Source organism: Drosophila eugracilis, unplaced genomic scaffold (genome assembly GCF_018153835.1).
Source record: "Drosophila eugracilis isolate 14026-0451.02 unplaced genomic scaffold, ASM1815383v1 contig_2154, whole genome shotgun sequence".
In the NCBI taxonomy this organism is placed as follows: Eukaryota; Metazoa; Arthropoda; class Insecta; order Diptera; family Drosophilidae; genus Drosophila; species Drosophila eugracilis.
The window spans coordinates 8,168,849-8,306,988 of record NW_024573038.1 but is presented as its reverse complement, the minus strand read 5'-3'; the positions used below and the strand labels follow the sequence as shown (position 1 = coordinate 8,306,988).

Below are 138,140 nucleotides of genomic sequence, written 5' to 3'. Positions count from 1 at the left end.
GTTCTTTTCTAATTTATAACAAAAAGTTCATTCCTAACCGACAGATATTGAAAATAAAGGGTATATATATCCTTGTCAAGTGCTGAAAAGTTCGGCAAACTTTTCTGGATAGAAGCAGAAGCAGATTTTCTAATGAAATTTATGAAATTGTATTTCTGCCAACCAGTGGAAAGTTATTTACGCCAATTTGGGTCAATGAAAGTTGCCACCACGCTTTTAAAATCAATTGCATTTTGATAAAGTTCTGTTTTCAGCTCTCTCTCAGCCAAACTCCCTCCCTGCAAGTGACACTTTTCAGTTTGACACTTTTCGTGAAGCTGTCGTGGAAAATGAGTGGAAAAACCCAAAGCCAATCGCACAATACCTCCCCCCCGCCCACACCAAACCAAATAGCAATAAAATGTTCTATAAATGGAAACAAAGTCAAGCCAGTTTGACATTCTACGTTGTTGTCAAACTTAGGAAAACTTGGCTAACAAAAAGATTTTTCCAACGGGGTTAGCCACTTTTCAGCAATTTGCTTGTTTGTGTTCGACATGGCCAAAAGGGTTTTAGGAGGAGGAATAAAGGAGAGTAGGTAGCTACCCACAAAATGGGCATAAAAATAGTAGAACAAGTTGAATATGCTAACCACAACAGACGGCCGCCAACTATTTTAGGATGCCAAAAAGCCACCAACGGCAACAACGTCAGGAAAACTAAAAAAAAATAAAATAGTAAAAAAAAAGGAGGCGGCTTGCATGTTGATATCGCCGCGCCGCCTGTGAAAACAATGCCAAAGGCCATGTGTAAATATGCTATGGAAACTTTTTTTCCTTTTGGTTTTTTAGCTTTTCATATACGGCGCTGCTGCTGTGGGCTGGACGTCAGCTTTTCGCATAAATGTCGATGCACAGTGGAGCAATGTAATTGCGGGAAAGCCCCGGCAAAATGAAGTTCTTCGAGTGGAAAAGTTTTCTTTGGAAATGAAAAGTAAATTTGACTTTGCCAATGGCAAGTTGATATTTATAAGGATGTTGGTTTGGTGCTGCTCTCAAGGGGGAAATCCTGTTTGGTGGCTTTTATTACTATTTTATTGACAGATATTTATGGAAATTCTTTGTGTTATTGTTTTAAATGGGTTTTTAAATGGTGTTTAGCTGGCAAGGAAAATTGGAAAAGTAGGCTTGAGTGCATAAATTTCAAACCCAGCTTTACTATCATACCCAGCCCTTGCAAGCCCTTCCTCATTAAAAGTTGAAAACTTCCTTCACATCTTCCGCATTCTTCCATTAATTTTCCCACAATTTTTGTTTTCTAATGCTTGGCCCCCACCCAGCAACACCCAGCTGCAAGGCAAGTCAGTCTTTTTTTTTCTATATTTTTGTTGAGGTTGCCGCTGCCTCTGTCGTTGGCTATGCACATTTAGCAATGTTAGGCAGTCAACCAAAAACAGATTTTTTTGTCACAACCAACGCCACAGGCCACAACATACAGCTGAAAACAACAGCGGCGACGACAACATCGAAAGGCCAGCAACAAGAACAACAACAACAACAACAACAACAACAACAACAACAACAACAAAAAAATGCAAAGAAATCAACTTGCAACATGCAACAAAAGCCGCGTTTCGTTGCTGTCGTTTGGGCCATGTCACTGACCGAGAAATTCCTGGCATGAAAGTTACAAAAATCCTAGGCAACCCAGAAAACAGGCAACTAGAAAGAAACTAAACAAAAAAAAAAAAAAAAAAGCCAAGGGAAAATAAAATGGCAGCGACGACGGCGGTGGTTTTTATTGCCAGTGGCAGGATAATAGCAAGCAACAATGGCCGTGGGAAGGCATTGCAGCTGCATCCTTGTTGTCATTTCTAACGTGGCTCTCATTGGTGTCCTTAAAGTCCTGACTCCCCCTGCCACTCCATTTCCTTCCCCCGAGAGCCTTGCGAACTTCATTTTGTTGTCAACACTCGTTGGCAGTTTTTTTTTCCACGGCACAGAAAAGAAATATCAGGACAATTTGTCCTTAATTGGTTATATTTTAAAAAAGGCCATTGAATGGTTTCGAGGTGCTACAGGAAGGTTTGAAAGTAAAATATTGAATTTCTTCTAGCCAAAAGCTGTTTAAAATGCATTTTTAGATCTGATAGAGCTACCAGAACCTTCAATAACCAACTTAAATCGTAATTCTATTCCCTAAAAATATCAAATATTATTCTACTAGATATTCCTTTTAGCCACACTTTTCCCCAAGTGTCGCCTCCAGCAAGTTGACTGTTGTTATCTGCTGCTGCTTTGTTTTATTTGAGCTTTGTTCCGCTGACGACAATTTTTTTTGAAAAGCATTTCCAATGGTTCGGTCTAGATTTTTCTACTTCTTTTTTAGGTGCTCCTTCGGTTTTGTGATTTGCCAAATTGAATTTCCGAACTCAATTTGCCGACCCAACAACCTCATCTGCTGTGGACTAATTAGTCTGGCGCTGAAAAGTATGCTACGACAAAAGTAAGACCCCCCCTTAGAAGGAGGAGCTTTAACATCTCGAACACAAAACGCAATTAGACTAGGGGAAAATTGATGAGGATATATAAGGAGAGGCGACTGAGCTGGCCGAAATGCAACCATATTTCGTAAACAGAAACCAGGCAAGGCTGAGACCGAGAGCCATGCATAAAATGAATATCAATTAGGCCAAATGAGAGAGTGGAAAGCCGGCTTCGATTTCAAAGATAAACCGAAGGATGTGTTTTGCAGCTGCTCAGACAGAGTATTCCGAGTATTTTGTTGATTAAAAGTCTGTTAGCTATGCTGAAAATTTCGACCAGTATATCTTCTTCTATCTTTGAATCTACAGAGAGAGAGGAAAAACTAGATTAAATTAATATCTCTTGATGGATATTTCTGGGCCATTTTCCTTGTTCTAACAGAAAACATTGTTCAACTTTTCTTTCACTGTACACAGTATTCCAATTTCGTTAGGAACAGATAAGTATATATATACCCCACTTTGTGTTACTCTAATATTGCTTTTCAGATACTCGTATTTTGCACCAGCAAATGGTATGAGGTGGCGATTTCTCATTTTGATTTGGTTGTCCGCTTTTTGTGCTCTTTTATTATCTGCTGATTTCTATTTGTATTTGTATCTGAATCCGGAATGTGTGTGTGAGGGCGTCTTTCATGCTCCGATAAATAAAATGAATTGAAAAAGCAAAAACCAACACACACACACACAAGGACCTAAAAAAAAAAAAGCCAAACAGGAACGTAGAGAAAAGGAAACTCAGCTCAGGGATAACAGATTAGTTGGAGCTGACTAGCAGCGTCCTGTCTTGCCATGGAAATCAAAACATTTTGTTAAAAGGAAACCCAGCCACATACACACACACACACACACACACACCCACTCACACTTGCACACACTCAGAGATCCCACAGCCTATTCACACAGATACGAACGCGTTTATCTGCGGAAACGGAGATACGTTCTACGTGCTCTAAACTGCCAACTTCGCTTCAATGGAAACTGTCTATCAGTGAGTCCTCTTTGGTTGTAGCTGTGCAGCTATGTGTGTATGTGTTAACGCATTTTGTTGCCAACTTATGTGTAATAAAATGTAATAAAATAAAACTCTCATATTAGAGAGATGTTTTGCTATTTTTTGTTGCTCTTCTTCTTGTTGTTGTTGTTGTTGTTTTGACCCCATAAAAAGCACACCAAATGTTGGAGGATAGTTTGCTTGTGCTTTTTTTTTATGTTTGAGCTGTCTGTGGTTGGTATTAGCCACATTACACATACGCAGTGTTGCCTCTTCTAGAAGAGATCTTCGCGTTAGTATGGGTGGTAATCATCATAACAATCAGATTGAAGTGGCCACAATGACACATTACAAGGCTTATTAGGATCAGCGAGTTAATGGACATGTTGATAAACATCAAGTGGCCTTAACAGCTCACTCGATTGATGTGATTCGCTCAGTGATTAATCCACTTCGAAACATGAATTAATTAAGAAATTTAATTAAAATTGTTTAAGCAAAGGTTTACGGTAGGAAAGTAGTCATGAAGTACTTAGTTTGTGAGTTAAAAACAAAGGCGGTTATAGGGGAAAATGTCCCCTTTGCTAGAAGTTTGTGATTCAAATTTGTGATTTTTCCCAACTTGCCTGCCTGCCTTTTTCCCCATAACCAAAGCCATTACTTTAGTTAAACAAATTAATTATTCCGCTTGCGGCCTTCATTCAAACAAACATTTAAACTCGTATCAAAAAACATTTAAATGTCAGTTAAAATAAATCAAGTGGCAGGCAACGCAATCTGTCAGTTATTGCCCTCCATAAATGCTAACATAAATGAGAGAGAAAATGAAAAAAAAAATAGAAGAGAACTTTTACCAAGCTTTTTATGGGACATTTCAACTCATTAGGCAGCTGCTGCTACCAAAAAGCAAACCGAGCCAAACGAAACCATTAATTACATTTGGCTGCTGCCAGCGACAAATTGAATTAACTTGTGTCAGAGTGCAGCGTATTGATTTTCTAATTGGGCCCAAACGAAGACCAGGCACCACAAAGGCAAAAAAGGGCCATTAAACAAAATCATTTTCCACAAGCGGAAAATTAATAATTTTTTATATGAATTTCGCTGAAAACAAACAGCAACAGAGAGAGATAGAGAGAGACAGAGAGAGAGACCGAGCTGACCATTAACTTAATGAGGGTCATTGTGGGTCAGCAAGCATGCGGCATGTTGGCTCTTAACACCTTGCAACAGCTGATGACCACAAAGGAGGACGCGACGGATGATGATGATGTTGTTGTTGTTGTTGTTGTTGTTGCTTATACACTTGCCGCCTCTCTCAATGCCACTCCCATTCGCTTCTTAAACTACCGCCCCCAGGATATTCATTCAGAGCAACGGATCCAAAGGACTTTTTAATGTGCCAACTTCCGTCGTTGCAGGAGCAAGGGAAAAAGAAAGATGACGAGGACGACTGCTGCGGCGGAAACGGAAGCCAAACAAATATGGCCGCCGACGCACACGCCTGGCCGGACAAAAAAGCAACAATAAAACTTTTTTAATGCATTTTTAGATGCCCCAGTTGGGGGTTGGCTCTAGCAGTATGCACAGTGGTTCTAAATCGAGTTTAAATTAGTCTTAAAATGTGAAATGATTTATGACTGAAAAGAGTTTCTAATGGAAGGCAGAAGAAATTTTTTCTAAATATCACTTAACCTGTTTATTAATCTTCATTATCTGAATGTAAGGGTGCTTAAATATTTACCAAAACGTATTTAATGATTCCCTTTAACTTTATTTGTGAAATAAAAACATCTTTCATCCAGTTTATGTACCTTTCCCCCAACCTGGTTCCAGTGTAAACTCCAATCCTAATGAAAATAAATGTATTCATCAGCCGAATTCCATTAGGCAGCTTATCCCTTAATATTGCCGCATTAATTATAAGTTCAGGCTAATTAAATTTTCACAACTTCTTTGGCCACCTCACCACTGTTCAACTTCCGAGGATTATCCAACAGCTCCACAAATTCCCGAGGTCAAATCATCCCCAGGCTGGTGTCTTTTTACAAATTTTTTATTTGCCAACAAAATATTTGGGCCACATTTTATTTTTGTTACTTGTTTTTCTGTAAACGTATATATATATATATATATATATAATTTACGCCAATTTATTTTTGTCGTTTTTAATGCTCTCGTTTTTCAGCTGAAGCCTGCGGTTAGCTTGGGGACTGTAAAAAAAAAAAAAAAAAAACAAACAGGAAGTTTTTCCCTTCTGACGTTGATGATGATGATGATAATGCTGATGGCCGAGAGAGTGTAGAATAAAAAACAAAATCCTGATACAGAAAAGGAAGAGAAGAAAGAAAGTGCGGGGAAGTTGGCCAAATGACAGAGAACAGTAAACAGGACATAACGACAATTTAAATGACATTTTTAGTTGGCATTTATGGTTGAGCAGTGGAGGATAATGGCTTCTCGATGTATCCAACCAACTCTATCCTGTCTTTGTGCCGCCTCCCCTGTGGTTTTTCCTCCACTGAGCCTGAATGTGTGTGCTTTTGGATAGTGACATGCGATATTTGATCAATAAACTTGCCAGGACAGCCAGCACAGGATATGGCCGTGATGTGTGTATCCTGTTTTTGCCAGCAGTTGCCCGACGAGTTTCTCTCCCCCAACATTGGCTTATTTTTTTCCTTTTGACTCAAGCCGCATTCATTATGAAAAGCAAACAAGGTAGACGCCACTAGACGCCACATCAATCCGGCTCTCTTTTCCGTAGCCAGGCTAAAGCGTTTTCGCACGTTTTCCTTTTGCCTTTCGCCTTGGCATCAGATCAAAGGACCTCTATGCTCTCCTCCTACTTGTCGGTGGCACTCGAGGGGTTTCGCTCTGGCAAAACAAAAAACCCTCGGGCCTGTCTCAAGCGTTATTTATTGTTAACGAAATAGCCGACGCCTACTTACCACCCCCCAACCCATGCATCCCATCCTTATGCACAAAATCTCTCTTAGAATACCAACCCCCAAAACGCCTTGAGGGCAGGTTAAAGTTAAAGGGTCTAGGGATCGGCCGACGACGACGACGACGCCGCCGTCGCTGCTACTGCTGCTGCTGCTGCTCGGGGTTGCCAGACCGGGCAAAGGGACATGGACTGGGCACAGAGGCCGAGACATTATCATTATTCCGAGCTGTCTGGCAATTAATCAAATGCTAAATGCCAACAAAAAACGCATTTTGCGGCTTACAAGGCTGTCGACTTTTGGGGGTTAAAAGCAAATTACATTGAAAGCCTTCGCTTGATAAAATAAGATGTACAGTGGAAAGAAATATGTAAGGAATCGTAGCAGGAATCGTGCAACAAGTTGGGGTCGTTGCAAAAAAGGTTAATCCTTATTTTATAAACTGCTTAAATATCTTAATTTAAGTTACTATTTCTTGCTTTTTATAGTTAAACTTACTTATTTTGAATTTATTACTGGAATGATCAGCTTCAATCTGTAAAGAAATGAACAAAAAAGTTAATCAGTTTAAGTTTTAACATCAATTTCATGGTTTCCCATTAATGCCATTGAACTGCATTTCCTTCTGTAACTTCTTTGGAAGTTCATCCCCCTCGTTAATGTAATTAAACTGACCGCTTAAGTTAAATTTCACTGTAAATCTCTCCCCGAAAACTTTGGCTGTCCTTGTTGTCCTCGTTATTGTTTCAATTGTTTTCGGACAGCCTGTCCCGATGACAACAAAACTAAATTAACACAGACACAGAGAGACGCAGCCATGGAATCACTACTGTCCTGCTCAGCTTTCCCCGATTTTCCCTCCCTTTCAGTGCAAAAGCCCCCCATCAGTTTCGCACTCTCGTGTTGGTTTCTCTCGAACACACAAAGCCAATTGACAGTATGGATGCTCTGAGGGGGATTCGAAGGGACTTTTCCAGCTCGAGGGGGAAGAGCAGGAGACTGGGAGGAGCCAATTGAAAGCAGCACACAAGGATTACAATCTATCAGCCCTGTTCTCATGCTCCCCTTTTCCCTACTCTCCCGCTCTCTTCCTTTCTCTATCTGCACTCATGAAGCGTCCGAATTTTTGAACTTGTCAAGGATTCAAAGTTCGAACCATGGTCCATATTGCTAGCTCTCTATCTCCTTTTCACTCCTATTAAGCAACCATTGCAGCGTCCCTTTCGCTCCTTGTTCAACTGCAGCTCAGCTCTTGTCGCATTGCAGTTTTGCCAGGGTTCAAGCGCTTTGTGTGTGTTAAAACGCTTTTTATTGTTGTAAATTTTCGGGTGCAAGGTTTGTTTGGCCCGCCATTGTTGGGCAGTTCAGCTTGGCTAAATCGAACCGTAAATTGGCTAATGAAAATTGCTTTTTAATGATTTTTTTTCTGTAGAAGAAAAACTGAAAATCTAGAAAAAAAACTAATCAGAGTTTTTGTTAGATATTTCTCCCAACTCTAAGTTAGTTAAACTTTGTTCCGTTTACCGAAGCTGCCCTGTAGTTGCTTTTGGCTTTTCGATGATTGCTATAGATTTTTACTTCTACCATTTGCATGGGCCAGTAGTGAGGATGTGTGCGTGTGTGTGTGTGTGAATATTCGAGCCTGTATTGGTGTCTATATCTGTGTCTGGCAGGCAACTCTATTACACTTAAAACGAGTCAATGCGTTTTAAAAAGGAACGAACCAATTGAACCAGCAGCCATATATAGAGGAGCGGGTCAACAAGGGATGTATGCAAGGATGTGTGTCTATGTGTGGGTGTAGTAGCCTGTGATTGTGTTGATTGCAAGGGAAAGAGAGAGAGAGGGAAAGAGAAAGGGACGAAGAGTCAAAGGTGCACCTTGGGGAATTTGTAATTGAGGCACGTGTATGGCTAAATGATTGTGATCTTTTGGGCATTTCAAATATGCAATTAACGAACAGTAATGAGTACACATACGAGTGGAGAGTGTAGAGTGTAGAGTGTAGAGAAAGGGGGAGACTTACACACTAAAACCGGGAAAGATACTTTAACAGCAAAGGAGGCCTAAGTGAATTGCATTAATTTAGAGGCTTTTGTGGTGAAATAAATTGATTTGTGTTTGAGGCAAAGCAGAGAATGGGATTCAATTAGAACTAAAAGAAGGGAAAAAGGAAACTTGTTGGTAGATGAAACTTCTTAATTCTTCTAAAACTCAACTTAAAAGGTTTTCATATCACTTATCTCCAAACTATATTCACCAACAAACAATATCAATAAAAAAAAACTTCTCAAAAAAAAGACCAAATCAGAGCAAACTAAAACTCTCCAATATCCAATCACTTTAATCGAACTAGGGAATATCAACTTTTTAAGTATCGAAAAAACGGAATGGATAAATCTGTTCCGACAATCCGGTTGATAAACTAATATCTCTCTCTGTCCGTATCCGGCACGAGCTTTCCAGTCCATTGATGACCAACCAAACCGGCGCACCATTTTACAAATTGACTTTATGCCATCCATTTCGATTGCCTAACCCAAACAGCCACCCACTGGTAAGTCCTCTACCCCTTGTTCTTCCTGCAAAAACCTAATCCATGGTCCCTATTTATACCTCCCCTTTTCCACCCATGCCACCCATCAATTCACACAAAAACGGCAGCTTAGAGCAAAGTTTTAGCAACTAAAAACGGCGTCACATAAATGAACAGTGCCGTGGACACAAAAGCGGGGCTCACTCTCTATATATATATATATTTGTATATATAGGGAGGATATAGAAAGGGTTTTTTGGATGGCGGACGTGGACATGTCACGCACACTTTATCCTTTATCCTGGCAGCGTCGTGGCTTTTGGAAACGTTTCATTTTCCGTTCTGTCAAAGGTATACAAAACAAAAACTTTCCAAACTGGACGGAATGGGACGGGACAGGACGTCGACGACAGCTAAATGCGCGAAAATGTTAGACCGTGTAACACCTTGCACCCGCCACAGCAGCCCCTTTTTCTCTCTCTCTCCCTTAAAAACCCCCTGGAAAACCCCATCATCCAGCATTTTCCCCTATACGCCAAATGCAGCAGAACATTGCAGGGGGAATACAAGCAAACATGCAATTAAAATGTAATTTTGTAATGCTGTAATTTGATTTCTTTTTGCCCTTTCCCCTACCCCTCGCTCTCTTTCTGGCTATTTGCAATTTTTCAATTTTACATGGCTAACATTGAAAGTTTGACAGTCCGTGAATATCAAACTGTATTTGAATGTCAAACTGTATATTAATGTCAAACTGTGCACTAATTTGATAAGCAAAACTGTCAGAGGCTTAAAAAATTTTGATATATATTTCATATATATGTTAAACTGCATGCTGGCCATACAAATGTTGTTGCCTCGCATAATGCCTCGTAAAAAGCATTACAAAGTGATACAGGAGGGGATTTTGGGGGATGGCGTATATAATATCTATGTAATATACGAGGTGTGTTCAAAAAGTAAGGTGACTTTTCAAATTTCGCGGGCAACATATTTTCGATTATCGTTTTTTTTGTTTTGTTATATTGGTACACTCTTCCCTAACATCTGTACCAAGTTTCAATGGAACATCCTCTTTTGTTTGGTTGTGAGAGGCGTAAAGTTACAAGTTATTTTGCGAGCTCGGCGATTTTTTGCTTTTTTCGGTCTTGGCTCGTCTGGGCTCTTCCATTGGGACGATTGGGCTTTGGTTTCGATATCATAACCATATACCCATGATTCGTCACCAGTTATGACCCTTTTGAGTAAATCTGGGTCGTCGTTGACGTCATTCAACAGCTCTTGAGCGATGCTCATGCGACGGTTCTTTTGGTCAAAATTCAGCAATTTCGGAACAAACTTCGCTGACACACGACTCATACCCAAAACGTTTGAAAAAATTTCATGGCACGAGCCAAGCGATATACCGACATCTTCAGCAACTTCTCTGATAGTGATTCGACGATTTTCCAAAACAATTTTCGTCACTGCTTGAACGTTTTCATCAGTTGTTGACGTGCTTGGGCGTCCAGAGCGAGGCTGGTCATTGGCATCTTCCCGGCCATCTTGGAAGAGTTTGTACCACTTGTACACATTTTTTTTACTCAGAACAGTTTCACCGTATGCCACTGTCAACATTTCAAGTGTTTCAGAGCACTTAATTTTATTTTTTACACAAAATTTGATGCAAATCCTTTGATCCATATTTTTCGATAGCAAAAAATCGCCGAGCTCGCAAAATAACTTGTAACTTTACGCCTCTCACAACCAAACAAAAGAGGATGTTCCATTGAAACTTGGTACAGATGTTAGGGAAGAGTGTACCAATATAACAAAACAAAAAAAACGATAATCGAAAATATGTTGCCCGCGAAATTTGAAAAGTCACCTTACTTTTTGAACACACCTCGTATACATATAAGCTGATATATATATATACCGCTTAAGCGCCGGAACAAAGCAATCAGCGGAGAACCATGCGTGCGTGTGTGCCGTACAAGAACAACATTACAGCAGCAGCAGCAGCAACAAAAACAAAAACAACAACAACAGCGCATAAACATAAAAAATATGCAAAAATAAAAGAAAATAATAAATGGGCAAGGGGAAGTAGAAGAAAAAGCAACGCCCGCAGCATTCTGAAGCGGTAAGCGGGATAAACTTTGGATGCCACGCCCCTATAAACAAAATGCCGGGCTTTACAGCTTGCCTTGCTTAAAATTTATATATTTTTTTCACTAGGAAGGAGTGCTGCTCTTGTTTTGCCTACGAGTTTACAAAGCACTGCAAGAAAAGGGGGTTGTCTTTACAAAATATTATAAATAAAATCATAAAATATATATAAAATTATAGAATTAGTGTAGAGATTGTTCGGCAAAGTTCATTAAAGAAAATCTATCATTAATCTAATATGTTAAAAAACAATGTCTAAGCTTAACGTAACTCTATTCTTCATACATAAACTTACTTCCAATATTAGGTGTATAAAAATATTTAAATTATTTGATATTTCAGCTCCTGTTCTGTTCAACTTTTAAACTTTTAAAGGTGTTCATAAGCTCTTCTGTTAAGACCAATCTCCCAGTGTATTTCCCAAACCCCAGAACCCTAAACGAATCTCCTAATTTCTTGAGTTTTTATTTTATATTCAGCTTTTCCTGGTTTAACACGGTGTACAAATTGTTGTTTAACAGCAACACAAAGGCACATGCACATCATACTTTTTGCGGGAAAGCGGGAGAAAAAAAGGGCGCCGCCAAACAAGAACGGAAAAGCGCAGCGAACGGCGTGAGAAAAGCCTTCGAGTTTGAAAAATGTGTGCGAAAAATGGCCAAAAGCAGCCGCATTGTGTGTGGCCAGCTGCGTTGCGAGGAGAGTGTGTGTAAATGGAATGCCGAGCGCGTGTGTTGGCCAAATAACGACAACAACAACAACTGCAATGGCACAACCTATATTCCCATAAAAAAAAAAGGAAGCGAGTGGAATACTAGTAGCACACACACAGCTGGCAAAGCCGTCGAAATGTTGCAAAACATTTGCAACGTTTAAAATTTTAAAATACAAACAGCAGAGAGAGAGAGTGGGAAAACAACGAGTTCGGAGATAAAGGGAAAATGGCATAAGAGAATCCCGGGAGTAGCTAGCGCAAAGCTTCACCTAATGGAGAACAATAAGTAAAAAGGGTTTCCCCCCAAACGAAAAACTTCACCAACATCTACCCCAAGTACTGGAAAACCTCACTGACAGAAACATTTACTGCACAAAATAGGGTTACAAAAATAAAAAAAAAAGGAAAAGAAAAGGAAATGATAGCTGCAAAGCAGCTTACACTGAGCTGCAGCAAATGAGGCTGCTTGAGTTGCACAGAAAATCTATTAGTTCATAAAGAGAATGCTAAGGATGCATCCTGGGCAGGAGGAATACTAAGGAAGGAAAGTTTATGGGTTTTCAATCGAGTGATGAGAGTTAGTACTTTTTTTGTTACCAATTATTAAGAAGTTTAAACACTAAAACATAAAAGTTATAGTCAAAATCCTATAAATAAAACAAAAACCCACAAATATAGCAGTTTTAACCGATAATTATAACATTCCAAATGAGCCATTCATCACTAAAACCCATTAGCGTCTTTCTAAAAATTAAATTTATAAAACTTCATGTAGGTTTCCTGCCCAATCATCACCCAAAACAATTCTGTGGAAAATTCATGGCTAATGCTACCGACCGAAATGCATTCCACAAATAGAAACGGCATTGCTCTTTGCCCGGTTTTTATTGGTAATCCTGCAACCAACTGTGGCCGCTGCAGTGTGTGGTGTGGCATTCCCGGCAATAACAACAAACAAAGGCAATTATTAGCATAGTCATTAACACAGTTGGATCCACCAAGCCAAAAGCGAATCCCGGACAAATCTCGCAGACCAGAACCTGCTAATTAGCTGGGACCATAGAAAAAACACACACATATACTCACACACACGAAATACGAGGAAAAATAACACGGGTTGTCGATGTGAAATCAATCCGGATGCGGGCTTAGAAATACACACAATCTAACATACATATACATATAGCCTATGTACCCGAATATATATACGAGGTGTGTTCAAAAAGTAAGGTGACTCTTCAAATTTCGCGAATTTCAAATTTTTCGATTATCGAAACCTTTTAGAAGTTATACGAGGTGTGTTCAAAAAGTAAGGTGACTTTTCAAATTTCAAATTTTTCAAATTTTTCGATTATCTTCAGTTTTGGGAACAAGAAAAAGTCACATGGGGCCAAATCCGGTGAATATGGTGGCTGAGGCATTATTGTGGTGTTGTTTTTGGCCAAAAAATCCAAATCCTTTGATCCATATTTTTCGATAGCAAAAAATCGCCGAGCTCGCAAAATAACTTGTAACTTTACGCCTCTCACAACCAAACAAAAGAGGATGTTCCATTGAAACTTGGTACAGATGTTAGGGAAGAGTGTACCAATATAACAAAACAAAAAAATCGATAATCGAAAAATTTGAAATTCGCGAAATTTGAAGAGTCACCTTACTTTTTGAACACACCTCGTATATGTATAATCCTTTCGTCTATATGGTTACTAAGCCTTCGTATATCAGAAGACCCCCCTGGCAACGCAAATGCAAATTCTGTTAGCCAAACTGACTCTCTCTGTCTCGACCTTTTCAAGGCGGCTTATTTGGTATTTTGCTTTCGTCTCAGCAGCAGCAGCAGCAGCAGCAGCAGCAAATCATAATCATAAGAAAAAACAAAAGGGGCAAAACAAGGACACTCAGAAAACCCATGCGGCATCAAATCATTTATTAAGAAGGCCCTTCATCTCTATCTCAGCCATATTTTCCATCCCCACTTGGCCCATCTTTTTCTGGGCTAGCTCTTTCTTTGGTGGCTCTTTGATTGTCAGCGGGCATAGAATAATGGGCTAAGCCGAATGCACTGAGCATCCATCTGACTCTCAAATGTTGGCCAAGAGCGCATGAAAGAAATATGAATGTGCATGTTGGGGTTGGAGATTGGAGATGGTGGAAGCTGGAGGCAAACTGGGACACTCAATGCATCATCATCCTAAGCCGCATCAAACGAGATTTGTCAGCCAGGGCGTAAGCAGCAGAAAGGCGTGAGCTGAAATTTAGACATAATAGATTGCCGTGAAGAATGGTCTCAGATTAAGTCCTAGATCGGCTTTACTCGGTAGTTCTTCCAGCCAGGCTAAGAAATAAGTAGGAAACTGGTTCAATACCTGTACTTAAAGTTCTTCATTGAAGCAGTTTAAGTGGAAAGTCTATTAAAAATCTAACAATATTTTGATCTTCTAAGCACAACAAATGAGACAAATTTGAGGCTAAGAAGATATGATTTTTAATAGAATTGAACCAGAAAATCGGATTAATGGAATGTGGAGTAGAAAATTGGCTCTAAAACTGTATTCAAACTCAAAAGTAAGCGTTTGAAAGCAATTGAGAAGATCAAGTGGATTTAATCAAACTTCAGGGAAGTAAATTTTAGATTTTAATGGCAAATTAAGTCATTAAATGGAAGAAACCTTACCTTTTGCCCGCAAAGTACTTAAGTTACGAATAAAAATAGCTTCAACGATTGCTTTCTTACTTATTATTTAAAGCAATTTGTTAAAAGAGAATTATTAAACAGCTACACTCATCTCCTCCAAACCCACGAAATTAATCAAAGTTAGCCTGTCCGAATACTTGTTCCTAAAGAATGTTGAATCTTCATTTCAACTTCACAAATTCCAGCCAACAATTCCTCACTCAACTTTAATTAACTAAAATTATTGATAATAATCTCAGACAGACATTGCCCCGAAAGCTGTTCTTCCGGTTTAACAAAACGAAAATCACCAATGTCTAATTATAAACGTATTCTATCAAGAGAGAGAGTCACTTGAGAGTTGCAGGCCAAGAAGAATGCAGAATTGGAAGGCAACTGGTTTTATGGCCAAAGTCAAAATCAAACAAAAAGTTATGAAGGATGTGGCCTGGTGGTAGAAGGCACCTACTGTTATCAAGTGGCAGGACGATGTTGCAGCAGCAGCAGCAGCAGCAAGTACACAATATGTTGCCAGCTGTACAATGGGCCACTTAAACGACAACAATAAAAAATTATTAGAATGCCAAAGGCAGCCGAGCCAAAACGCAAAGGCAAAGGACTCGGCTAAGGACTCGGCTAGGGACTCAGTCCGGCACTTCATAAATCTACCAAAGGCATATGAAATACGAGTATCCTGTGCTGAGAGCATAGCCAATCATGTTGCATACAACCAGGGGATGCAGCACAGGAGTACACAGTGGAAAATATCGATTTAATAATTTGATTTATAAGAAATCTTAAAAAGGAAACTAAGTTGCTTATTTCGATGTCTTTTTTCATGCAAAAAGAAATATTTTTTAGTTATTTTTCTTAGAAAATATTTCTTAATATAAAGCCTATATTTCATAAACCTTTTTATTAATAAGATTATAAATTTAACACATAATTAAGTATCAATAAAAATCCCTCTTTATTTCCTTATTACTTTTCCCAGTGCCTAAACTTACGTAGACAACCTTGTTACTACTTTTTCTACATGTCCTGACCACCCAGGACATCCAAAGCCAGGAGCCACACACAAACTCGAACACATTTGGCTTGTGATTTATTAACAAGCTATCGTTTATCATGTGGGCAACAAAGGGTTAATGCCTGAAGGGCCTGCTGAGTTATGCACCAGCAGCAGCTGCAATTGCCAATTTGCTGGATGGAGGGCTATATTGCTATATATACATACGTATATTGTATGTTCTATAGGAAAAGTGTAGGGCGAGGAGAGAGGCTGCACCCGAAAATATCTGAGAGGCATCAAGATAAACAATCGCCTCAAGATAAACAAAAGCAGAAAGTCACGAAAAGTATGCGCAAGACAAACAAAAAGCCAGTGGAGAGAGAAGGAAAAACAAAATATGACGGGAAAACCATGAAAGCCGCAAGAAGAATTCCGCACCGATAATTTATGTGTGCCGCCAAGTTTATAAAAATTAAGATATTTCCCATTAAACTTTTCATAGCTGGAGAAACGGCAACGGAACTCGAGCTATACATGCCCCATAACTTATCTTGAAAATATTTGTTTTGAGCGCTGCGCTGCGTTCTCAGGGAAACATTCGGCTGGCTATTTTTTTTTTCGGGAAAAATCTGAACGTGTTGAAGCGTTAAATTTCCATGTGGGCGGCCAGCCGGCGGAGAGAATGGCCAAGAAAAGAAGAAAAATAGGTAAGAATGAGAAGCAAACAAGTTGCAAAGCTGGAAAAGGAGTCCAACGTGGGTGCCGGGGCCAAGATAAAATGTTGACCAATAAATTTTGTGACCATGAACGACGAACACACACACACAAACACACCCAGAACGAGAAGAAAATAAAAGGCCAGACGCGAGAAAGAAAAAGGAACAAAAAGAGCCTGGTCAACAATAATAAACAAGAACGATTAGAGGGGCAAGACGAGGCTCAGGTCCCACAAATATGGAATGCTCTCCCAAGAAAACTTATTCGGTTTTTGGCCTTCTTCAAGAACTTCTTCTGAAAATCTTTAAAAATTCAAGTGCTTTGTTTTATTCTAAATCCAGACACTCGTGTAGACAATAATTAATAAATTGTTTCATTTTAAATGCCAAATCATTTGAGTATAGAGATAAGAGCTTATCTCTGCATTTGAAGATGAATTACACTTTTTATTTGGCTGTTTAATTGCTATTTGTGTTTCAATTGCCATCAACAAGAGATAACATCTCATTAATGAAAGAAAATATTGTTCTTTCAGCTTAAATTTACTGATTAGGAAAGTTAAATTGTTAAGAAAACAACCTACTTCTGCGGAAAAGAAAATCAATAATCAGAAGGAATACTAATTAAATATTTTTTTTTAAATATTTGTATATACAAAAAAAACTTAAAATTATTCTTGACCAGTTAAAGACATTATTGGTCATATTTTTTAATTAATCAAGAGAGTTTTGATCTTTCAAAAGTCAAAATGGTTAATTAAATGATAAATTAATTAAAAGTGCATTACCCCAGAATACCCTTCAATTAATAAGAAACAAATCGAGTCATAATTTCATTGTTCAAAAATGTATATAAATACAGACTTAAAAAATCCCCAAAAATTAATCATCGGAACTTCCTAAATCTAATCTAAATCTAACCCTTAAAAAATATAATAAAAATCCTGATAATATTCCAAAAATTTTAAAGCTCATTTTCGGGTAATTTTGGAAAACAAATTCCTTTTCTTATTGAAATATAAAAGATTCATATTAAATATTAATTAAAAATTCAGAGAAAATATTAACTATTTCCATCAAGATCCCCTTTAAAACCTTCTAATCCAGAAATCCAGGCAACCCCATCCTTATGGTTAGTGTATGACAAATGTGGAAAAACTAGCGCGACGGGCGTCTTGCGACTGGCGACGGGCGACCAACAAACAATGTCCAGCGATTTCCGATCGACAAGTTGGGGCCAATAGCATGATGAACGGGGTAGGAGGCAGCAGAGGTAAAAAAAAAAAAAACAGAATAACCGGAGCAGGGGCAAAGAAAGAGGAGACATAGCAGCGTGTGCAAGAATGCTCCGCGAGTGTCATTAACTCGTTTGCCTTATCTCGAAAAACGTAAACGAAGCTGCATGAAGAGCTTTATTTACGTATAAATGTGTGTGTGTGAGTGTGTTTGGGAAAATTACCTGTAAAGGTGCCGCCTGTGCGCCTAATTGATAAGTTTCGTATTCATATTTGTCTAGCTGAGTAATTAACTATGGTAATTTGGGAAATTGGGCATATTTTGACTGCCTCCTTTTGCTTCTTCTTCTTACCTGTCGCATCAATGACGCACGCTGCCGACGTTGACTGCAGCAGCGACGCTGACCGAGGAGTTTAAGTTTGGCTCTCTCTATCTCTCCCACTCGCACACAAACGTGTTGCGCTCACCAATACCAAGGTGAAATTGCACAGCTGAGCCAGGAAAATGCAACGAATACGATGCACAAAACAGAGAGCCGAAAACAATACTGTTATGTCAATTTGTTGCTGCTTGAGTTGTTCTCCCTTTTGTCACTCGCTTTTTTCCTTTTGTTGTTACTTTACGTTTTTTTTTGGCACGTGAGTCGACAATCGCATTTTTCAAATTCTTGCACTCATTCGCTTTTATGCATTTGTTTACGTCACTCGCACACACACGCATGCACACACACGCCCGAGTGAATGAAAGGCGCGTAAAGAAGAGAGTGGAAATGCCAGAAAGAGAAAGAGCATTAAATTTGGCAAAGCCGCCGCACGCTCAAATAAACAAATAATTTATTTATAATTCCTACTCAAAACACTTTGTTTATTTATATTCGTTAGAGTCTGCTATTGCCCATTTTGCACAAGCGTTTCAGGCATAGCAACAAAACAATACAAAAATCGAAATTTCCACTCGCGTTTTGTTTTTGCCCCGCGAACTCTGGCTTCTTCAATTCCCAGATAAGCAAAGGCGATTAAAAATCTGTCGCGGCACGCATTTTTGTTGCTGTTAACGCGATCATCCGTATTGCTTGTAGCATATTTTATTGCATTTTAATTAATTTCTGCTGGCCTCGCGAGCAGCAAAAAATCGTCCGCTGCAAACAAGACCGAACGCGATGAAAACAAAGATGAACTAGAGATGCATAATTGGACGATGTCTATTCGATGCTAACTGTTGTTCGATACATTTGTTGTTGACTTTAGATATTCGATAACAATCGATGACTTGGGAATGATGTAATTTTAAAATTTTCTGCTAATATGTAAAAGTTTTATAAAAAAAAACATAATATCGTTTTTGATTCCTTTCGTGCCTCAATAGTTAACCTTTTTTCCATTGACGTCAAATATACAAATATAATATATATATATGTATTAAATCTATGAGATTTTTAAATATTTAAAAAATTCTTAATTGGTACTGGTTCCCCAAACATCGATATGAAATATCGATACCAAACTAAAAAATCTGGTTAGCGAACGAGTGGACAGTCCTCTGATGGGCGTAAAAGCTGATTGATAAAAACAAAATCGCTTAAATTTATTAGTTTGGGGGGAGGGATCAGGATCGAAAGAACCGGGAGCATGTCGGAGCTGAAGGCCCCGTCGCTGCAATCGCTGCTGGAGTCCGAGCGCGGTTCTACGGACAGTTTGCTGGCCGAATCTCTGCAGCTGGATTTTGAGGATGTGAGTTTGAATTTCACCGAAAAATATTGCCCTATATAACGATTTCTAATGAATTATCAAATTTAAGCTTGATGATGCGGAGTTTGCCATACCGCCCACCGATGTTCTGCCGACTTTGGAGGCGGTGCTCAGTGAATTCGAGGCGGATTCGGATGTGGCCTCCGAATTGGGAATGCCGGTGCCCCATGCCACACCCACCCCTTCGATTGGCGAGGATTCCACGATAAGAACAGATGGTCGAGGCGGTGGCGGTTCCATCATGAGATATACTTTACTACATGGCATCTCTGCCCAACTCGCCTCCGCCGCGGACCGTGTTAATGCCGGAGCAACCAGTTCCTGTGCCGTTTCCGCTTTTATTGCGATTGGAACATCGCATGGTCATATCCTCAACTTTGACGTCACCCAAACCCTTAGATGGGCTCATCAGGATAAGCATGGTCAGGGTGCTGTGGCTAGTTTGGCTTTTAATGCTGACTCCACTCGGCTTTTGGCGGGTTACTCCAGAGGATTGGTTGCCATGATGGACACTCATACAGGAGATGTCCTCCGGGAGCTGTTCGATGTGATAACCCCGAATACTGGTGTCCTGCATGTCAAATGGACATCTAGATCCTCGCTAGCCTTATGTGCCGATGCTGGCGGTTCGGTGTGGTCACTAAGTTTCACCCGAAAACTCGGAATCCGAGGCTGCCAGTCTAGGTGCCTCTTTTCCGGAGCTCGTGGAGAAGTCTGTGCCGTGGAGCCTCTGATAATGGACGCCCAAGGTCGCCATGAGCTGGATCAGTACTGTATTGTGGCCCTGGCCACGCTGTCCAAGTACTTTATCGTTACCGTGCGTCCCAGATTGAGGGTCATCAAATACCATGTGCTGCAGGGACCTCCGGATTGCTTACCCCTTCTCGCCTGGCATTTAGTCCTCATTCAAGCTGCAGATACTTCACGTTCCGTAGATCCCGTGATTGTTGTGGGCCGAGGAAATCAATTATTCTTTCACCAACTCTTCGTCTCGAATGGAAGGATCACCCTTTTGTATCTTAGACATGTCCAACTTCAGGGAAGTCTCCTATCTGCCCATTGGCTGGGACCAAAGTGTGTGGCCTCGTTGGACACGTCGGAAATACTTCACCTTGTGGACGTAAGATCCAGTAAAGAACTGGAATGCATGGACATGGCCAACGCTGGTTTAGTTTATGGCTCGGCGCAGTTTAAGGGACTGGCCACCGGTGGAAATGTGTCGCCTGCCTTTGCTTTGGCTGGCTCGAATGCTTGTTATAATTCGGTGGTTTCAAGGGGAACGCAGCTATATGTTTTGGGAGCCAGATCCCTGCATATTATAGGAGTTAGGACGTGGTCCGAGAGGATTAGCTACCTGGTAGGTTCATAGATCAAGATTTTGAAAGGAAATTAAAGCCATATATCAATCTTCTCTAGGTAAAACACCATCGCTGGCAGGAAGCGTGTCAACTTGCCCTAGATGGCTATCTCGTCTCTGTGGATCGTCCAAGGAAACGTGCCCAAGCCAAAGAGCGTATCATCATGCTCTTCAAAGAATACATTGCAAATTCCGCCCGGGCACCCGAATATTGTCTCGGTGCCATTGTTAACTGCTTAATAACCATCGGTGAACTTGATCTTCTGTGGACCCAGCTTTGGGAGAAGTTGCACAACAGCAGCACTGAGCTCTTCCTTCAGCACATTTCTGAACATATAGAGAAGGAAACGATACATAGTGTCAATCCGGTGATCTCCCAAGCCTTGGTGGATTACTGGTTGGAACACTCTCCTGCCAAACTGGAGCAGCTTATCCTGAAGCTGGATTGGATGTGCCTGGACTTGAACCAAGTCCTGAAAGCTGTTAAGAAGCACCGTTTGTATAGAGCCCAAATCTACCTCAATACCCAAGCTTTGAATGATTATACGGCGGCGCTGACGGAACTTCTGCCTTTGGTGACACCTGAGGAAACGGATTTGGGGAATTGCCTGCTGGTCTATGTGTCCAGTTGTCTGGCAGGAAGGGGTTATCCCAGCGGAGAAATTCCCGTCGAGCTGGTACATCAAGTCAAGCATGATGTTCTGCGTTGTCTGACTTCCCAGCAATCCAAGGAAACTGCCGGAGATGAGCTGCCTTATCCGTATCTTAGAGCTCTCCTCAAGTTTGACACGCGGGAAACGCTAAACGTGATATCGCTGGCGTTCCAGGAACGCGAGTTTAGCAACGAGCTGGGACTATCGCATCGTAAGAGGATTATCAATCTTCTGCTGGAGATAATGTCGCCCGAGAATGCAACGGTAAGATTTCTTGTTTATGTTTTTAGTGACCGTTATATTTATATCTTTTCATTTTGCAGTGGGCGGAGATCGGCTGTCTTCTAAACTTTATAGCTCAGCAGATATCAATGCAGTGCCTGCCGCGAGATAGACAACTTCTGGAGCGTGTTCTGAGCCACCTGGCACAGGAGGAGATTGCGAACGAGAGTAGTCGACAACATTCCGAACGGGAGAACGCATGGCACGAGTTGCTATCCTCCAACTGCCTGGCGGATATCAGCAGCGATGAAGAGCAACTGCAACTGGCAGACCGGGCAAGGTGTTATTGTGTGGTGGAGTACTTGCTGGAGAAGCTTGGCCGGTACGATACCATCCTAGATTGCTACATCAAAAACGAAGCTAGGCATGAAACGATGTTTGCTTATATGGAACGCTATGTAGCGACACCAGAGAGATGCATTTACCAGCAGTTAAGGAGGCATTTAAGGCAGTTACTAAAGATCAATGCACAGGAAACTACTCGACTATTGGCCTTGCACTATCCCGAAAAGATTCATGAGCTTTTAGATAACCTGAGAAAGGAGGAGGATTTATTATATGTGTTCCTCAAGTGCCTCAATGATCGAAAATATGAACTGGAAGCCAGTCAAGTGGAATTGCTGCTGGAGCTGCATTGTAAAATGGAGTCGCCAGCTGTTGTCGAGGAATTCATATGCTCCAATTCAGGCTATCGTTTGGAGCAGGCCATTGCCATAGCTGAACGCCATCACCTAAACCGATCTGTGATTTATCTGTATGAGAAGCAAGAGAGCTATGCGAAAGCCTTTGAGTTGTCCATGGATTTGCTCAAATCCTTAACTGGTGAAGAAGCAGCCCATGAAGCCCAGATCATAACGGCTCTTTTGGCTCGGTCTGTAGATACGCTACCAGCTCAGGAACTGGAGCGCTGTTGGTTTGTTCTATTGCAATATATCCTGCCCCATCCGGATTTGCAGTCCGTCACCAAATCTCTGCTGCACGAAGCCTCGCAGCACATCGATCTACATAATTTGGTTCAGTTGATTATGAATACCCACAATGTGTCAAGTAGTTTTGGTGATATTAAGGATCTGCTGATGGGCATGCTGGATAGCTCAAGGCATCAAACGGAGGCTTTGCGAGGTTCTGCTGAAATGTTGTGCCAAGATCTTCACCGGATGTTTGAAAAACAGTATCAAGATGCGCGTCGTGGTCTGTGGGTGACCACTACCAAGTGTTCCGTGTGTCGCCAACGGCTGTACGATCACAGCCAGGTGCTAATCTTGGGCGGATGTGGTCATGGCTTGCATGAGGAGTGCATGGAGGAGGCGGAGACTCAGTTTGAAGAATGTCCACGGTGCTTTACGGCTATTCCGGATCAAACTTTAGGTTTGCCGCGGCCAAATAAAAATCTAATCAGCATTTCCACGTCTCTGGAAATGGGGGCGTTGCAACTGAAAGCACCGCCCAGGCGGTTTATTTAGTTTGCTTCATGCTTTTTTGTATATTCCATTTATTCCTCTATGTATTTATTGTACAACTCTGTGTATTGTATGTGTAAGTAAAGAAATTGCATGACAAAGTCTGTATTTTTATGGGAGGAAAGTCATTTGGCGTTTTCTTGAGTCATTCTTTTATTTTGGTATAAAATATTAATGATTTATGTTTGATCTGGAACATAAACTCATGAATCAGAAGGATAATATTCATTTGGATATATTTACAATACAATACGAAGGTATTTTCATACTTTTCAAGCACACTTTCAGTTACAAAAATCACAAGTTACTGGTTTTCCACTTTACCTTTAACTTACTGCCGGTCTCGTTGGATTTTCAACAGGAAAAGTATTGTTATAATGCTGGATAAACTCAGTGCATTGTTCAGCTGTTACATAAGGAAGAATAGGTTTAATAATCAGCGTTTAATTTCGAATATTTTGCTTACCCTTGGGAAACGACAAGGTCTCATAGAGCTTCAGATTTCTCATTTGGAAGAATCGGAATACGCTGTGAAAGATGAGATCATCTTTGGTCTTATGAGCTGCCTCCAAGAACTTGCGAGCTGGCACTTTTTCAAGTCCCAGTGAGTTTTTAGCCAATCTCAAGGCATTAATTACTTTGCCCTGACCAAGCATTACTTCAATAATGATCTGAGAAATGTTAAAGTATAAATACATATCCGTAAGTGCTATATTTTTTAGAACCCACCTCATGTGCTTGAATCCTGCCCAGCATATCGATGGCCACTTGGGAAATGGCTGTATCTACATTGGAATGGGCTAGCAAAAAGCAAGCCACGGACTTGGATTCCAGCAGCATGGAATAGCTGACCAGGCGTCGCAGAGTGTCGAAGCTACGATTATTGATCAGCTCGCTGATAATCATTTTGCTCAGCTCCTCCTGGGCGGCAATATTAAACTTGTTCAGGGATTGCAAATACATCATCAATATAGATTCTGTGTACTTCCGGCGGGCAATACGCTGGAAGATCTGCACCATATCTATTTGCTCGATGAGCACAGCAGGCGGAGTGCTTTGTTTCAGTGAGGAAGTCTTCACATTCGAGGGCTGAGCAGTTTGATTCTGCAACTCCAACTGAACCCAGGACCTAGAATAAACTTTCTTTTATACATACATATTGGATAAGTAATATTTGACTTACGCATATATCTTGTTAATCCTGCTGAATATGGTCTCTAAAATTGGCAATAGAGTTCCCTTATACTGATCATCTACTAGCTGGCCAACCACTTTTAATAGCATTTGCTTGCCGTTGCTACGCTGCAGCAGGAATTCTGTGAGACGAATGCGATCCGAAATGAGTTGACACATAGGCTCAATGCACAGGTTAAGGAACCACATGCAACCCAACTTGGCATCGATTACAATGTTGGGCTGGAAGAGCACCCAGTTAGTGGAATCTGTAAGAAATTCAAGATAAATCAAGGAGCTTTATGGTCACATATAATACCTACATAACTCGCACTGCAAGATTTGCCCATCAGGTGATAAGGAAGGTAACTTCAAGCCAAATGGTTTTATTGAGCGACCTGGGGTTATGGGTGTATGATAGGTTACTTCATTGATCACCTCTCCAGGGAGGGATATGTCGAAAAGAAGCGATGTACCCGAAGCCTGATGGTGCACCACAATCAGATTGTCTACTGTGTTGATGGCGAAGCGACCCACCAGGCTTAGACGAAGTACATGACACTTTCGAGGCGCTAATCCAGGTCCGTTTAGCAAATGCACCTCCACTTCCATCTGTCCTGTGCTAATATTTGGCTGGAGGATGAGCACGGCAAGAACTCCATACACTTGGCCTAATGTCACCTTGCTCTCCTGAACATCGCGACTTGGACTGCCCACTGAAAGAGGATTTTTCAGTAAATAAATTGCAGCTCTAAAGGTAGTTTAGAATCGACTTACAGTCTACTTTGGGCAGCTTGGTGATGACTTTCTGCTTGACCAGAACTGGAATCAGAGAGTTTCCCTCAGTAGTGCAGAGCAGGGCCACATTGGCATCGCAGCACCAAGCGAACCACTTAATTCCGATGCTCAGGGACTTCACAGAGCGGACCTGCCGCTTTTCTGGAACTACGGTGTAGACTTCCACACCTGTATTCGAGATCAGGGCCACCTCCCGGTTGTGTACCCATACAAAGCCATGTATCATGGTTTTTACCTGGTGTGTAATTATCTCCTGCAGCATAGGCTGATCCCCCTGGAAACATATGAACTCCACCGCATTTTCCTTTCGCTGAACGGCTAGGATTTGATTGTCCGGCGAGAATTTTATGGATCGTATAGCACCACCGCGATCGCTCATGCAAAAAGAGATCACGGTATCGTCTGTGGCTCCTGGTCCTTTGACCACCACACCCGTAGCTCCTCCAGATCGAACAGCAAATATCTAAAAATAATTATTGGATTAGCATCCCTCTATTAGATTTGCCTTAGATTTAAACATCACCTGCTTGTTGGAATCATCGAAGAACACATTTGTAAGCTGACTCACAGCATCGAATCTTATGGGATTTGGAGACAGCTCAATATAGTGGAATCCATTCGAGACATCCATTGCTTTGCTGCAAAATAATAATAACAAACTGGAACCACTTTTTATACACCCTCCATTAGAGGTGTGACTTTACAAGAGTAATAGTGATGAGTGACAAATAGATAAGGCGATGAATTAATTAAAAATATCGATAGCTCTTTTAATTCTTGCTTTATATCTCCCTAAAAGTGAAATGTAAGTTTAAATAAGCATATCTCTTCAAACTTAAAAGTTTTATTATGATTGTCTTTCCATATTCTCTCTTCTATCTTCTATTTTTATCGATCACTGTTTCAGTCACTCTTTTTATTTTTGTCATCTCTGTCCATAATATTTTGGCCAGCCCTATCTCATCAGCTGTTCTGTATACAAACAAAACGGAAAAAAGGAGCAGCGCAGGACACACCGGAAATTTGCTGATAGTGAAATAAAATTTTTGAAATTTCATTGTAATTAATTAATGGCTCACCTGGAAAAGTGCCGCGTCTGCTCCTGTGGAGTGGCTAGTGACGACGAAGCTTACAATTTACTGCTACAACCACTCCTTGCCGTTAAATTTTCCGAATGCACTAATTTGGTGGTGGATCCTGATGACCGAGATGTTCTTCCCAGTGAGATTTGTTCCGAGTGTTATGAGCTTTTGGAAAAATTTCACTCCTTTCGGGCATTATGCATTATCGCTGACAATAAATGGCGCATGACAGGTCTGTTTGCTAACAAAAATATAGATAGCAGAAGCCCCGTTTATGAGGTGGAGGATGACGAAGAGGAGAATGAGATACAAGCTCTTTTTCAAGCCCCAGAGTTAATAATTTGCGATACCAACTTAAAGCCCGAGAATAATGTCAATGAGCAATTAAAAGGGCGATCTATCATCAAATTAGTGGAGAATAAATCAGAATCGGAAAATGAAGCTTTGGAAGTGAGTGGAAATTTGATATTTTAATGTATTTTTCGTTATTATCCCCTTTGGTTATAGGAACCCCCACTAACAACTTTCAAGTGCGACCTTTGCGACGACGAATACAGGGATGAAAGACGTCTTATGCTCCACAAGAAAGAGCACGAAGGACACATGCTCTACCATTGCACTGAGCCTGGTTGCCAGAGCGCTTTCAGCCGATTTGATAATTTGAGGCAGCACGAACTAGAGCACTCGGAGGTGGGAACGCGATATGCCTGCGAAGAGGACGGCTGCAACAAGATGTACCGGCACAAGGCCTCCCTTAAACATCACCAGAGTAAGGCTCATGATATTGGCACTCCTTTAAAGATGCACATGTGCGAATTCTGCGGTCGGCAGTTTAAAAATGGTTCGGCCTTGAGTCAACATCGGTTCACACACAACGATCAAATGATATTGCCATTTGCTTGTGAAATGCCGGACTGTTCATTGCGGTTTTACAGCAAGGAGAAGCTCAAGATTCACATGATGCGCCACCAGGGTATTAAGAACTTTAGCTGCCCTTACTGCGGCCTCAAGAAGACCACAAAGAACGAATTGCGTTTACATATCAACTATCATACCCTGGAACGGACCTGGTCCTGTAAGGATTGCCCCAAAGTTTGCAACAGTTCAACAAGTCTCAAGAAGCATGTTCGCGCTATTCACGAAAAGGCTCGCGATTATGCCTGTCACTATTGTGAGAAGAGCTTCGCCACCTCGGATACCCGGAAGTACCACGAGATGACCCATACTGGGGAAAAGAACTTTGAGTGTCATGCATGCGGCAAAAGGTTTATACAACCATCTGCCCTGCGCACTCACCGTAAAGTTCACGAAATTCAAGAGGATCAGCAGACGGCTTTTACCATCTTGCAAGTAACTAATTTGGTTTAAAAACGGTAACACCTTCGTTTAACTATTTTGTAGTTAAGCAACGACATTTACTCAATTTACAAGCAGATAACCAATATTTATTAATCTATTTAATATCTCAAGCAATTTGGCTAATGCCAAACTAACGTAAAGATGGACAATAATTGTGGAAAAGGAAGACGGATCAGGAAGAGGACCAGCAGTCAGATTTTACTATGCTGCAAGTTACAAATATGGATTATAAACGCTAATACCTTTGATTAGCTATATCATAGTTAACAACGAAATTTACTCGCAAAACAAATTTATAACCGATATTTATAAAACAATTTGATAACGAAATTAAGGACAATAATTCAGGAAATTTATGATCAGGAAGAAGATCAGCAGTCAGTTTATAACTATCATATCAGTGGGTAATATGGATTCAAAACGATAATAACTACGATTAGCTATTTTATGGTTAACCAACGAATATTACAAGATTTACAAAACAATAACTAATATATATATATCAATATATTTAATATCTCAATTAATTGGATATTCGACAATAACGTTAATAAGGACAATAATTCCAAAAACGTAGGATCAGGAAGAGGTTTGCAAGTAACTAATATCGATTTATGACACTAACCATTTACAGTATCTACACATATTTTATAGTTAACAGCGAATTTTAATCGCTCTACAAATTTATAACCCATATTTATATATATCTACTAAATATCTAAAGACAATAATTCAGGAATTGCAGGATCAGGAAGATGATTGCAAATGAATACAAATTTATAATCAATATTTATATATATATCTATTTAATAACGCAATTAATTAAAAATTGCCAAATAACCTTAAAAAAGGACAATAATCAGGAAGAGGAATAATATGGATTATAAACTAATACCTTGGATTAACTAGTAACATAGTTAACAACGAATTTTAATCGTTCCACAAATGTATAACCAATATTTATGCAACTATTTAAATATGCAATTACTATAAATAATCACAAACTTCCGTAAATAAGGACAATAATTCATTAGATGTAAGCTATAAAGACTTTATCTTTCAAATGTGATTTGAGTTTTCAATCGTTTTCGATTGTTTGATTTGTGTTTAAAATTAAAAATATGTTTTTATATAATAATTTAAAGTAAGATTGCCATGCAAATCTTTATAAGTCTATCAAGTTATGCAATTGATTGGAAAAACTTTTGAAAAATTTTCTTAAAAAGGAAATGTAACTTATGATGTGATTTTAGTTCTTCATCTTCTAAGCTTTGTTTTTATGATTTAAGTTAAAATCTAAGTTAGTTGAGTTTAAAACTTGTTTTTTTTTTATCGATAATATACACATACTTAATGAAAAATAAAAATATATTCTTAATATTTAAGATACTTACTGTAGAAAATCGAATTCTTCCAATAAAGAACAACTTCCTTTTGGGATTCAGAATGTAAATAGCAATAAATTGTTTAATTATATTTTCAACTAAAACAATAATGTACAGGAAATGTGTGTTTGTGTGTGTATGTGAGTGTTATTAAATTAATCAGCCAAGGATTTGACATCCCGCCGAGAGCCACTAAGAACTAAAGTACATCCGCTAAGGGTCGTGAGTCTGTTTATTGTATATGGTTTAGTATATAGATAGCTATGCGTACATATGTATAATGGTGTGGTAAATGATATGACGTGCCACGTTCATTTTCCCCCTGGTAAATATGGTTAAATCTGTTGCATTAAAATCGTTGTAAATATTGATTTCTTCAGTTATTGTTATAGATATATCTATATATCTCGTATATATATATATATATATATTGGTGAGCTAAATGAGTGTTTGTTGTTTTTCTGCTGCTGTAAATATGAGTGTATAAATATGTTGTATTCGTTATGTATATATCGTTTCTATATATTTTCGTGTACTGATCCTGGGGGGAAATGCGATTTTCATGTCCTTTCTCATCTTTCACTTTCACGTTTCTAAGTCTATGAAAAAATGCGTTTGTTGTCGTTTTTACATTTTTAGAAAATGTTTAAAGTACATAGAACATAAGAATATAGCATATTTTTAGGCTAAATATCACCCACGATTAAATCGTTGCTTACAGACTATATAAAAACTAGACATATAATACATTCTCGCCTTGTAAGTGTGTGTATAAATATATCCCTATATATTCGTATCTATATATATATATATATATATATCGGTAACGTGTACAAATTACAAATCAGACATAAAACCAAAGCACTAAGTGGTATACAAGAGTTAAATATAATCTAAACTTAATCTTATCATTTTATGGGGTGTATATAACGTACGTTTGTTTCTATATATATTCTATTAACATGTTAAGCTCGCTGAACATTTCACAATTTTTTGTTTTTAAACTTTTTATATTTATTTTTTAGACATAGTCCGAGGGCACAGTGCTGGTGCTTGTCTCGTTGATGGCCGCCAGTCGAGGACCTCGTCGTTGCGTCATTGCTGCCGCCTCGCCAGGCGTCAGGCCATTGCCTGAACCACCACCTCCTCCAAGGATGGCGGCAGCTGCTCCAGCAATGCCACCACCGCCGCCATTTACTCCTCCTCCATGATGATCCCAGTTGGGCAGAGGCTGGGACATCACGTTCAGTCCGACAATCTCGTAGGCGCCCTGATTACTGCCACTCGCTCCGCCGGGCATCGCGGTCACCGACAAATCCGAATAATAGGCACTGCTCGGCGCCGAGGAGACCACCATGGGAATGTCCTGTTCGTGGCCCTGGTAGTTATATTTCTGTAAAAGGGGATTCGAGTTGGTTTAAGATTGTTTAATTTTAACGGCTATGTTGGCTACTCACCTCGCCACACTGACTGTAGGCCGTATTCTGATACGATGGGTTTGCGGACCGCACGGATTCGCGATCCAGTTCCGCGTATAGCGCCTCGCTTACTCCCACCGGACTGTAGGCATCGTCCATGTGGGTATAATGGTTCTCCGCCGGCGATGTCGATGGCGGACCAATCTGGTCAGGACCAGCTGAGGAACGGCGACTGCCGCCTAACCAAGTCCACACGCCAGAGTTGCTTGTGGGCCGCCGGATGCTGTCCGCCGAGTGCTTGATCGAGATGGGCGATCGGTTTTGGCCACCGTTTCGGTTATTGCGACACCACCAAGGCTGGGGCCGACCACCTGCAAGGGGCAAGCATAAAAAGAGGGGTGAGCCAGGGGTTCGCTATCTTTTGTTTGCTTAATTAAAATCATGTTACTCATACGACACGTTGTCCGCCGCTTGCAGATAATTGCAAAAAATAAAAAATAAATAAATAAATATATTCAACGTTAAAATTACAAATGCCATTTGTGTGGATTATCTTTGGCACTTGCTTCATTAAAAAATATCAAAAAATCTTTGCGGAAAAATTGGGTTAAAGTTGGTTTTAGAGGAAAATCAACAAAAAGCCAGAGAAAAAAAGATTCTAAGATTAGCTTTAGGTTACCTCATGAAACTAAAATACTGACACTAATAACTCGATGAATTTTCTGTATTTTCTTGAGGGAGGAGAGTTTACCCAAAAACCAAACTAAAATCGAATCGAAACGCAGCAGAAATCTATGACATTTTGGTTTATAATCGGGCTATAAATCAAACATTCACCTCAGGACGCGAACAAAAGACAGAAACAAACAAACAAACAAAGCGTAAATTAAACGGCTGTCAACTGGCAGCGAGGTGGCAAACAAACTGCATCGCCGTGTGGCAGTGGCAGTGGCAACAGCAACAGCAGCAACCAAGTGGCCGAAAATGCCAAATGTTTCTCCTTTCCGATATCAGCACATGTGATCTCATAATGCCCAAGTGGTGGGCATGGGAAGGTTAATGGGAGCTCTCACTGTGTGTGACTCAACTAACCGTTGAAAGGGGGCACTCAAAAACCAAATAGCCGAGATTCCATAAAACCTCTCCCCGTCATTAAGCTAATAATTTATAGACAACTAACGCCAAATGCTCATTGAGACTGAGCACTGAGCAAACACGTATAATTGCTGGCCATAAACGGGGTATCGGACCTGTTCTCAACATCCGAACATCCGCCTCGGTCTCGAATTTCCAACTCATCCCCTGGTTAATTTGCCTAGAGTTGGTACTATATATATATAGTATTTTTTTTTATTTATATTTTAACTCGCCTTTCACTCTCATTAACTTGGAAAAGATGGAGCCACTCGGAGCCACTTGGGGCGATTCAGCTAATTAGCGTGGTGCATACGCAACGGCAGCGACAGTGGGACCGATGGTTTCCCAAGTTATGTACATGCATAATGCAGTTCCATAGTGCACAGAGAGAAATATCTAACTAACTTGGTTTTGGGAATATATAACTTGATTGTACATATATAACTGTAACTGAAAATATTTACTTTTTGTAGTAGGCCTACAACATGGTCACCCTAAAAATCGATATGATTCCGATAACCGACAAACCGAAGTTAAGCTAAGATAAGATCTTTGGTTGGGAAGCATTTTTCCAATTGGATTCATTCTTCATTGAAAAGTGAAAAAAACACCATTCTTTTCTCCCAGTGCACTTTACATTGCCAAGCCAAAGTCGAAGTCTGTTTTATGCTTATGATTTACGTACTCCAACTAAGCGAATGTCCAGCAGCAATGGCTATGACTGCGGCGATTATTACCCCCAAACCGGAGTTATCGGTACGTAGGTGCTCATATACATGCATTTTGTGCATGTCACCAATGCGGCAACAAATACACAACTCTCAGACTCCAACGACTCCCATTCGAAAAGATCCAAAGACCCAGCTCCAACTGGAACTTGGCTTTAATGGCTGTTTTTGCGCCGTGTTAACGATGTTGCCGCGGCTACTGCACAGCTTAACTCAGCTGAATCGAGCCGCGGCAAGTTGAACTCAGGCTGAAACTGCAACTGCATTGCACTTAAGATTTTATTTCGGTGTTTCTCAATGCACAGCAGCACAGTGGGAAAATATCTAAGGAATTTTTTAAATATTTTTAAAGGATTTAAAATTTTTAGAAAAATATTCTTTTAAGTTAGATTTGTCAAAATGGTTTGTTTTATTTTTATAGATTTATTTTACATATATTTAAAAGTTTTCTTTGCCTTTTTAGCATTCTAAGCTTCACTGTACTTCACTTTATTATAACTGCTACAGTCTTATCTCCTACTGCTTATCTCAGTCAGCAGAACGGCAGCAAACCAAACGACAAACAGCAAACGGCAAATTGTTGTTAACAAAATATTTCGCAGTCAACTTTTGTTCAGATGAAAAGCGGGAAAAATCAAAAATAAATAAACGAAAATTTAACGAACACTTTGGATTTGGAATTTAATATGTTTTTTTGTTGTTGTTGTTATTATGGCTGTGCAAATGGCAAATATGACATGTGTAATGAAGTCTTAATAGTCGGCCAGATAATGCCAATCGCAAAAGCCCACAAATGTCACAAAGCATTTTTCATTTATTTTTATATATGTATATAGTTTTTTGCGAGTTTTTTAGATTATCTTGCATTTTTTTTGTATGCATAATTAAAATCATGTTACGCATACGACACGTTGGCTGCTGTTCAAAGATAATTGCAAAGAATTTCCTTTGTAACTGACACCAGCGAATGTGGCAATTGCCATTTGTGGTGGCCAAAAATATGTAAATTAGCCAAACAGTCGGGGGAAGAAGGTGTGTAATTACATTTTTAAATTATTTTTGGTTAACCAGAAACTTGGAGGATAGTCTTCTTCGTTTCCTTTAAAAGCCACTTTAAAAAATAAATTTGTATTTAAATGTTTAACTGCAAAGTGCGACTACAGCTTAAAATTTTTCAATTTAACAAAAATGTTGGACGGCCACTTTTCGTCAGATTGTTGGCTAAATGAACTGCCATATAAAAACAAATTAAATGTTTAACGATTTTTTTTGATGACACCAATAAAAACAGAGTTCGAAAAATGCCCAAACCACATTTGAATTTAAAAAGTTTTCCACCTTTACAACAGCAACAGCGGGAGGAAAAAAAGAAGGAAAATGTTGCAACAAATAAACACCACTTAAATGTGCATTTTTGGGCAATTGAAAATTTTCTCTTTCGGCACAAAAAGTCTCGCAAAAAAACTCTTTGGCAACTGGCGCTTGTCTCTCAACTCTCAACGTTGACTTGGACATAATCACGCGCTTTAAAAGCTGCTGACAGTTTAACGATTTGTGGCGATTGTTTGTTTCTCGAGTTGTTTTCTTTTCTGTTTTTTTTTGTTTTTTTTTGTTCGCCTGGACCAACATGCAACCGTGCGTACTGCCAAAAAAAAAGAAATAACAAAAGAAAAAAACTCAACAAGTGGGCAACAAAAAAAACAGTTTTTTTGGCAAAAAATAAAAAGGAAACCAACAAGAAACGAGCATTTTCATGGGGACAACTAATTGGCTGCTGTGACATTAAATGCCGTCAACAATTTGTCCTGCATGTCGATTGTCAGGCCCAAAAGACGGACAGTGAAATTGGCGCCAAGCCAAGAGAGAGAGAGAGAGTGGCCCGAAGAAAGGGAAAGATTTTCGACCCAAAAAAAGGGATCGTTTGTCAATAATTCCTGCCTACTGCAGAAAAAAACTAAAAAAGAATCGCCAGCAACTAAATCAAAATGGCAAAAAAAAAAAGAGTTTACATTTTGCACGATTTTCAAACGTGTTTGACGGAGTCTGCGGCCATGACAATTGTTTTGGCTTTGCCTTAATTTGTCTACAAATTTTCTTTTACCCGAAAGTTTTTTTTTTTTTTGTTCAGCCAGCACGTAGCTTCAGGGCTCTTTGTTTCGGTTTCAACTGCCACAGGAGGAGGAGTAGCAACGGCAGTCGCATCTCTGATTTGTGGCACGAACGTGAAGTTCATGCATTGTCGTCAAAAATTTGTCTTCATTTTGTTAGTTGGTTTGCCTTCCTTCTGCCACAGTTGCAGAAAACAAATTAAAATGTTGCCACAAAAAAAAAAACAAACAAACAACAGAAGAAGTAGAAAGAACGAAAGATTTCTTTGAATTGCATGCAACGGCAGAATTATGCAATTAAAAATGGAAATGAAAATGCAAAAGAGAAGACGAGGGCCTCGATGATGAGCAGAGCTAACAAAAAAAACCTGACCTGACTTGGCTTGGCTTGGCTAATTAATCAGACTTGGCAAAAAACTTCAAAGTGATCAGGTTTTTGTTTTTTGTGAGAGGAAATGAGATATTGAAGGGATAAAATTGATGGAAGGGGAGGTTTTATGGGAAGATAAAAGAAGAAACTTCAAGAGAAGTACAAAGTCTTTTCGTAATTTCTTAGATATTTTTTAAGGTAAGTTACAGGCAGTTTGAAGTTTTTAGTTTTAATCAAATGACTACTTAATTCAAGCACTCATTTAACCATAAAATACAGTTTATATAACCTGCTGCTACACATTTAATCACCCACAACAAATCATTCCCCCTTAATTTGAATAATAGCTTAGAGTTTAGTAAACATTTGTTGACTTACCATTGGCATTCGATGATTTAATTCTGCAAAGATAAGAATGGAAAAAAATGTGTACCAATTAATAAACAGAATTTTAATAGACTGCCGCTGTATAAATTAGTATAGTTTGTAAAGTAAATGTCAAACTTGTCCAGCGACAGAATGGCAAATGCCAAAACGAATGACTTAGGACACAAACTTGAGCCAACGAATGACTCAAGACACAAACTTGAGCCACGCAAGAGCGCGTTGCGTGTGACTCAGGCTGACACGCCGATAAAGTTTTAAGCTAATACAAGGTATCTTACTAAGCCAGATAAAAATCCACCGACAACAACGGAACTGCATTATCCAGCAGTTCGAGAAACATATTCGCCATTTGTTGGGATTAGATTTGAGTTGGAAAAAGAAAGAAAAACTGAAGATGTTTTTTGTGGCATTTAAAGTTGGCTGAAAAAAGGCAATCCTTGGGCCTGTCAGATTTAAGACCCAAAACTTCCAATTGGCAGGTGTCTTGCCATGGCTTTCTATAGACTGTTTGACTTTTTTTCTGGAGCACATTTTCCAATCCGTTTCATTTTCACTCGCCAAACTACATATTTGCACTTGCCGACTTCGATTTTCTGGGTCACTTTGAACGGCACGAACCTGGGGCCTAAATGGTCATATACTCTCGATATATATATATATCAAGACATATATATACATTCGATCTGTGCGTATCAATTAACCGTCTGTCCGATTTGATTGAGTGCACTGCGGCATGAGCTGAATTTTCCCCTCGCTTTGCCTTGATCGATTATAATGTTAACTCAACTCGAGCCCCAACTGCCAATTCAGTTTTTCTCTTTCTTTTTTTTAAGCTTTTTTTTTTTAGTTTTCAGTGTTAGTTTCAGTTGCAGTTTTTGTTCTCCTCAATTCAATTAAATCGAACAAGCAGTCGCTGCTGTCTCGGGGGCCTTGGCTTATGCGCTAATTTACCTAGCTCATGGTTTTTCAGCTTATTTTCCTACGATTTTCCATCGTCGCGTTATGTTCAATTTTCTGCGCTTGTAGTTTCGAATCTTTTTTTATGGATTTTTTTTTTTTGGAGTTGATCGAGTTTTTTGCATGCTAATTGAACACGCCTTTTTGTGTCTTAAATGCATTAAGCGGTTTAAACTTGACTTTTGTTTTTTTCTAAGACCAACTAAGAGACCAACTTTAAAGCCATTTTAAAGGAGCGGGCCTTGGTCTTTGAAAACCGAAATCGATATAGAAAGGTGGAGTATTGGCAGGCAGAGATTGAATTAAAAAGGGTCAAAGCTATTAAAGAGGTTAATACTCATAATTGCAGGTAATGCGAGCAATTTCTGGCAGAGAAAAGTTGATTTGCTCTTAAAGTTAGTTTGCTTTAACCTTAAACCAACTTTAGTCTTACTAAACCATCAAATATTCCAAAGCTGTCATTTAAATTTTCTTTTAAATAAATCTTATGTAATCTCCGCTTGCCTAATTAAAAGCCACTCCGAATTTTCCCAGTCGGAGTGTCAAAAACAAGACACCAATTGCAATGGCACTTTGAAATTTTTCCGACAAGCCTCTGTTGACCATTGAAAAGACATTACCCCGTCTAGACGTTGAGCAAACATTGTCAAAGCAGAAAAAAATAAAACATAAAAACCGAATGGCAGGTGCCAACTTAAGACTTAAGCTCAATAAGGTGGCCAAAAAGCTAAACAAATCAAGCTAAAAAGAAAAACAAAGTTACAGAAACAAACGTAAAGGCTGGTGACTTGGTGGAGACATGTGCCAAGCAAATTTATAGCACCATTACGGCCAGCATCGAGAATTGCATCAATATGCAAATAAGTGTAACCGATATTACATGTAATTGCTGCTAATTTGGCAGCCAACACGTCCGACCACGACGTGACATGCTCCACAGTCGCTAAATCTGAGAAAAAAAAAAAAACGGTTGCGAAAACAAGTCCCAAAATGAGTGACTAAGGCTGACGGCAAGGCAAACACCGTGACATTCGGCCTGACAAGGGGCTGAGGCAGGCGCAGGGGGTCCTCCGGTGATTAATGCAAAATCAAATTTGGTCCAAAAAGCGTGAGAATGGTAGACCAAAAGCACTTGATTGAGTCAACTAGCTAGAGGAGAGGTGAGTTTGCTTAAAGGGAAATTGAAGACATGTAAAAATTAAAATTTACAGCTATTCGAGGGCTTCGACTTCTGAGTGGTGGACATTTCCAACGGTCTCTTCGATACACGACTCTATACGATATTTGTAGGGCTGCCAACTGATTTGCATAACGCCACTTCACTTATGTACATTATTGGAAATTTCTTGCGACTATATTATGTAAAAAATGCATTAAAAATTCCAGAAAGCTAATTAAAAATATTTAAAAAAATCTTACATAAAATACAAGACACTCTTTAAAAGCCAATTACTGCCAGCTTGTATCCATCATAATGATAACAAGTTTTCCCTTCCCTTCCTAAAATCACAGTCAATCATCTAACCAAACGACTCCATTCGGACTCCTGTTTGGATTTGGCGGTTTTAGCATTTGTTTGTTTTTTGGCTTGGGCGGATAATTTGCAAAATTAATTTTATGCAAACATGCCGCCAAATAAGACGACATGACAATTTAATTGGACGCGACATGTGGCCAGCGTTTCCACTTCAAACTGGAAGCCCACGGCGGCGGCAATCGAATAAAAAGCGCGGCGCCTGCGCAACGGCCACAAACGTTTTTTCTTTGAATTGGACAAAGATTTCTGTTAATTTGCCAGTCGCGTGTGTTGTTCTCCACCCCCTTAGGCCCCTAACTACCCCCTAATAGTCATCTCCCCCCCACTCTATTTAAATGTACTCGAAATTGCAAATATATATCTGGCGATTGGAGTGTGTGACCCACTCTCTGCGGTCTTTTGATAGACTCCAAAGACTTCAGAAAGCATACTATGTATTTTGGCCATATAAGAACGCCTTTGGGCCAAAAAGGCTTGTGTCTGTGTGTCTCGCTTAAAGAGCAATTAAGTAATAAAGCAATTTCATGTTCCTTTGTTTTCGGCATCGATTATTCTCAGCCATTGTAGTGCCCCCTTTGATTCACTTAAGAGGTTTTATTTTTTTTATTTATTTATATTTTGTTTTTTGTTTTTTTTTTTGGGTGGGCGTTTAATTGAATTGCTGGTGTTGGCCGTGTGGGCAATGCATTGTAAATCTTTATAGTTACACAGATCCCACAGCTCAGATATTCGCTAGTGTGTCTGTCTACCCTCCGACCATATATGAGTTTATAAAATTCAATTTGTCTGGCGTTGTAAATGTCGCCGTCGACTGAACATGACGGATCGTTGGGGTCGTCAAGGGGTTAACAGTTGAATGTCCTCTTCTCTGGGCTTTCCAACATGTGTGTTTTTAATTTTTTTGCATTTTTTTTTTTTATCATGACTAATTGCGGCATTTTTCTAGCTAAATGCCAAAAATTTGAATGTTTATTCATTACTGTCTTTTTTTTTTATTATTTATTTGCCGCTTGTTTTGGCCAATTAATTTTGAACGGTCAATTTATGAGGTCTCTGGGGGAAGAGTCAAATTTTATTTATTGTTTGCAATTGAACATGTTTAAGGAAAGTCCGAAAAGTTTTATGGAAATTGCCATTTATGATCGCTGAAGCCATAAATTATACATAAAGCCAAGGAATATGATTTCCTTTTTTGGGATATTTTGATAAGCGTTATAAAGCTCACAAAGATCATAGTAAAGGTAAATTGTTAGTATCAACAGAGAGCTGTTTAAACTCTTTAACTTACCTTCTACATCTTAGAACTATGACCATTACAATAGCACCTATGAGAGCCGATATGATTGAAACTATGATTAGGGTGAATGCCCATCCAAGTTCGCCGGCGGTTTCTGCAAAAAATAAATAAGAGGAAGCCACAAAAAAATAAATAAATAAATGCTTAATGAAAATAATGAAAGATATATCTTAACATGTGTGTCTGTAATGAGCATAATAAAACCGGATGATCGGACAGGCCAGACAGTCTATATAAGACTTTTATGATTATGCAATTTTTATGTTGCGATGGCGATAAGAATGATGAATTCATAAAAAGTTATGAATATGAATATGTGCTGGGGTCTGGAGTATAAATATAAGTATAAATAACCTCAATTTATGTGTATATTAATGGGGATACAGTACTCGCACGCATTCTTGAACCGTAAGCAGCTTAAGAAGTAGCTTATAGAGTTTATTTCTGATGGTTTAACATCAAAATTTTGCCATTACATGGCTTGCACAACTTTTTAAAAACGGTTTTTAAGTTTGATATTAAAAATTTAAATGCTTACTGTAAAACTGATGTGTATTTTAATTATTTTTAAACTCATGGAACTCTAGAAACTCGTGTTTGGAGTCCATTAGGCCTCGACCTGTTCGTCAATTAAATTCCCTCTCAAACTTAGCTGGAACTTCAATTCATTTAGAGAATGGCTTAAATTCTCCTAAATGTTCACTTACATATGTACGCCGCTTTTAACGATGCAAAATTAATTACAAACTTTATTATCTTAACAACTTGAGACTGAGACGTCGCCGTTAACGTCGCTCTGCCCCCGCTGGTGATTTAGAATATTTATGACCGCAGTTAAATGAGGCGCGCAAATGTTGCCCTGAAGAGGGAGTGAGTCGTACTCTCATCCTCTAAATTGGGTATCTATGTATATCTCTGTCTCTCCTACTGGCCAACACATGCCACTGCGTTTTTGACCCTTTTTCGCCTAGTCGGTTATCTCTAAGTGGGCATCGGTCGGCTGGTTATATCAAAAGGGGAAAAAGGTTAAATTCAGCAAACAGAAATCAACACGCATATAAATATTTCAGGCCGCCTTTAGCCTTTCGTCGCTATGTTTTATATCCTTTTGATAAAAGCCGAAGCGAAATTGAAGATGAAATAAAACAGATTGCGAAACGAGGGCAAGGTCGAGATATTAATGCTCTTCTTTGTTTTGTATTCTATGGGAAATAATGAGAGGAAACATTTCATGGAAAATATTTATAGTTTTCAAAGAGGTTGTAAGGAGGTTTTGTCTAATACACAGAAAGAAACAAGCTAAAAATGTAGATCGAAAAATATTCTGTAACAGTCAATTATCGCCACAAAGGAATAAATACAATCGAATGACCTTATCTTAGCTTAACATCGCCTATCGAAAAAATACCGATATTTAAGGTGACCATAAAATCACTTCTCATCTCCTGTTTTCTGCAGTATTTTGCTAACTGTAAACTGATATTTTGTTTTCTCCTGTTTTTTATGAGCTCTATTTTGTGTTCCATTTTCCCAGTTTACTTTCCTTTTAGCTCCCAGCATATTTCACCTTGAGCTCTTTGCTCTATTGTATCTCGAATTTCACCTGTTTAGCCTTCAACTCTTTCCTAGGGCATTGGCAAACAAAAACAGGAGGGTGGCCGGCAAAATGAACGTAATTTAGCCGCTGCTAACTGATGAATGGACTATCAACATTTGCCTTGTACTCCTGGGTTACGCCTTCCTACCCCCCTCAATACCTCTATAATTTTGACCCCATTTTCGCGCTTATAAATTTGCTGACCCCTCCTCTCCCCCCCTCATCGTTTGTTATCTCATTGCCAGTTGGTTAAATATTTATGCTATGCCACGGTGCTATAATGAAAGCAAACGCCATTATGTTTTCTTCTCTTTTTTTTCTCCCCTGAACTCCTTTCCTCTGGCCATCTTTCGGTGATTCCCCCTCCTTTTTCATTGTCTTCACTTCGTTATAATTCAATTGGCCAAAAAAAAAAAGAAGTTATATATAAAATAAGAAGAGGCAAGCCCAAACTCAGTACCCCGAAAACGTCTTTGGAAACTGGGTAATTAATAACAAACAGAATGCCAGCGAGTGAAAAGCAATTTTCGCTTGAATTGAGGATGTGGGCGTGGCTGGCAGGAAACGCGTTAATAAGCGGCGCCTCAGAAAGTGTTAAACAAAAAAGAGCAAAGAAGGGGGAAAACAAAAACCCAAGAAAATTAAATGAGAAAAGCGAGCACCAGTTGCTAATTGACCTAACGAGTTGAGAGAAAATAAATACAGAATTTTACTGACTTCGCTGCATGACTTCTAAGCGTGAGCTAATCTACACACAGAAAATAAATCTCTAAGCTGATTTGCATTAAGACTAACAACTTTCTGGACGGAAAAATGCTTAGCCATAAGCGGATTTCCTCTAATTAAAATTGGTTTAAATACGTTCTTCTTTTTATTGATTTATGCTTGACTGCATTTGGTAAGGTTTTTAGTGAGAAGAAAAACTATATAAAAGTTTTAAGTGTGGCCATAGTTCTACATTATGAATGCAAATTGGTATTTTTTATTTTATTTTTAAATTTGTTTATTACACCTAAGAAGGCTATTTGAGTGTTTTTATGAGGCATTTATGGGTTTAAAAATATTTAAAAAATAAAATTTGCATATATGATAACTCTATGAGAAGTAATTTAATTTTTTAGGATTTTTAAAACTTATTTCCTTTTTCTTTTCTTACATTTTCCCCTCACCATCGCCAGCCACATCTGCATTCCGCCTCAAGACATTTTCCCCCATCTTTTCCAAGCCAAGGACTTTGGCCTGTCGGATGCTGTCAGGTCCCGATCTGTATGTAATTCCCCAAAAGACTCGTAAATAGCTAAAACATCAAGCCAGAATCGAAGGCAGGATGGGGACCCTTTTAGCCAGGCTAACTCGAACTCGTATTTATGCCACTCGCACTGGCAGTCAACAGGTGTGCACAGCTCACCGCTCTACGCAATCGGGCCTGATTTCAGGTATTTTATTTACAGTTTACAGGTATTTATTAGCCAACCTTCTCTCCCTGGCTGATCTATTTCAGTGCTCTCTTCAGCGGCTCTTTCCAACCTAATTGGCAACTCATTAAAATAATTTCGTGCCGGACAATGGACTTTAGTTTTTGTTTTTTTGTTTCGTTTTTTTTTTTTTTTTTTTTTTTTGACATAGAACATGGCCAGTGGTTTTTAGCTTTTCTTGGAACTTTTAGGACTTGACACGAGCAAATGTTGTGCAGCTGTGCTGAAGTTTTCCGCGGAACTGAACATGCAACAACAGCATTGAGCAGCAGCAGCAGCAGGAGGTGGATACCACAGATACATCCATCAGATACAAATGAGGGCCCGCAGATGCAACCGCCGCCAACTCAGTTCTGTGTCCGTCCATCTGTCTATCTGTCGGCAATTGTAATAATCGATCTGCATGCCGAGATGATTGATGATGCATTTCGGCCAAATGCTCTCAAGATTTATGGTTCCACTACCAGTTTTTCCACACCACCCTCCTTTACATCATTTCCCCTTTCCAGCCAACTTATCGACCAAGTTAACAGGCATGTATCTCAAATGCCGAAAGCCAGCAACATAATTCCGATATCGCCGACGTTTATTGCACATTATCGCATTATGTATAAAGTGTATATGTATATAGGGGGGATAGGATATATGCAAATTTCGACACCGCTTAGCCCACCTGCCAAAGTGGGAGAGCCTGTAAAGTCCATGGCTACTGCTGTAAATCATTAAAATCGGGGCCCACGGCCATGCAGCTGAGCATTTGAGCCCCGAAAACTGTCGCAGTTTCCTTATTTTTTTTTTTTTTATTTTCGATTTAATTGCCTGGCCAAAAATGCAGGCGGGCTTACCAACGACAACAAGTTTCCCTGGCCATTATCTAACAAATGTATCGTTTGGTGGGCAGTTAAGGGGGCGTGGCTGCTGAGGGGAGAGGGTATATACTGCATTTCGTGCAGAAATAAAAGGCATCGACTGGCCAAACTACGACTCAATTAACAGTCCACACAATTAAATTAAATGGTCGCATTTGTTTTCAAATTGAGCAATTAAGAAATGATTTAGCGACTTTTTTGGCATTGGAATTTCAACGTGCAACGACGGTGGGCGCTGTGGCATTTCAAATTTAATTTTCAGATAATTAATTAAGCATTCAACGGATGATTAAAAACGGTAAGCAAAGTTCAGTAATAAATTAAAAGTGATTAATAAAATATTTATGATTTAAGTATCATTTCTCTGAGATATACAAAACGAGGTTTGAATCTTTCAAGTTTTGAAAACAAATTTATGGCCAAAAAGTGATTACCCCTTTTTAATTAAAGCCATATCTTTTAAAGGCCTTAACAGATGTGTGCCAAAAGTCATGCCCACCTCGCCAAGGCACATACTCGTATATCTGTCACTGCATATTGCCTTGCCAAAAACTTTCTTGCAACATTGTCAAGAAGAACATATGGTAAAAAAACAAAAAACACCAAACTCGATTCCCAAAAAAGCAAAAGAAAGCGAATGAAAATTAAATGACAAATTAAATAATGTCAGCAACGCGGCGGTTGCCCAAAGGTTAAAGCCATAAAAAAGAGGGCCAGGTTGGGTACTCGGTTAAGCCAATATAATAAATTACATGGCGACAGTGGCGATAATCAAATGAACAACAGCAACAGCAACGCAACAACAACAGCAAAGTGCAACATGCGTCCGAGCCGAAAGTCGTTAAATAAAACGCACTGAAAAAATGCTTTTTTACCCTGCCTTTTGCTGGTCAGCGGCTGCAAATTGTCAGCGAAAATGAAATAAAAATTAAACTGAAAGCGCAGGCGCAGAGGCATTGAGGGGCGAGGCAGGGGGGACTGACAGGACCCCCAGCGGCGGCGCCACCAGATACAAGATACAGATACGAAATGTGGATTGGGATTGGGAATGAAGCCAAAGATGCGACATATGCCGAAAATTTTCAACAGAAGTTCAAGTCACTGGAATTTCGCATACAATTTCGGCAAATTTTCAGGTTTTCGGTTGGAGTATCTCTTTAAGAGGGTATATGGGATACATGGAAAGGGTTGTGACCTTAATGGGAAAGCGTTTTTAACTTTACAAAGATCTTAAGTAATGATATATGGTCTAAGATCTCGGGATCTATAAGAGTTGGTGTGTTAATATTTGGGATGATGAGTGTTTGGATGATATCATAAAGGATGCTTTCTTAGAATTTTGGAAAAATCCATTTTTATGTTCAATATTCAAGAAAAGGTGTAAAATTTTCATTTTTTTGGTAAGGAAAACTTTTAGGAAATGAAAAAATATTTCGTGTGTCAAAAATTATATCAAAAAGAAGCGAGAACTTATAAAACTTCACAATGTTTTATATAAATTAACAATTTAAAGATATTATAAAGCGCCTGAGAGCAGGCAACACTTTCTGTAAGACAGAAGAAACATACATCTCAAAGTCAAGAAACCCCACTAAACCCTGCTTTATTTTCCCTTCCCCAAACTTAATTGCATTGATGCCAAGGAGGACTGGGGACTGAAAAGTATCATTAGCGCCATGAAATCCTTTTCGGCTAACAGCAATAACAACAATTACGAGGACAAACAATTAAAGCGAAATTGAGTTGTCAATCGGAGAGTGGGAAGTGGTGTGGACGAGGGGGAGGGGCAGGTGGAGGGGAGTTGATGCCATGTAAACACATTTGAATTGAATTGCATGCGAAAAACTCTTCAAACACCACTCGACACTCAGAGTCGTCATATGACGAGCTCCAGGGGCCATTGTCTGGGTTTTGGCTGTTTCCTTTTTTTTTTTTCTCTGGCTCTGAGTCTGCACCTTTTTGGTCTAATTAAGCGCCACAATTAAGTGCAAATGTGTAGCAGCCCCGTGTGCTGGTAATGTGCACCGTAATTACGCACTGCAGACGAGAGTTGGTAACATTTCTGTTTTTTTTTTTTTTTATGGCCAACGTTTTGCGTTTTCCTAGGGAGGGAGGGGAGAGGGGAGCTTGGTTACAACTGTTAATTTGTGGTCAATACCACACGATATTCCAGTTGCTACCCTGTTGGAAAATTACCTTGTTTTTTTCTCTTTTTCATGGCAGGTGAGAGAAACTGGCTACTGTGGCCATCATTAGCCATTGTTTATTCAGAGTTTTTCAGCGGCTGCCCTTTTTTTGTTTTGTTTTTTTTTGTGTATTTAATGACTTAATTTTACCGCAATGGCAAGTGGTATTGTTGGTAATTTAGTGAACTGTATATGAGTTTTTTTTTTTTGGTGGTGAGGGTGTTTTTTCTAATGTCTTTGTCAAAGGTGTAAGCCCTCAATTTGGGCTTACAATATGTGTTAAACTTAATGAAAATTAAACAAGTTTTTCTCTAAAAACACCTTAAGACTCTCAGAATCGTAACTTACTAATCAATAATCTGAGTTCTTTCACTCCCAGCTACCTTAAATTAAACCTCAAACCCAACTCCCTACTTAGATATCCAAACTTTTTACTTACAAAAAAGCTGCCAACGAGCTGTCTGCCAAGTTTTTTCTTGCCTGTCTTGATTACTCCCATTTTTTCGCTGCCGTTTGTTACATTTTTGCCAGGCAAATGGAGCTCCCCTTTGCCGTTTGGCACCCAATACAGATATATATATAGATAAAGATATATATATTGGCATAATGCCATTAAATGCCTTTGACTTGGCAAGTAAAAGCCAAAATCTGTTGACTGTCACAGAAGATAGAAACAGGCCAAAATCCGTCGAGAGTAGATTCAATTATGCAAAAGAGCAAGGAAATTCAATTTAACAACTGGGATTCGCTCCAGAGGAAATGTGGAAAATGTGGCAAATGGGGTGTAGCTGTTTCTCTGGCCTAGACATTGCTTTGGATTAATGTAATGTCAAAGTAAATTATTATTTATTTGTTTGTGGCACGAGAGGAGACAGAGAGGAACTTTAGCTCCCACATAAACATTGATTAATTGCCAAAAACAATTAGTGCATTAACACGCTTGTGAGAGAACCGAGAGAGAGAGAGTGATATAAGAGACTACTGGCAGGCATAAATTAAAACCAACCACATAAATTAGGCATTACCCGACTTGATAGCGATCGGATCGGTGGAGTAGCCAGGCAAATTAAGCAGAGACAAAAGGGAATTTCAGTTTTTGAGCCACCGCCATTTGTCAAACTAACCAACAGAAAACTAAGAAAAAAAACAACCGACAAAGAAGGCATAAATAAAATCTACATAAGAGTTATCATTTTTAATAAGAAGAAGCCAAAGCCAAGGCATTTTTTTTAATTCTCATTTAATATGCGAAGAATATACAGAATGTCTATGGCATTTCCATACAATCAAAATGTCTCAATTATGGCCTGCAAGACTTGGCTTTCGTGCTGAACTGAATTTGCATAACAATGCCAACAAATTATCTACTAAACATTCATGTAATTATTTAGAAGCAGAAATATGTCGGTTCTCAGATATCTCTCTCTCTGTTTTTTTTTGGCGGCTCATTTAATGTTGAAAATGTCTTAATTGAATTTTATATATCTTTCTTAAGAAAGAGGAAAGAAACCTTTTAGGCATTCGATTCGCTGTATCACAAATTGAAATATTTAAATGTCATGGCAATGAAGTGACAACAGTTTTTCCTTTTTATATGCCACACGGCACACGATTTTTGGGTCTCTCTCTCTCTTTCTGTAAGCGTTTTTCCCCGATCGTTATCGTGAGTTTCCCAAGTGCCCTTTGCTCATTAGGTTTATCACACGCGTTCTGGGCCAAACATTTCACCTTCGCTCGTTTAAGGTTGTCCTTTTGTCTGCCAGGGCAACCCCTGCTGTTAAGACCCATGGCTAGACAGGTAAATAAAATTCCAGTTCCTGTTTGACTTTTAGTGCCGCATGATAAATGTCTGGCGTAATGCTCAGGTGTTTTGTTGTCGCTTCTAGAAAATGAGTTGGAAAAGCGAAGGGATTTTAATTGTTAAATGATATAGGATCTTCTTGGTCTTACAACTCTTCAACTCTCTCTCTATTTAAATTTTACGGTAATTTATCAAACTTAATGTTTTCAAACCCCAGCTGAATTCTCATTAGTTTCTGTTAAGCCGAAAGACTGATTAATTGGATTACTTTATACTTTTGCTAAGATATTCCCTTAAGTTTTCTGTTGAGTCCTTTTGGCCTGGCAACATTTGGCAAACAACTTTCAAATGAGAACCTATCAATGGCAGTTTTCCCAGTTGCTACCGAAAAAACTTTGGCACTCGAATGACAAATGGAACCGCATGGAAAACCCAACAAGGAATGCCCGCCATTCCCTAGGAAACGGATGTAAAACGAGGGGGCGCGTTTGGGTGTATGGGCGTGGTCGTGTCAGGGTACATATTTTACAATATTTATTGCTTAGGCAAAAACTTTTTGCCAAGTTGAATTTTAATTAGTTTTTGTATATATTTGCCTCTTTGCAACAATTCCACGAAAAGTTTGCGGCAAATATAAATCTTCGACTGCGATGTTTTTGTGAGCGGCGCGAACTTTCTAGGCAAAGTCAATTAGGCCCTAAACTTTAGCCCGAAAAGAAAGCAAAATATTTGCTTATGATTGAACCAAAATAAACAAATTCAAATTGGTTAGTTAATGAAGCGTAAGTTAAATTTAAATTTACCAAAGAACGATGCGAGATATGTTAATTGGTGCAGAAAGCTCTGCTTTTTTTTTTTATTGTTTTCAAAAATATTTTTTATGTGATGTTTTATTTATGAGCCAGCAAGGGGATTCTCTATTTTTGGATTGCCATTTGGAAAATGCATAAAACACGCCCACTCTATATCTATAGGGAAATGGAAAATGCCTGTTCTTCTAGCTGATTATTTATGCGTCGCATTGGGTTAATCTCCTATAGATATGTTTTAAAGTTCTCTTAATAGTCTAGGTCTGAACTTTCTGGCTATTTTATGGTTTATATAAGAGATTGAAGGATCAATTTATGCAACCAAAAGATTAGTTTCCCCGCTCGTTTCGATAAAAAAAACTATTTTGGTCGCAGCAAGTACAACGGTTTTACTGTCTATCATATCTCCGTGGGTAAAAATATAAGAACTGTTGACACAACACCGTAAATAATAAAACGAAAGTCAACCTTAAATGCTACAGTAAAAGACAATTAAACAAACAAGGGGCAGAATCGTAAAAAAACGTAGAAAACGAGACAAGAAGAGAGACGTTTTACTGTTTTTCGTTGATTCATATCGCTACGCCTATGCAAATGCAAAATGTAACAGGGCGAATGGTAAGTGCACTTAGAGAAAAGGTTATTTAGATTAAAAAAAAAACGCAATAAAATATAAAAGAATCCATTTATAAAATACGAAAATTAACCTAACGAGCTGTCCTCGTCTGTGGTCAGGAACGAAGTTTTCTTAGTTCCTTTATCTTATTCTATCCTAGTCTAAAAAGTAAATGTATTGGTGACATTTGCTTATAGTGCGAACGGGACAAACATAGTATTCGTAAGCATGATCTTTATGCAAAAGTAAGGAAGAGAAATACATTGTGTTTACAACTAACTGTGTATAGAAAAGTTAGTGTGAGTGTTTGTTACACATGCTGGTGTGACCGCCTTCTATACCTAATTAAAATACTGTTTACTTTCCCATGAAAGGATGAAGGATTTTGCCGTTCAGCTTTGAATAGCTCTCTCTAGCAAAACCCTTATGATTCTCTTAGATTTTTTTTCACAGTGTGGATTGATATCTTGGCACGATCACTATATAAGTCTAGGGGTTCGACCCAAAAAAAAGTCAACAGTTACATGGGGCTTATCTGAGCCACGCATCGTCTAATCAAAATTTAAACAGTAGAAACAGGCAACGTTGACTCATAAAAAACAGAACAACTCGGGCTTATTTCTGAGGGCTGACCAGGTAGGCTGTCGTAAAAACATATTTGAAATTAGTTAAACATTAGGTGTTACAGTAAACATTGAGGGTGTGGGGGGACAGGAGCGACGGTTGTCGTTGCTGTCGTTGTCAGTTCATAAAAATTTTTATGATCTTTGACCTGTTAGAGACCTGTTTTATTTTCTATGAATAACGAACAGTCTAACAACACTCCCACCTGCAGAAAAGTCGGACTGCAATTTATAAGCACTTGATTGCCAGTCTCAGTGATCCTTTTGTCTAGGTTTTAATGGCCAGAGTTTACCCACATTTTAATTTAATTTTCACCAAGTTGAATGGCAGTTGGGGGTCACTCACTACTCCAGCAGGCTTTAAGTGGCTGAGATTAGCCTTCCATCTGTGGGCTGATAGCTTGAATGAATGGCCATTTAAGTGGTTAGCTAATTAATTTGCCTCTTGGCGAAATGCTGATTGAATTTCACCGGAATTTGGCCAGCGGGTAATGGTTGTAAGTGCATCTTTAAGAGGCCAGTAAATAAAATTCCCTAACATACATTTTCGGACACTCATTCACTCACTCATCCCATCGTCAATCACACTAACCTTAACTGCAACTCAACAACTGGATTTCCCCAGAGCCACAGAAAAAAAACAAATTTTCCACGAAAATTCCATTCGAGCGGGTGAAAATTTAATGCTGACTGACGCACATAATTATCCGCGCATGGATTTTCAATTAGGCGAAATTTATGTGCATTTCTCGAATGCTCACGGCTCATTAGTAAATTAGATTTTCAGTCCCTAAAAATACACCAGACAGAATTTGTCGCCTCGGTGCAAAATTTCGAAAGTTGCTCATTTAGTTTTTGTTTTATTTTCAGTTTTTCCTTTCTGTCTTTTGTTTTTTGTTCCCTTTGCTAATGAGCTGTGTGGGGGAGAAGTGTATGAAATTGATTTTTAATTTTTATTTTTCAACGCCAGCAAATAGAGTGTGGTCTGCCCCCCCTTTGTGGAAAGTGTTTATGTTTCGGCGCTGGAAAACTGAGTCTACAGTTTCCTTTGATGTTGTCGCTAGAGGACGAGACAATGTTTGGCTGACGTTTTGCGAGATGGCTCTTTGATCTTGAAAGACGGAGTCGGATATCGTTTCACTAATAATTATTACAGAGAAAGAAAATTTAGAGGTTTTTAAAAGAACTTGAAGAGTTAACAGATGATATTTCCTAAGATTTCCAATAAAATTGTTAGAATATTTGTTTGATTTTAAGCATTTTCATTCGAAATGTGGAATGTCTTTTAAATTTTCTTTCTTTCACTGTAACAAACTGCCTCAGACGTAGTCTCGAGAATGATGCCTCGAAATTAATCCCATAAATTGTAATTAAAAAGTGAAAACTATTTTAATCAGCATTTCAGCAATTCTATTAGTTCTGTGCCCGCATTTTTTAAGTTCTTGATGAGGCATTGTGTGTGGTCCAGCACGTTTCGCCGGGGGATCTGGGATCTCATTTTTCCAGCCCCAGATACTCCGATTCTTCCCCCTACGCAAGTCTCGCCCTAATTGATTAAAAAAAGGAACAAAAGCAGAGCAGCAAGAACTGTGGAAGGGAGAGGAGCAGCAAGTCCACGACGACGACGCCACAATAAAAATGCAAAATGTAAACAAAGTTAAAAATATTATGGACAAAAAAATCCCACACACAAAAAGAAAAAAGACAAACACACAGAGTGAGTTTCAGTACCATCATAATCTTCCTGATGCACTGGCAGTAATAATAATTTTTCGATCTCTTTCCGACCATTTCTTGTTTATCTTTTTAAAACATTTTTGCATGACTGTGGCAAGGAAGGGAAGGGTAAAGGAATGGGAAAACCACACAAAAATCTAAAAGGAAACTCCAACAACAAGCCAAGCAGAAATTATGGAAAATTCCATGAAAATAGCAAATAAGTTTTCTCACTTCTGTGCTTGTGTGTGTGTGTTTTTCTGTTATGTTTATTTTTTATGGCTTCAGGCCACATTGCGTTCGTTGCAACAATTATACGACTCAGAGCACACAGAACGGACCGCGAGGTAGCACATCAAATAAGGAAAAAAGAAGTGCAAAAAAACAAATAAAAAAAAACCCTACAAAAAAATCACTCACTTCCGCTTACAGCTTGGAATCTCTCCCAGCAGATGCCGAAAAAAAAAGGAATCACGTCTCTTGCGGTTTTGCATAAATTTCATAATCTTCAGATTAGTCATGTATTTTCATCCGAAAGCTTGGCGTTAACGAGCAGTGGCCAATGGTCAGTGAACACAGCCAGAGCGGAAAATGTTGGAAATTTCTTATTTTCAAAAAATGGAAGAAGATGGATTCACATTTAAATGGGAACTCTCAGCTGATAGATTACTTTAAAAACTATTGAAAAGAGCTTTAAACAAATAGGGTCTTTTATTATGTTCAACTAGCAAATGTGGTAAACTTTTTATTAGCCCAATAGAAATGTTAACTTTCATCACATTTAAGAACCTGTTAAAGTTCGTAAGCTGCTTACTCTCACTCAAATTTTCCTAGCTTTCATATGTTTTACTAATCCTGTTATTGTTGGGAAATAACTTTCCCAATTGCCGTTGAGCTAGCATAAATCTGGCCATAAATGTTTTCGTCTATGGTCCTTCAATATTTATGTTGTAACCCAGGAGGGAAGTACTGAGAGTGGGGGGACTGCTACCAAAGTCAGCAACTTAAATTTATTTATTTGAATTTATTTCACCAGCACAATAAAAATATCACAAAAATAAGCGGAAGAAGCCGTCGACTTCAACAGCTGCTGTTGTTTGTTGAACGGACCCTGGGTTCTTTGTCATTTTGCCCCTCGATGTTGTTGATATCGTTGTTATTGCTATAAAACATTTATTCAACAGCCGTACAAAAGTCAAACACGAGTCCTTTTTTGGGTTTCATTTGGTTTGGTTTGGTTTTCGTTTGGCTTTGCCTTTAGGTTTGGCTTCGCTCTGAGAGACCTTTCATTTTTATTATTGTGCCACAAATTGCTGTAAATATTTGCGGGATATAGAATTGTTACCCTTTATTCTTTTTTTTTTGTATTTTTATGGGTGCGACGGGAGGCATAAAGTGGGGCATAAATTATACAAAATATCTTGTTGAAATAATCAAGCGGTTAGCTTAATCCGCCATAAAGCAAAAACATGTGAGGCTAGAATGGTTAAACGAGTGGTTTAAGTTGGCAGGAAGTGCCATAAAAACGGGAATGTTCTATTATTAAAATGGGTTCGATAAATGGAAGTTGCTAGTAATAAACGGGGATAGTCAGCAGGGGATCAAGCTAAACGTTTCCTTATTTTCTTTAGATTTAATGGGTCATATATTCATTGCCTACGGTTATTATTAAAGGAATAAATACATAGACAACTTTAAAAGATTTTTAAATATACATACATGTATGTTGGAATAGTTTTCTAAGTTTAATTAGTCACACTATTTTTATTTTATTATAAATGATGGAATTTTTTTATGAAAATAATAATAGTCACTTTGTTTTTTTTTCGTTTCCCGTTCGCGTCGTCGTATTTACCGTATTCTCGCTTTTTCGTTCGTTCTCAGCTCCTCGAGTTAAACTACTCATTTCCCCGTTCCAGTATACTTTCTGAACACTCATCTGGGCACATCTAAGCTGTGATAGGTAACTTTGCAAAAGGATGCCACCTATTCCCACAGATTTGTACATATGTATGTATGTAGGTAGAATAATTTGTTCTATAACTTCTCTTATATTCTTATATGTATTACACATAAACCAAACTGTTTCCAAAAGTAAAGAATGTCGTTCTGCCTTCCTTTTTTTCCCAAATCTCATACCTAACGTATTTGCTCACCCTAACGAGCTGAATATTCAGACAGGCAACTCCTAATAAAGACATTTAGGCGGGTCGAAACTTTTTTGCTTTGCTTTTTGTTTTCGATTTGAAAACTTTGTTAGAACAATTCCCAGAAAATACCTCAGCACCCCCACCTAACACACACATAGAAAATAAATGTGTCGTTTGGGATTGCCTTTACCTTTCCGTGGGCCATTGTCGAATTTCGCATGCCATTTGATTAATTGCCATGCAAATTATGGTGTAAATATAATAACATTTTATTCAGCTGTCAATTCTGCGGCAGAGAACCGAAACCGAAACAGCCGCAGAAACAAAGCAAAGTCCCCAGACATGGGCACGACATGCAAAAACTCAATTTACAGACCCGACGAGATGAAGCGAAGTGAATGGCATTCGCTGCAGTCCAGGCACGACTTTTCCGCTTTTTATATTGTAAATCTTTTTTTTTCGGGTTTTCAGGGAGTATATTCATAGTGTAGTGTACCACCATAACCGATATGACTGACTGGACTCTAACAAAAAAACATAAACCGAAACGAACCGCAGCCAAATACCTAAGCTACAAAATTAAGACATTAGTCAAATTTTTTTTTCGTCTACTGCTGCGGCTCTTCTCAGAGCGGCGAGCTTAATCCCTTCGCCAAAAAAAAAATCTAAAAAATATTTGCCAAAGGCTGCCGCAGGTACTTCCATGGAAGTGCTGCCCCACGTCCAGGTGAGTGTTGCAAATTAGTTGACACGTCGTTTGGGGCCACAGGAAATCCCAGACATTCGGCGCGACAAACAGTCGCCCCAGTCGGCATGAATAAAGTCATTTATAGTATATACTATACTATATACTGAAAAGCTGAAATGTTTCGCCACTAGCTCCATTCCAGCTCTATAATTAGGCTAATAACGCAAGGCAACCATCGCAGGCTGCGTTTTGGAGTCCGGAGTCCGGACCTCGAACCTCGGCTCAGTGGAGTTTTACTATGTATAATGACTTCAATTTGCCCTGAAAGCGATTCCTGGAAATCAAATACGGCAAACGGCTAAATGCCATGCCACAGCCCATTCCACAGTGCGGATTATGTATTAGAGATGAGCTCGTGACGGGGAACTCTGGAGTAAGTTCTAATAAGCATGTCAGATTTAGAGTACAGATTTAAGGATAATTCTTTAGATATAGAATGTAAACTATAAAAATGTAAAATAAAAAACAAAATTCGGGAATAGTTTGTATTAATTAATAATGTTTTCTGATGTAAATGGAATTCCGTTCACGGTCCCATCTCTATCAGAAAACTATGGACACTGGTCATTTGGCATTCGCTTTGGGCTATTACGAGTACTATTTGGGTTATGGGGTGAGTTCTGGCTGGTTTTCCACCGTAAGGCGAAATTAGCATTTAACGTAAATGATTTTAATGTGAAGTTAGCGGAGTTAGTGTTTTAATTTAGCTCTGCATTTCCTCGAATTTCCGTCCCTCAATCGACTTTTTAGTTCACCGTTCGACTTGCTTCATTTGTTCTTTGGATAAATTAAAGAGCTCACTGGCTTATATCCTATATATCCTATCAATCGCATCTGTGGTTGCCCACGCCCACTGCTTCATATTTTCATAAACTTTTCCGTGTCTAAGCCGCCGCCCTAGCCCCTCCGCCCTCTCATTACCCGCTTGGTTTCTTTTACGAGCGCAGAGACAAATTACTGGCGATGTGCCGGGGCGATAGTGCTGGTGGATACCAAGATCGCGGGCTCGAAACTTTGGCCAAACAACGCCTAAGCCAAAAGCTGCCACAAAGAGTTATGTGTGCAAATTAAATTTGCAAGCGCAAGTACAGAGAGGAAAAGGATTTTAAAAAATATATTGTACGAAAAATATGTAAAAGTCAAATTATTGATTGTTTCCTGTTCTAGGTCTAACCTCTTTTTTTATTTCCAAGAATGAATCTATTCGAAAGTTCTTAACAACAAATGACCTTATCCTAGCCAAACATCGGCTTATCGATTATCAGAATCTTATCGATAATTAAGGTGACCATTTTGTAAGCTTACTACAAATATTAGTTAATGTAAATTAAAAGATAGCTTATAAACAGAATTCTATGATTTTTCATGACTCAGCTTCAGACATATTGAAGATAGACTAATTTTGTCACCCATTTTCTCTAAGTGCATATGACGGCTAAGGAGGAGTCTCACCATCTCGCTTGCCGAAAAGCAATCGAGCCACGCACGCCCAACATCAGTTTGATAAATTGATATCAGCGATCGATGCACGGCCGCCAGATTATTGTCTTGGCAAGGAGTTTTTAATTGAAAAACGACAGGAGCAGAGGGAAAGACCCTTTATGGAGGAGGAGTACTCACCTATGGAACCATCCAGGGAGTAGGCATTCCGTTGCCATGCCCACGTGCACAGATCACAGGTGGTCAGGCCATCGGCGGCGACGCTTTCATCCAGGAAGGGCGGGCGTGGCGGTGGCGGTACAAAGTGTCCATTCCACAAACCATTCTCACTGGCATCGAAGGCCAGCGGGGAATCGAAGGTGTCCACCTCGATGGCATTGGCCCACCAGTCTTCGTCGTTCAACGGATTATAGCCAATGCTTGTGGGTGTGGTGACTGCATCCGGATCTGTTGGTCCTGGCAGTTGACTCTCCATCCGGCGTTCCACTCCGGCCAACGAATCCAGCCGTGAGTTGGGAAAGACAGAGCGCAGCGTACTGCTGGCATCCTGGTAAATGTCCACCATTTTCTACCTTCGGGCGGACCTCAGTCGGTGGGCTCCGGCCACATTGATCTGGATTTTGGATCTGGACCTGGATTGCGTCTGGGCAAGTCTGTAATTGAGTTGAGAAACTTGTTAACTAAAGTTGGCCAAAACAAGTCATTGGTTTTATAAAATAAAGTCACCATAAGTAATTCATAAATATTGGCAAATGTTGTCAAATTTGGTGGCCAAAACTGGTTAGCAACCTGATCTTGTTAGTTGATACAGTGATACAGAAATTATGGCAAAAATATATTTTTGCAAATATAGTTTATTATATAGATTAGGTAACAACTTTTCATTGATTCATAATTTCTGGTTAATTTTCCATAAATTCATTAGATAATCTCTCCATCACTAACTGTACTTTGAAAGTTGTTTTTCCCGAAACTCTTATCCTTATTATTTTATTTACACAAGCCCAGCTCATTACTATGCACACCCCCAAATGTCCGCCCCAATTAATAATTCCACAATAAAGACTTAATGCCGCTGACCGACACAGAAGAGGCGTGGCCACATTGAGGCAGAGTTTTCCATGGCTGGCAGACAGGTTTTTCCCACCTAAGCTACCGAAAAGTTCCCCCTTACTGCCTCCTGCCTGACACACATTAATCAGCCTAAGAAAACTGCCGGTTGACACTAATGAAGTTTCCTAACAAGATTAAAAATTGCTGATAAAAATAAAAAAAATAAATCAGCATTAAAGTTGAGCTGTTAAAGAATGAGAAATCTTCAAGTATTTGTAGTTCAATGGGTCAATGGTTTTCGTACGTTAAAAGTGAAACTCGCAGACAAATGTGCTAATCAAAGAGTCGGCCAACGGCCAAGAGATCATCGAAAAGCAAAATTATATCTTTTCACTGTGATTTATAAGCCAGCAATTACAAGCTCAGCTCACTGATCGCCCATTATCCGGCTTAATAATGCAAAAAAAAGTCGAAATACATAACCGAAAAAGTTTGATAGATATAAAAAAACCATTCAGACAATGAAACTTTGAGGGAAAATAGTGAATAAATAGAAAAACGCCGAAATCATTTATCATAATCATTGTGATTGATTCGTTGGGAAAAAAATCAAATATCACAAGTGAATAACCAAAAATTGTTATATCGTTTCAAAAGGCCGACCATTTTGACCACTTCGACCGCCCCACAGTTTCGCTCATCAGGCGTATAAACGCTTTTGGTTGTTGTTGTTTATGAATCACGTCTTTAGCTCACGTTTTGCTCCATTGAATCACTCACTCAACTGCTTTACCTTTTGGCCAAAAAAATGGTTAACTGACCGGGTAGCAATTGAACTGCCCCCGCTGGTCGATCCGCATCGAATCGTAGCAGGGTTATCGGGGGTTATATATCGCCAATATGACCAGATACATTATATATGCTCGCATTTTCTAAGTTTGCAACTTTCGAATATTATCAATCATGCCCGCCGATTCGCTGTCACGCGGGACCTTTAAAGCATTTTGATTGTTTTTTACTTAATGGCCGAATTATGTTCCAGATGTGTGTTGTTTGCCCAGAGTCTGGGCCCTAAATTTAGAAAACATCAAAGCAAACTGTTTTCAAGAACTCTTGAAATATCGAAAAACAAAGAATGAGGAACTCTTGGGAAATAGGAAAATGTTTACTTTGGAGAGGAGTCCCTGCAGTTTTGGTGAAGAATTTTCACTTGAAAAAGAGGTTATAAAAGATGTTTTAGCCTGATCTTTGTTTACAAGTTTGTCTATCACAGATCAATCTTAATCTTAATCTTAATATTCTTACTTCTAATATGTTTTTTATGAACTGCAGCTCTTTGTATCCCCCCCTCAACCACTCCCTTGATTGAGTTGCCTTTCTGCTTATAAATAACTATTTCTCAAATGTATTTTTATCTTGTTGGCCAGCCGCTTCTTCCTTATTTTGGCCACCTTCCATATTAATCACACCGCATGAGTTGCTTTCAGCAGACAATGGAGCCATGTGCCATCATCTTGGGGCCATCTAAGCGACCTGCTACGGTAAGTGCAATAAAAAAGGTGTTTTTTTTCAGGTTTTGGCCTGCTTGTTTTTTTGGCAAAGTAAATCGGTTGACCAAGTTTTCACTTTTTTTTTGGCCTGCTTGGCGGAGAGACTTTTGAACACGCTTTGTGCGTTAGTCAAGTGGCTTAATTTATATTTATGAAACCTACAAACACACACACATTCTGGCTAACTTTTGGAAGAGTTATGACTCTGACCCAGAGTCGGGCTCAGACTGGAACTTGGACAACGGCCATATAATAACAATTTAGGCTTGTTCTCCGTCTCGGGCGGCAATTTTTCACATTAATTACAAATTACAGATTTATTAGGTATGAGACTTGCAATCCCAGACGTCGCCACGCCCTTCACTTCTTTACTTTTTTTTGTTTTTAGTAAACCAGTCAACATGCAGGTTACAAGCTTCCTTGGACCTGCTGTCGGCGAATAAAATTCCAGACCAGTCACATGTTACAACTTCTGACCAACTACGCAATGTGCACTGGGAGAAATAAGTTGGCCAAATACTATACCTTAATGCGGTCTAAGTGGTAAACTTCTTAGATCAATAAGTTGGCTTTTATAATCTAGTAATCTGCTTAATCCTGATCTTTCAATCACAAACTTTCCCCTGATTTCTTTCCGTGCACACACACGGAGAACTTGGCTAAAATATTAATGAGTGTTGTAATTTGTTGCATTGTAATAAATTAATTTTGTGCGCCGCGGCACTCGTGAGAGCTGTGTCGAGTGGCTGGATTGGGTTTTAGGATCGGGAGCGGGAGCACCCATTTGCATACGAGAGCAAACCACTTGGAACTTGCCGGTCGACCAAGTCACCAGCCAACTTAGTTTAGCCGGCCGGCATACGCGGGCTGCACCTCTTTGGCTCTCAGCTATAAAGGCCCTCTGGGCTCTTGGCTCTGAGCTCTTCAAACTCATGGGCTATACGGACTCTTTGGCTCTTGGCGTTGCCCACCACACGCTACACAGAAGTGCATGAGTAGACACTTGAAACGTACTTGGCACTAGACTGATTATAGTCAATTCGTTGAATTGGACCACCAAGTGGCAGCAGCAACGGCGGCGGCAACGGTTCGTTCATTCCCTCGAAATCCCTCCAAGACCAGCTCGAAGTCATCATCAGCAGCTGAGCCGACGACCAGACTTGGAAGCTAAGACCCAAAGATCCACTGAGCCAAGCTAAGCGTCCAGTCATCGTCATCGCGAATGCTGTCTTGGCCAGTTGCACTGGCATTAAGACCAAATTTCATAAGATGCACAGTGGTTTGGTCGTGGGAAATGGGTAAATGAAAGAGTTAGAAAGGGAACTTTGGCTAAATAATTAGGTAAACTATTAACAATGTTATCTGCATAGCAGTGATAAGGATTCAAAGTCCTTGATCTTAAGATTTTTTTTGGCTTAATTAAGTTTTTCCTTAACTCATTTTGTTGGCCTTCTTCTTGCCACCACTGTGATTGTTTCTGGAGCGACAATCCAAACTTGAATGGCGCGTGATTGTGAGGCGTCTTCCTTTGGTGGTTCAACACTGGCACACATACATGGCTAACACACACACACACACTTGCAGACTTACACCCATTACAACAACCACTTCAAAGATGGCCACAAGAGTAGCATCTTATTTTGCGTTGCCTTCGACTTGGTCTTCGATGGCGGGCCGTTGATTTTTACCCTAGAAGGGGATTTTCTGTTTGGGAATGAGGGGGATCTATCTGGAGGAGCTGAACGAGGAACGAGAAGCCACATAATGAAAAGAGTGTGTGAAGAATTTTAAATTCAAAATTGCATGAAAAGTCGTGAGTCGCAAATGGCTTGTTGCCCGATTCTGTTGGCCACAACAGCAGACAGACAGACAGACAGACAGATATCCTACTCATCACTTGAGAAAATGAAAAAACAATCATAAACAGCAGGCAGCAGGCAGCAAGCTCCAGCAACAATGCTTCGAGTGTGTTCAGGCCAAAATCCACTCGAAAGAAATAATAAAAGCACCCAGCAGACAATCGCTTTCGGACTTCTTTTTTTTTGTTTTTCGTTTTTTACCTGTTTTGCCATTTGTTTGTTGTTGTTTGGTGTTTTGTTTTTGCTTTCTTCCTGCACTACACCTGTATTTTTGTTGTTGTTTCTTTAGATCTAGGAAAAAAAAAGGGCGCGGGTGGATCGCTGCCCAAGTCGAGACTTAATAAAGTTATTATAATTTAAGCGTTTTGATTATGCGCCTTGGCAGTGTTTAAAATACCAATGCAACGGCGCCTTTGGGCCACGTTTATGTATGGTCTTGGCCATTTTGTTGTTTTGTGTGTGTGTGTGTGTGTGGGGGGTAATCTTTGTGATTGGTTGCGATTTGCCTTTAATTTTGTTTGCTGGTAAGTGTTGCATGCACGACGATGTTGCTGGCGATGGCAATGTTGTGCTCATGTTGCAAGTTGCATGCATCCCGTTGGCAAAATGTGCAGCCATGTTAACTTGCAACTTTCCGCGTGGTAAATCCATTTCCCCCGCCTGCTAACTGAATGCCTGACTGACTGACTGACTGACTGACTCACTGATTGAATGACTGACTGAGAGACTGACTAACTGAGCGACTGTCTCTATGCGGGGGTGCCTAGCCAAGATCTCTATTAGAGCGGCAGATTGGTTGAGCAGCAAAAAAAAATGGAAATAAAAAACTGGAATCACAGTTGAGTTGAGTTTTCCTACATGCAGCTCCATTGGGCTTGCATATGGCATCTGGAAATTAATTGGTTGTGTCATGTGGGGAGCAGATTCTTAGCCACAATTGCTGATTAGAGATGCATCTGGGAGATGAAATCGAGTGTCTAAGTCGGTGGATACGCGAATGAAGTCATTAAAACCAAGATGTATCATACAAATTAGCTGAGCACACAGAGCATGGAAGAGGTGGGTCTGGTCTTTCATTATTTTGACTTCCTTTTACCCGTGGGTTTTGCCATTAAAAAGAACGCCAGAGCTTAACCTTGTCCTATAATTAAATGTTTATTCATTTATTTAGATTTTAACTTTGCTAATTATTAAGATTTAACCTTTTCAAGACTGCAATTTATCATCTCCAACTCACAGATTTATATCTGCCAATAGCCTTTCCTGGCCATAAACATTCGCCACACTTTCATCTTTATCTGTGGCTCACCTTCACCCCAAACGAACCTCATTCTCTTTCTGCCACAAAAGGCACACTTTCCATGCCACACTACCGACCGGCAAAACGAAAAACGAAATGAAAATACTTCAAAAGGTGACAATTACTTTCAATTTTCCGCCAACTTTCAAGCATACCCAAAGCCACGGCCTGTACAAAAATAAGTTTGAAGAAAGAAAAAAAAGATATAATAAAATGTTCATCTCACTCTCCTCGGGCAATGTGATGCAAAAAGAAAGAAAAGAGGAAAAGCCGGCTTCATCTGCTGCATCTGAAGCGGCAGCATCGGCTACAGTTTCACCGGGCTAAAAGGAAAAACTGTGAAGAATAGCGAAAATATTTTGCCACAGTCACAATTTCCTGAACTCTTGCCCTTTATGTCGAGCATTTTGTGCCGCTGGCAGCACACTCCAAACTCCACACGATTGCATGAGGAGAGGACCTGCCTGCAATTCGAAAAGCTGCAGCAGCAGCAGCAGCATCAGCAGCGGCGGCAACTGCAACAACAGCAGCAACATCGGCAGCCAGAAAGTGCAACTTGATCGGGCGAGTGCAGTGAGCCAGTCGATGATCGTCCCGCTTCGATTTGTATCGCTTTGCATTGCCTCAATCTCTCAATCCCTGACCCCTCCTCATACACTGAAAGAAAATGTGAGGAACTAAGTCTTAATATTTATAACTACTTAAGGATTTAACCTGGATTAGTTTACAGGAAGATCCACTTAAGGTCATTTTATGAAAAGAGTTGACCATTTTTTCCTACATAATTCTTGACTAATTTAAGTACTAACCTAAGTACATCCTCTTTCTCCCTATGTACCCCTTTCTTCTCGCTTTCATTGTGCACTGATTTTATGCAGTTGGTCCGTGCCGCGTGCCTCATAGATTTTCTTATGATTGGGAGTTTGGAGCTTGCAGAGGCGGCCTCGATTTGCACTGACCGGGGCATGGGTATCGAATATTTCATAATAAGTGCGGACTGAGGATTGAGACCTGAACCCGAGTCTTGGCGACGCGACCTACAGCAGACCACCAACTGAACAGACCCGCTGGCCATTAAAAGCGAAAGTCGTAAAACGGTTGGCCCTCTGCTCATATGCAAAATCAACACAATTTTCAAACACCAAGCTGGTCGGCTCAATTTTATTTACTCACTGCCATTTGAAACAATGGCCGGGCATTTGAAACGCTCACTCGGGCCCATAAAACATAAAAAAATATAAAACCAAATGAATGCTCGTTGGTTGAGAAGTTAAAAAAAAAAACAGAAATTTATAGCATCTTCCAATCACGCGAATGGAATTACTTTGCAAATACGCTGAAATCTTTATGACGGATGAAGCAGTTTCGCTTTGGCCTAGGCCGAATCAAGTTTCAACGCATTTATACTTATAATCTTAAAGTCTTCTAAAACAAAAAAAAAAGTTACCAAATTGCTGGCCGAAACAAAGAAGATAGCTTGGCTTTTTATTGGCCAGGCTTTTATGCCCCCATTTAGTGATGGTCTTTATGAGCCCCGTTGATTGCCAATGAAATCATGCCAAGTTTGGAATCTTGTCTCATGAATCGAATGGCAGATGATTTAAGCTCCGATTTTATGATCTATGTATATCACATAATGAGCTGGCTGGCTGTTTAACATGAAAATTAGTCAGGAATTAGATCATATCTAAAGGAGATTTTTACATTCTTTAAATTAAAATACAAAAATAAGTACTTAAGACAAAACATATAAAATAAAATTCTAGAAAATTTAAACCTGCTAAAAAGAAGATAAAAATGTGTAGGCTAAATCATAAAAGCCATATCTTTTATGTTCTCTTAACAAAAAAAAAAATCACTTTAAGCCAACAAAAGGCTTAAATAAATGTAAATATATTTAAGGGCTTTTCTGCGCGCATCTTTAAGGCCATAAACACACCCTAAGAAGCAACTTCATTGAATAAAAATGTAAATATTTCATAAGCTGATTAAATTTATAGTTAACTTTGTTGGTTTTCATTAGGGCATTCCACGCCTTTTTGGCGGCGCTTCCTGTTCGAATTGAAGTTAAAACTTTTACTGGCGGTAACAATGTTGCAAAGTTGTTAAGTTCCACGTTAGGAACAAGCGCATTACATACATTCCAAATGTCCCCGACAAAATCGTGCCCCGACATCTAATCGCAAATGGGGGGGATACAATATCTATGCTAATCTAGCTACAAGATCATTGACAATAAAATGGTTTTTCTCCTCCCTCGAAAAAATTGGGAACAAGAACCTGCAAAGACTGTAGCAAACTACAAGCCACAACAAATAATGAGCCGTAATGAGCAATGATCGCCACACAATTAGCCAAATTTCGCTGTTGTTGTGCTTGTTGCCCATTGCATTCTGGCAAGTTAATTTTTTTGTTTTTTTGGTGGGACAAATTAAAACTAAATAAACAAAAAATAAAAACAAACAAAACAGAGGAAGGCTCGAGAAAAAAAATACACGAAATTAAACAAACATTGAGGATTTATATGGCCTGGCACTTGGCGAGGTTTCTTCGTACTTGGAAATTGCCGGAAAATTACAAGAAAATCGTGCAACTCTTGTTTGCTCTCTGAGAGAGCGAAAAAAAAGTACACAGAAAGTAAATATAATTATTAAAATATTTTAATTAGTTATTGTATAAGTTTTATTTTAACTTTAAAGTTGGTTAACCAAAAAAATTACAATTAAAGCAGTCAAAAAGGGACATTTTTCCATACCAACTAGAACTTTTTCATACCTTATCATTAATAATTTCTTTCTCTGTAGAAAAACCAACAAAATTCAGGCATGAAAAGCCACAGCTCAGTTGGTATCGTTGGACTTTCCAACAAATTTAAACGTTACATGCGAGTAGATTTCAACGCGATCCGATCATCGATTGCTCGTGCACCCACACGGATATATACTACGACTATGTTATACTGAAAAGGCCGCGGGGCATGATGCAATGCAACTCCTTTTGCCCTCAGGTGCCGCTTTTCACTTTCCGCCCCGTTCAGTGTTTTGGCAATTGGCAATTGGCCAAACAAAGTCAGTCAAGTCAGTCGTCAGTCAGTCATTTTTTAGTGACTCGACTATGGGGCCTTTGTTGATTTCAACGATTGCCGTTCCGAATAACTGCAACTGTCATTTTCTATTCGCGAATTTTCCACTGGCGACCTGCTGGGCTTGCCTTCTTCTGGCTGTGAAGTTTTCCAAAAAAAAAAAAGAAATACAAAATAAAACCATACAAAATACATTTTTCGCTGCCTGTCGAGAGGCAAAATGTCAATTTGGCGTTGTTTACTTTTTGTCCACCATTTAAAAAAAAGAAACCTTTAATTTCGATTTTAGACTTTTGAGTTGCATTCGTTGCGCCTTTAATTGCCGCAATTTAACTGGAAACACCCCCTTAACCCACAACAATCCAAGCAATCCGAAATCCGCTTAAGGCGCGCCATTGAGTGTTAATTAAGCATTTATTCAGGCTCGGGTGTCAAAGTTTGGCTCTAAAGAGCCGAAAATTAATGCCAGTTTGTGTCGATTTTCCTTTGTTATCAATTGAAAATTTACTTTTCGATTTCATTCTTTGGCTCGTTTTTCGATTTCAACCATAAAGTTAAAGTCCAAGGCGCAACTTCATCGATCATTGTCTGTGGCATTGTCAAAAAAGCATACACAAAAATACAAAATAAAATGCCAGAGGCCCAAAAAAAGGTTGATATGCCTTCCTTGATGACTTGAGAGACAGCTCTCGACTTAGATGAATCATTTCCCGCCTCACTCTTTTAGTCCGCAGAGCAGTCTGAAAATCACAAGCATTTTTAATTGGTCAATAAAAAGCGGCACGTTGGTCATAATGACAGAGGAAATGCCAGTATTACCGCATTTAATTTGCATATTTTGCTTTGGAAATTTGACAGTTAAAAGTGGCTTATTGGTGTGTAAAATTTCAAATTAAAGTCAAATCAGCGCGAACGTGAATGGAAATGTTGTTTAAATTACTTAATAAGTTTTGGTTTTTTTTCGAACTATTTTATGGATGATTGGAATTTTCTTAGGGTTAGCTTAAAAGTTAGTTTAAAGTTGTAAATATTAAAGGCAGGGATGCGTTAGTAAGTGATTCCTCTCTTTTTACATTTTATAACCAAAACAGTATGTTAGTATACGCCTATTCAACACATATTAAAAATACCATTTCATAAACAAAAGTATATTTATCTTTAATCATAAAGGTCACACTGCAGTGATGTTCCTGTCTTCTTTCCTCTTGTTTGAAGTGTAAAATAATTAAAATTATATAAATACCAATACAGTATTACCTTTTTATATAATTTCCTTACAAACTTGATTATGATTGGCCTCTTGAATGCCTGTTGAACTTTCGCTGGCATATGCAAGTGTTAATTGAACTTTGACAACTCTGTCGCCCCTCAATCGCTGGCTTAAAGTGCGCTAACCTTAATCGGTGTAGGAAGTGCAACGGTAAACATTATCAAGTAACGCCTAGCCTAGGTGGGTGGTTTGCGAAAAGGGGCGTTGTAACAGAAATGGGGGTGGGGCTGCGTGAGCTAGGAGACCGCGACGTCGACAAGCTGATAAGCATCGCCCAGTACAATGGGGCACACTCTTCTAGCCGGCTGCTTCTGCTTCCTACTCCTGAATGTTGCCGTTGCAAGTGTTTCTGCTGTTGCAGTTGCTGCTACTGCTGTTGCACTCAATGTGCCAGTTAGGCAGTCAACTATGCGTGTCTCTGTGTGTGCAACCTGCAACACTTTCAAACAACTTTATCAAGACTGAATCTCAACTGACTGAATGACTGACTGTCTGACTGAGCGAATGAATGACTGACTGACGTGGTCTTGATTGAAATGCGACGAGCGCGTCGACAAGCCGAGTGGGTGGCAGTTGTGGAAATAGAAAATGGAAAAATGGGTGGTTGGCCAGCCATCCATCCATCCATCCATCCAGTTAGCTACCAGGTCGTCGTGCGTATGTATTAATTAGTGTCAAGTGTTGTCGCTTTGAGTTACGCGCCCAGGGGAACTTACAGGCAACGTCAGCGCGATAACACAAAGCGATAGTAACAGCCACTTGTTTGCCCAGCAGCTCCCGATTTAACCCGTTCTCGGGATCTCTTCTTTCTCATAGTACCATAGTACCATAGCCAGTCCCATTTTCCTAGCCATATAATCGATGATGACACGTTTCGGTGGCTTTTGCCCATGCGCAAGAGCCTCGTGGAACTTGCAACTGGCAGCTGGCCGCAAATTGCTGCCTAGGAAGTGTGTATGTGCGAGAGTGTGCAAATTTATAAACACTCTCCTCTGGATACTGTAATATTTTTTGCGCATCCAATTACATTTATGTGCTCGTAAACTAAAAATTCTGCACAGCTTGCAAACCGGGTTGCCTTGCACAATAATAATTATAAGCCCAAGAGGTTGGCTACCCTAGATACTTTAGATTACCCGCCGCCTCATCATACTCGTATGTGCCTGTGGGAGCGGCCATTTAGAGTGGAGTGGAGTGGCTCTGTCATGGGTTATATTTTATACACTTCCTGATTTATGGTCGGGAAGAAGAAAAAAAAAAAAATATAGTTAAAAAATATTAAATGAAACCGCTTCCGGAGCTGCTAGGGAATACTAATCTGAAATTAATTTCCTTTTTGCAAACTCCAGGGAGAGAGCTGTAAAAGTCGAAGCTTCCAGCTGAGACTGGGAAACCCTTAGATATATTTTAAGTTTTATCGGGGGAAATACTTTGCTCCTATTTAAATTCTTATTTATTGTGTAATAAAAAAAGCTCATTAACCAGAAAATATAATTAATGATCTTCGAAAGGTATTTTAAAAGATAGCAGATCAAGTTTCAGGTTTAAGCTGCTCTGAACTTCATAGAATCAATTTCCATTTAAAACACTTTCTAGCTTTCCTTTTAAAAAGTTTATTATTAATTCAATGATTTATATTTTTCTATACATAAAAATGAAATAAAAATTTTACTTTTCTTGAGAAATGATAAAAGTATGACTAACATTTCGAAGCACCTGCCGGTATGTTAGTAAATCAGTTTTTAAGACCAAGCTATGCCATGAAGTTTTAAGAGCCAATAGACTGGAAATTATAGCCGGTGCTTTGATGATCACCTGCAGAAATCCTTGAGGAGGAATCAATTAAACAGAATGATTTCTCTTCCGCCAGATCGAAAGTCATAAAAATCGGTAAGCACTTAAAACTTAAGGCCAAAAACCACGTAGGCTTTGGCCGAAAATCTTGTCCACTTTCTTTTCAAGTTTTAGGGGGGAAATCTGGCAAAAAAAAAACCTCTGGTTAAAATGAAAATAGCAGCCCACATACGACTGCGAAGCTCTTAAACTAGAACTACGCCCCAAACAGCAAACAACCAAAGCAACAAACAACAAACAACCAACACCAGAAACAGCATTAACCGCAATGGATATTGGAGGCATTGATTGGTTTTTCATTTTCGCTGCCCCCAAAATGGTGAAGAGGTAACACACGGATGGATGGGTATATACATATAGATATGTATATATATATATATTACCATTGCAGGTTGGTGTGCGGTGTGAAAATTGTTTTGGCCCCGGGGCCTTTGGGTGAGATACAGAATTATGTGGCACTTTCATATGGCCATAACGAACCATGTGAATGCCAAAGCCAATTGCAGTTGGTGTTTTTATTTTCTAGTTCACGAGTCGCGGTGTGATTTCAAGGCTGCCACCGGCCAACAGCCACCAAGTGGCAATTAAAATTCTTTCGCTTTTTAATGCCTCGATATATCCGTGGCAGCATGAAATTAAAACATGTTTTGTCATTGACCTTCAATCTGGGCCAAAAGATCTCGTCGGCTATAACCACACACACCCAGCCTTAATAGATCAGGCAATTATACGATTTTAAAGCCTCTTAGCTTCTTTTATTTCCCATCTATTTATGAAATTATAATTTGATATTTCAACATAGTTGTCAATCACAGCTGTCGCTGTTGTTTCCCTAAACAACCTTTTGGTCTTAGGCCGAGGGCGTGGCAGTGGCACAGGTATTGGGTATCTCTTTTGTTAACGTTATTAATTTGATCGTTAGGTTTTCTTGTCTGCCGGCTGCCGTTTGACACGATGATGGCTCTCCCTCAGCTTTAAACACACTTCAACATCACTTTTTGGACAGCCCAACAGCCCCCGTATTCTCGTGGCCTTTTGTTGGTCGAAATACAAAAAAAAAACGAAAAATATAAAAAAATAAATGCGGACGGAAAAAAATACTTTGTACGGCCCACGCACTTGTCATAATAGATTCGTTTATAATTTTATTTGCTTTGGATTTTTTTTTTCCATCTGTATTTCTGCTTTTCTGTACATATTTTATGCAGGTTGATTTCGGCTGGGGCATTATTCGTAAGCGGCTTTTGTGCCCCATGAACAGATTTAAATGCTAAATGCTAGGCGGTGTGGAGGGCTTTACGTACCTCATAAATCCATGGACAGGTTCTGAAATAGGAAAAACAAATAAAAAACATTAATTTAATATTTATTGCAGTAAATGGAATTGCATTTGTGTTTGGTGTGGAGTTAAGTCAGCTTGTAAAATTTATTACAATTTCCATAAAGTCATTCATGAAGGAAATTTACATTTAAAAAAAAGGTTATTTTGTTTTTATTTTTAAAGGAGCATAAAATATTTATTGTGATTATATTTCATGCTACTTTATAGACCCCTTCTAAAATATATATTTGATATTAAAAGGTAACTGATTTGTCATTTTTAAATTGAAAAATTTATAAGGCATATAAATCAATGTTTAATTTATATTTTTTTAGATTAAACTGAGCTTTGCAGTAATAAATCTTGAAAATTAAAATCTGGAAAAATTCTTAGAAATAAAATAACATATTTCCCAATGCGTTAGCCTTGCCACAAAATCTCTACGCACAACTGTACCCCAAAAAAAAACAGAATTTGCACTTGCCTCAAAGAAGTGCATGCCAAAAGTGTTGCCTACTTCAGGGCGTTCAAGCATCAACCCATCCTCATCGCCATGAGGAACATTCTAATGAACATATACAAAAATCTCAAGTGCCAGACGCGACGATGACGCGACGCTTTTGCCACCTGGCCACGCCCCCAACTGCCCTACGCCTCTATGCCATTTTTTTTTCGTATCGCCCCAAGGGAATGTGTCTGAGTTTGAGTCTGTCTGTCTAGCCATTGCGAAGATTGCGTTTAAATGCAGGCATTGTTGTCGTTTCGGGTCCCCGTTCCTACTACCTTAGTCTCTAAAGGCTCAAGACAATTGAGTCTGAGAGCGTAATTTGCAACTGCCTGAGACGGCAGTTGGGAGTTTGGTGGTGCGTGGGGCAAGGGAGCCTGGAGTTGCAGCCCAGGATGCAGGGCCTCCGAATCCCGACTTTGGCAGGATACGGTGAGCAGACACAAGTGCACCGAACGCCTAATGAGTGAGGAAGGAGGATCGGCGGTGAAGCTGTCGCCATTCCCTTCCAGCATCCCACCTTCTGCAGAACTTCAGCCTGCGGGTCTGTGACATGTTGGTGGCTGGCTGTTGTTGCTGTTGCTTTTGCCCGGTTGCATTTTGCATCCAACTGGCGGCTGCAGGCGAATGCACCGAAAAAAGCAACACAGCCACACTGTTTACACAGTAGCCTGCCTTTTCGAGGAGTCTGAGTGGGAACGGGAGCCCAGCATTCAACATCCAGCATCCAGAACTGGAGATGGAGCTGTAGCTGTAGCTGCAGTTGGAGCCGCTGCAGACATCGTCCTGTGGCATACCCAACAGGCGTTAATAATCATTCTTGTTTTTCGCTTTTTCTGAAAAAAAAAAAAAAATGCAAAAAACAAAACAAGAAAAATGCAACGAGTGTTTTTTTCAACTTTTTGTGTTGTTTTGTTGGTTGTGGAATTGCTGTTCTTGATACCCTGGGAACTATGAAACACAAGGGGGATTATAGACCAAGAAAACGAGTTGAAAATTTGAGAAATCCTTACTAAAGTCTGGCAAAGATAATCTTCTATCAAAAAGAATTATAAAAATAAATTTAATATTTTTTCTTGTTTAAATATAAAATACAGATGCTAATAATAATTAATGATATTTTCCATTTTATTTTATTAAAGGATATGTTTTAGGCCTATACATCTCCTCATGTTTTTTTTTCAAGTTTATCCTTTTGGGCCTTGGATTTCATTATTTTTTTTGCGAAACTTTTTCATTTTGTGCAGTCAGACGACGGCGACGTCATAGAGAGTGCATTGACTGAAGTCTACAAAAAAAGCAAAAAAAAAAGGAATGAAAATGCAGAAACCGAAAAAAAGAAAAACAACCGAAACCGAGCCAAAACGGCAAGTGTGTGGAGGTGGCCGTTGCAGTCTGGTGTTGGCTGCTGCATCTTTTGTTGATATGTAGCGACATGCACAGTGCAGTTTTCCAGGAAAACTCAAGGGGCTGGTGGGAGGGTGTGCGGTACATAACCTCAACCCAAAACGAGAGCAAGCAAAGTTCAGTAGCTGGCAGCTTTTTGTCTCACAGGAAGCGTTTTAGCTGCGAACTAAAACAAAAAGTTGTTTTGCCATAATTAAGACTTGGCTTTTGGCTTAGGCCCAAGCTTCAGTTAAGTGTTATTAGTTGGAGCGTTTCTTTTTCGGCCATTGTATCCCTGGGTTTCGGTTTGGCGGAAGTGCCGGGGAAGGAAGTTGCCAAGGAAGCGGAGCAGGACGAGGATCAGGATGAGGATGAGGTTGAGGAAGCGGCGGAGTCGTTGCACTTGTTAATTGCGGCACCAGACTTTTTTCCCACCCCCACACGCACTCCGCGGCGACCAAAGTCAAACAGTTTTGTCCTCGGTCTGGGACCACCTGCTTGGCCTGCACTGGGAGAATTTTGTAAGCATAAATATTGAACTTTTATAATATAGGTTTAGCATTTTACAAGTTAACATAATCACTTTTACAAAAAGAAGACAACAAAAGTTTAAGTTATCTTAACGTTTTAAGCTACAAAAACTCAGATGTCATAGTTATATTGTTAAACCATTTTTCTCAGTGTTTTTGTAGAATTGTTTGGGCCACGTAAATCATTAAATGCCGAATGGCCGGCAGAGAAAACATTTGGCGAAATTTCAGGCACCAGTGAAGCCTGAAACAAAGGAATACATTTAATAGGAGTATTTCCTTTTTTTATACACATTTTTTCGCTTGAAAAACTTCCCCAGGAGCTTGGATTGGAGGGCAGGAGTAGGAGCCAAGGCAGGAAACTTGCACCAGGCGACTGGTTTTTCAGTATTTTGTATTTTACTTTTTTTCAGAGCGCGACTTTGGCGGTTATTAGTCGGCGGCTGCACGCGAATTTGCTTTATTTTTCGCTGGTTGTTTTGTTGCTGGCGATGCAGCAACCAAAATCCAATTAGCTGCTCAAAAAGTTTTGCAAATGCGCGCAGAAAATTTAATTAATGTTGACACAAGTTGAGGCCAAAAACTGAACGGAATTGAATTTGGTTTGTCGCTGAGAGGAGAAAGCAGGTTCGATTGAGATGACTGCTTTTGTGTTGATAAATACGAGTGGAAAAATTGAACATTATTTTGACCGCTTACCTTTCAACACTTGAACTTTGCTTGGTTGGCTTTTGTTTTTACTAATTGTTTGATAAAAATCAATTTAAAAATTTGCCAGAAATATCTTGTTTCTGTTTGATAATTTACACTTAACATTTTGAACTGTAAATGTCTATTTGGGAATAGGGTGGCATCTCTTTTTAAGCACATCTTGGGTGTGCCCAGATGAGAAGTCAAATGCAATACCGGAACGGAGAAATGAGTAATTTTATTGAATGGGTTTAAACTTTAAAGAGGATCGCGGAAACGAGAACACGGAAAAAAAGAGGCGACGCGACGCATTATTTTCGTGAAGTGAATTATTTAATCTATGATACTAAAACAACAAAAGTGTGACTATATAAAATTTAAAACTATATAAAGAGCAATAAGTACGCAAAGTAAGTGATTTTTTTTATAATTTTTTAATTAAATTTCCTATAAATCTCACTTTGTTATTTCTAAGTGACCATTTTTGCAATTTGTTAACCAATTTGTGGATAAAAACATTCCCCACCTTTCCATTGACCAAGTCACCTGTCATTCGGAACAGAAATAGCCTGGCCAACAACAAACCACCATTAAACGTGGATGAGCAGAGACCAAGTCAATAACTCAAACCACCAACTAATGTTAGCCAGATCTAACCTCATCCAAAAATAAAGGAAAAGCGCAAAAAGAAAATGCAAAAATAGAGCATAGCCAGGTGCGGGAATTTCAATTGGAGTTTTTTTCAACCAAGGGGGCCAGCCAGGCCACCAAAATGGACGCGGCCGCAGCTTTTCAAGCGTTAAAACATAAAAATGTCATTAACACTCAACAGATTTCTGGTGCGCCAACGGCCAAAAGCAACAACGAACGGCCAACAACAAACGGCTTAAATGGCCAATAACAAATTGTTGCAAATGTTCGTTGCAAAGAGCTATGGAGCTAAAAAAAAAAACAACATAACAAAAATCCCCAAAGAACAGGCAACGCAAAAAGTTTTTTCCTTAGTGCTTTATTTTATTTTGTTTGCTGGCTGTTTAGGTGTAGACTTAAATTTATTTGACGCTTAAAACCGAGCTGCAGACAAGAAAATGACACAGAAACCGAGTTAAGACGGTGGAACGCGTTTAAGCCGAATCGCGAGCCTGGCTCGAAGCTTGGTGGAGGTCGTTTATTGTGTCGTTTGTTGGCCCACAAAAAAGTGGGTGGTGGTGTTGCCTGATGGTTGTTGCTGGGGTAGGCGGGGCTGGGTATCATTTACGCCATAATTTTTCCCAAGCGAAATATTTTCCTTAATGGTTTTTAATGAGCGGGTTCGAAAGTGTTCGAGGTGTTGAGAAATATGCCTGATTTATAGAATCCCCAGTCTGTATTTAACGGCGGGCCATGATTCGCAACAAGCTTGCTGAGTTTTTTTTTTTTTTTTTTTGGCGTTCCAAGGCAACCTACATAGATCCCCCAGCGGTTAGGAGGTAAGTGTTATCCACCGATCTGCAATCGCACTATCAAAAGTTAATAGATTTGGTTTCATCTCAAAGAAAACGATCTTTAGAATTGGGAACAGCTTAATGCGGTTCCGTTTGAGGCGGTCCGTGAAAATGTTGGTCCAGCCAACAAAGTGAGGAAAGTTTTTACCATCTGTAAATAATGGGTATTATCTTTTTGCGACCTCTAGATATTGCACTGTTAGAATTTCATTTGGTTTGTCCTGTATTAATGCTAATTTTTCAGCTGCTTTCTGATTTTTCGTGTATTTTTTATAAACAAATTAAAAATCCACTTAAATTCCCATTAATTTTTCCTCTTTTAAGCAATTCCTTTTTAAAACATTGTCCACCCCTTTCAGATTGGTTGCACATTCTCCAAAAAATCTGTTTTATATAAGCCATCTCAAGGGAAGTTCCTTTCCCACAGATCACCTGCCTGGCCAACTTCCTTCGGCCCCCAATTAGACTTTTGATTGCCTGCTAACTGTTCACATCCTTATATGACTACGTGTTGACAACAAAATTAATTCAAATTAGCCAAGTGAATAAAACGTACCCATTCGAGATCCAAGGTTGGCACAATTTCAACAGCTCTGACTTTGCGTGTTGACCAGCTTTTCTCTTTTTTTTTGTTGTTGTTATATTCTTATTTTTTTGCAGCTGCCCAGTAAATGAAAATTAAAGTACCCATAGCATGTAACAACAATAAGCGAGATAATTGGATTTGCCTGAGCTTGAGATCCCGGTTGATCTGGCCTGTGAATATGAATAAAACGTGCACTTTTTATTTTATTACAACCTGTGGACATAAATGCCCGGGTTAATCTCGATTCTCACCCTTTTTATAGATATATAATACCCCTCTCTCGGTTTTCTAGTCAGGTGAGATGATTAGCTTCGGGTGACTGACGGCAAACAGTGGCCATGTTGGCCAACTATCTATCTATTGCCCATGTCGCTCCTGACGAAGTGAGACATTAATCTCAGTTAGGTTTATCTTTGATGCATAATAAATGAGTCGCTTTGGCCGGCTAAAAGCAGCTATTTATTAAATGCGGCAAACTCAAAAAAGAGAGACGGATAGAGTGGTTTGGGGCACGGTGCGGCGATCTTATTAACCCAGTTGCTTGCCACCACGACTACCTAAAATATGGCCAAAAGGAAGTACCAAAATCAACATCTCCCAGCAACTTGAATACCATCTTGTGTTTGCATTTTGCATTCCTTCCTGCCGGATTTTCGTTTCTCTCTTCGTTTCCTTTTTTTTTTTTTTTTACTTGCCAGCCGAAATAAAAAATGGGAAAACGAAAGAAGGAAATCTGCTCATGCACAAAGTAAACATGGCGAAATAAGAGAGCAAAAATTGCAATCACTTTCGGCCAAGTCCACAGTCTCAACCCTGAGCAAACAGCCGCCAGCATCAATCTTCTAATGCGTTCAACAATTTTTTTTCTGCGCTGCCCCAGCCGTTCTTTATACCCCCAATGTTAATTTTTTTACTTCTTCCACTTTGCCGTTTTTCGGTGTTTACATTTAGTGTGGCAAGTACCCTTTCGGTTAGGGGGCATAAGGAAAGTTGGGAACTTATCACTTAAGATATTTAAAGTAAAACAAAAGGATATTATAGTTTAAACTTCTTTTTCCTTTCCTTTTGTTAACTAAAACTTAAAATTCAAATCAAAATATATATAGAAAGGGTATCTCTATAGTCGTTATTGAAATTCCACACTGCCCCTGTCTTGTCTGTTAAAGATTTTTCACTTCCCTGGCCTGCCGAAAACAGATTTGTGTGCTACATTTTGGGGACCTGAGAGAGCCGAATTGACTTGTTGTCACGCCCCCTCATAACCTGGCCCCCTTTGGCGATCCCTTGCCTGTGACAGCGACATGCAAATTTATGAAAGCCGCTTGTGTTCCTTTTGGTTTTGTTTTTGTTGTACTTGTGTATTAATTTTTTTGTTTTTGTTTTTGTTGTTTATTGATGCCGTTGGCGGGACTATGGACACGCCACTCCAGCTGAAGAAGTTAAAGCCAGCCATCTGGGGTTACTTTTCTTTTTTTTTTTCTGAGCTTGTTTTCGTGCCGAGAACGTTGTTAATAATTCGCTCGCATTACGCGCCGATCTCGAGGAAGATGTCGTCTTAATGACTTCATTAATATTGAGTAAAACACAGTGCATCCAGGGGTAGGGGGAGAAGTGCAACCAAAGCAGGTCAAAAAGGAAATGGCAAATGGAAATACAAGAAAGACTTCGCAAAGTGCCCAAAAACCTCAAAAACCAAACAAACTGCGATTCGAAGTTAAGTTCCTCAACCTTCTTTTGCCATTTCCGCTGGGGACTCAAATTGATGAGACAGCAATAAAAGCTGATATCTCTCTCTCTCTCTCGCAACAACTAGATGGTGTAATTAAAATTAATTCGAAACCCAAGCCGGTAAATCAGTGAGGAAGCAAAGTGTTTGGGGATTTTATACACCTGATCAACGCAGAGAACGGAAAATGTATTCAATATTAATTACAATCATGCCGGCTTAGTGCTAGATTTTGTGTCAGATAAATATATTTATGAGGGGATTATACAGCTGCAGATACATAATTTGGAATATATTTTATGTTATTATATAATTATTGCTATTAAAACGGCATAAGCCCTTCGAGTTTTTTCCATTTAAACTTACGAGAAAGGTAAACTACTTCGCTATTTCCTAAATAACATAACCTAACTTCCTAACTAAGTAATTTTATATCTTGCAAATCTAACCATATTTAGATACTAAGCGATTTTAAAGAAGTCTTACTTCATCTTAACATATATAGATTGCATAAAGTTTTTGGCCAACTTTTTTACGAGCTTGAAACATCTTAAGTTTACTTCTCGTTTAGTGCCCGCTCGATTTCTGCGGTTTTCATTTAATGAACTGCTTCCCCACATTTTCAACTCTGTTGCATTTTCCTGGTATCAAAGCCATAAAACTTATAATGCACCATGGCAATATACACATCACCATCATCATCATCATCATCATCTGGGATCTCTGTGCTCTGCAGCTGCGAACTGAATCAGCAAAAGTGGAAGCAATAGCGGTGGTGAAGCGGCGGCCTTATGTCACATCCGCGTGACGACATCAAGGCGAAATTAAAATAGCGACATTTTATTGAGTTGTCAGTTGCATGGAGCACATGCAAATGCAACAGGCCACGCCCCCTTCCTACTCCACAACACATCCAACAGCCTCCCCCAAAAATCCACCCATCCACAGCCGGTTGTCCCAGCCCACTTTGCCAGAACACACCCAAAAAATATACAAAAAGTAAAAAATAAAACGGAAAACTGCGAAGCCAAAAAGGAAAATAATTCATGCAAAGGAGTAGAGGCGACACACATGTGTGTGAGGCAAAGGATGAGGTGCTGATATTGCAACGCCCCACAGAGCAGCCTGCCTATAAGGGAAGCATAATAAGAAAAATGCAAATCAATTTGAGGTAGAAAACTCGAATTTAGCTGAGTTTTGAGTTTCTTTTTTATGTGATTATAAGGAATTTGTCGTATTTTCTTTCTATCATAAAGTTTTAATCTTTAACTACAACTTTTCATTCAAATTTTAAATAATTGACTAATAAATCATCCTTCTTCCTGTGTATTTTTCTCCTTACATCCTCTTACCCTAGAATTAAATTTCTTAATTCAAAAAGAGAACCAATATTTATTCCCAAACATGTTTGTGGGCGTCTTCGTGCACTCCCACCTAACTTTTCCAGTGGGTGTGCTTTTTGCCTTTGTAGATTTCTTTCCTCTTGAGTATTTTCTTACAGTGCAGGAGTTTATTTGTTAACCCCTCGAGAGGGCAAGCGAACATTCTGCATAATTTGGCAGAAATTAAAAACGAGGGTAATATTCATATATATAACCATGTACCCGCCATATAATATCCATATGCATATACATGATTATATATGTAGATCCGTATGCTTGCCAAACAAAAGAAGGGCGTTGAAATTGACACCTCGAGTGTAAAAGAACAGAGCCGAGGGAAAAAGGCCAGAAAGGAAGAAAAAAAAACAAAAACAAAAAACAAATAAAGGCCGTTGAAATAAAAACCCTTTTTTCGACAGGCCAACGAAGAGAGGAAACTTGGTCGGCGCGTCCTGCTGGCTTTCTAAAAAGTTCAGCGAAATATTCACACTCATGTACTAGAGCTAGAGAGGAGAGCGTGAGGGGGCTATTCTAGGCAATAGAAATGAGTAGCATTGACACGCAATGAAGGGACTCTTACGATTAGTTAGTTATCGATAGCAAATTAGGGAGGGAGATCAACATTCTTTAATCCGATGACTAAATACATTTATCGAAAGCCTTTAGATTTTCTTTCTTCTTATTACCAAATCCTTTTCCACCTTTTTCCAACTTATTAAAATTCCCAAATAACCATTTCCTGTCCCATAAAATGAATATCTCCCATCCCTAATTTGCATTCACCGTTCCTGATGAACGACGCACGTCTGCTACGGACACACTTTGGCAATTCATTTAATTATTATATTATAACGCACACTCTTACAGCTCTATATGAAAATACATATATATAAAGATGAACACTCACACAGCTGTATAATAATAAAGAGGAAAACGACCATAAAACGCTCGCACAAAAGTGCCAGGAAACTTGTGTAATTCATATCGCATAAAGCCAAGGGGAAGACAGCTCATCAGAGGGTGGAGAAAGGTGAGGGGGTGGTGGTACAACCGCAAGGCAACTGACACACACAGATACCCACCAATACCCAGGCATATCTTCCAACATACATATACTTTTACATGGCTTTGACAATCGAATCCGAATCCGCTTCATCGTTCGCGTCCCTTGGCCATATCAATTGCACTCCGCCCGACAACGTTTGGCATTCTCTCCACTTTTTACCTTTATTTTTTATTTAATTTTTTGCTGTTTTCTGTTTTTCTTTTTTTTTTTGTTTTTGTACGAAAACCACAAAATTACATTGAGTTGGGGCTGCTGGCGGCAGCGGCGGCGATGGTGGTAGTAGTATTGGCCCAAAGCCGTAAGCAGCCGAAAGCCAAAAGCCCACAGCCCAATCCCAATCTCAACTTATCGCCGGCTCTGGTCATGTTAATTTTTAACCTCAGGCTTCAGCCAAATCGAAAGCTGATCGTATAAAATTACGCCTGACAGCGGACGCAGTGGATTGCAGGGATCCAGCAGATCGGAGATCGGGGATCGGAGCTGAACTGTACTGAGAACCGCAAAAGGTGACACTCCGATGGCTTGGGCCGCTCCCCTGTCGCTGTCACTATATATAGATTACATATAGATATCGTACAGTTGCTGATCTCTGGCTGACTCTTTGGCTTTTTCTGCCTGGGGTGTAAAGTAAAAGTATCGGGGAATAAGTAGCTGACTTATTTTGGGTTATTCTGGTGCAGTGTTGCGAACTCTGGCATTTTTTTTTGAAAGCTTTCCAGGGGTTCTTTAGCAGAAAATTCTTAAAATTTCTTTAAATAAGTCAGTCTTTGCAATCAGCTGAGAATAGCAAGTAAAAGCCATCTCTTCGTTAGCTTCTTATAAAACCATCTCAACAAGTTTATAAAACAAATAAATCTCCAAGTAGCTCTTTTAATTAAAACCCGCTAATAGGCAGAATAAATAATCTGATGCACAACCCCCCTGGGGAGGAAACTTTCACCCGCTGTAAAATCCTCTTTTGTAGCTCTCTAATTAGCTTCTACCCCCGTGGAAAAAAGCAGGAAATCTCTCCATCAATTTGCACGCAACTCTGCCAAAGATGGCAAAATAAATGTGTGCCGCCATTTAATGCGTAGGGTGCAGCAGCTGTGTTGACCAACCCAAATAGCAAAATCGCTGTGGGAATTAGTTGGGGAAACCCAATGGCCGAAAAGGCTTGAAAATTGCGTGGGAGATTGCTTACTGCTGATCGACCGTTAAAGGGATAACTGGTTTTAGTTTTAGACAAGAGACCGCCTGTTGATTTGCCAGCGATCTAATACAACATTAATTTGGCAATAAAAAATAGATATTGTTGCCATAAATATGGGCCGGGGTAATAAACACAAAATGTGACACAATCAAAACGGCAAGCGGCTCATTTATTGATAACAGTTGGAGACCAATCAACCAGTTAGCTAGAACGACCGGCTATTGGCCAAAGGCCCACGAGATTGGCCAGTAACCGGTTGGCTACGAAATAACCAACCTAACCTGGGCGTGTTTAGCATTTCAATATTTACTCGTTTTTTTCTTTTTTTTTTTCTTACTATTTTATGGCGCCAGCTTTAATAAGCATAAATAGCATACTTAATTGACAAATCAAAGGCAATTTGATAAATAAATGAATGCCAGCCAAAGGCGCACGCAAATCGAATCGCATAGAATGCAGTTCAGACTTTGCTAACTAAGAGTCACTTTGACTAATGAATCAATTTAGTCCGGCTCTGGCCCGCCAACTCAATGATGAAGTTCCTTATACCCCCGATGAGCAGGCATGACTGTCTGATTATATATCCCCGCTGCTCCTCTGCTTTTTCGACTCCGAACTAAGTTGAGTTGATTAGGGGAGCCCATTAATGGACAAGCTCACAGGATATGGGATACAAAGACTGTCCCAGACAGTTCACATGACGTCTCTGTTTGTTTGTTTGTTTGTTTCTGCCTCTCTCCCAGCAAATCTCTTCTTTTTAGTCGTCGTTCCTCAATTAATTGCAGCAAGGAAAAATAATACAACAAAAAATACAACAGAAAAAGCAAAAACAAAAAACACAAAAAAAACGAGTAAACACACAAGTAAAACCAAATGAAATCAACGAACCCAGACCCAGGCCCAGGCTGGGCAACAAAAGCAAAAGCTTAAGCTAAAGTTGAAATATACCGTTTAATGCCCATTGGCCACGCCTACTTTTCCCACACTATATACCCAGTCATTGAAGGCGGCGGGTGGAGGAGGGGGTGTGTGTGAGAAGGGGGTGGGATGGTTGGGTAGAGGAGCGCTTAAAAATGCGTAAAAGAGTCAACTTTGACTGCAAACTGCAATGGGATGTTGTTTGAGTTGTTGTGATACCCAGCAGTGGGTGGATTAGTTGGGGGATATATTGTTTGGTTATAATTAAGTGGGTAATGAAAAAAATGTTTAATTAATTAACTAAATATTATAACTGAAGATAACGATAACTATCTTAGTCCGAAAACCCTATTTTTGAGCATTTGCATTTTCTACAAGGGGTCACCTCAACAATTTATACAAAATTTTATCAAAAATATACTTTTTTAGATTTGAATTCAGTTTTGTTAGAAATTAAATTACGAATTCAGCGAGGTATGACATTCCATATTTTTTTATCATTTTTAGCTTAGTAATGAGGACTTTTCTGTCTTGTGGCGGAAAAAAACAGAATTAGCCTTCTTTAGAAAAACAAAAAATCAGTATAAATTTGATCTTTTTTTGTATAATATTTATTATATTTCTACATTTTTGCAAATGTATTACAAAATTTCTTTAAAAATGTTTTATTAAACTAAAAAAAAATCCTTCAGTATCCCTTTGTCGTTACTTAATTTTCACCCTTCGCTCTGGTTGCTATGCAATTTTAGCTTCACTTTTAGCATTTTGCAGTTTGTTTGCGCTATGTCTGTGTCTCCCGAGTTGATTGCACCACCACCCAGCCACCCCTTGCAACGCTTGCACCACCCAACTGCACTCTTATTGACAAACTTGTCGTTTTATGCCACTGATAAATAAATGAAAACTTTTTACCCAAGAAGCAGTAAAATTTCTTGCTGACTTTTACGTTTCCGAAAATGTGCCAGAACTTCAAGTTTTTTGTTAAGTTTTTGGCAATGAAATTTTTGTAACATTGATTTTTAATTGCCACATAGAGGAGAATTGCTGAGCCACACGAATTATGAACAGGTTATTTTCCAATTTTGCAAAGACCAAGAGATTTTTGTCATTTGAGAAGATCACGAAAAGTACGTGAGTTATGGATAGGCACGTGCCGGAAAAATCGCACCTAACTGGTCATCTAATAAACAAGTTTGCTGGCCAAGGAACGCGTGCTTACCCCATTCAAACTCCTTTAGTTTTCTCATCTTTTCTTCTCTTTTTTTTTTTTTTTTTTTGATTTTTTGCTTTTGCTCTCCATGGGCTGCATTTTCCAGCTGCCTGGCTAATCGGTTGCGTAATCTTAAACGCGACGCGGCAATTGAAATGGATTGCGGTGTCTTCGCGTTTGGCTTTGGCTACCTGGAGAATCGGCAGCTGCCAGTGGCGTCTCCCCATCCAGTTTTATATATATAACGTATACGTACATTACATATCGCTTTTTTTGAGGGAGTTGCGAAGCTTGCGGCCAGCTGTGTTTTTTTTTGGCCTGTCAATGGGTTTTGACCCACAATCGATGCTCAAATTTCATTGCATTTTTCCCCGTTCACTTTTGCTGGTAGGTACTTCTTTTTTTATATATATATTTTTGTAAAATTAATTTTACGCTTCGTCGTCTTAACGCCATCCAGTCTGGCATGCCTGAACCATAGACTTTGGCGTGCGTGTGTGTCTGTGTGCCCGTGTGTGGCAAGAATAGTTGCAGGCAACTGCAGCTAATTGCAGCCAGTTGCAAAAATAAAGACAGCAGCGGATTAAGGCAGCCGTTGCATGGATAGTGGATAATGGTTGGGAGAATCGGGTGGGGGGGAGACGGAGGCTGCAGAGAGAATGTTGCGCCGAGGGTCATCATAAAAACATTATGGGGAGGCGCGCAGAAAACAAACAAAAGCCGGAAAGTTACACCGAAGGAAATAAGATATGCGAGGAGAAAGCAAATAGCTTTCTTTTCATTTTATTAGTTGGAAAATTGTTTGTTTTTAGGCAGGATAATGAAGGATCATGTTTTGTTGCTTTAACATAGGAAAATATAACTTTAAAGTAAGTATTAGTTTAAGGCGGTTTATCTTAATGGTTAAAACATAATAATAAAATTGAAATGGGTCAAGTTTTACCAAAAATGGTTAACTTTTAAGCTTAAAAGAACGTTGAAACGTTATTAGTTACTTTCTTTAAGGAAACTTCTTAAATTTTCCTATGTAAACTGCCTGAATTTGAACTAATTTTTCATGGTGATAACCTCGTTTTCCATTGCAATTGTTTCCCTCAGTGGCAAGTTGCAACTGGTGGAATGTTTTCAAAGGAATTGCAGCGAGAGCAGCAGCAGCTGCAGATGGCGTTGTCACTGCTGCAGTTTGACAGGGGCAACATGCGAGAATTTGATGAGCTCGTCGGTCTCCATCTGCAGTTCCAGCTCCCCAATCCCCAGCTCACCGAGCTCACCCAGCTCCATCCGAATCCCCTGCCCAAAACCCCCATCTCTCACCCACATCTCTCATTCAGGCCTCGCACTCCCTTGGGCATGACGAATGTGGAGTCTCTTGGGTGGGTGTGTTCATGGGTTCTCTTCTCATCTCGGCGACTCCACACCATACCTTCCACACAGTTTTTTTTCTTCCTATTTTATTTTATACTATTTTTTTTTGTAAAATTTTTTTTAGTTTTTTTTTTTTTGCAGAAAGGTCAGGTTGTTGTATTGCCTATTGTTGGCGTCACGCCGCTTCCAGCGCTCCAAGTTGCCAGCGTGCGAACACGTTTCGCTTGAAGATTGGAGCGCACAGGTGTCTTTGGCTTTGGCTTTACATTGGCCCCACCATTTCCACTGACCAAAACCCAACTCGTCGATGATTGGCTTTTAGCCGCTGTCGCCTGTCAAAGCTGGCTGGCGTTTTCGGATTTATTTTTAATAAAACTGATGTCATTTATTGGTGTACGTTTATTGTTTATTGTTGCTAAATGCCTGTCGAAGAGACTTCACCCAGGCACGAACATATAATATGTATGTATGTATGTTCGTGTGGGCTGGCGTGAGATTGTGTCTACAGGGGTGTAACGAGATACTTCATCGATGTAAGGCAAACATTGTAAAAGCTCTGCTTGGCTAAACTCGATGTCAAGGACATCGGAAAAAATGCCATGAAAATGGTTACAAGTAATAATTCGAAACTGTCAAGAAATTACCATTCAATTCAATCGATGTTTGCTTTAATAATATGCTATTGTCTTTAATAGCATATAATTATTATTAAAGTCTTCTATTGATTTTACAGAAATAATGTCAAATCATTAAAATGTAATTTTGCATTAAGAACTGTAATTTATAAGGAAATACTTTGTTAATTGCAAAATTGTGTTGATTATTTAATGAGAATTTATTCCAGAGAAAAAATGTCACTAGAACAAAGAAAGTTTATAACTCGCAAGTCAAAATTTGAATAATTGTAAAAGAAAATAAATATGGGAATAGGGTGGCATCTCTATTCAAAGCTTGGGTGTGCCCAGATAAGTAGTCAGAAAGAATACCGGAGCGGGGAAATGAGTAGTTTTATTCGAGGAGTTTAAAGAGGATCGAGGAAGCAAAAAAAACGTAACGATGACGCTGGCGGATAACTAAAAAATGCAACGTGCATTCATTTTTAAATACTTAAAATAGTGAATAAGTGACCTCACAAAAAAGATTATTTCTTTACTTAGCAGGATGACTTCTAACTTAAAAATAATCTCAAGCCAAGACCATCCCCGATAGAGCTAAGGCTGTCAGCGTTGAGCACTCCAACCAAGACGTGCTCGTCTCAAAGTAAAAGGAAAGCTGCCGAGATGCTGAGATGCACTTCAGCTGCAGCCTGGCGAATATATACGATATATCCGTGGCCACCTTGATGTGTCATCACTTGAGAGCGGTAGCCGAGGAGTCGAATGCTGAACATCTCAATGCAGCAGTTTCTTTGCTCGCCAAAAAGGCAGCCGAACGCATTTTGCCAGGCAGCCACTTGAGTTCAACGATTATGAGAAATGTGTAACAGACGTGACTTTGATGTTGATGCGCCGCCAGACAGTTTGGGAGCTGACAGAAGCTCCTCCGATGTGGAACAGCTGTCACAAAGTGCCGCCGGAGCGGCATCTATCGATGGCTCTGGATGTGCCTGTTTGTAATGCAGTTTTAATAGCCGCCAAAAGCATACCGGCCCTGACCTTCTTTTTTTTTTTTGCTTTTCATTTAGGCCCAGTTGAAGGAGACTCTCGTTTTTCATCGTTCGTTGCGTGCGCTTGCCATTTTCGCATCCATAATTAAAATGTGTGCGGCAAGTGGCAATTTTTAATTACAGCAGATAAACTTTTTCATAACCATAGAGTCGTAGTCCAAAGAAAACTCAAAACAAAAAAAAAAGACTGCTGACCACCCGGCGTGAACTCATCGAATATGAATACGAGGTAGCAGCTGAGGATCGCCGGGGGCGACTATTAAACTTTTGTTAATTATCACGATAAGGCAACAAGTTGCTGTCGCTACAGTTGGAACTGCCGGAGATCTTTGATACCAGCTGGGCCGTGCTTATTCATATTTTATTTTCATACATATATTTTTTATGTTTTCATGTTTTTTCCTGTGGTATTGATTATGGCGCCTTTGATGTGCCGTTGGTTCAGCTTCAACTTTAACCCCAGCGATGGCTAATTGAAATGCACAGAGATGGAATCTGTGCGATGATTGATGGTGGAGCCATAAAGATGTTTACATTGAACCATCTGATTGTTTATTGGAAAAAACGTTGATGTAAAACTATCATCTAGCGACCTCGATTTGGTAAATAAAAGCTTTGTAGCTATAATTAAATATTAATATGTGCATTTAACTATGCTTTTGTTAGTCTTTACTTAGTTATGCAATTGTTTGTGATTGCTTTTTGTTTGCTGTTATTAAAAGAGAATTGATTTAGGAACTTGTTGATTAAGTAAACATTTTTGCAAATGAAAATTGTATAAATTTAGTAGAGAAAAAAGAAAAGTAAGGAAAATAGTTTCCTATATATTTTGAATGTTTTAATTTGAGCCATTTATTTGTTTAACATTCCTTTTTATTAGAAATTCCATGATAAACCTCTATAAATACTTTTCCACCTGCGGGGCTTTCGCCACCCCAGCATCCGCCTTTCAACTCTGACCTTTTCGCACACACTTTTTCCTTCGCTTTTCACGACTAATTGAAATGCATAGTGGCATAAATATGAAATCTTCTAATTGGCTGCGATCGCCGGTGCTCTATGGCTTGGCTTTTTGCTGGCAACTGCCGCTTGTGGCACGTTGTCTGGCATGCAGTTACCTGCACTCGATCCCCCATCGCACCTGACCCCGCCATAATCCGTCCGCCGACGGCTGGCATGCACTTCCTTTTTGGGCTCCACTTCGTTGCAAAGGCGACGCATAGAAATTCTCTTTATAAATCAGTTGTTGTAGCTGCAAGTTGAATGTTGTTTTGCGGTTGTTCGAACGTTCAACGCTCGCCGGCTTGCAAGCCAGGCATAGGCCAGCAAAGGCAGCAAAAGCAGTACAAGCAAAGTACAAAGCAAGTTGTTAAAATTCCTGTTTAAAGTTTTGTACGCACATGCAATGGCCTCGCCAGCTTCCTCTGGCCCTCATTCCCAATATGAGTCCCCTTCTACTATCCACCTAGGCTCCAACTTCAAAGGAAGCTGCTGCAACTGCTGATGCTGCTGCTGCTGCATGTTTGCATTAAAGACGCATTTTGTTTGCCCAGCAGATCCAGCAGATCGAAAAGACGATGACGACGACTAAGACGACGAGGATGATGATGAGGACATCCGCAGCGTGTTAGAATACACAACATGTAAGCCAACAAAACAGTTGGGGCCACTCATAATCAGGTTTTAGCCACGAACTGAGCCTTCTTCTTGGCCGGATTGTAGCCGATCCGTGGTCCCTGCATAAAGGGTGTATTGGCTGGAACAACATTGAATCGCCAAACAGCGTCGGCGGCTCCAGAGCTTATTGCCTGCGCATGATTGCACAAAAGAGCAGCAGCGACAAGGCACAGTGGGTTGGTTTACTGTTTTTCTAACAATAATGAATATCTCAGGATTTCTTAGAATATTTCTTCCTGGTTTTTTAGCCGTTTAAATCTTCCATTTTCTGGAGTTTGAATATAGGAAATATATATAACATAATATTATATAGACAATACCTACACCTACCCCACAGTAACTTAACCGCCGATAGCGTAGCTCTCAGGTGGGCCAAACTCAAGCCATCGACTGGGGCGGGACGCTTTTGGCCGCTTGGGCTAACTAAACAATTATGGCAACGGCTACGCGATCGCCCAGCGACAACAACGACAAGGATGGGGCTGAGGATGAGGACGATGCGGATGATGATGATGATGAGTGTGGAGCAGGGACTCAGGGGGAATATATGCAGTTCGCTATGGCACATCCTCCGCTCGTCCATCTAACTATCCTCGTATCTATGCATCTATAGTTATTTGTATTATTATTTTGCTTTGTTTTCTCTCGCCCGGCATTCGCTTTCTTAGCTGCCTACAGAGAGAGAAGTTTTTAAGGGAAATTAGCTAGTGAAAATAAATCCTAATGAATTTTGTATTTATACTGTTATTTCCCTAGTATTTGGTATATTTTTTACATACTTTTAATACTATTTTCTGACAAGACCGATAGATCACCGATATACATATTAGATTTTTAATATCATTACACTGAAAGTTTATGTTTTTCCTGGTGTAGTTGTTGTTTGGTGTGTGAGTTTCCCACCCCTCTTCCCCCTTTGCGGCTAGGTTCATCATGGTTTCTGTTGCATTTTTTTTTTTGCCATTGTTGGCTTTTTGTTTTATTTATAGTTAGTTTGGTTTTAACGCTCGCTTGTTTAGCTTGCTTGGTTTAGCTCGGCACATCTCTCTCTGCCTTGCATTGCTGATGATGCCTGCAAGCTTAAAATCGTCATAAATGCATGGTTACCCACACACGAGCACAAAATGTAGAAGAAACACACACACATACATACGAAGGATGCAGACGTAGCAGGGTAATTGCAACAGCGAGGGTTGCTTCATTAGTTTGCTATAGAGAACAGCATCTTAAACTGCTGACTAGAACTTTTGGATTAACCCTCTCACATTTGTCTCATTCATATGGAGCCAAATGCAGGCGAGTTTATGTGTTTTAGTTTTTATTTTCGTCATATTCGAGTGGCGTTTTTGTGGCTGCTTTTCTTTAGTTTGTGTTGTGTGGTTTTTGTTTTTGTTGTTTTTTTGTTTTTGTTTTCTCAACCCACCCCAGTTTTTCTTGCAGTGCCAGGTTTTTGTTGCGGTTTTCACGTGTTGCTATTTCTGCACTTTTTTCGCTTTTTCTTCTTGGCAATTTGTTTTCGTTTTGTTGTTGTTGTTGTTGCTGTGACTACTGCCATGAATAAGCAGCAAAAATAAAAATATAAACAAAAAGCACACCCGCCCCACCCACTGGCCCTGCTTCTTCTCCTCCTTCTTCTTCTTTTTCTTCTTCAGCTGCCGGCGATTTGTGTGCTAATAATTCAGCATTTGTTTTATAATTTTTTTTGCTCTGCGACTCTATGTTGCGCTTGTTTTTAGTTACTTTTTTTTTTTTGGTTTTTGCCGGCTTTGCTATTTTTGTTTGTTTCTGTTTTTTTTTCGTACTACACATTTTTTTGCCCTTGCCGGGCTTTAGTTTGCCCGTTCAAACATTGTAAATTATTTGCTGGTAGCAACATACATAAATATAGATACAATTTATCAACTCGGCTGAGTTAGAGCTTAGCCGGCCTCTGTTTATTTATCTTTTGTTTGAAACTTTTTTGTTGTTGTTCTTGCTTTTTCCTCTGCTTTTTGTTAGTCTGTTTTATTTACAGCATCGGCTCGTTTATCAAAGTTTGAGCCTCAGATGGGGACATCATCACTTAATAATATTGACACTTCTATACAAAGAGCACGTTGGGTATAGAGTTCCCAAAAGACGATTACGAGCTGAAAACGATCCCACAGACATACATACATACACACAGAGGCCGATTCCAAGATACAGATACAGATACACAATCACAAAATTAAGTGATTATGTTAACCGGTTCGATTTTATTTCTCTTTTTTTTTCGTTTTTCGATTCGTTGGTGTCTTGGGTTTATTTTTTTTTTTTACCATTCGTTCGCTCGTTCGGGTACCAAAACAGAAATTTACATCAAAATTAACTTGTTATGCGGCCAACAAAAACAACAACAACAGCAACAAGAACTACAGCAAACTGAAACCAAAACTCAAAGCCTCCAAGCTGACAGCCTCTTCAGATCTCCAGCCTCAGCCGCAGTTCTTCTTCTCATAGCCAATCTTGTATAATTTCGAAATTAGAGCTCATCATCAGCCCATATCAAAGTTGTTCTCTGGCGTCGGCGTATTCTTTATTATGTTTCTTGGGCAGATATAGATATATATATATTCGACGGCACCATTTGGTTAGCAATTCTTAGGCTCCTCCTTCAATATTACCTAAGCTTTATGTAGTTCGTTTAATGGAAAACATGCAAAAATCATAGATAAGATGGAATTAGCAAAATTTGCATTATTTTTGATTAAACAAAATTTTCAGAGTGTCGATTGAAATGGGTTTTGATTAGAGAGATCACATAAATTTTTGAAGATTATGAGATTCATTAAAGGAGGTTTTAATGATATTTATCTTGAATTGGCTATGAGATGGATTTTATTTAAAGATTTCAGATAGCAAGGAACTAGCTAAAGTTATATCTTTTTAATTAGCTTAACATTCTATGATCTTATCCATTAGGGAATTCAAATCTTATTATTATGTTAGATCAACTTGCTTACTAACAAGTTGCTATAATCTTATATCAACTAACTCATGAAATCCACTTAGAATCAAGTTACAAAATCATTTTCCACTTCCCAAGTAAGCCCTAATTGGCTTCGTATACCAAGCCAAAAACCCATCATGATATCTGGCAAAGTTAATATAATTTGCCAATGAGCATGTGTAATTAATGCTTAACCTAAGTATATGTGCCCTGAGTAAGTTTCAGAGATTAAGTGCTTGGCATAACTTTTTGGCAGTTGCAATTATATCAAGCATACGCCGTGTTGCCTGTGCTGGTGAGAGGCAAAAGTTTCAATTAAGTGGCAAAGTTCAATTCCCTTACAGCAGTAGCAACTGTCTACCATAGATATATATATATTAATTATAATATAAATGAGCCAGCTCAGCTGAATCTATCAGCATAATGGCTGGCAGAGAGATAACTCACAGGATGATAGCAATAGAAATCTCTAATTAAAGCCTTGACAATAGTTGACAAGCAGAATGGATGGGGAACTTGGACTGCCTGGGAAGCCACTAAGCGGCTCACTCTTGCCCCAGACATCAAGATCTGGGCAAACAAAGGTGTCTGGGCTCGGGATGATGGCTGTCTGGGTTCTGGTTAGCTCTAGGGGGAGTCAGTCGGTCCAACGCCATAGATATATGCATCACCCTCGACTAAGGTTTATTTCATTCATGGGCTGTGGCATGTTTTTGTTTTTTGCTCTCTCCCTCTGTCTTTATTTTTCTGTTTTTTTTTTTACTAGCTACACACATGCAAGGGAAGAAATATGGTTAAAAAAAAAAGGGTTGCCACCACCAACCAACCACCGAACCCACACAGAATCCCCCTGCTAACAAATACTTGTAAAGGGGTCTCAAGTTCAAGTGCAGTCTCCATCTTGGGCTTCCTTCCTGCTAAAAAGTCTAGACATCCAGACCAGACAACCGACAAGAGCGGGCTAAGACAATCGGCCAGCGGATTTGAATAAACATTAGAGAAAGAAAGAGAGAAAGACTCTGAACGAAACATGAAAGACACATTTGTTTATGCAAAATGCCTCGGAACAGTGCGAATTATAATAGCCCCGGGCTCATAAATTAGACCCTCAGGCCGACAAAGACATCATTCGCTTATTTTGCATAGAAAAAATAAAAACAAAAAAAAAAAAAAAAAAACATTTCTATTGACCGAGAGTACGTGTTGCCAATTTGTTTAGGAAATCTGAAAAATTTGTGGTACGGAAGTCGCCACGTTCGTGAGCTTAGGGCACTGAGTCCGAAGTTAAAAGTTAAGAACTGTTGGCTAAGGGCAGCTGCTTATCGAGGTGTGCCTCTTGCTGACCTTGTGCTGCTTTTTCTTTTACACAATCTTATTTTTTGCCTTTTTTTTTTTGTATTTTCTTTATGATGTTTATGCTTGTTGCAGCAAGAAACATTGCATGACTTGGGCACACAAAAGTGGCAAAAAAAAAAAGTAAATTTGTTTTCCCCTATTTTGTGGGTTTATGTGTTTATGTGCAAAAAACCCAAAAAGTTTGCCAAAGAAAAAGTTTTGTCACTTTGAGGCTAGTTTTTTGGACATTCTAGCACGTTTAAACTAAGGGCTCTTGACAGCAGAATAATCTCTTAAAAGTCAGATAAACAATTATGGGAATAGTTTAGAATCTAAACTTAAGATTTTGACAGTTATCTGATGGGTTGATTTATGGATAAAGTGGGTTCTGAGTTATATTGATATCAAGGGAAGTTATTAAGATATTTTATCTGTTATTGGACCTTAATTATTGCACTTTACTAAGAAGTCATTTAGCAACCTCTAAAAGCCATCATTTAAGTTAGATCATTTTTATAAAAGTTCTTTATTACAAACCTTAAAGTTAAACCTTAGTTTTTTCTCGTCTCAATGTCAACTTAGTAAACTTGGCAGCTTTGATTACCACCGCGAATAGAGTAACTAATGTCAATGTAAATCACCTGTTAAGTTTTCCGCTCATTAACCGCAATATTACAGCCAAATCTGGGCTAAAAAACGCTAAGAAAAATAAACACAACTGGCCCATTAAATCACGCCCTTGTAAAGTGGGCCTAATGTGTGCTTAGTCATTCTGTTGTTGTTGTTGGCCTAGTTAATAATACATTAGGCCAAAAACATCACACATCACATAGCCAGGCCAATGCCGTCGATATGTTTGCTACAAGCCATGTAAAACGCCAGTTGAATTGTCAATTTATACGAAATTGTCAACAATTAACATTTAACAAAAAAAAAACACACAAACACACACGCTAGAGAGAGAGGAAGTGGAGCGATTTAAGCCATTCAGATAAGGCCAAAATGCTGTCAACTGTCAAATTTAATCATACTATAAAACGCAGGCTATAAAAAAGAAGGCGAGCTACGACGAGATACAAGATACAAGATACGCGATGCAAAGCAAAGGAAAACAAAAGCTGGCTGGCTGGCTGGCTGGCTGACTGACATTATTTTGGCATGTTTTGAGACTTATGACAAACGCCAGCTTGAGTTACTTGATTTTCGGTGTCAGTGTCATTATCGTGTGAAATAATTTTTTTCCAACAATGACTTGCTTCTATTTTTTATTTTTTTTATCTAACAAAAGAGATTTTTCCTGCTGCACTGGCTAATTATCCTGATGGAACTTACCTTCAGAAGGGGACGCGCGCTAGTTAGTCTATAGCAAAATGGCAGAGAGCTTCCGTTTCCGGTGTCCGTTTTGCCAGCAGAATATCCAATTAGATTTTTCTCCCAACAGCTGCGCAGGCGTCACCGCGAAAAACTTGTGGTGGGGTAGCGAGGCGGGTTGGGGAGAAACGCAAGCCGAAAACCCAAATGCGAAACTTTTGCCACAACTTTTCTCCAACGCTGCAGTGATTTTTCAATTTGTTGCTTTGCACTTGTTGTGTGAATTTTTCATTCAATGGATTTTCATGCAGACAGATGGATTTTAATATTTAATTTACTGGTATTTACTTTATTTTGCATAAAACTTTACTCTTTGGCACTTGGAATGGGTTTTAAAAATAAATATTTCGCATGTATTTAGATGTGCATAAAGATTATATTTATATATTTTTTTAATCCGGTAGAAGCAGGCACTTTTTTATTTAAGCACTTTAGCGCGCGAATGGGTTTTTTTTTGAAAATAAAATATAAATTTTCTTCGAAAAAATTATTTTTTTGAACTAAAAATTTTGTAGTTGGTTTTTTTTCGCGAAATTCTTGCCGCTATTGCGAATTGCAGACGGCCGCGGAAATGCGTTGTACGAACGTCAGAAAGCGCTCAACTTGAACTGAACCCAAAAGTATCTCGAGCCGAATGTATCTGAATCTTTTTCCAGCATAAGCGGCGGCAGCGCAGCCGGCGTCGTCGTCGACAACAACATCAACAAGGCGAACCATTTGGCAATGGGCCACAAGTTTCCGGCCCGTTTCTTGGCACTCGTTCCGCAAACCGGCTTGTGTATGTTTGAGTTCCAACGGAACGACTGGACTGAAGAACTGGTTTCGTTTCGAGTGACTTTCGGAGTTAATTACTCAATTATGCTGCAATGCACTCAAAGAAATGAAGTAGTTTGAATGGTTATTAATCGATTTAGCTAAGAATAAGACTATATTTACGTTGAATTAACACATTTTCTTCGTTAATTAAATAATTTTGAATAATAAATATTAATACTTATATTGAGATAATGTTTTTCTTTAAGTGTACCCCAAAATAGGCACTTGATATGTGGCCAGTATATGTGCGAGATATGCAATTTAGTGGTTGTATTTTAGAAATTTATTGTTTTTTATCGGCCAGAGTTCACAGGTAGATGGCAATTGAGATTTTTCACTTCCTTACAATGTTTTGGCGCTGGATTTATGGCCGAGGCGTCAATTTGATGAGCGTGTGAAATGCTGGGATACGAAGGGTTTGGATGCTAGATTGATGGATCCCGTCGGGCAGGTGGACTCTAATTAGGCTGAGCTACGGATATGACCTCCAATCAACCTGAAATGGTTAAGTGCATGTTGCAGTGAGAACAAAATTTATGGGGAAAATGCTATTAGAAAAGTTGGTAAAGAAGTGGTTTGCAAAGGCAAACAGCCTTTTCTTTGAGTGTAATTTTAAGAGCATATTTTACCAACGTCCTCATCTCGAAAAATTGCAATGTTCAGTGCGCAATTCACTTCACAGCATTAACATCCATAAATATTTATGTGACGAACTGGAGTCCTACCATTCCTGGAAATTTCCCATACCCCTCTCTTTCTCCTTTGGCTAATTTAGTGTTTCTACTCAAATTCCTTCGCCTTTGCAAATTTGTTACGGTACTTTTTCCGGCTCCTAAGCTGGCCAGCTCCCAGCTCCAAACCCCAAACGAAACCCCGAAGAGCAAACATATTTATGCGAGCCAACGTGGCCTCGCACTTCAAGGCGATGCCGCCTGGGCTGGGAGGGAGTATGAGAGAGTATGAGTTAGAGTTCGAGTACGAGTACGAGTATCTGTGACAAGTGTCTTTCATTAGCATAAGTAAATCTCCTCGAAATCCTCAAATTTATTTGTCAACACTTGACAATTTCATTGTTGACGTCTCGGGCAGGCGCAGCTGTAAACGGGTTGGATGCCACCATGCCATCAAGCCACCAGGCACATGGCCAGCAAATCATGATTTGTGTCTTGCATGTCAGTTTGGCATGGCCAAGCCTCCAAACATCTCCGTGCTATTGGTAAAAACAACAACAGGCCAAGACAATGCAAATGGTCAGTAAAGGGTGATGGAGATCGGGAGATCTGAAGATGGGAGGGGGTCCCAGCCGATGGACAAGTGTCGCTTGAAGTCCCAAACTCCGGCTTAAATCAAAGACAAATATTTAACAGCAAACGGTCAGCAGTGGCTCTTTCGGCATCTCTTTTTCTTTCTTTCTTTTTCCCATAGCTTGAGCATTGAATTTTCTTTGGTTTTTTACAACCCCAAAAGAAAATTGTGCAAGCCTTTCCTCGCTGTTTTGCATACTTCACTTTATTCATACTTACTACTTTTTTTTTTTGTTTGTTGGCCTTCTTCTGTCTCCGTAGCTGAGCTTTACGACCATGTTGGGCTGTTAAAGATTTTATGTCATATTTTTATGCCCATATCAAAGTTTTCCATTAGGCTAAATGTTTATAATTTATGCTCACTACTGGGATGAGCAAACAAATTACATAAGATTCATTAGGTATTTCGGATTAGCTATGAGGTGAGCGGAAATTCTTAGTTTATGGTTTTGCTTTTTAATGAGAAATTCTTAATTTTATATTAATAGTTTTTGTGCGCATTTTAAACAACAAAAATGTTTAGTTTCTGTGGCATAATAATTTTTAAAAAATATTTCTATATTTCTTTTTAGCAAAGTTTCCTATTAGCCAAGGTTAATTGCCACCCTAAAGAAACTAGACAAAGGCGAGGCGAAACTAAAGCCAAACTAAAACCAAGCTAAACCACTGACTAAACGAAGGGAGTCCTCTTATCGGGCTTATCGCTCCCTGTGCCAATGTCGTCATAGTTGACTGGTAGAGTGGGTCTTGTCTTGGTCGTCATCGTCATGGCGGCATTATGGCCAACACTTCATTACCAACAAAGCCATTGCCATTCATTAACAGCTGCGGCTTTGTCGACGGACCTGGGTTTCTTTTGAGTTTCTGCTGTCGCCGCAGTAAAAGTTGGCAACGTTGACTCGGCTTGGCCAGGTCTCGTGGCGATTCTTGTCGGTGCTCGGGCTCGGGGCTCATAATGCCAACGTAATCTCAAATTACTGCAAATTTTCGCCGCTCACCTTTTATGCGCTTATTTATTTTATTGTGCATTTTCATTGCACTTTTTGTGGCAACCCAAAAGCCATAGCCCCACACCCATACCCATTCCCGATGGCCCTTTCCTCTAACCATTTTCATTTCCATTTCCATTCCCATCCCAGCGGAATCTCCATCTCATTTCACTTGGCCATTGGGTTTGGTTTGTTGGTCCCCGTTGTAAATCTTGTATTATTTTGATTGTTGTGCAGTTTTATTGTTGTGTCAATAATCTGCCTTTATGCCTGCTACCAATAACCAATGCTTCTGGCCAAGGCAGAAGCGCATTTCCGCAATTTCCAGGCGCCTTTGGCTGTGACGACGACAGGTGCACAAATGGTTCATAGAATGGGCGTTTGATTGAGCCACCCCTTTCTCCACCTGATGCCCGGCGATGTAGCGATGTATTTAATGATTTGTTTAAGTCGCTGAAGAAAAAGAAATATATAAGAAAAAAGTGGGAAAAACTAAGAAGAAAAAGTAGAGGGGAAGTGCCCGACCACCGCAGGCAAATGCCGTTGAAGCGAGTTTATCACTGAGATAAGCATATAAATAATGAAGGTTTTCTGCAGGCCATAAACACGCTGGATGAGTTGGCAAAAGTTTTCCTGTTACACGGGCAAAACGGCAGATCGAACTTGGTAAACAATTTGTTGCTGTTGCTAGATCCGGAATATCCAACTAGTTTCCGAAGAGCAATTTGCAGGACTTTACTTCAAATGCTTCAAGAAGTCTTCTCTATGCAAAGTTTTAACTATAATATTCTTGCTTTTCATAACTTTCTCAGTCTGTAATCCGTAAATACCTGCTGCCAAAGACTTCTATCTCTTTAGCCCTTTTATACTTCTAATTTATTCAAATGTGCCTCCATCAAATGTCTCATTCTTTTTGCCACCTGCTCGCACCTGTTCGGTTGCATTTGGCTTAAGCTAGGCAAAGCCAAATTAGGACTTGTGACAATTGCTATACATACATCATCATGCAGCACTTTAATTGTGCCTGGCACTCAATCTTTCAATCACGCCATCTAGCTTTGGCGGGGGGAAGTTATGTGGATTACATGCGGCTGACTGGACCAAAGGATGGATGGTTCGTTGGATAGATGATTCAGGTGGTTGAGACACAGGCAGGGACAGAAACTGGCGTGGATGGCGGGCAATATAATCTATATAATCATAAGAGTGTACCATCTTGTAACATCCCTGCCCCCCGAACACCCCACTAGACTCACGCATTTGCGACATGTTGTCAACTCGAATTGCGTTCGACTGATTGAAGGCAACCAGCCAGGCAAAGCCCATCCTATCCCATCCTTTACTATCCAATCCCATAGCCTTCCATTTTTACACAGGGAAAAATAGTCTTCTGGTAGCTTAAACTTAACTAATTTTATGTTTTTTCTAGCCATTTTCCATACCAAATCGGTTTAAGATATTCAAAGGGAAAAAATGTAAGCACAAGCTTAAGTCACTATTAGTCATATGTTTTCTCTACATTTTAAACTATTAAAATCAATAAATAAATAAATAGTTTTCCCTGTGCAATCCTTTGCCATCGCTCAGCCACAAACAGCGACAAAGTCAAAGCCGCAGCCAAAGTCGGCCTACAATGTAGGCAAGTGGCATCGAGCATCGGACTACCAAAGAACTCTTCGTAAACCAGACAGGTTTGTCGCCAGTCGCCAAGCGAGACACCAGCAACGGAGCGGAGATGGGAACGGATCTGGAGTTGGACTTCTTCTAGATGGAGCTAAGGCTAAAGTTGGAGCTCAGCCTGGCGGGAACTTAGCCGGACGAAGAGGATTCTTGCGCTTTTTGGGTAGGCGTCGCGCAGATTGATCAACAGACCAGGACGTTTGTCTAAGACTTGGCCTGCCTTGTTTACGTTTTAGGGTATGCACTGTCATGGAAGAGTCCACCTGGTTACAGGTAGGGATTAATCCACTTTATGGTCACTATAAAAAACATATTAACTACTCTGTCAGCTAATAAATTTGTTATGATAAAGATTTTAAGTGGTGCCTTGGCACATTTTCTTCCTAAATTCATCTGTAGTTTTCTAAAGAATTTGTCATCGTATTTTTGGGCCCCTTTATTACCCTCAAACCGCTCCTGATCGACGCTCCACCTTCCTGGCAAACATTTAAAGTAATTTCGCCATCAATCTTTCACTTTTGCACTCGTTTTGGACGCAGTCCCGGCTCTTGGTCATCTGCCTGAGTCACTTAGTTTGAGGAATGGCAAGTGCCCAGCCCGAAGATGACCTTGTCCAGGCTGGCTGCTGTCCTCGTCGTCGTGCGTTCTGCCCACTCACATACTGTGCTCAGGAGGATCTGCATGCGTAAAGTTTATTTTGATCTTGGTGTCTCCGCGATTTGCATAACTTGTCATCCCGAACCGAACCGAGGAGGATCCAAGATGCGGCGGTGGAAAGAGATCGGTCGGTCGGTCGGTCGGTCCATTGTCAGTATCAATAAATATCAACGCGCCATGCGACAACTTCTTTTGGTAAGGGCCTGATTCCATTTGGCAGTGATGAGGCCCAGTCCGTCAGCAGGATGAACATTTTGCTATTTTATGCACACCGATATAAATGATCTTTTAATTAATATCACTTTAGATAGCGCACAAATTGATGGAGCATTCTTATTATGCAAAGTGATGTTTACGATTATGGCCATGGGTAGAAGGATCCTTGTCCCACTCTCCAACTTGCACTACCAGTTTCATTTTCATTTCCAGTTCCACCAAAGGATTGGCATTTTATATCTACATACATACGGTTAATGACGACCGCTGGCCGGGATTAGGGCCTGACTTGAGGCTTGGCTAAACATGATCCGACAAGTTGGTCTAGGCAAAGGCGGGGTTTCTCTCTCTCTCTCTCTGTGCCATTATAATGTGCACTGCCTATGATAATCGGATCAGATTACCAGACTGATAATACTAAAAGCTTTTTGCAATTTGCACTACAAATTTGTTTTGGAACCAGGTTCGATTTGAACAAAGTTATTTTGCACTTAACACTATGGGTTGGCGGCATAAAACCATAACACTCAGAATTGAGTTGTGCGCTGGGTGGAAAATTTCTCTTTTCCCACATAACTTGAAAAGAGCTTTTCATATAGCCAAAGCAGCTACGATACGATGTGCGATAAGATCGCAAATGGAATGCCAGACGCCGCTATTTCGGAAAATGAAGTCATTAAATGCTATTACAAAGCGTAATTGTTCACAAATTATACAGGAGAGCGGGGAACTTCCTATATATACCCTTTTCTTTTTAGTATTTTACCCCGGCACCACCGAAACAATGTGCGCATTACACCACTTTGGTATCTTAATTATAGACCTAGGTTGGCCACACCAGCAAGAGGTGAGATCGGAATTGGAATTGGAGTGAGGGGGCCTTTACCTGGTGCACCTGTCATATCTGGCCTGTTCTGGCTCTAGAAAATGAGTGACACTCGCGTCTGGCTTTCATCTCCAAAGGCAATGGGTATTAGCATAGAATTTTCCTATTTTTTTGCCATGGAAAAATAATTCAATTATCGGAAATAACATAGAAAAGGCTGAAGCTGTTATTAAATATTCAATAACTTTTGATTGATGCTATAAAAGTTAATGTTTCCTTAGATTATTTCGGTATATCAGACACAATCTTTTCCTTATATTTCCAACTTTTACTTATACCTATTTTCTCTACGTGTTAACATTACGACACTCCAACTCATATGGCTGGCAATTTGCCAGAGAGCGAACAAATGCTGGTTAATATTCAATTTATTACAAATCATCATCGCCTTCATTTAGGCTGCTACTTATGGGGACTGTAGACGAGTCGCTTCCCTTCATGTTGAACTCTCAACTGTGACGGCGGAATTCGATGCTCCACATGTAAGTAGTCCGCTTTTGTGCCAAGTCATCGAAGTAGTCATGAAGTCATGTGTCTGAGAACTTCCTGACAAACGCGGGCGGAAAATATACTCGTACCAGTTGCCAGTTTACCATTTACCAGTTCGAGACTCCGGCGGAAATTGTGTCATGATTATAGACTAAAGCACCCATTTAGTTACGCCTTATTATTTCCAATTCCTTTTCGGAGTTCCTGGCCCCTTTTGCATTCAATTCGGCCTAATTGAGATTGTGTGTGTGTGGAAATGACTTGGACCTTTTTCCTCTAATCTCTTCATTATAAGCATTCACTCAGGCTTAATTTGGTTTCAATTCGTTGTCTGCTCTTTATTTGATTTTATTCGCTTTGTACTCTTCTTAAACGAAGCTTGGTAATTGGTTCGGTTAATTAACTAAGCTGCCCCGAATTGGTAGCAATTTTAGTAGATCTCATAGAGATCGGTTAAACGATCTAAAAATCTATTCAGAGATACTCGTTCAGCCGGCTTTAGGCCAAGATCAATGTGGGGTTCAGCCCCCTCTATTTATTAACCATCTAGCATCCATTGTTGCTCATCAATAGTCCATGAGGCGTTTCATAACCCGTTAAGGAAGCTGGTTGCTTCTGATGACCAAGGAATTAATCAACACGAAATGAGGAATTCTGTTGTGTGGCACTTGGATCTAAGCTTTTCTCATCAATTAAACGCTCAGGCAGCAGCAGCCATCGCTTGGTATCTCTAAGAACGGCACATTGTCTTAGCCAAATTAAAATGGCCATCTTTCTGCTGGTCAGCTGCTGCTGCTGCTGCTGCTGCTGCTAGTCAGAGGACCCTCTCTCCAGGCAGTAGCCGACACCTGAGTCTCAGTTTGAGTTGAAGATTTTTCGGTGCGCGCATGCGGAAGCGTTTTTCGCGTCATTTTTCATGCTGAAATTTAATAAAGAAAATTAATTTGTGGACATTTGACTCGAGGCGAGACACAAAATACAACGGCAAAAATAAAAACCAACCTCATATTCAGACCCCATCTTCATTGGGCCTTACGAAGACCCCAAGTCCCTCTCAAACTCAAACTGCACGCAGACTTTGATCGATGGCACTCATGATGCTGCAGGCGAGCTTCCACCAAAAGAAGCCACCGAGAGCCACCAAGATCCACCACCGCCAATCTCCCCCCAGTTCCGACGACAAATTCAAGTTGGGAATGCCTTGGCCTAGTACCCAGATACTCAGGTGGAGGAGGTGGAGTTCGAGTCGAAGTTGGAGGATGAGGATGTGGCACAGGGACGGGTGTAGTTTGAGCAACCTGAAGCCGGGTGCCGCATGAGTTGCAAGTTAGCGCAATTAATTTATTTCAACACGAATTTAACTCTCATCGTGCCCGCTCCTCACTTCATTTCACTCCACTTCACTGCACTTCATTCCCAATGCGTTTTACATCATTCTTATGAAAGGAACGCGACGCGGCGCGGCGCAGACTTAGCATTTATATTGTAAAAATTTTGTCGTTACCTTATCTAAATATGGCCATTGCATATAAAGACGCGTCATCCATTGGGGCAGCTGTTCGCCACAGGATTCAGAGTCTCCACTCTCGGTTTCACTGAGGAAAAATAGATTGCAAACTTGCAAAAGTTTCATCTTAGAAGCTATAAACCTACTTAGGAAACTTTTATGCCAGCTTACATATATCCTTTGTGATGCTATAAAGTTAACTTTTATGAATATTTGACTTATACTTTTTAACCTTTTCTTACAGTGTAATGATAGTCCGATGCTGCGTCACTCATTTTTGCACAGTCCATTAGTTCGCGGATGCAGTCGGCACTGAAGGTTGTTCCTCTTGTTGTTCTTCTTGTCTACCGGTTTGACAGTCGCTCAGTCGCAGTTCCAGTCCCGTTCCCAGTTCCCAGTGGCCACAGCTCAAAGCCTGTCCCAGAGACTACGTCCAGTTTGCAGCTCCATTAGTTGCCCCCCTTGCATGTAAGTTGTAATATGCTCCTGCGCCTGCGACCCCTGCCTGAGTTTATTTTAAGCTCTTCTGGGCGCGTCCTATTCAAGGGCTAGGCTCTGTCTGTCCAGTAACTTCAGTTCCCTGCATTACAGGATCCCCCTTGTGACCCCCTCATTTGTATGTAATTTTCGGTTATGCCAAGTAATTTGAGATCGCGCCACACGCGCGGCCTTTAATGACTTCATTAAATGCTCTCGAAACTAGTTTACAGCGACTTGTTCGGCTGCCTGGTTCCTTGGGCCTTGGACAACTTCCGATGATGACTATAAAATGATTCCTCGAGGGCATTCTTCAGTTATACACTTGGCACTTGGCAGTTGGCCGGGTGTTTTTGTTTTTGGTTAGAGTGGGCCATATTTACAAGACCACCTCGAAAGCATGTCGCTCCCTATGGAGTCCCAAGACGAATCCTTCGACGCATATTTCAACGTGGCGAGGGTCCTAAATCTCCTTGACAACCTTTACCTGATCCCACTTACTGGCCACTGGCTTAATGACTCGAACTGGCGGTTAGGGATGATCGTCACTCTCGTAAAATGTAAATTTTTCAGTTAGCCGCTTGATGAGTTTTCAGGGACAAGATATATGGAATCAACTGGACATCCAGGATGCCTTTATAGTGCAGAGAGAAAAATAAATATTTTAATATGTTTCTTAAAGGTAGATTCTTAAAATATAGTTAAAAGACTTACCCATCTTTAAGTTGTTTTTTTTATCAACAATTGTAAGGATTTATTAAGTGTAGATTATCAAAGACCTTTGGTCGTAATTTCCCACTGAACTTTTCCTCTCTGTACAGTCGGTGTCGTCGTTGTCCATTTACTGCCACAGTCGTTACTCATTTTCAGGGCCGAGGACGAGGGTCGAGTATGTGGATGAGAGAGACTGAAGATGGGATTGGGCTTGAGCATGGGCATGGGAATGGCAATGGGTATGGAATTGGGGATGGGGTGGAGGTTGTGGCTCTGGGTGGATAATTATGACGTTGCAACAATTCCATCGTGGCAGCCAGAGCTTAGGAGACGTGTTCTGGGATTGCGATTGTGATTGCAAGTGTCTGGGTAAGTTTGTGCCAGTGGTTTGTAGTGTATGTGGTATATGGTGTATGGTGTAGAGTGTGTGTGCTCCAAGTGACAGTGCAACATGATTGCTCTCGGGCTCGCCACATGCCACATTTATCATTCGTCGAAACGTTGAAAAATTAGTCATTCCTTTATTTTACACCCAAATGCCGAGAGCTCTTGGCGCAAACCAGTTGAGGAGAGGCCAAGACTATGGTCACTGCTTGGTAAATCCTTCTTGCATTACTTGACTTTGTACAGTGAGACGTGGCTTAATGAAGACAAGAAGTGGGAAATTACTAAGGTTACTGCATTTTTTAAGGGAAACTTAATGATTTTAATGGTATTATTATCTACTTGATCTAAAATTTGGATTATTATAGAATTTATGCTTACTTTTATAGATTTTATATACATATATCAGATTAAAGATTAAGTTTCGCATGCTTCACTGTACTTTAGTGGTCACAGCTTCCCAGCCTCGTCGAGCAACAACATGCAAATGACTCTTTTAATTTTTATGAATTTCTCTGATTACGAAAATTGCTTCTGGGCTTTGACTCGCCACCACACCACACATCCTCAGCGCCAAAACCTGCACCACACGGCACTCCACTCGCGATGTGGAGGAAGTGCATGATGCATCGCGCATCTTCATTAGTTGACGCTGCTCCGATGTCAACCGGCGACCAAGCCTCGCATAGATACTTTCTGGCCATCAACGTTTTTAGGCCCAGTTTGGAAAACGCTGGCGGGTCTTTGAGGCCTCGACTTGGTCTTGGACTTAGACTTGGACTTGGACTCAGTGTCCGTGTTTGCCTTTCCTGTCGCATGTTCATGTCCAGGCAGCGGGAGCAACCGGAGCAGCATTTCTGGATCTTCGTATAGAGCTATAGAGCCGGCTCATTGGTGTTCAGCTCGTGTGCTCGAATGGAAATTACAAACCAATAAATCATTGAACGCCGCCACTCGAGGAGATCGCGTTCTGCATTCTGGATGCGGCTGAAGTTGCAGAGCCTCCAAGGCTCTGCCCACATGGCTGCGATGCATCCTTCACCTGCTAAGTTCCACCACTCACAGGTACCACTGTAATTAGTTGAAATTGTAATTCATGGCGCTGGATTAGATAAAAATCTGCTGCCAATTAGTAATGCACTTGGCCGTGAATAACTCTATATGGCAACGATATGGCGTCTAATATGCTTATGACTCTATTCGCCAATCTCAAAAGCCCTCGGGCCATTCGATTCTTAGAAACCATTTTAAAAACGATCGCTAGAGAAAAGTATTTCCGTTACTGGCAAAACTTTGAGATTTAGTAAATATTTACATATTTCGAAATAAGTTGGCATCTCTATTCGACGTGACCTATCACAGTTTGGGTGTGGCCAGATGAGTGGTCAAAAAGTATACCAGGACGGGGAAATGAGAAGTTTCATTCGAGTATACTAATAAGTGAAGAGAGGAACGAAGGAACCACAAAAATGGAACCTTTTAAACTTTAAAAATCAACCGCACATTTATACGACCTTAAGTATTTGTTGGCAGTCTTAGACAATCTAAACATTTAAAGTTTCTGTCTTAGACAGCTGAAAGCTTATTAATTTATTGACTTCTCTTAAAAGGGTTAAAGGCACAGCAATCATTAAAGTTCTTTGCATTTAATTTGCAGTTTTCGGTTCAATTACTCAATACACTTTAAATGATTATCTCGCAATCTCTCAGAGTTTGACTGCTGGAACTTTATGAAGCCTTAGCGATCATATCTCGACCGTTCTAACCGCAAATTCTCGGTTGCAAGACCTCGTTGCAATTGTCGTAGATCAGGCCAGTTCAATTGACCCCTCACGACCACCGCGGCACAGTGATTTAGCCTTGTCTCGACTTGCCGGAGACCAATTAGATCCTTTAAGATCCAATCAGCGGCTGTTTGCCGCCTCAGCCAATGGCTCAGCAGCACCGCTCCCTCTCTCTTCCTGCCCAGCAACTTGATTTCAATAAAAATCCATTTAATTCGACATTTTGTGGCCCGAAAATGAAAATAAAGGAAAAAAAACAGCAACAGCAGGCGAAACACTTGGCGATTAGTTGGATCGTTTTTGGCTGCCGGCTGCGTTTCGTTTGAACTCCGTGCGGGTGTTTGCCAGTGGTTGTGGCGGTGGGAGAGGGGGTTTTGACCCCCCTTTGAAATACTTCCCCCCCTGTTGCCTGTACCCCTGTGGCCAACCCCCTCGGCCCATATAAATCTCTCGTTGTAATTGCCACGATAAGCTGCAAGTCCGAAAAGAGCGCCGGCTGTGGCTGCCACCGTCGCTTAAAACCGGTGGCCAAATAGCCAGCTTCCAATCCTCTATATACACGCGTATATATGTATCAGTACTTTTGTTTTTTTTTTCGCGTATTTTTTGGGGGGGACTCAGAGCAAACTACATAAATTTCGCGTGAAATGCATTTGCGGGCGATAAATTCGGCAACGGCCAGCTTGGACAGCGATAATCAACGCAATTGCAATCGATTTTGGCGTAATTTAGGTTTGGCTTAAGTGGCCCGGACTAACAAGCCAGCCAGAAACTACGCCAGGCGGTGGTAGCAGTGATTGAGCCAACTTCTGGACAAATCTGGAACGACTAGTACCCAGCAGGCGCCGCAGAGTATGCAATAAAAATGTTATCACCAAGGATTTCGAGGATCTGGAATATAAGATGTGGAATTTAAGATCCATTGAACGCTTGTATACCAAATATATTTAAGAATCACTCAAAATCTATTACTAAATAATTTTTCGAAGTTCAAGTTTTCATATCAGAATATAATCTCAATCACCACTACAAAATCAAATTACGTAATCTCTTCGTTACAAAAGGTTATAATCGATATTAAAACACTTATTTCCTCACACTCTGCTTCTGTTGTGTGTGGCCAAAAAGCGGCGGCAGTTGGCCAACAATAGCAACGATTCAAATCAAACGTGATGGAATTGTTAGACGGTGGAAACTACCGTTAAACTCACTTTCGCAGCGGGATGCCCATTGCCGACAAAAATTACTCATACGCAACGTGGCTGACCCCAAAGCTACAGCAGCCACTGTCTTGGAGGGGGGGCGGGAAACCGAAACGTACAGATTGAGCAGCAGGAAGGAGGGAGGTGTGCTGTGTTGCTAGGGATCTTGCTTGTTGCCGCCTCTGCTGACACTCGACCTCGCCCGTTTCACGCTGCCGCCTCTCATTCCATCGGCCGCTGATTAATTACACCGCCCGCTGCGCGAATTCTTCAATAAAAATCATAATTTCATGTTTGCGGCCCAGCGAAACAAAAATCAAAATAAAATGAAGTATATATCTATATATATATGAGTATGGGTATGGGTATGGGGGCTGGGGCTGGGGAGAAGCCGAAAATAAATGATGATTATTGCCGCATTTCTGTAAGCCGCAGCTTATTAGCTGCACGAGCTGCCATCTCCAAGCCCAAAATCCCCATGCAAAGTGTAACGAATTTTTGATTGAAACTTTAAAATACTCGTTAGAGGAGGCTTTCCTCGTCGATGCGCGTGAGTTTATCTTTTGATTAGATTCGTTAGACTTTGTATTGGCCTTTTGTAGCACGCTCAGAAATTGGTCAGCCAGTTTGGGGTCGCCTTCCTTCTATTTTTCTTTTTTCTTTTTTTTTTTGGCCGCGATGGAGTCATTATTCACAATTTAGTAACACTTGATTTGCGTTCGGCGTTTTCTATATAAATTTTCATAAATTGTTTCTATTTTTTTGTTATAGCAGCGCAAGCGTGGCATATGTTGGCCAAAAAATATGGTTTAGATTGGCTGATTGCACAAAGTTTTTGCTAGAGGGTGAATAACTCAAACTGACCTAGTTGGGAATTTAATTGGGTTTTTACTACTGCTTTTGGTTTTCCATAAAAAAGAGGTATTATCTTATAAAAAAAAGGCACAAAAAAAAAAACAACCAGAGCTTATCATTCGACTGCTGGCACATCTAATTAAGACACAGTTCAGAGGGCTTACAAGGAACACACATATCTGACAGGCTGCCAAGTGTAAAGTGCCAAAAGTCCGACAGTCAAATAAGACCAACGAAATGAGGTATGCACGAGTGTGCTAAAATCAGGCCCAGCATGATGTATTCAAAAATCATTAACGACCCTGATGCGGTGAAAGGAGTGCTCCCCAGTTCCCAGTTTCCAGTTCCCGTTTCTCCCAATTCCCAGCAAAAGTTTGAGCCCAAGTCTGATCCACATATCGCGGCAAAGTGAAGCGGGAAATTGCTTTGACGTTGCGTCAAAATTTCACACTTTTACGCCAGATAAAAACGCAAACATTCGAGGCGAAGGCTCAAGAAAAGGCGCATTCCCCAAATATTTGCCAACCAGCGAAGATCATTAAAATAAAGGAGTGCTAAGCCAAGGGGCCGAAGGAGATGGACGGGCGGGGGTATTCCCCGAACAAGAGGAGTTAAATTAGCATACAAGTCGCGCTTTTGCCATAATTTGCATATAAAATTAGCGCAACACGTTGCAGCCAGCCTCCGGGTGACACATGAATCTCTGGCTCTGACTTGGTTTGCTCATTTGGCGACTTGCAGCTGCTGATTGGTTGTACACACTCAAATCGGGGAACTGCTAATCCAGCATCCCACACTTACAGAAAACTATTCCTTTTTTTTTCTTTCCTTTTAAAAAGATTGAGATACTTTTACAAGCTTTCTGTTAAGTTTACTTTCTAAGCTTTATCAAGTATAATTTCTAGTGTCTTAACTGTATTCTAGAAACTAATAGTTGGTCAATCTATTCCTTAAGAGTAAAGTCTTTTAGCCATACAATTTCTCTCTGTGCATTCCGAATGTCCGAATGCGCTATGATAATTAAGCTGGAATTGCCTGGCCAAGAGTGCGAGGACAATGCCTGGATATCTTGCACTTGTTGCCGCAATTTGCATGCCTCGTGGGCTGAAGAGGATGAGGAGGAGAAGTCAGTTCCCCTTTCGGTGGCGGCGCCTTCACGGCAATTAGCAACCGGCGAAACTTTCCGTAACCGTAGCCCGGAATGCGAACGAGCAGCGCGGGCTGATTAGTCACGGCTGCCTGCGCATCCGCATCCGCAGCTGACAAATAGACACCCATAAATAATATCCAGAAACATATAGAAAAAACAAGAAGGCTCTTGGCTACTTCTTCTCCCTATGCTGAGCTCATTTTCGGAATATTTTTCATACTCATTTGGGAGCTGTGTTTTTTCTCCGTTTCCCACCATGCTCAAGCGTGAAAATGTTAAAGGTTAATAATTATGCTGTTTAATTTGAAAAAACACCAGAAAGTCTGTGTTGTTGTGTGTGTGTGTGTGTGTAAGGAAGGAAAAAATCGATAAAAAATTTAACGAATTTTGTTTGGTTTGTTTTTTTTTTGGTGAATGTTTCTGTTGGTTAATTGAGTCTTAGATGGCTTGTTTACCCGAAAAAATGCTGATTGGAAAGCTGAGAAGAATTAGGAAAAAGAAAGGTGATTTGTGGGAGAACCTAATGGGGGAGTTCCCAGCCAGATAGAATGTGATTCTTTGATTCTGTGATTCCCATAACAAACCAACCAAACCTTAAACGATTAAATAAAAAAAACTGAAAACGAACTGGCAAGCATTAAAACGATAAATAAGTAAGCGTTTAAATAAATATTTATTTACATATAATTGCATGTCAGTCGGGCCGGGAAATTAATACGATTGCAGTTTATGACAACCGATTAAATGTTATAAAAGAGCCGCGAGAAGAATGCTAAATGGTTGAGGGGGTTTTCGTGGTTTTTTAGTGGCTCATTTAAGTAGCACAGAGATGCCATGGCCAGATAGTTGGCTACCAAATACAGATAAGGCCAAGAGATAGACAGCTACCGGAGAGACAGGCTGCCATCCAAATCCGTATCCCAATCCAATCTAGCAGTTCATTAGTCAGCCGCTAGGTGACAATCAGATAGGTCATGAGAGACCTTTACCGAAATGGGACAACCTGTAAGCGCATTCCCCGAGTCAAGTGGGTCGTCTTATCGCTGGAGAAAGTCGTTGCTTTGTCTAAGGGCCGTCGAAATTACTGCCTCCCTTGTCTCCTTCTCACAAAGTCTCCCCTTTCTCCAGCGACAAACTTGAGATGTCCCGCGGCGAGATAAGCACACAGGCAAACGCATGAATTACTCGTCTCACAAAAAGAGCCGAGTGTCAATAAAATTGCGTAGATTATTGCAAGCGAGCTCGTAAAATTGTTTACAATCGATGGGCGATGGTCTGATGGTCGATGGTCTCTGGTCTGGATATCTCGGAGGTGGGGTCCTCAATGGCTGGCCAAAACCATTCAAGTGCCAGTTTTTGTGTGCGTGATGGGAAAGCCACGTCCATGGCCAAGTCGCCGGAGCCCCGTTGGCGTTGTGCGGAATTCTATATGGATTTATTAAATAAATGCATTAAACTATAAAAAAAAAGGAAGCTACGGGCGCTAAGTTCTAGGTAGTCGAAGAGAAAATACTCTTTCGGGAGGATGAAATTAACATTTGGGGATGCAAGTTTCGGGCCAATTTATTGTAGGGTCATTAATTAATTTTAGAAAATTGCCAAAAATTTACGTTGTTAGATTTAAATGCAGTTTTGTAGTTGAGCTCATGGAGGTATGACATTCCATATTTCGACCATTATTGGCTTTGTAATGAGAAATTTTCCAACTTTCGTGAGGGAAATAAAACCAAACACAAGCCAAACCACATAGTAAACGCACTCTCACCGTAATAACTTCCCACTTGGAAGTGTGCCTTTCTTTTTTATTAACCCCCTCTTGCCCACCCTCTATAGACGTGCCATGCACCACCTCTCGATGGGGGGCAAGTGGCGGTGAGACAGATAGAAGTGTCCCCCATCAGACGGCCGTTTTCGTGTTGCGCCCTCAGCAACTGCAATATTATTGTTAATTTCGTCGTAAATTCGAAAGTCTTATGCTTATTGAATTTTCATGTTTGCCTCATTCTAGACGACATGTTCTTCTTCTTTTGGCCAAAACCCCCTACCCCTACCACCCCGTAGTTTGCATGCAAATGATTTTAGTTATGATAAGACACTGTCAATAAAGGCAAATTCAGATTTAGATATCGATACGAGGCTGCTCCTACTGCTCCATGTAAAATTAACTTTATTGCCATTTTATCAATTTGCTGGCAAACAATTTTCCCATTTTCCAGTCTTGCTGTATCTCTGTGTGTTTTGTATTTATCTAGGCTTATGTGTGTGTGTGTGTGTTAGTCAGTTGTCCTTGTTATTGGTAAATAATAATAGCTATCAAATGTTTATGGCTGTTGCTTTAATTGCAATTTTATTGTTTGTCCTATCAAAGCTTTGGCAAAGTTTAGTAATAATAATATTGTTGACTGCAGCTGTCATTTATCAGAATTAAATTAGTTTTGATTGCTGTGGGAATTTCTGTGGAGGACCAACGTTAATGGCTTACAAAATACAATTGCACGCAAACAAAAGGCCTTTGTCATTCATGGAAAATTAATACCATTAAGAGTTGGGTAAGGAAACTGCAATTGCCAGGCAAAATTGCACTTCGTTTTGCATGCAAATTAATTAGAGGACATAGAAGTGAAATCCCAAAGCCCTTGGGAAAATTGCATTTCTGTTAAAGACACAGGTGGATTAAAAAGCATTTAAAGATGATTTTTTTTTTTTGTTATGTTAAATTCATTCCATAAAGTAAGAGAAACAACAACACAGCCTTAGTATATCACATATTAATTCTTTACAATTGTAAAGAGAGGCCTTAAAGTTGTTTCTAGCTAGTTAAGATGGAATTTACGTTATTGATTAAAATACCATTTTCCTTGTTTACTTGGCAATGTTGTAGGAGATATGAAAAACCGATGCCATCTATGATTTATTTAAATATTTCAGCATCCTATGTAGTCAGAATGAAGTGCGACAATCTTTATCGGTACGATCGATGGCAAAAAGTATCGCCTTACAATAACAAACAACCGCATTTTCTGCATGCGAACACAACATCTGAGATCCCCAAAGGCACTCTGGACGAGGCCCAACACACACACAGAGGGAGACTGAGCACTGGGCAAGCACCGGCAAGCAAATAACTCAATCCTTAACAGAAATGACAGAAACCTTATAAATACAAGAAAATGCGAGTGGTGTTTGGGATGGCCAGAAAGCGATGCTCCACCGCGTCAGCTCTCTCAGAGCTCCACCAATCCGGCGATCCAAACTATCCAAGCGATCATCCGATCTACCCGATCCGATCATCTGCGGTTACAAAACGCGACATGGGAATGCGGCTCTGTGGCAAATTGGGAAGGTCTCTTAGAACAAGTTTCACTTACTTAGAAGTCGGCAGCGGCATCGAACCGATTCCCAATCCCATCTGGATGAGCTCTGCTCTGGCCTTTGGGTGTTTGTATTGAAAACTAAAAACAGAAAACAGCAGATTTAATTTGTCTAACAAACACAGATTGTCTGTGTGCCTGGACAGCCGTCATATTGAGATCTCATCAAAAGACCGCACAGAGCGTCTCGATCCCTGCCCATATAAAAAAAAAAAAAAAAAAACGAGAACCCATTGAAATATTTTGACAGCGGACTGGCAGGCGTTGAAGTTCAAGAGAAATGTCTCAAGTGCATTCGAAGTATCCCCACTGACAGCTGGGCGATCATGAGATCCAGATGGGATTGGGGGCTAAGAACTGGTAGGCCTCCAACTCGATGGCCTTATCACAGTGATAATGTGGGCTTGGTCTGGCCCAAAAAACAACCTCAATTTGTTACACATCCGAGTCTTAAGATGGGTTTTTATTTTCATAACATATTTCCAGCGAGACTGTTACACTTCCACAGACCACTTGAAAATCTTTTTTTGGGCAACGAAAAAAAAAAACGTGACGCGTTTTCGTATTTTTTTTCTTCGAGTGTTTGTTTTAGGTTTTATCGTTGATCTTAAGTACAGAGAGAGGGGGCCAGCATTATTAGAAGCAATTTTGAAGAGTCACTTTGAATTAACATAAATTTCGTCTCAAGCTTAAAGGTTTTCTTATTCCGAAGGTTTTATGGTAATGCAATTGGTTCAGGAAATTCTAAATATAAATCGTAATTTTCATTCTTTTATATGTGTGGTTCTCGTTAAATATTCCAAGCACTTTCAATTTGTTATTGCAACAAATTAATGTGGACATGCAAGTTGATTGCAAAAAATCTGTCCAATTGGCATTAAAAACCTACGCCTAAACAGCAGGCCCTCCATAATCTGAATCCCCTCCAGTTTCTGCTCCCATTGTCAGCCATCAAGTTCTGATCAGGGATATAGCCCCTTTTCCCCAGTTGACAGCTGGCCAAATGCGAAACAGATCAAAGCAAATTATGTGCAACGCCTCTTAGCTGCTTAGCAATGAACGAGCTTCGAGGAGATCTCTGGGCTCTTAGCCGCTTGGCCAACTCATCCATAAGCCAAAAGTATCTATCCGATATATTCAGATATACTCAGAACGCGTGCCCCGTCTCCATGAAATCGGACGATGGGCAATGGATTTTCATTTGCGAGAGCGCAGCGCAAAATATTTCATAAATCAACAGCGGCCGACGATGGCAACCAGAGAATGATGGCTCGATTAAATGGATTTCAATGCGGACTGGCGACTGGCTCTAGGTCTGGGTCCAGAGTATTTTGCATTTCCATTTCATCAACGGTCCCATAAAGACTGAGACGGATACAGTTAGCAAAAATCTAAGAAAAAGATCTGATAATTTAACTCTTATACGCCCGGTGATCACTCCCATCGTCGCTTTTAAGTCTTGTCACTTCTTCGTTTATTTTTTTACTCCTCGAATAAAACTTACTCATTTCCGCGCGCTGATATTCTTTTTGACCACTTATTTGGGCACACTTAAGCTTTGATGGGTCACGTTGAACAGGGATGCCACCCTATTCTCACTAACTGTTACTTTTCGAATAATTTTCTTAAAGATTATTAAGATTTCTTTAAGTGCATTATGACAGAGCGGGATGGCAAACTCATAACAAATTTGCGCGCTTTTATGGCCACAAATTGCCATGTCTTCAGCCAAGTGACAGTGCAATTATCGAGGACCTAGACCAGAGACCCTGCATTCGAACGGCGCGAGGTGCTCCAGGGGACTGGAAGACACTTGGTAGGGTCCCCCAACTCAACTGCAGTTGACAGTTTGAATGGTTCCAGGGGGCTGTGGCAACAGGGCGCCGAATTGATGAATTGTCTATTTTGGGTAAATATCCCATGGCAACCGGGCGCCAAACCGAACTCAGGGGCCTCTAATTAATGGCACATCCTCTCACTTCTAGCTGTATGTGGATTATGGCATGACCCATGGAGATGCTTACTATACATATAGTATAGTGAATATTCAACCCCGCCCTATTTTGGTGGGGAATATTTAACATTTCGCTTAACATTCTGCAACATCAATGCGGTCCGATGCAATCCAATCCGATGCGATGCCACGAAAATTATCATAGCAGAGGCTGCAATTATGCGCTAGCTGGAATGCTACACATTCAATAAAAGCGGCAACAGAAGCCGCTGGCAGCTGGCAGCCGCCAGAAAGCAACAAATGTACATTTGGCCAGAACAATGGACCGCAGCTAACAAATACCATCTCCAGCTGATACCAAGATGCGGTCTAGCCGATTCGGATTCTGAATCGGATTCTAGCCGAGTGTTTGAGTGCCATTTGTCCAAACTGCGCAGACATTGCAATCGAATTCGTATTTCGCATTCGCATTTGTTGGCCGGAATCGAATGCCGAAAATACAATTATGGCCGCCAATCGCTACACGATCTCTTGATGGGTGTTAGGGTATAAAAGATCCCATATGAACTTAAACGAGCTTCTGGAACCTAGTAATATGTGTAACATGACGACTTCTAGTAATATTTCCATTCGATGTTGCCTGCTTACTATTCTCATCATTTCAACAGCGAAATATTTTATCAATATTGATATTTACACATAAAGTGCAATATTTAGGTACATACAATCTGTATAATAAACACCGCATCGTGGGAAAGTTTTTTGTATTACTCAGCATACACTATTTGTTTGCTTCAAGTATGCACAAATTTGCTAAGTGGCACAGCGGAACCTGCTTACCCCGATCGCAAAAACATCTTCGATTTAGAGTATGGCCAAAAGCAGAGACAATGCCACAATAAAAACAAAAAAAAAAAAAAAAACAAAAAGAAAGCGAATCAAGGAGAGCAGCGACTGTAATCGGTGGCATTCCTCCTGTTGGTTGGTAGTATAGGTATAGCTCATTCTAATGCAAACAACACGGGCTTAAAAAACAAAAACACCTTTTGGCCAAGAGGTGCTTTTCGGCCGCCAATTGATGGTTATTGCCAATTTGTATGCGGTCTCAGTCGCAGTCGCAAAGCCAAAGCCAGTGCCAGCATATCATTTTCAAACGTAGGAAGTGGCCCCGGCCTGGCCACAATAAGAACAGATGCTGGCGATAATGGCGATAATAATTGTCTTTATCTTTTTAGCTCAAAAGACGGCCTGGGGACCGGGCTGAATCCGTTCCATTCCGTTTAACAAGCGGCCAACAATGAAAGCCATAGAACTGCCAAGTTGAGTGCCACACTTTCCCAATGCCACAGAGCCTGACCCGCACAATGGGCACAAGTTAACAATTTTTGGCCACAATGGATGGTGATGGCCAAGGGGAATGGTCTCCATAACGACCATTTCAATGGTGTCCAGTTTGCATTAATTTTGTGTGAAAAGCGTGAGGCAATAAAGTTTTCAAAAACTACATTTATATATGTATGTTGAAAAACAGAAATTCAGTTATTTGCATATCAAATGGTGGCAAATGCTGGCCAGAAGACAAAAGGCCACGAACATCAACGCGCCAAGCAAATAGAGTCATAAAAATTGATAAATGCTCCACATTTCGTTGAACTTTCCTAAGCTCTAGACTTTTTCGAGAATTTAAATTGATCGCATTAGTTTTTCGGGGGAAATAATCATAAAAAGCCAAGTTTACAAGTTTAATTTGTTGGAAGTGGCTAGAACGGTTTTCGTCGAGTGTTAATTGTGGAGTGGAAAAAAGTTGGATAATAAATTGTGGAAATTATAAAACCACTGAGAGAAAACTTGTTTAAAGATTGATGGGTTTTTAAAGTAAATTTATGAAAGTTTAAAATGATATAATCCTTGGCATCTGCGGTACTAATTTGTTTTAAGTTTTAACCTTAAAACTGATATAGTAGTTAAGGCCTTCTAGTACAGCTTATGATAAGATTTAAACTTTATGTGCCTTATAAACTAAATATACTTAGTATATAGAGTAAAGTTTAAAGAACTAACATTTAATTGGACTATTTCTTCTATAAAAAAGTTGAGAAATTCAAAATACTTTATGGCTCTTGGAAGTGCAGAAAGAATTCTCATAATTAAAAGAAGATTTAGCCCTGCCCATGGACCTCCAACTCCTCCTCTTTCTTTTGAGCTCCCACTTAACCCCTGTCCGGATACTTGAACAGTTATGACGTCTCTGTCAAAGTCAAACTACTTTACAATATTTGTTACTCGCTTGATGAAGTCGCCGCTCAGCAGCACCAGCAGCTACGTCACTCACAGATACTCTCCACTCGCGCACACACAGATACTACCGACAGCTACTCATACTTGTACATTTTATGTCTTTTTTAATTGAAAACTTAAATTTGAAGCGACATGGAAAGGCTTTTATCTGCGCCGTAGTCGATGTTACGGCGCTGCTCCCTATTCCCAACCCTATATATCCCCCCATACCGGGAAAAACCCCCTCGCCTTGGCCGGTAGGTAGCTCCACTCAGCTACTCTATGTGGCCTCCTGAAGTTGCAACTTCAGATACTGATTCTGATTCGCTGAGCTACTGGCAGCTTGTCAGCGGCGGAGCTTGAAATGATGTTGATGATAAATAAAATAACGAGTTGGCATTAAAATGATGACAGCCTTTTGAGGCCCTCTGACAATGACATCCACGTTGGCGCTTATTAATAATTAGGTTGACTCTTCGGGGGCAATTAACATGCGCCCGCTACACTCTGCAGTAATTAGAAAACTTTCCAACTACTAAAATGGTTGTGTACAGAGAGAAAAGTAGTTTTTTAATATTAAATAATATAGAACTTATTTCCTGTGTACAAACACAAACCCAGCTGCGTAATGGCTAATTTTCGTGGCACAAAAGAATTCATATTCATCAAGTTAAATAGCAGTCAAGTGAGCTACTTGCGTGTAATTACCCAATCGCAGAGTTTTCTTTAACCTTCATTTTTTGGCACAATCTTGGCCACCTCATAAATTGATGGACGGGCGGTGACTATCAAAGTATCAAAACCCGGTGAAATTGCATGTTACCTCTTTGGGTTTTTGGCTTCCATCTCTCTTTCTCTCCGTTTGGCTCATTGAAAACGAGTTCATTTAGACCACAATTCGATCGAGGCTCATTTCAATAAAGTGTTTTTTCCACTCACATTACGGCGGCTCCCTGGTCATAACCATTACCGGAAGGCGATTCCTCCTTGTCTTGTTTTTTCTTTTATATTTTTTGTGGCTTCCTTCGGTGAGAGCTTGTTATTGAAATGATCATGCAGCGAACTGGGTTTATTGAAATGTTTCACGGCGAATTCCCGCTGAATTGTTGTACTTACCGAGCCTAAAGCCTCAAGATCGTATAAGGGAAATCGCTCAAAGATGTGAGAATATCTGTTTAAGTGGAGAGAAGGATATGGTGGTGCTTAAAGTCAGACGGCGACGGCCTAGTCGTATTATCAACTAAACGTTTCCTGTCAGTTAAAAAAAAAAAGGAAAAACGAAAGGCAGCAGAAAAACTCTTTTGCATAGATGAGGGACATGCCAATGTTTCCTTTTTTTCGCTCCCAAGCAGATGTCCAATTTCTCAAATGTCCAGGACCAGACACTGGGCCGCCGTCACTGTCAGTGGATCAAAAGTTGTCAAATATCAGTTATCAGCAGGCGGAGCAACATGCTGCAAACACCGAGAACACACAGCTAACAGTCAAAGGGAGTAGGGAGTACGAGTAGGAGGGCCCATGGTCACATATTGATGTTCCACAGAACGGAGAGGCCAGCCCAATGGACTGGCTGGCTGACTGACTGACTGACAGTTGACAGTTCAGCGAGGGATGGCGAGGGATATGGGATATGGGTTGCCCTGGGACTGGAACCTCGACTTCGATCCGAGCCAAGCTGTCTGCCAAGGCAAAGTTGTTGCCATAAAGATAAACGGCCAGCGTTTGACAATTAAAGCAAAACAAAGTGTGGCACCTTATCGCCGCAGAGCTGCCAATGAAATGGGCGAGACGCCTCGCCAAATGATTGAGAAGGGACTCAGAATGGGGAAGTTCTGGCCGAGGGTTATCAGCAATTTACACTCGACATGTGTTTATAACTCAAACGAAAATAGGGGTTCTCTTGAGATTATCGATATTAAGAACATATTCTTTTTAGTTTTAGAATTTAACAAATAGTCAGTACTTCCATGGATTGTAATTTCATTCTTCAAACAATATTTATCATAATATTAAAACGGTCACTCTAAGATGTGTAACAATCACTCACACTAACTTATCTATACACAGTTATTTGTAAGCACAATGTATTCCTCTCCCTTACTTTTGCATAAAAAGCACTATGGGTGTCCTGTTCGCACGATCAGCAAATGTCACCAATACATGTACAACTTAGGCTAAGATAGAATAAGATAGAGAAATAAAGAACACTTCGTTTTTGACAATAGAAGAGAACAGCATGACGCCTACACGTTTAGGTTCTTTTAAAGAATTAATTCAAGTTTAAACATTAAAGAAAAAGCTAAATTTTACCTACAAAACGCTTACTCAGTTATTCCTTCAGCTGGAATTTATGTTGCCCTGCCTAAGCATTTATTAGAGGCTTCCTATGTTTGGGTGGCTTGCCGCATTCCTAGCCGCGGACATGGCCACAACTCACACGGTGCCATCTCTTACAGGTCTCCCAGCCAGCCAGATCCAAAACTTGCAAGTTGCAACTGCCAGCTCCTAGCAGGTATTCATTTCAACGCTGGCCGAGCTCGTAAAACTGTCAAAATGCACCGGTCGCGGCTACCGAACGATGGAGATGGAAGTATGGTGGTACTACCAAACTACCATGGGATCCTGAGCTGAACTGAGCTGGCGGCGGCTTGTAAATGCAATCTACGCCACACATGCAACAATTAGCAAAACAAACGCGATATCATAAAATAATATTAATTTGTAAAACAATCGCCGGCGTAAACAACAACGACAACCAAACTGGTAAGCTAACGTGGCTCTGCAACTGCAATCCTCCACGTTATGTAGCAGCGGCAGTGGCTGTGGCAGTGGCACCCCACAATTAAAGCCAGCTCGCTGGACGCAGTTGCGCATGCGTAATAAGCACTTTTCCGTCTGACAACACAATAAAATGTCATGATATGCCCCACGCTCGATGGGGACCCCAGGTTCAGGATTCTGTAGTATTGGATAGTCCGGACATCGCTTGGCCATTTGTATTTGTTTTCAACTTGTCCAAAACTATGGCCACTGTCATGGCCACAATCCATGAGCCATGAACCCCCCTCCGTTCAGCACCGTTTCGGGGCCTTTTGCGCATTCTTATTGCAAATAAACGTCTCAAGTTGCAATTAAAATCAATAAATCGGTAACTAGCCTGCCAGCTGGTTTATAACCGTTGAAGAGCACAGCGAGAGGGAGAACTGTCCAGAGGATCAGGATCGGATCGGATGGGGATGGCATCGCATCGGATTGGATTGGATCGAGACCGAATCGAGATCGGTCTTGCGGCGTTTTATGTGATACGCTTTTAAAATTAAATGCTAACCACTTTACAATTTTTATTATTGGTTTAACGAATCACGGAAGTGCATTTATCGCTGTAATTTGTATCTTTATTCTGTGTATTTAGAACAAACATGCAAGCATTATCTTTTTATCTGCTGAGCATTTAGACTGGCTTTATCTTTATGCTTAAAACCACTTTTAGAATAAATTAATAAAAAGTTTAAACAGGTCTTGGTATAGTTTAGTGGCTTATTTCCTTCGGAGCTTTATAATGAAGACTTAGAGAATCTTGAAAAAGATCTTGATGGTACATAAAACTGTTTAATGTAATATAGAATTATATCGTAATAATATTTTAAGACCTGCTAATTTCCTGAAATATTTTTTTTAATCCGAAATTAGCTCTTTTAATTTTTAAAGATTGTAATTGTGCTTAATCAGTTAATATAAAACATTATCTACATTATAAACATAAAGTAATTAACTAAAATTAGTTATTTTAAGATCGTATCGTAGATTATTATTCCTTGAAATAGAAATACTTATCTAGAGAATTTTTGTTGATCCACCTTTGTTGGTTTGACTTTTAATATGAACTTTTCTGGAAACATCCACACATAAATATTTTCCCCTTCGATCTAGTTTACGATCTAACCCAATGCCAGATGCTTGCCCTGATTATTACCGCTGACAGGTGAACCATTTCGTTTGGTTGCCCATGCTGGCTATCTTAGTTGACCGGGGCGACCACCAGGTGACAGCAGCAGCTCCTTAAAAAGTGTGTGTGCGCCTTTTAATCGCTTCCAATGACGTCCCGAATGATGCCTCACTTATGTGTGAACCTACCGGGCGGCTGTCAATATCTGCCGCTGCCTGTTTGTATCGATCGATAAAGATGATCTCGTCTGCCTCGTCCTCGGACCATTCCATCTACCTCCTGTCGCCTGCCAATAGAAATGTTCATGGGACGTTCCGAGGGACGTCAGCAAACTCTCTGCGAACATTTTGTTGATCATGATTTTTGAGTTGACAAGATGTCACCGCCGGCGATCGAAGAGGAGCAGGAGCAGGAGAAGATTGAGGCTAGAATGTTGCCTGGCATGTTGCGTCCTTGTCGAGCAACATTTTGCAGTCGTCGTCGTCGTCGCTGTCGCTGTTGTTGTCGTCGTCGTACCCATTTTTTGTCCCATCACTTTCTTTGGCTGACTGGCTTCGTTTAAGGTTAGATCGATGGGTCCGATCGATCGATCCGATCCACGGTCGATTGCTGATCGTAGATCAGCTGGCCCCCATCTCTGCCTTTTTTGCTTTTTTTTTTTTGCCAGCCTGGCCCGGCAATTGGGAGCGCATTACATAGATTGCAATGCGGCTGATAAGCCCGAAGATTGGCTAAGCCATGAGGCTCGAAGAGATCGTGGCTTAGCTGCAGGTGCCACACAGTGCTGATCGTGGCCACATTTTGGACATGCCACAAATTCCCCAGCATAGTTGCTACACCAGCGTTGCAGATGTGCTGGAATTTTAATCAGGCCTCCGTCGGTCTTTAATTCAATTACATGCCACGCTCGAGTTGAGGGTTAAGCTGGGGTCTCCGGGTCGACATAGTTGCGTGGGTTAATGCGTCTGGTTTTTTTTTTTTTTTGGGTATCAGTATGGGTCTGGCTCTAGTCTGGTCTATTCAATCAGAGCGTAAAGTGTGGGGCCGGGTGCCCCTTGATTGATTCCGATAAAAGTGGCCGCAGTCTGGTGACAGCCTTTTGTAAATGGCTTCCGGCAACACTTTTGATCGCAATTAAAAACGAAAACGAGCAGAAAAAGGGCACAGAGGAGATCGCCGACGACTGCAGTCAACGGGTCTCTGTCTCTGTCTCCGTCTTGGTCTTGGTCTCTATCGCCGCCATGTATCTGTATCGAACCGATCCGAAAAGAACAGAACCTCTAGCGCACAATTGTGCGATTAATCATTGCGCGCTCAGTGAGTTGTCAGCTGTGACTGTGACTCTGGGTTTAAGACTGGCCTGTGACTTTGCCGCCGCCTCGGAGATCGCATCGTTCGTCACAGGCGATCGGACACCCGTTCCCAGTTCCATTCCCATTGCTATTGCTATTGGTATTGCCATTCCCATTCCCCCATTGGTTTCCCAGTTCTGGCCGAGCCAGCCCAGCCAAACGGGCGGCGACAGCCGAGTCGAACCCAACTCGAGTCCACTTCAAATGCCCTGTCCAACACTTTTTCTTTTTCGTGGAATACTCTCTGCACAGGCAATAACTCAACTTTGACTTGGCCTTTCATTCAATATGTTAGCCAGAACAAGTGGCAGGCATTCGTTAATCGGGAGTACAGGGGTTGAGAAGTTCTTCTTTAAGAAAGAATATTTGCTTACCATTTGGGTTGGGAACCAAACCTTTTGATAAAGGGTAGACATTACTTTAAGTTTTCTTATTGCTTATTTTACGTATCTACTCTTTTAAAGGGATTTGCTAATCATTAGAGTATCAAAACTTCTCTATAATGGCTATTACTTCATACTTTATTGTCTCTATTTCTATTTTGTAATTTCTATGGGCCGACTTTGGCATTCATGCGTTAAGAATCGCCAGTGACTTTTTGTCGATTTGCAGCGCCGTCAATTTGCTGTCTCCCCCTCCTTACTAGACGTCCCGGGAGAGCGGTTTAACCCCTCGTGCAGACCATGCCCTTTCAGCTAGTAGCCCTTCATTTGGGGTCTGCTTTGTTTGCACTTCTCCTCCTGGAGTTCTGTGTGTTTTGCTCCATTTGAGCTGGAAACGCATCGAACTGCCGCTCAACTTCCGCCACAGAAAGTTCCGACGATGGACTAAGTAGGGGCTGTGAGGGGTTAAGGTTAGCGAAGCGAGCAAAAGTGGATGTGGATGGGGATGTGGACGTGGATGAGTTGACTGCTTTCTTTGGACGGGAAAAACAAGCAGCGACGGGAACTGCGTGCTGCTGGGCCATTCCATAAAGTGTTTTATTTAATGGAAAATCTTTCAATTGTGGAAAATGGTGTTAATTAGCCGCCATTAAGATCATAAATTAGTCGCTACAAACGATTATGACGCGATTGTTCGTTGTTGCTGTTGCTTTTGTTGCTGCCTTTCTGTCGGAATTTGTACAAAGTGTTTGGCTTATATGGCAGTTGGCTGAAACATGTTTGCTTTACGGTACATTTGCTGTTATAACTTTACATGTAGGTAAAGTCGGTTGAGGGGTGATGTTTGATTTACAAAATTGATTCTATCGCCGGACATGGGACTTGAAAGGGAGAGTTTGATTTAGGTTTGGGAAAAGGTAAGGGGTGTGTTAAAAATAACGATTTTGGGGAGTAAACATATTAGGCATTTGAAATATTACTTATGTTAAGAATATAAATTTTGATATTTATAAAATTCTTCCCAATATGGATTTTTTTAAAGCCTTCCCAAAAGCCCAGGTTTTCACTTCTCCTCTCTTACTTGACTAGAAACCACTCCAATCAGTGACCGCACTTTAAAGTACTGCCCCCTTGAGTGTCCAGCCCTAATTGAAAGCACCCACCTTGTGGAGCACTATCCGGATTCTACTCTTCCTCTTCCTTCTCCTCCACCAGCAGTCACATTTGTAGAGTCAATCGCTCATTATCAGTTGTTTGTTGCGGCTGCGATTGTTAATCAGCGTGGGCGTAGGAGATTTGTCAAGTTGGGCGGGTCGTCCTAGTCCACATCCTCATCTGCATCCCCATCCTCATCCTCGGTCGCATCTGCATCTGCATTATATGTAGGTTAACTCCGCGCACAACTCAAGATACTCGAATCCAATGGCACTGCATCCATTCCATGGCTTTGATTAGCATTACAAATGATGCGAGTAATGTGCACTTAAGCGAGCGCAGTGCATCCTGTACCATCCGGGCTTTATCCTAGACAGAGTGACGTGTGTTCTGGATATGGCCCGACTCCCAATGACTTGCAATTCATTTTCGGAGGTCCGTCCGCATCGGATTTCTCCCTCATCTGGACTGCGGATGTGTGGGCACAAGCTGAAGTCTCGACTGGCGCCGAAAAACGAAGGAGGGCAGAGAAGTGCACTGTGAAAAATTCCTACAAATAACATTAATTTTTCAATATTATAAATATTTAAATTTTTATACGTAGGAATAAGGTGGCATCTCTATTTAACTTGAACCATCAAAGCTTCGGTGTGGCCAGATGTATAATCAGAAAGAATACCTGCGCGGAGAAATGAGAATTTTTCGAGGAGCTGAAAGTGGAACGAGGAAGCGAAAAGACGTAAAGAAGAAGATTTAACAACTTAAATGATATTAACTTGATTTATACAATGGAAAACTTACTGATATTTTTGGACTGTGTAGCTATGGGTCTGGAACCGCTCCACCTTCGTTGGGAATCTGCATTCCCGTATGCAGATTCACACTTGCCAGCCCGCCAGCCGCTCGTCCCTCAGCTGGCCATAAAATATCGGCATTTTATTAGCGCGTGCATCCCATTTGCCGCTTTTCATTGCGATTTTAAAAGTGTTCCCGTGTTTTGATAGCCGCACTATCAGTGACCCATGGAAATAAATGTGGCCTATAGAGATTATGCCATCCCGAGCCTGGACAGGCCGCAGACTCCAACTCCGTATGCAGACTCGCCAAGAGAGAGAGAGAGTCTGTTCTGTTCTGTTTTAGCCAAGTTCTGGCTTAATGAAATATGGTGCAATAATCCAGTATAACGGCTATTTAGGGATCGAATTGGATCGGAATCATGGCCTTTTTCTGCCTCTAATGCGTCGTTGGGTTCGCACTTCTGTCGCCTCAATGCGTATCCGATTGGCAATGCAAAAACCACAAATTAACTGCACATCAAACATAATCATTTGTGAAAGCTGGCAGGACCAATAACAACACCTACGGATTCCCGGCCTTTCCCTGTGGCAAATTACTTAAACACACGGCAGAATATACGGACAGGATTTGTTAAAAGGATGGACACATCGGACCAAGTCGAAAAGCCAAAAATAAGGTGTTTTTTAAAGTGAACTCGAATTTGGAATACACTTTTTGAAAACTGGAAAAGCTGTTGGGTAACTATAGTAAAGTTAAGGTTGCAATTAGTATTTAAAAATTAGTAACAATTGGTATTATTTACAGAGCATTTTCCACTATATATATCAGTGTGAAAATAAGAGGGGCAAAGGGTTACACTATCCACATTTTAATACAGTTTTTTCTGCATGACTATAGCTAATATTTATAATTTATGTGAAGTGCTAACTGCTCACACCTAAGCTGGCATACCTCTCCGAATACGCTTCCTTCCTGCAGAGCTTTATAATAAACTCACATTGACCGACCTTGCCTTCGTGTCTGGAGGTTTCTCCCCCTCGATTCATTCCTTTTCCATGCATACGGTCCACCAATTGGCCAGTTGACAACAAAATTTTTGGTGGACCGCCCGCCACAAGCGATAATTCTTCCACTGCTATGACAACTAAATTGCCATGGCCGTATTTGACCAGACCGGACCCGGTATAAGAGTCCAAGGAACGAACTTTGAGTTCCAGCCAACTTGAAGACCCTGCCGGGCCAAACCTATTGCCGAAAAACCCTTTTGCCGGGGCTGGATAATTCGCATGATGATGAATTCCAGCGAAAAAAGGCTAAGTAAAAGGCAAGGAACTAAAGGAGGAGGAGCGGGTGAAGGTGGCTTGAAGTTTTGGGTTCGGTTTGGTTTCGTTTATTCACTTGACTGTAATTGCTGGCCTCAGTTTGGACCTGGTATGGTCTGGGGTCTGTCAGTGTGAGAGTCTGGGTCGCGGGTCCCACACAAAACAACAGAGCAGAGTACACTTAGGAAAATAAGAGGTGACTATAGTTATATAGATATGGGATAATACCTTTTTATATATTTAAACAATTAGTTATATTGTCAATATAACTTATTTTTCTTAACAATATCATGATATTTAATAACGAAGCTAAGTTCTTTTCCAGTGCCGACCTGAGAAAAGTTGCGAGTTTTGCCAGTTAAGTTCTCACTTTGTGTATTGCCAAGTTGGCTTCGTTTATTTGAAAATTTCTTCATTTTTCGGAATTTGGTAATTGCCGGCTCTCGAGTCTTTTCTTGGAGTTGGAGTTGGAGTTCTTCGAGTTGAAGTTGGACTTGGACTTGCCATTGGGGCCTTGCGGTTTGTTTGCTGATCTTCCGCTGATTTTTTGGCTTTCTGGCATTGGGGACTGCTGCCTTCTGGTTTTTCCTCCTCCGCCTCCTTTTAGCCGGCCTTTTTTGGGGGCTCTCTTAACGTTATCAATGCGCGACTTGGTGCCAGTGATTGCCACTTAAAACCGTTAAGCAAACGCCGGTGGAAGGGGTCGTCGAGATTGGGATTGGGCAAATGACTCGCCTCGAACTTGGTTTTAAATGAACTTCGCTTTTTGGGTTTTTGGTTTTGGGTTGCTGGGCTGCTGGGATCTCGACATTCCGTTGCACTTAACGCATTCCCAGCAGAGATAAGTTTCAATTACAAATTGTGTTGAATGTTTCTTCCTTCTTTTATTGTTTTGTTTTTTTTTTTTGTGTTTCGGGTTGCCTTGCTTGTTTTTAATTGACAATGTTGCAGGCCGGCAGATATGAATCAGTTTGATTTGTTATCCGCTGAAAGTTGGGAAAGTTGGCTTAACAGCGATCGCCGCCCTATTTGGCTATAATTCCCAGCTGGGATCTCTTTGGGGATACAGGATCCCCCTACCCCAACCCGAACCCTTACCCATTCACCATTTCCCATTGTGATCACGCAGTCGCAGCAGCTCCACACACAGGCAGCTCAAATATGCCAAAAGCTGTTGTTCTGCTCGCTGTAGTTGACAATTTCTTTGTGTTTGTATATCTCAGACTCCTCCTCTACCGCCACCACATCCACTTGGCGACAACAGGCAATCCGAAAGCCATAGAAATGCCGACCTGGTCGGGTTCTTTGGGTTCTCCGGTCGCCAAGTTCTTGGCTCACAATCTATGGCCAACAAGCCCTTAATCAGAGGCAGTTGCGGAATCTCGGAGGCAAAACTGAAACAACTGCAAAGATTTAATTGCCTGAGCCCGGGCGACGGTGGCAGCTACTGTATCTGCTGGATGCGCTAAATAGTTGGCATCATTCTTATGCCTTACTTTGAACCCCCTGCTCCCCCCGCCTGGATATCCCCTTGGATTCCCTGGGATCTCAGTGGTGGGATCTCGGGGATCTCGAGGATCTACGTTCGGGGCAGCGCATGCCAATTGGCAGCAAGTAGCTAAAGAATTGTCATTTAATTGCGCCGCGTACGTGATCGAGGCATTCGAACCAAGGACCTCTCTCGACTCTCGGCACTCGGCTCTTGGTTTTCCTAGGCTAGGGCATAAATTTTATGCGTCTGCTTGCAAATACTTTGTTGGCCAACATCGATGTTCGATGTCCAAGTGTTTCGATGTTGGCCGGCAGCAAACAATTCGTTAATAATCCAAATTCCCACATTGCCCCTGCGCTGGCCGCCTGTCAATTATTATTATTTTTCATTGGAAAAAGCCGAAGCGGAAAAATGAAATGCCACAGAGAATGCAGTTTGCTAGTTTTTTTCTTTCCTATTTTACAGACGAGCTTCTTTCTAATGCGTTTGCCACTTACCAATATATATACAGAAACTCGCTTAACCCATTGTTGCCTGTTGGCAGCTAGCGCGTGATTAAATCTGCCTTGAAATTGGCCTTTGTTTTGCGCTACCGAAAACAAACTGAAACTCAAACGAGGCCCGATCGAAACACACACACGCATCGGGCCAAAGGAGCAGCGATCGACCAACTTACCATAAAGCCCCGTTACATTCTTCTTCCGCTAACAAACAAACAATGCTTTGGGCCAACTTTTGGCCTAGGACAAGCTCATGCGTAGCCAGTTGGCCATGGCTATGCGGCTATGATGGCCTTTGGCTACCAAGCTGGCCAATTGCGCGTTTTCAGTTAGCGGCATTGCTGCCTTGATAACACCAGGCTGCAGCTGAAGGTATTTTTCGGAAATTAGTTTAGAAAAGGCATGGGAAAAGTCCCTTAAAAATTGTGTTGACCACTCTAATTAACTTGGTCAAAACAAATCAATTCCAAAAGCATTTCTGACTTATGTTTAAACGCCTTTAAAAATTCCTGTCCTAAGCAAAGGAGTTAGGTTTGGGGGAAATTGGCTAAAAGCAAAACCAAAAGTCTGATTCCGATTCTAAACTCGAAATGCATTTTGGTTAATTAAGCGCGTTCCGGCGGCGATTTCCCGCTGCTTGGCAACCAATTAAGTCGGTTCACAGACCCATTTTGTGGCCCACAAGGAGGCAGGCACAAGGAGACGGGCCCATGACTTGGGTCCAGGATATGCCTTCATATAGTAGTGTGCGTGCCGTAGTATCTCTTTGCAACGAGAAGGTATATAAATTTCCATGGCAGCTGTGCAGCAAAACTCAAGGCGAGACTTGGACCAATGCCTGCCCACGGCTTTTGGAACTCACTCACTCTCTCTCTCGCTGGAGTCTCTGGACTAGGAGTAGGTGTCATATTTATAATTTACAACATTAGCTCGCCATGGGGTAGCTTCGCAATCTTGCTGAATTTATGCATAAAGTAGTTGATGTTATATATTTGCCTGGGACCCCGAACCCCCAGCCGCCAATCCCCGCTAGCTCAGAGTATGGGCAGCCCTCCTGGCGAGTGCGTCGGTCCTATGCATATGTAACACACGTTTACGAGCATGTAAAATGCGTGTATTTTATTTCGCCTTCGGTTTCTGTCCCAGCCCATGGTCTCCTCTTTGGTTCTTCGTGCCCATGGTGAGCGGTCCCGGATAGTTAAATGGCCCATGGACTGCTAACGAGCCCGCTCCGGTTCGCTAATGTCGCCCGAATGAAAGATAATGGGGAGAAGGCCAGGCAAATCGTCGCCTCTTGGACAGTTGAGGTTAAGACAATAATGGTTATGAATATTTAAAGAAAATATTTAAAGTTTTTTACGAAAATTTTACTAAAAAAATATTCTTAATACTCTTTAATCATAAAGGCTTTTAACTTTTTTCTAAACACAAAAATCTTCACAAGGCTCTTTGAAGGAATTTCTTTCACTTTGAACGCAGCTGTATGCATATTTTAGTTTGTTACCCTGAATTGCAAAGAAGCTTCTGTCAGCCTCATATCCGTCACTTTCCCATAAGTCCTCCAGTCCCCGGGTCAGACTTGGGGAAAACTTCTGCTTCTAATCAGTAAACTTTTCCACCAGGAAGCCGCTAGCTGCTGGCTAGCAGGAACCAAAAAAAAAAAAAGAAGTAAAGGTAGAAAATTTACCGGCAAAAGCGTAAACGCCAAATATGGAAATGTTTACAAATTGCACGAGACTGGCAGACGAACAGCGAACAGTGTGGGTATGTGGATGTGTGGCTCTGGTTGTTGGCTGCCTTGGCTCTTGGCCATCAGCAGTTGGTGGTCAACTGGTCAGCGGATTTGCCTGGCGGCTCTTTCGGTCTGCAGATGCTCCAAAAATGAACAAAATCAGCGTATGCAGCAAAATTCTAGACAGGAGGAGGGTTAGGAGTCCAGAAGGGGAACTTTGAAAGACCCCCAGCTCTTGGCCATCTTCTCATCATCATCTTTGGGCCATGTTGACCGAGGCTGCGGCGCATCCTTTGGCTTGCCTATTTTGTAAATTCGTTAGTGCTGCTGAAATATGTTGATTGAATTTTTCGGGAGCAACTGCATTTGATTAGAAACAAGGAGAGTGTGCTTGGCCAATACGCAGGCCAAAAATGGTCAATAGACCAAAACAAGAAGAGGACCAAAATGTGATGGTTATCGACCCGGTAGACACTTCACAAAAGGTCAAAGGTCAAACTCCCCCCACCTTCTCACGTTCAGCGTAGAAAAAGCGATTAAACAAGATTTATTAATTAACCAGCTATTTACAAGTTATTTACACTTAATTAGTGGCACCCCAGTTACCTGGCGAAAGTTTTGGCCCCGAAAAAGACGTGGGCCGTGGGTTTTGTCGTCTTCTTAGGCTTCCGGTTCCCCTCTTAATGTCCAAAAACATCGACGGAAATTAATTGTTTAAAGTCGTAATTTATTGGCCCTGAAGCTCTGAACTGGATTCCGAAAGCGGTTTTTCCTTCTCGTATTGGTTTTCGGGTGCGTGGGCGTAAGCTTCAGGAAACCATCCAGACGATAACGCACTCTTATTGTTTTTAACGTATTTAAAGAGTTTAAGAATCTAAGCCATTTGATGTGGGCCGAGAGCGAGTCTTGAGAGAGCACTAATTTTAATCCATTTTCACATTATAACAATTTTTCACAGTGCGTAGGCTGCAAGCTGATCTTCGTAAATTATCGGGGCAGAATTTATATATCTTCATATTTCGACTTAAATATTTTTCGTGGGTGAAGTGCAGGCGATGCGGGCATATTCGGCTTAGCTGCGAAATGACTTCATTAACGAATATTTCATATTTCATATTTTTTTCCCTCTCTCTCTCTGTGAATTTTTTTTTGGTTTTTTCGATGGAGGCTTCGCGGTTGGTTTTTCTGCGAACAAATTAAGCTGAAATGCACCACATGAGGCAGCAAGCACAGCGGCACTTTTTGAATGTTTTAAAAAGATTTTTTATAATTTTGGGTTATGTGGTTCATCGTCGTTCTCCGCTGGCAGTGAGCCGATAAAAGCCCTGCTAAAAACTTCATTAAAGCTGTCATGAGAGGCTGCGATTTAAATGCGACACATTTCGGCGGCAGTTTTGTCCGTCAATTTGGGTCACCCCCTTGGTGAATTTTGCATAAGTTTGGCTGAAAATAATGAGCCCCGCAAATGACCAGGATGATGACACATGAGCTCTGCTTATTAAGTGGTATACCTTTAAGGTTGAAAGTTCAAGTTAATCTTGAAAAAATGCTGCAGGAAAGTTTATCCAATTAATGAGGGGAAAAAAAGATCAAAAAGCCCAAAGCTAAATGGTAAGCTATGTGGTCAAAGTTCAGGTCTGAGCTGTAGCTTAAACTCCAGGTAAGATTAACCTTAAAGTCCTGCATCCTTTTTTTTTTACTACACACATCCTCCTGGCATCCAATCAGATTCGCAAATGAAATGTAAACAAACCCGTCGAGCTTACGAATTTTGTCTATGCAATTTAACCCCGCATATGAAGGACATGGGGAGGGTCAAACTACTTGAAATGTAATCGACAGTGCCGCACTTGAATGACCAACTGGCACTGCTCCCAGCTAGCAGTTCCCTGTTCGCAGTTCCTTTCAATTATTTGCACTCCTCCTCCGCACCGGCTCGGAAAAAATGCCGAAAAAACAAAACAAAATGCAAACATTCGAGCAGGACCAGAACGAAAGGCAAAACCAGGACCAGAAGTGCACTGAAAAAAAAGGTTCCTATCTTTAAAATTTATGTCTTTGACTGATGACTTAATCTTAAGGAATCTTAACATTTTTTGACAGTTTTACTAACAAATTTTGTCATGAAAGTTTTTAAAATTCTTTTTAGGTCATAGATTTTCTCTCTCTGCATCACCAGTGGGTAGTGAAGGCCTCGCTGGCATTGTCCAATCGTCTGCCTGATTCCAAGGTCCCAAAGGATTTCCTTGTTATGCGTGCGATGTTCGTTTAACCCTTCTTCTTCGGCTGCTTCTGCTGCCCTTTGTCCAGGTTCAGTCTGCGGCTCAACTCCAGGTCGTTTGTTTGCCCAGATCCCTCTCCCGCTGCCCCGCTGCCTTGCTTCACTGCGTCCGCCCGTAGTCCTCCTGTCTCCCTTCATTTTTAGAGCTCTCTCTTTCTGCACTCGAATGGTTTCGCTTACATTTTACGTGCGAATGTTGCTGTTTTTTGAATTATGGCGACAGGAACCGAGTCGAGGCACCGGCGGAGTTACAGCCCCAGTCATGGCAGAGTCGCAGTCGCAGCCTCAGAGCGAGACCCCTCTTCCGCCTGCGGTTTTGTGACTCCAGCACTGTACAGTGGTACGAAACAAGGGGAAATGAAGGAGCCTGATGTACAAATATAGAAGACTTTTTGGCAGATGGAATTATAAAGGAAATATTAAGCTATTTTCTTTATCCTTTTTTATCCTTTTACATCATTATATTTCATATTATCAAGTTAAGTTCCTGACCCCTAACCATCCACTTTCACTATCTCTAACCACAGTGCCGGTCTTTGTGGCTATGCTCTTCCTTCCTGGCCCAAACCGCAGCCGAAAGTGTTGTGTTTCAACGTTTCGACGTTCCCGTATTTTATTCAAAATGCAGCCACGTAATAGAATTTTTGATGCCAGCATGTCTGGGCCCCATAAAGATGCCACCACGATAACGGTCAACGCCCGTTTCGGGTCCAGTTCTCAGTTTGCAGCAGTCCCAGAATTCAAAACTCAAAGAGCCCAAAGCTTCGGCCCATTCGCTTCGCTTCGTGTATCTACTAAATCAAGGCAGGAAGGAGTAGGCTTCTCTGTCGGAGAATTTTTGGTGACTTCCATTTCAATTGCATCTGGAGCTGGAGCTGGAGCTGGGGTTGGCTGCAGTTGGAGCTACCGGGCAAAATCTCATCATAAATTCATTAGTTGCGACTGCACTCGGCACGCAAAATATCACGGGATGAGGGGGTTAGGATATATTCCATGTACTCCATGTTCACCATGAGGATTGAGGACAGAGGATGGCCAGCTGGTAACTGTCGGTTTGGAGGTGGTAACCGAGAGCAGACCGATGATTTATGCACCGGGTTGTTTAGAAAATATGCCAAGTGTGGTCGGGGTATGGTATGGTCTGTGCTGAAGCCCAGAAGGGATTTCTTTGCCATGGCGGCTCCATATCCATGTTTGATTAAGCGAGGGACTCGGCAGCAGCGCCAGCAGTCCACTAAACGCAAATCAACGGCGGCGTTGATAATGGCCAACGGGCTGACCAGTTTGGACCTTGGCCATGTCCTCCACTCTTAGCCACATCCCCACTCATGTCAGGAGTTGTGAAAATATACACCTTGCTATTATTTGGCTTTAGTTTTAGCCTTAGCTTTAGCTTTGGTTTTGGTTTTTTCGTAGCACGATCAAAAGCTGCGACAGGTGCGCTTTTTTTTTTCTAATCAGGGCGTGTCTTGGGCCCTGTTCTTGGCCAGTCTCCCGCCGACATTTAAATGGTTGTTCCACTTAGATGCCAACGGACAGATTCAAATGGTCTCGCCGATGAGCACAGAAAAGGCGCCAGGTGAATATTTCTTAAGAAATTTCCATGCTTCAGCACCACCAAAGGTGTTATTTATGGAGATCATTCAGCACGTTGTTGAAAGCGGCCTTAAAAATATGCAAGATCTATCATACCTTAATGAGATTACGTCGGTGGGAAGTGAAAGCATTTTAAATACCTGAGATTAGTTGGTTTTATTGTTAATTATGATAATTTTTAATAATCTGATTGGTTTTAATTTAAAATCATTGCTTTTTGTATAAGTTTACAGTTCGAACAAGCTAAAATCTGATGTGCTAAAATGCAAAAATCCTAAAATCCAGAAGCAAAAAATACTGAAAAGTAAGAATGGTATTTTATTAGATATTTTCTTAGACTTTTAAATGTAAATTTCTTGAATTTTAATAAGGCCAAAACGAAGCTAAGATATAACTAATTTCCTAGTTTTACATCAAATTATGTGGCTCTTGTCTATAGTTCGCTTAACCCACTTTTCCGAAACGTGATAACTCCATTAGCGACTTCCTACAAAACGTCTCAATCAGGCCATGAATGTTAAGACCCGAAATGCTGCCATAACTCACCAAACAAATTAAGTGGGGAGAGGTTTTCCTTTTGTAGGAGCAAATACATACGATTGGGCGCTTTCATTTGATATTTATTATAATTTCAGAGTAGCAGGAAGGGCAAGGGGGAAAATCAATGCAAGATTAACCAAGTGAAGAGCTTGAATGTGGGCATAGGATGCAGGCAGGCAGGCTCGTATATGCATTTTTCAATCGTTATCGTCAATTTAGTAAAACCTTTTGTTTTTTGTCGCCAACCGTATGGTTTTTTTTTTTTTTGTTATATTTTTTGCTGGTGGGAAGAGAAGGCAGCTTTCGGTTTTTTGTAAACGCTCTCGATGCTTATGACCATAAATTGCCCAGCAAACCGTGACCATAAATTGGAGCTAACAAAGAAATTATGAAATTCAAATGAAGTGCGTTCGTTGCCTCGACTCGGCCCTCGACTTTTGCTTTACTCCGATGCTCCGAGGATGAAACCGAGTCTGAGTTGAAGTCGGAGTCGTAGTCGGGGTCTTTTGGGCCGTTTATTCTTTGGCTATGGAACTTGACTGTGATGTTGATGGTGGAACTGGAATGATGCAGGAATCGGCATCGCAGTCGAGGCTTTGTTTTTGCGGTGCACCTGAGGCCTGAAACGCGAGACAAGGTCTTGTGCCCAGATTAATCCCCACTGACAACCACCACAAGGCTAGCCCGGGCGGAGGCCACTTTTATAGAGCAACAATTGCTCCGCCATCCTCCAACTCCACAATCCTCGGCAGTTGCAGTTGCAGTTTACATGGTAAATTGTGCAACTTGTTCACTTTTTGCATAAAAATTGTTCATTGAAAATGCATAAATGTGCAGTCCCTCTGCACAAAGGAAACGCCGGGTCTCTGCATTGGACTTGCATTGCAAGAATTATTATGGATAGAAAAAAAAAAAAAACATTGAACCCCGGCTAGCTAGTTCGATATCGATGCAATTGCTGATTGCTATTGGCCCTGGAATGCCGCTTGTTGTTAACTATGAATTGTCTTTAAATACACGGCATTAAATAGCATTTATAATATATTCATGAGCGTTGATACGCTTCCCGGTATTGCTCAATATCTAATGCCCCCAAACCTAGGTCTGGTTTTGACCATATCTTTCCGACTATCTGCTCAATTCCTGGCTGCTCCACTGGACCCCGAGGACCAACTCCGACTCCGCCTGGCCTGGCCTGGCCTGGCTTTGGGTTGGCATCACCACAAAAGGCTTTTAACCGTAAGCATATGGCCCAGACAGTTGCATGGCCCATTTTGTTCGCCCCGGGCCAAGTCAAAGTTTGTGGTGCCCCCGTTGCTCCTTGCCACCTATCGGCATAGCCTCCTCTAGAAACTGCAAAGACCAAGTGGTAACAGGGCGGAAATTAAGGAAACAACACATATTTAATGCTCTTTTTTAAACTTCTTCAAAGTGGCCCAAAGGCTTAATGGAAATGATTCTTTGGACTAAAGATTCTACTTCTTTTTAGACTAAAGCTTCCAGATTTTTTACACTTTAAAACAGGAAATGTTAGTAGTTTTAGGTTTGGTTTTTATAAACCTAAAAAAAATCTAAAAATAATAAAATTAATTATTAAAATTTCAGCTCATTGCAATATGCAGAGTATCAAAACACTTGGAAACCTTTTTGGCCGCCTTGCCTGTGTTGACTCTCCCATTTATTGACCCGTTTTGGCTCGACGCGGTCTTGAGAACTGTGCGTATACGTATTGTCTATTGTCTATTCTGGGGCCACGCAGCTTGTTTCTATATTTGGCCAGGTTGCGACCACGCACCGTTCACCATTTGGGGCCCAAACTCCTGCCCCTAAGAAAACATTCCTATAGCCGCCGAGATTTGCCTTTTGGGATCGAGTTTGGGGGCTTGAGGTTTTCCGATTGAGCTTTTTGGTTTGGGTTTAAATTTGTGTGTCTTGGTTGCGCTCTCCTCCATCAAATTCAATACAATTATTTGCGCGAGCTGCTGGGAAATTGTCGGCCATTGTCTCTGTTAAATGCGTGAAATTTATAGTTATGACCGCGGCGGCATTATGACCTCGCCGCCTGACATCTGATTGCTGGCTGGGTGACAGAAGTCGCCTGCCTAGCCACGAATTATGGCCAGGAATGCGACGACCATTCACCCGATTTCGATTGGCAACATATTGATGTGGGGTAGGGCTGATCTCAGCACTGATTTAGCTCAATTTATTAGAAGCATTCAGCGGTCAGGTGTTTCCCCGAAAAAAAAGTTCGCCCGTACCCCTGCGAATGCCTTCGATCGATCTTAACGCTGTGGGGAATTCAAATTACCTGCACTCGAGAGGGCAGTCAGGAATCAGTTCCAGAAATCTGGAAGACAAAGGTCTGCCGAAATAAGCGAATCGGCATTTCATTAAGGTTTCTTCTTGGTTTTTTTTTTTTACCTCTTTGCCGGCGAGTGCAATTCAAAATTGAATTCGAAATCTGCAAACACACATCTCGATGAGATCATTATCGGCCGCAACAACGACAGGCCAATTACATTAATTAATTATTAAGGCAACGCAGGAGCAGCTGGAGGTTTGGATTGCTGAAGGAGGAGGAGGAGGAGGAGGAGTACTGCCAGGATTGCAGCATCAGGAGCAGAAGCCGGAGCAGCCAAATGAGTGTCACGTACGGACGCAATGTTCCCAGAGCGCAGTTGCTATCAAAGAATGCAATCAGCGATCGGAGGGAAATCGAACAAGCTCGACTTACGTTCAGCTGCAGCCACACTGAGAGAAATCAATGAGGTAAAATTTTAAGAAAAATGGGTTAAAATATATAATATTTTCATACATAAAAAACCTTCCAATAACAAAGATTTCATCTTAATTTCCTAATCCTAACTTCGTTTTCTTTCAGTGCCCAAACTGCAGCTTCAATTCCAGCTGAAGAGCATCTCTGGCTGGGGGCGTTTTTGGCCACGCTGTGTGACTAAGCAGGCGAGTCAAACGAGGCGATCTGGGTTGCCTGCTTCTTGCTGCCTGCTGACCAAATCCCAATGCCCAAGACCATGCCACATTGCCCCTTGCCAAGATCGATCGGCTCGTCCATCCGTCCGCTTTATGATTTGCAGATTTTCAAATATGCATCTCCTGCTGATGCTGCTGCTGCTGCTGCTGGTGCTGCGGATTCTGCCGCCGCCACTTGCCTTGCTGCGTTAGGCGTGCGATGATTAATTGCTGCCGGCTCACGCAAACCGCTCGATGCCAGACTGGGTTGCGTGTGCTCTCCGAATCTCGGCCCTGGCTGAATAATGATCTCTAGAATGTCTTGTTTCAAAAAAGCTAATAAGATCATTTATAACACAGTTAGTTCAGGTTCTGGACCGGCCAGTTCGGCTCTCTGGGGGCCGTCTGTCCGTTGTCTGCTTAGGCAATTTCCTGCAAACGGCTTTTGATAAAATCACGGCTGTAGTTGGCTTAAAGGAAAAGGGGCTATAGCAGTAGGAATAAGCTTTGGTTTTGGAATACAGCAAGATAGATTCTGGGTTTTTCTACCCCCCTTCATATTCATTTAACCGCGCCTCTGGTCGATTGCTGTTGGTGTAATGAAAATGCCTTGGCAGCAATTAATCGACAGCTCGACTCAAGTCATTCATTTCGCGGCTAGTTTCGAGTGCTCAGCTCCCACAGGGTGTTGCGTCACAAATTCACAGTTTTCCACGAAAGGAAATTAATGAGCCGGCAAAGGCAAATACTAAAGGTAACAGGAAGTGGCATGAAGCACAGGAGATGATGCGTGTGCCTAAGTAGGACACTTTGGGGCAGTTGCCGACAGCTGATTGCCATTTGCTGCAGCAGGATGTGTACAAATCCCTTTTGCAGCTTAACCCTTCCGTTTTGTTTTTTTGGCCCTTTCGGAGTCAATTAAACTGCCAACACTTGTTAACAAGCTGCAATCACAAACACGCCCCAAGCTGCAACTCCAATGCCATGACTGACCAGCGAATTATCACCGAAGTCCCGAAAATAAAATGAAAAAAACAAAAAAAAATTGTGGCAACACAAATACAAATAAACGAGGATGGAATAAAATGTGGTTTTTTGGTCCTGGCGCAAAGGGGCGTGTTTGGGGCAGTTATGTAGTTTTGAAAGCGCCTCTGACCCGCTCCTCGGCCATTCCCACACAAGCTTGGCAATTTTTTATTTATTTGCAAAAGGCAATTTAAAGGCCACAAAGAGTCGAGCGGGCGGGCAGGCAACTTTTGCCTCGCATTGAATTTCAATTTGTGTTTCCGCATAAAAATGCGCTTCGTATTTATTTTTGTGGGTTATTTGTGCCTTGTCGAGCTGCGAGCTGCGAGCTGCGAGCTCAGATCTTTTATCGCTGATAAAATGCGACCCTTTGAGGAGGGCGTACATTGCCAGCCACGCCCTCGCTTTCGATGATGTTGCTGTTGCTGCAAGTTGCTGTTGTTGCAGTAAGTTGTTGCCGTTGCCCGTTGCCGTTGCCCGTTGTCGCTCTGCCTGTTTTACAATTGTTTGTTTTGGGCTGTTTGTTAAACACCTTCCGCTACACGTTGCCCATTGCCAAATCGCCTCCGTTTCGCTCTCACACACTTACTCCCTATTACACACACACACACATACACACACTAGCACCCCGAGCGGGACACATGGACATGGGCACACATCCTTTGTCATGTTTTGGGCAAGGCTAAAGATTTGGGTCCCACTTCAGCTCATACCAGTGCCCCTGGGCAGGCACTTCCCCTGACCATTTATTAGCTCTCATGCACTAGCTTAAGGTGTTGTTTCTTGAAAATTGCCTGAAAATGTGTGGAAATTATAATTTACAAAAGGGATTTTAAATTTAAAAAATGATATCTTAACTTTTTTGGGAACTAACTTGGATCTAAGACTAAGATTGTTATTTAATTTAGAAAATTTCCATCTAAAACCTTTTCCATTACCGTTTTTCAAGGGTATCCCTGTATTCGATCCCTTAGCTATTTCCTTACAGCTGAATCTCCCTCTTCCAGCACATCCTCAATATCCTCCATAGGGCTTGGCCTGCCCTTTGATGTTGCTCCTCCTCGTGTTCGCTTTTGGTTCGCCTCGCATAACTTTGCTTGTTAACAATTGCATTGTACAACAACAGCAGCGGCAGCAACAGCAGCATCGGCAAACATCGGCGATCCCAAACGATCCGATCCCCGGCAATCCAGCAATCCTCTCAATCTGAACGTAGCTCTTCTGGTCTTTGCCATTTTTAGGTATCAACGTCGGCACCCCAGACCAAAAACCGAAAAAAAAAAAAAAAACAGAGACCAGATACCAAAAGACCGGCGACCCCGGGACACAATGGACACTCTTTTTCGAAAATAGGTGGCTTGATTTATTTGTCTGCAAATTCGCTTTCTCAAAAGGCATTTTTGGTTGGTTAAGATGGGAAGAGGGTAAGAGGGTAAGAGCCTGACCCAACTACTTATGGCCACTTCCGAGAGGGGTTCTTTGAATATGACTAAGCTGCCGCATTCATCAAACAATATTCTCCAGTTTGGTAGTTTCTGATTATTCTGATTGGACGAGTGGCGGAGATTTCCATCGAAGCGGTGAACTCAAACACTTGGCTGAAAGCCAAACCCATTAGCTGAGGGTTCCCAGAGACAAATGCCTGGTGAACATGTCGAAGGAGACTAACCTTGGAACTAGAACTCAGGTGACTTTTCTGTAGTTGATATTGACAGGGTATAGAATGTATTGAAGGCAGTTAAAGAAAATTCAAGGTCTTGGTGAAATAAGTTTAAATAAATGAAAAAGACTTAAGTTTACAAACCCCTAAAATCTCTATCCGATGCTCTATTTTTCTCTGTGCAGGCCAGAAGTCTTCTAAATCTCAGCTCCACTTTGCCTGCCAAATGTCGCGCAACGAGAACACAACAACAAAAAGCAAATCCCTAGCAGAACCAAAGGCCCCGAGAGCAAGTGTTCAAATTCCATTAAAAGAACATTTACAAATTTGGCAAAGATCAGCGGGCAAAAGAGTCCAAGACATGGCCCGGAGGTGCATCCGCACATCGAGTGCTAAAACTAAACCAAAAAAAAAAATCGAATCCATTCTAAACTGGCGCGACACCTTCGTCTTCTACGAGAACATCTTGTAGTTCTTTTTGACTTTGGGTTTGGAATGAGAGGGGGGGAGGCTATTTGGGATCGAAAGACCTTGAGCACCCCGAGCTTTTGGCTCTAAAAATAATGCAAGACAAACAACAGCAAACAAGCGAATGCAACAATGCAAGAGGAGAACTTTTGTCTCCAACAGCGTTTTCCCTAACAACCCGAGGTGATAAATAAAATTCTTTATATGCAATCTTTTAATGCAATTTACAATAAAATCAACATGGAGTTTAGTTGCTGGCTGGCAGGCTTGCTGGCTGGCTGGCTGGATAGGCAGCTTCTTCCTTTTGGGCCCTAGCTGGCTAAATAACAAGGGGGCACAGCTTGATTTGACATTAGCACAATCCCACAGATCACCTTCCCAAAATGGATTTCGCCGCCGTCGTTTGTCGTATCGTCGGTGTCTCTTCCCTCGAATGGTCTGAACTTTTGCGCAGCCGCAGCCGCAGTTGCAGTTTCAGTTGCAGTTGCAGAAACGGAAATGGTGGCCCAGCGAACGCGATGATCACTGCGACCGGGCAATAAATACAGCATAGAAATGATGTACGGAAAACGATCGCAGCTAAAGCAGCAACAGCTCTAAACCCAGCTCTTGGCCAAATCGAGAATAGCCATCCCAGACATCCCAGCCAGCATCTCAACGGGGGTGCCTGGTTGACTGGCTGAGTGCCTGGGCGATGGCAATGTTGAGGCCTAGCAAAATTGGCACAGTGGTACCATCACAATGCCTAATGGATAGGCCCTTCATTCAAATCGATGCCTCAATGGCCAATTAGTTACGAATAAAATGGCACAGCCACTGGAAATGTCAAGTATTCTGTTGCAGGCGTGGGTCTTAATGGCTATTTATTAATTTTTTAATATTGCAATTACTAGAAATATTCATCACTAATCAATGAACACTTTTAAATTGCTGGTTAAAAGGTTTTAATTAATTAGATAGAAGGGTTTCCTTAGACAGCTCTTACCACTTACTTCGAAGAGTTCTCAGATTCATAGGTAAAAGTGAGTAAGAAACTTGCAATAGTTTCTTCAAATTGCAAAACTTTCTTCCATTTTTATAAGA

General features: G+C 40.6%; 4 protein-coding genes across 6 annotated transcripts; 2 read left to right on the top strand and 2 right to left on the bottom strand.

Moving 5' to 3' along the window:
* The first annotated feature begins 19,012 nt into the window (after positions 1-19,012).
* Positions 19,013-23,107, top strand: LOC108114337 (vacuolar protein sorting-associated protein 8 homolog). Its single transcript, XM_017225263.1, has 4 exons — positions 19,013-19,236; positions 19,304-20,611; positions 20,671-21,528; positions 21,588-23,107. Exons 1-4 carry the CDS (start codon positions 19,135-19,137, stop codon positions 23,007-23,009), a joined length of 3,690 nt encoding a protein of 1,229 aa, XP_017080752.1. The 5' UTR covers positions 19,013-19,134; the 3' UTR covers positions 23,010-23,107.
* LOC108114338 (regulator of MON1-CCZ1 complex) lies at positions 23,107-25,690 on the bottom strand. The gene is made up of 7 exons (XM_017225264.1): positions 25,501-25,690; positions 24,957-25,440; positions 24,503-24,895; positions 24,190-24,448; positions 23,736-24,135; positions 23,473-23,677; positions 23,107-23,412 (listed from the first exon to the last, which is right to left on the bottom strand). Exons 1-7 carry the CDS (start codon positions 25,606-25,608, stop codon positions 23,333-23,335), a joined length of 1,929 nt encoding a protein of 642 aa, XP_017080753.1. The 5' UTR covers positions 25,609-25,690; the 3' UTR covers positions 23,107-23,332.
* Positions 25,691-25,954: 264 nt separating this feature from the next.
* Positions 25,955-28,877, top strand: LOC108114145 (gastrula zinc finger protein XlCGF46.1). 2 transcript variants are annotated; one of them, XM_017224929.1, is made up of 3 exons: positions 25,955-26,509; positions 26,567-27,432; positions 27,530-28,877. In XM_017224929.1, exons 1-2 carry the CDS (start codon positions 26,048-26,050, stop codon positions 27,425-27,427), a joined length of 1,323 nt encoding a protein of 440 aa, XP_017080418.1. In that variant the 5' UTR covers positions 25,955-26,047; the 3' UTR covers positions 27,428-27,432; positions 27,530-28,877. The 2 variants fall into 2 exon arrangements, with proteins under 2 accessions (XP_017080418.1, XP_017080416.1); XM_017224927.1 differs by having other exon boundaries at positions 26,567-28,877.
* Positions 28,878-28,961: 84 nt separating this feature from the next.
* LOC108114146 lies at positions 28,962-91,523 on the bottom strand. 2 transcript variants are annotated; one of them, XM_017224930.2, is made up of 7 exons: positions 91,083-91,523; positions 68,045-68,066; positions 54,953-55,425; positions 38,734-38,836; positions 34,943-34,965; positions 30,261-30,592; positions 28,962-30,196 (listed from the first exon to the last, which is right to left on the bottom strand). In XM_017224930.2, the coding sequence occupies exons 3-7, from the start codon at positions 55,335-55,337 to the stop codon at positions 29,825-29,827; spliced, it is 1,215 nt and encodes a 404-aa protein (XP_017080419.1). In that variant the 5' UTR covers positions 55,338-55,425; positions 68,045-68,066; positions 91,083-91,523; the 3' UTR covers positions 28,962-29,824. The 2 variants fall into 2 exon arrangements, with proteins under 2 accessions (XP_017080419.1, XP_017080420.1); XM_017224931.2 differs by lacking the exon at positions 91,083-91,523 and adding an exon at positions 71,182-72,567.
* Between the last annotated feature and the right edge of the window lie 46,617 nt (positions 91,524-138,140).

Coding starts and splice junctions, on each gene's coding strand:
- LOC108114146 (XM_017224930.2), bottom strand. CDS start 55,337: ATGGTGGACATTTACCAGGATGCCAGCAGTACGCTGCGCTCTGTCTTT. Junction 34,966..38,733: donor ATAGTTCTAAGATGTAGAAG/GTAAGTTAAAGA, acceptor TTATCTTTGCAG/AATTAAATCATCGAATGCCA. Junction 30,197..30,260: donor CCTACAGTCAGTGTGGCGAG/GTGAGTAGCCAA, acceptor CCCCTTTTACAG/AAATATAACTACCAGGGCCA.
- LOC108114145 (XM_017224929.1), top strand. CDS start 26,048: ATGGCTCACCTGGAAAAGTGCCGCGTCTGCTCCTGTGGAGTGGCTAGT. Junction 26,510..26,566: donor CGGAAAATGAAGCTTTGGAA/GTGAGTGGAAAT, acceptor CTTTGGTTATAG/GAACCCCCACTAACAACTTT.
- LOC108114338 (XM_017225264.1), bottom strand. CDS start 25,608: ATGGATGTCTCGAATGGATTCCACTATATTGAGCTGTCTCCAAATCCC. Junction 24,896..24,956: donor CAAGCTGCCCAAAGTAGACT/GTAAGTCGATTC, acceptor ATCCTCTTTCAG/TGGGCAGTCCAAGTCGCGAT. Junction 24,136..24,189: donor AGGATTAACAAGATATATGC/GTAAGTCAAATA, acceptor AGTTTATTCTAG/GTCCTGGGTTCAGTTGGAGT.
- LOC108114337 (XM_017225263.1), top strand. CDS start 19,135: ATGTCGGAGCTGAAGGCCCCGTCGCTGCAATCGCTGCTGGAGTCCGAG. Junction 20,612..20,670: donor CCGAGAGGATTAGCTACCTG/GTAGGTTCATAG, acceptor AATCTTCTCTAG/GTAAAACACCATCGCTGGCA. Junction 21,529..21,587: donor TGTCGCCCGAGAATGCAACG/GTAAGATTTCTT, acceptor TTCATTTTGCAG/TGGGCGGAGATCGGCTGTCT.